This window comes from Mustela putorius, unplaced genomic scaffold (assembly GCF_011764305.1).
Source record: "Mustela putorius furo isolate JIRA1106 unplaced genomic scaffold, ASM1176430v1.1 tig00000738_pilon_pilon_pilon, whole genome shotgun sequence".
Taxonomy (NCBI): domain Eukaryota; kingdom Metazoa; phylum Chordata; class Mammalia; order Carnivora; family Mustelidae; genus Mustela; species Mustela putorius.
The window spans coordinates 8,255,380-8,377,275 of record NW_025421463.1 but is presented as its reverse complement, the minus strand read 5'-3'; the positions used below and the strand labels follow the sequence as shown (position 1 = coordinate 8,377,275).

Sequence of the window (121,896 nt, the reverse complement as noted above, 5' to 3'; positions counted from 1 at the left end):
CAAAGGGCAGAGTCGAGTCACAGAGCTGAAGGCAAAGGACGGATATTTGCAGAGTACTGCAGTGGACTGAATGGTGGTCCCTAAAAGATACACGCATGACCTCATGTCTGCAATCCAATAACTGACATCATGTAGAAAAACCTGTCTTTGCAAATTCTTTAACTTAAAGATCTTGAGATCATCACTGAATATCTGGTGGGCCCTAAATCCAATGACTAGAGTCCTTACGAGAGACACCCAGAGGAGAGACAGCAGGGAGTTGAGGGGAGAAGGCCATGTGAAGGCAGAGGCAGAGATCAGAGAGAAGCCTGGAGTCGCCACAGCTGGAGGAAAGGAGTTCTCCCCTGGATCCTCTAAGAAAGCTTGAAGGACCCAGAGTCGTCTGGTGCCTGGCACCTGGCTACCCCCAGCCATCATCTGCGGTTTCCTCCCCGGGGCCAACGAGCACACCTGCACCTGTGCAGAGGCTGAAGGAGTGGGCAAATGGAAGCCCACCACTTTCTGTAGCAGACAAGCCGGCCCCACAGTGGTCCCGGGACCCTGGTGGTGCAGAGGTAGGCTGCTTGGGTCCATGCCATAGCCCTTCTCTAAGGGATGCCTTTCCCTCTCCTCCCTCTTGCTCCTGCAGGGACCCCTTGTCTTCCTTGTCCTCGTAGGGCAGGTGCCTGCAAGAGGCCAGGTTCTCCTCTGCCTCTGCTAAAAGAACCAATGAAAGAACAAAAGTTTGGCAGCCTCCTGTTCCAATACCCACAGGCCCCACCACTGGACTCCCTTGGTCTTGCTTATGTACAACTCGAAATGAACCTCCAGAGGGCAGGCTTTGTCTAACAACTAAGGATGTTCCTAAGTCAGCACCTAGATTTGGGTCCCTAAACCCCTGTCAAACACACAGTGGGTACTCAGTAACTGAAGTAAACGGAAGTTTTAAAAGACCCTCTTAGCATCCTTGCCCCTGGTCCAGTCTCCCTTTCTAGCTTACCTTTCCTGCACGACTGCCACTCCTCACCCCAGTCTGTGCCTCGGCCATGCTGCACTATGGGAAGCTTTTGAAGATGCTCAAAGGGTCACTAGGCTCAGTCAGTGAAGCGTTTGCCTTTGCCTCGCGTCATGATCCCATCAACCTAGGATCAAGTCCTTGCATTGAGTTCCCCGGTCAGTGGCGAGCCTGCTTCTCCCTCCCCCTCCTCTTGTGCTCTTTCCCCACCTCTCAAATAAAGAAATAAAATATAAAAAGAAGAAGATGATGCACAAAGTGGATGCCGTCCCATTCAGGCAACCCGCTCCGGCAGAGAGACACCAGCAGACACACGGCTCGTAGCACGGTACTCTTTATTGTGACGCTCAGTGGAAAACATCTGTAAACCAGCTTACTGTAGTGGTGACAGCTGTAACACATGCTAAGGCACTTTTATTATATAAAAAAGGGGTGGGGCTGGGAGCTCCATTCACTCCTTTGTGACAGCAACTGGGACCTGAATTCAGAGCTTTTTAGGCATACGTAGCTTTCATATATATCTTCATGATTTGTTGAGTTTTTTTCAAAAAAGAAAAAAAAAGATGCCTTCTTTGCCATAAGTAAGTCTAAATGCAGCATATACAAAACAGTTAGGAATACAGGTAAATTCAGCAACCAGTGTAGACCAGTGTAGGACAAGCTACTCTCTTCTAAACATGGTTCCAAAGGAAAGGCAGTGATAAAGACTTGGAATTTTATCATTTATTATAAGGCGAGGGGAGAAGAAACCTTTTTTTTTTTTTTTTTTTTTGCTTTCAAACACATCCATGCAGATGGCAGATCTTTAAACCATACTGAGTCGACGGTGCAGATTATGTACCCTTGGGCCCCAGTCCTGGAGTAGATACAAGGTCGTGTGGGAGGGCCGCTGGCCCTTCGCAATGCTCTGGCTGTCAGACCTGGGACAAGTCCCTTAACCATTAAATATATTTGGTCCCCAAGAATGTTGGGAGAAGCCCCCGATGGCCTTCCCAGCGTGGCCCCGAAGCCCTGTCTGTGGGGCCCAGCAGCCCCCTGGTGGCAGGGGCCCGCTGCCCTCCACAGAGGAGGGAAGGGGGTCATCATTGCACTTGAGACACTCTGAAACAGGAAGGGGACCACTGTGGCGCTGCCCAGAGCGCGTGGGGAGGGACGGCTCCTTCCTTGCACCCCGCATTCTGTGCCCTGCACAGAGGGGGCAGCCCTGGGCCTGCCCTTACCCAATCACCCAGGGCCCTCGGGAGTGCGGGGCCAACGGGGCAGAGGTCGTGAGGTCGCCGTGTGTGATTGCCAACAGCAAAGGAGGAGGGGGAGCTGGTGGCGGAGGTGGGGGAAGGTGACAACTCTTCTGGGGTGCTGGGCTATCAAAACTTCTTAGTCTGAAGAAAAATAGATTTGTAGAAAACTCTCTTTGCCCATCCCCGGTGGCCTGCCCTCCTTGTCTTGTGCTATGTGGCAAGGGAGGGCCGAGAGCCTGCTGGTCACTCAGTTCCCAGGCCAGGGGCCCAAGACTCTGACTCTTTGGTATCGGGTGCTGGGGGTGGGAGGGTGCAGAAGCGGATGCAGTGGAGGAAGCCAAACACCCTCAGCAAGGCTGGGGGGTGGGCGGGGAGGCGCAGGCTTGAGGTCTCCTGGCCTGGTGGGACTGGGTGGGGAGGTCACGGTCACGGCAGTCCCCAGAAGGTGGAGGAGGGTGCTGCGGGGTGGGGGGTGCTGGAAAGGGGAGACGGAGTCATGTGGCGGTCTGTCCATCCGTTCCAGGCAGCAGGAGGAGAGATTACTCAGCAGCTTTGGCCTCAGCCCCATCCGCCTTGCCATCCACCTCCTCGTCCGAGCAGTCGCCAGCACCTTTCCGGGCCATCCGGCGGGGCACGACAAACGGCAAGTCCCCTCGCCTGGGGACAGAGGCACAGGGTCAGCAGGGCCGGCCAGGAGGGCAAGTACAGCTGGCACCCCTCCAAGCCATCTGTAGACGGACACCAGGCCCCAGCGCCCTGGGCAGTAGGCCAAGAACCGGGGAGCCTGGAGAAACACGGGCTCCCACTTCATTCCAAATCACCAGTGAGAAGCCGTGGGGAAGCCGGGGCTGACGGCGAGAGAGAGGCCCAGCAGCAGACGCAGTCACCCGCGCGAGACACACGCCAGGCCCGCACACCCGGGCTCCGACGACGCAGCAGCGGGGCAGACGGAGACACGGGGGACCGCACGCGGGACGGGACCCCGACGCCTACTCCGGGTCGCGCGCACAACGCTATTAGCGACGGGCTGGAAGGCGGCCTCCTGTCGCCTTCACGCCGAAGGGAGAGAAGCAGCAGCGGGAATCCCGGGAATCCCGGGAAAAAGAGCCTCTGCCTGCCCCGCCGGCTCCCCCTCCGGCAGCAACGCTCCGCGAGAGCGCACAGCCGCGCCTCCCCGCGGGCACAGGCGCCGTGAAGGCCGCGGGGCCGCCTCAGCCGGCGCCCCCAGGCCCCCAGCGCGTGCCGGGCCGGCCGGGCCCCCGCGAGCGGCCGCCAGGGCCCCACAGCCAGCCTGGAGCCCCTCCGGGCCGGCCTGGTTCCGCGGGCGGGGTTTTCCCAGAGACGGAGCGCAGGGCTCACCCGGGAGCCCCGGGAGCCGCACGGGCGGAGACGGCGCGGCCCCGGACGCAGACGCGGGCGGCTCCTGGGAGTTTCGTCTGAAACGAGCTTTCCGGCGCCCCGAGCTCAGGGAGGGGAGGCCGCGGCCACGGGGCTCACCTGAGCTTGTTCTTGAGGGTGCTGACCTCGCGGTTCATGGCGTCGGCGGTCTCCGTGGCGTCCTCCAGCTCGCGCTGCAGCTTCCGGCGGGAGGCGTTGGCCCGCTGGGCCTCCTCCTCAGCCTCCTCCAGCTGCCGCTTGAGCTGCTTCAGGCGGGCCGACGCCTTGTCAGCCTGTGGAGACCAGAGGTCGGGTCAGGCGCCACAGCCGGAGAGGCCCACCAGGCCACGCTGCCTGGTGCACGCGCTCGCGCGCACGCACACGCTCCCACGCACACGCGCGCGCACACGCATGCGCACACACCTGGTCCTTGAACTGCTCGGCGTTCCTCCGCTCATCATCAACCTGCAGCAGCACGTCCTTCAGCTTCTTCTCGGCCCGACGGACCTGTTTGCAGGCTGCCTGGCGCTCCCTGCAGGGCAGAGAGGCGGCGGCTCAGAGACCCCGGCTCAGAGGGTCCGGCCACACCACACTACACCGGCTGGACGACCTGTCCCCGCGCCTCACGGGCATGTCCCCCACGAGGAAGCCCCCAGGCGGAGGCCGGCCCATCTCCACCCAACACCCACGACGTGCTTGGTCTCCTGCGGGGGACGCACGGCGACTACCCCATTTCACAGAGGAGGAAGTAGGCTCCGGGGAGGGGGGACACAGCCCAAGGAGCAGGTACGTAGCAAGGAAAGGGGAAACTGAGATTTGCAACCCAGTGTGACCTTCCCATTACCTCCAACGACACCCCAGTCTTGCTGAGCCCATAGACTAGCTGCCCAAGCAGGCAGCAACCGCCACCTCTGCCTGATTCAGGCCCGAGAGACATTTGTCCGAAGCCCCAACTCTAGAGGTGGGCCCATGGACTCCTACGCAAACTTAGAAGCCCCAATGGAAGGGATGAGCAGCCGTCAGGAGGGGGACAACAGTCTCTGGGCCTCGGGCAGCAACAGAGGAGTCTGCAGGCTGAGTCCAGCGATGGGAAGGAACACCTACTTGGTCTCGTTGTCCAGCTGCTCCTCCAGCTGTGCGATCTTGGCCTCCAGGGCAGTGATGGAAGCCTTGTACTTGGACTTGACAGTGCCCTCCATCTCCTGAAGCTTGACCTTGAGCTCCTTGTTCTGGCGCTCCAGCTGCTGTCGCACATTCTCGTTCTTCTGGGCGTGACTGCGCTCGAGGTTCAGGTCGGTGTTGATCTGGTCGATCTACAGGAAGGAAGGCTGGTGACCCCAGGAGGGCTGGGGCGGGGGTTCCCTGGGGCAGAAGCTGGGCCACTGGTTCCTCAAGAGCCTCAGAAAACACTAGGCCCTCGGGCCCCAAGTTCATGAGCTCTGGACCCTCCTAGAAAAAGGAGTTCCCCCACAGCCAGGGTCGAGAGAACGAAACCAAGGGAGACCTTCACAGGTGCCAGGACACCCTCTCCAAAGCCCAGCAAGCCCTAGGCTCCTGCCAGCATGGTCTCAAAGGAGCAGAGCCTGGTACGGAAAAACTCCAGGCGGCCCTGGCCCCACCCACCTGCAGGTTTGCCTTCTTCAGCCGGTCGTTCACCAGCTCCGTGTTGCCCTGTTCCTCCTCCAGCTCCTCCTCCAGCTGAGCGATGCGGGCCTCCAAGCGCCGCTTCTCTTCCAGCGCCAGGGCTCTGGGTGAGAGCGGGGAGCAGTGAGACAGGGCCTGTCCCAGAGGATGGGCACACCTGCCCTTAGCTCAACATGGCATGCCACGGCTCACCCTTTGCCACTGCTGTTGGCAATCTCGTCAGCCAGCTCATCCCGCTCCTGCTGGGCCTGGCGCTTGGCACGCTCGGCGGCTGCCAGTTCCTGCCATGAGAATGTGGACTGTGACCATCTGGGACACCCCAAAGTCCCTTGGGCCCCCCCTCCCATTCCTGGAACTCGCAGCACCATGCTCCCCCAGCCCCTTGCCCTTCCTCTCAAACCCCCTCCCAGGTCTGCCTCTTCCATGAAGCCCTTCCTCATGAGCCCCTCTGGCTTACAGGGCTGATTCCTCCCTCTGAGACCATGACTTAGGCACCTCATTTGCAAAGCCCCTCTCTCTAAGTGTTACAGCCAAGTCAGAGTGGGGAGGTAGAGGTAAATAAAAAACTGTCCTGTGCTAATGGGATCTGGTCCCTCTGCATTCTGGGGAGACCGGAAGTCGGGAGGACAAGGATGGGAGTTTGGGTGAGAGCACAGAGTCTGAAAGCCAGTTGGGTAAGGTGGTCCCAATAGAGAGCCACACTTGATCTCAGAGGGAGGGCTGACCCCAGGTCCAGGCTCGAGGGCACAGCCATGAGGACAGTGTGGACAAGGACATGCCCAGACACCCAGCCCCAGTAGGAGCACCAAGTGGCCCATTAACCCCAGGCTGAAGACCGCCTAGAGCAGAGGGAAGGCTCTAGCGATACACCTCTTGTGTGACAGACAAGGCAGCAAGGGGGACACGTGGTGCCGGAGCATTTGGGAAAGCGCCCTCCCCTTGCCAGGCGTAAACACTCAGCAGGAGGTGGGGAGTACCAGGAAGCTTCATTTCATGCAAGGGAGCTGGCCCCTATTTAAATAGTGACAGTTTAACTCAAACACACAGTTTAGTCACACCAGGAAGCCCAGCTACTTTACGAAACCCTGCAGGGACTTCTTTCACGAAGCCAAACCCACCCCCAACCCACTGCTGAAGTTGGCCTGTTGGCTGCCAGCTGGGCCACTGGGCGGCCCAGCCTGGCTGGGCAGAGGCCGTAGGCTGCCCCCTGCTGGTGCTCCGAGTGCCCTCCTGGGGCCTGGCCCACCTCCTGCAGCTGGATCATCTCGGCCTCCATGCTCTTCAGCTTCTTCTCGTTCTCCTTGGCCTGAGCCAGGATCTCCTCTCGTGATGCACGTGTGTCCTCCAGTTCCCGCATGTAGTCCTTCATCTGGGCCTGGGGTGGGCAGGTGAAGCTTGGTACCCCCCACAGCCACCACCCCACCCTCAAGACCTTGGGCTGCTTTCAGCCTGCTGCCACATGTAACCAACTTAACAGTAAAGGGCATAATAATGACACGGATCTTTTTAATCCTTATCATTTTCACACGTTTTTTGACCATCGGGTTTTACAAAGCACACCTTCGGCAGTGTCAGTCACCAGCTACCCATCAGCCCGAGCTGTAATCTGGGCTACACTTTTTACAACGTCCTGTTGACCCAAATGCAGCAGCGCTCCAAGGCTGCTCCCTGGGACACCAGCTCCTCCGGGTCCACACCCACCTGCCAGGTCAGCCCCCACTATAGGGAAGAAACACATTTCCTTTGTTCTCCTGTGATTGGTTCTAACTCTAAAGATCTTAGTCAAATAGGTTTGTTTCTTTTTTTTCTTCTATAGATAAATCCTCAAGTGGGACTCCTCAGGCCAGATGGTAACAGGGACAACTGCCTTACGACCTCACCGACAGACCCTAAACTTTTTCTTTCTGTGGCTGGGTTTCGGTGTGCCACGTGGCTTCGCAGAGCTGTTTTTTAAAATTTATTATCTTTGGGGCGCCTGGGTAGCTCAGTCTAAGTTAAGCATCTGTCTTCAGTTCAGACCATGATCCCAGGGATCAAGTCCAGCAACGGGCTCCCTGCTCAGTGGGGAATCTGGTTGTCCCTCTGCCTCTGCTCCTCCTCCCACTCGAGCTCTCTAATAAATATACAAACTCTTTTAATAAATAAAGAGAATCAAATGAAATTTGTTATCTTTCATGTATCCTGATGATCACAGAGTACTGTATGGACATAGTGATGAATAACTGTGTCATACATGTGAAACTAATGAAACACTATATGCTAATAATGTTGAAGTTATTAAATTTTAATAATACTAAATTTTAATAATAAAAAACATATAAATAAACAAGACCTATGATCTTTACTTATTGGTGAAGTGAGAATTTCCCAAGTGTGCATTCTGTGCTGTGGGCTGCAGATGGGGTCTATGCTCACCTCGGAAGCTTCAATCACTGCCCACTAAGGCTGTATGGGGTCGGGACCTGGGCCATGACCCCAGGCCATGTCTGGTTTACTCTGGAATCTACCACCAAGTACTACATCCCTACATCACTGTGTTTCTAGGTTTATGTGCATTTCCTTGCTTAACACACACAAAATCAACGATCTTAGTGCAAGTTTCTTTCTGTTCCAAGACTGAGGGCATCCTAGTCGGCCATGGAGAGGAGAGGGTGGTGTTCCTCGGCACTTGTCAGCCACCGACTAGTGCCCAGTCCCTGCCTGAGCCCAGGTAGCCGCGCCCCGCATGGCCCGTGGCCTCACCTGCAGTTTGCGCAGCTGCTTGATGGCCTCATCTCGGTTCTTGTTGGCAGAGTCGATGTGGGCCTCCAGGTCTTTCAGGTCCATCTCCAGCTTCTTCCGAGCAGCCACCGCCATCGAGCGCTGCTTCTTCTCATCCTCCAGTTCTGCCTCCATCTCCCGCACCTGGGGGACAGGCTGATGGCTCAGACAGCAGCATCCACACCCAGACCCTGCCCCGCTCTGAGCCCAAGCCAGGCTGCACAGGGCCTCCAGGATCCCATGAAGACTATAGGCCATCAAAGAAAGGGTCCCTGACCCTGGAGACAGGCGACTGGAACCTGAAGGAGTGGAGGAGGAGCCCGACACAACCCAGGGGGAGAAAGGAGAAAGAAGCCTGCCAGAAACGGGGGTGAGCGTGGGGGGCCGTCCACACCTGTCTGACCAGCTGCTTCTTCTTCTCCTCACTCTGCTCATCGCGGCCCTGCAGGTCCCGCTCGAACTGGGCCTTCATGGCCTGCAGGTTGACCTCCAGCCGCAGCTTGGCGTCCTCTGTGGCCTGCAGCTCATCCTCCAGCTCCTCCAGCTGAGTCTTCATCTCCTCCACCTGCTGCTCCAGGGCCCGCTTGGACTTCTCCAGCTCGTGGACCTGACCCCGCCAAGGGAAACCGAGTCAGGAGCTGAGGAATGAGGTCCCCGACGTCCCCAGCCTTGGTGTCCGCTCAGCCCCTAGTCCATGGGGCTGTCCCCACTCAGCCCTCCCCAGAGCCAGCCGCCGACCCGGTACTCACGCTCTTGCCGACGTCATCCTTGGAGCTCATGAGGTCCTCCATCTCCGTGCGGAACTGCTTATTGAGCCGCTCCAGCTCCGCCTTCTGCTCCATGGCCTCCTCCAGAGCCCGGGCCAGGGACAGCGCCTTGGTCTCCTTCTCCCGGGCCTCTGCCTCTGCCCGGTCACGCTCCTCCGCATACTTGGCTGAGATGGTCTTTTCCTCTGCCAGTAGCTGGGGGAGAGGTGGTCATTATGAGCCTCCAGCCCTCAGGTGAGCAAAGCCTCCACACCCATACTCCTTGGGGACTAAGGGTCCTAGGTGCGGGTCTAAGGGGAGGGGACCAGGCTGTCGCCCAGGGTACTTGGCGGGCCCCAAGTGTGGCACATGCCATGTAGCATGTCCTTGTAACCAGACTAGGACAGAGATCACCTCTGCCAGCACCCTGTGAGGCCAGTTTTCATCATTTAACAATCAGCACCCCTTCCCTGAGAACGTACACGGAATGTTTCTCCCTCAGAACTAGAAAAAACCCTGTTCTCCTGAACAACCAGTTGCTGTTTTCCTTAAAAACCATGTCCATCTGGCTGTTTAGAAGCCCACCTGTGGCGCTCGTCAAGGATGCCCATTTACGTTCAAGTTCTTGGGTGTCCACTCTCCGTGCAGGCCCACCCGCGGCCAGACCTCATCACCCCATCTCCCCAAACCTTCTGCCGATACCTCTTTATTCCCCAGCCCCATTTCTTAAACAGTGAGGATCAATGTTCTAGACTTCGCCAGCACCTTGCAGGGGTGCAACTGCGGACAGCAGCGAGGAGAGGAGCGTGGCGGGATCCGGTGCACCTCCACCCCCAGCAACATGTATGGGGCTACACTTGACCAGTTTGCCTGAACTGTCCTACCCCACTGTCTGGATCTCTCCGTAAGGGGCCCCAGAGCTTTTGGAATGAGGCAGAGGTAGGATGTATCAATAAAAATCCTATATCACAGGGATGTCATTAGGACATGTGCATACTTGACGTTGGGGTTTTGAGTTCAAACCCCATGTTGAGAGTAAAGAAAAAAAAAGTCCTATGTAAGAGTCCTATGTAAAAGTCCTATGTAAGACCATCTGAAAGATGTCAGACGTGGGAAAGGGGAAGAACACCCTGCTGCAATGGGGAGCCCTGCCCTCCCCAGCGAGGTGTGAGGTGACCCCAGCCTCGACGCCCCATGGATGTGCCTGACGGGACAGGCCCGGGGGGCAGCCTGGCCGCACCCACCTGGTCGAACTTCTTCTGCTTCTTCTCCAGGTTGGAGGCCGTCTGGCGTTGGTGGTCCAGGTCCACGAGCAGGTCGTCCAGCTCCTGCTGCAGCCGTGTCTTAGTCTTCTCCAGCTTGTCATAGGCGGCCACCTTTTCCTCGTAGCGCTGGCCCAGCCCCTCCAGATCCTTCTGGAGCTTCCTCTTGGCTTCCTCCGCGGTCTCCAGGCACCCCACGCCATCCTCCATCTTTTTCTTCATGTCCGTCACCTGGGCAGGGGCACAGAGTTAGGCAGACGGCCCAGGTCCAGGGCAGGGGCAGCCAGCTCGCACGCCATGAGCAGAGGCCCAGTTACGGACATGCCCCTCTTCAGCTGAAGTGAGAGAAACGAGGTTTCTGCCGAGGGCATCTGCCTAGTGCCTGCAGCCCTGGGGCGGCCTCTCGGTCAAGATGTACACCAAGCCTCTTGCTTTCCATTGTCCTATATCATCCTCCGACATCGGTCTCTTGCCAGGGACAGAGTCTGTCTGCTGCAGGCAGGAGATCTACGGGCATCAATCCTGCAGCCCCCTTCGCACTCGGAGCCAGAGCTGCCACACCAGCCACCAGCTACTCCCACCCAGACTGGAGCACAGACTACACCCCTCTCCCGAGGAGGCAGTACAGATCTCCTGGCTGGCCGCTGAGCCCTACATGAGATGTAGAATGCGACTCTTAATCTATTTCCGGTTATAGACCCTCTGACGGTCTAGAAAAAGACTGTGACCTCCTTATAATGGTGTTTTAATGAGCGTGAGATGCTAAGATCAGCAAGTACAAAAATACAGAAAAATGCAGTTGCTGGGTACTTCTTTACACTGTGACACAGTGTCCATGTGCTCCCTTGTCAGTGTGTCCGGCACGAGCTCCCGAAGCGACGGGCCCACCGTGATGCCCCAAAGCTCGCCACGGCTCAGACACAGCGATCTGTGGTTTCCTTCACACCTCATGTAGTGCTGCTGCCTGCCTCACAGCCTACATGTGTGATCGAACACCACGCTGATGTCAGCCTGACTAGTGGAAAACACAGACAGAACGTCTCCTCCACAACATGTACAGACCCCTGAATTCCACCTGAGACCCTGGCTAGCAGCTCTGGCTGGCGAAGGCAGAGCTTCCTGAGATACAGCGCCCGGGCGGACTCTCCCCAGCCTACAGACTCCCCGCAGCAGCTCCCGAGTCTCAAGGGGGTAGCGGGGCACCCAGCAGGGGAGCGGTACCGAACCTGGGCATGGAGGGTAGCGATCTGCTTCTCCAGGTTCCGCTTGGCCTCCTCCTCCTCTTCCAGCTGCTCCCTGAAGGAGTTCTTCTCATCCTCCATCTGCTTTAGCTTGGTGCTCAGGCTCAGCTTCTGCCGGTTCTCCTCCTGGAGCAGCTCCTACACCGAGACACGCGGGACACCGGGGCTCAGGGCCAGAGCCTTGCAGGCCCCACACCCTCCACGGGAGGGAGGAGCCGGTCCCTCTGATTTGGAGGACAGCTGCTACAGACCTGGCCGGGGGGAGCAGGAGAGAGGAAGGGCAGAAGGACCCGGAGACCCTATAGATACGGGGGAGGATGGGTCATCGGAGGAGTTGGGCCCTGCTGCCGTCTTTACCTGTGTGTCCTGTAACTGGGACTCCAGGGCGGAGAAGTCCTTGGTGAGCTTGCTGGACTTGCTGTCAGACTGGGTGAGAAGCCCCGTCACGTTGTCCAGCTCAACCTGCACGGGGACGGGAGGGAGAAGGCCCATGAGTGCTTTGGCCCCACCTCAGCCGTCAGGCCAACCCAAAGGCCTCCCTGAAAGGGAGCAGGGGAGGAGCTCTGGAGATCCGGGCCAAGACCGAGTCGCGGCAGCAGGCACCCCTGCCCGGGGCCCGGGACGCAGCGGAGGCCTCACCTGCAGCTTGGTGACCTTGTCGGCCAGCTCCGTGCGCACGCGCTCGCCCTCGGTGAGCTTCACCTGCAGCTCCTGCAGCTGCGCCTCGGCCTTCTTGCGCTTGTGCTCAGAGTCCCCTTTGCCCTGCAGCAGCACCTTCACCTCGTTGGCCAGCTCCCCTCGCTCGTTCTCCAGCGTCTGCTTCGCCTTCTCCAGGTTGGCTTTCACCTGTGGGGATGCAAGCCACGAGGTGGGAAGGGGCAGTGAGGCCCTGGAAGAGCCGGGAGAGAGGAGTCTGCTCTCTCGGCAGCAACACCAGCGGGCCAGCCTGGGGGACACATGCAGCCGAGAGCCTCCGGCCGGACGCTCAGGCCTGACCGGCACTCCTCACTTGGCCGGACGGGACACACAGCCCGCGTCCTCAGCTTAGCAATGGTCCCTGCCCAGCTCAAGCATAAGGATCTTATGGAAGGAAGACTTTAGCAGTATCAGAACACCAAGAGAAATAATAGCTGCTCAGTCAGGCTTCCAGTAAAGCCTCTGTGAAATATGTGTTCTGAGTGATGACGTGATGATCTTCCAGAATATCTACGAGTGGCGTGTATAGAATCCACTCGACAGTCCCATTCTGCTCTCCACTGAGCTGGTCACAGAGTCATAGATGTGTGTCAGGGGGCTGCACACATGACGGGGTATGTTGGGAAAGGAAAAGCTGAAGGGTAAGGTAAGGCTTCCACCAGAAGGGGCCTGGATGGACAAGGCACGCCTCTGAGAATATTGTACAGGCCGTCACGTGCAAAAGCCTTTGACCTCTCGGGCTGCATGCTAGGGGCCACAGCAGGCAGAATGTGGTCTTGGAGAACTGTCTGGCCCAGCCCCTGCCTGAGACCAGCAGGATCAATATCCCAAGGCTTCCCACCAAGACTCCAGCTGAGGACGTGGGGGTGCTCCGGAGAAAACCTGGGGCCCTCTGGCACTCGGCACCAGGCCACTCCAATTCATGGGGGCTTTCTGGTCTGGCGGGTCCTGAACAAAACACTAACAGTCATTCTCAAACAACTTGCTGAGTCTTTATCGTTCACTTGTTCACGTGCTTTTACCTGTCATCAACTCCCAACAGTCAGGGATTTGCATGAGACAGACCTATCCTTCGCCTCCTCTACAGATGGGCAGACTGAGGCACAGAGGCAGCGACTGGCCTGAGTCACACAGCCGCTTAGGGCTGGAGCCTGGACTTCGACCCAGGCAGCTGGTACTGGAAGCCACTCTGCTCTGCAGGCCTGGCCCAGGCCTGGCCCACCTCCAGGAGGACTCTGCCCCGCCAGCAGCCCAGTGCCGCCTGCAGTCACGGAGCCCGTCCCAGGGAAGCCCACGCACCCGCTTCGTCTGCTCTAGCTGCTCGGCCAGCTCCTCCACGGCCTGCGAGTGCTTCTGCCTCATCTCCTGGATCTGGGCCTCATGGGTCTTGGCCTCATCCTCGAGGGTCTTCTTCAGAATGTTCACTTCCTGTTCGCGTTTGGACCTGTAAAGAAGCACCCTCAGGATGGAGGCCAGGCCTGGGCGTGCTGCCGCCCTGGGCTCTTCTCCCCAGCTGCAAAGAGCCTGGCAAGAGGCGCCGGCCGCCCCAGCCTTGCTGCCCAGCCATGCTCCCTTCCAGGCCATGAATCCTCCAGCCCAGGCTTGCAGACGCTCTCTGAATCTGGGAGGATTCAGGGCTCACCCAAACTCCACAGCAGTTTCTTCGACCCAGGGAAGAGCTGCTGAGGGGGCCTCACCCTCCCTGCCCACTCCCCACTCCCATCCTTAGCGACTTGGCCCCTCGGCTGCACAACGCACCTGAGCTCTTGCTGGGCAGCCGTGGAGTCCAGAGTGTCCTCCAACTCCGTTTTCAGAGCCTCCAGCTCCTCCCCGAGGTCCCGCTTCTGCTTCTCAGCTTTATTTCTAGAAGCTCGCTCCGATTCCAGGTCCTCCTGGAGCTCAGAAATCTGGGATTCCAGCTCACGAATCTTCTTTAGGGCCATATTCTTCTGGGTGGCTTCTTCCTCCACTCTGTCGAAGAGACCAACATCAGGAGGCTCTTTCCACCTCAGGGAGCAGAGCGTGAAGAAAAGGCCTTGGAGAGGAGCAGCCAAAGCTGCTTCTGGAAATCGTCACCATAGGCCTCAGGTGCTCCTCTCCACAGAAACATATCTGACGCTTCCAGAAGATTTAAAAGCAAAACCACTCTGAGAACTGAAAAACGTCATAGAAGAATCACTTCAGGGCGCCTGGGTGGCTCAGTGGGTTAAAGCCTCCGCCTTCCGCTCAGGTCATGATCCCAGGGTCCTGGGATCGAGCCCCGCGTCGGGCTCTCTGCTCTGCAGGGAGCCTGCTTCCTTCTCTCTCTCTGCCTGCCTCTCTGCCTACTTGTGATCTTTGTCTAATAAATAAATAAAATCTTTAAAAAAAAAAAAAAAAGAAGAAGAATCACTTCATTTTCCAAACTGAAATTCAGTGCTTGAAATGTAAAAATAAGTAAATAAGTAAATGTTAAGTGAAAATTAAAAAGGAAATGAAACGCCGCCTGCACTGCACCATTACAGCAACTAAGGAAAACTACAAAGGTGCAGTACATACCCTGGGGGTGAAAATTACACCAGTGCAGGTTCGTTAATTGCAATTAATGTGCCCCCCCCGCCCTGGGGCTGCGAAGTGACACTGGGCAGGGCCGCATGGGGGAGGTGCGGGGCTGTTGGGGAACTCTGTGCACCTTCTGCTCAGTTTTCTTGTGACACTAAAACGAAGTTTTGGGTTTTTTGTTTTTGTTTTTAAAGCAGACCTATAACCAGAAAGTTTAAAAATGCGAGAAAGGAAGGCCTAGGGCACTGGGGATGACTTCTGGGGGACTAAAAAGGGACAGTGACGAAGCAGCCACACGCATGCCCTAACGGGACACGACCTATCTTGTTGCGCAACAGCTCCAAGAGGACAGCAGCAGCACAGCTTGCATGGCAGCAGGTGCCAGCAGGGTGGACAGACCCTGCTGTGGGCTATGGCCCTCACCTGGCCAGGGCGGCCTGCAGCTCCTCCTCTTTCTTGGCCAGTTGCATCTTGAGCTCGGCGATCTGGGCCTGCAGCTCGGCGATCTGGTCACTGAGGTCAGTGGAATCCCCCTCTAGCTTCCGGCGAGTCTTCTCCAGTTCCTGACGCTGCTTCTCCTCTCTTCGGAGGCGTTCTGAGGAACAAGCCAGGGGACACCAACAGAGCCCTCAGTGCCCACAGATTTTTTTTTCCACCTTTTTCTATTTTTACAAAAAATACTGAGTTTTTGTTCTAAAACATATGTGAGCCTTAAAAGATCACAGTAAGCAGACACTTGTACCCAAGGCTTGGATGAAGGAAAGAACACCCCCCGAGTTGCCACATCCGGTGTCACCCCAAACTATGCTGACCTGCCCTGCCAGGGACCTACGTTCCCCTGCAAGTTGTGTTCACGGCTCCTTTGTTTTCCTTTAAGTTATACCAGGTCTGCCTCCCTAAAACACAGGCTTCATTCAAGAACTTAAATTGTGTAAGGGAACATCCTGTATGAATTCTATACAGTCATTATGGGCGATCAGGGTCCAATGTATGGCCTTATGATTCCCATTAGGATGTCACTCAGGTAACCCCTTAAGCTTTCTGTGCATCACCTGAACAAGGATAAGGAGACCACCTGACTCAGGAGGTTGCGAGGCTCGTGGGCATTGGTATTCACGACAGCTCCTAGCCCAGAGTCTGTGCTCAGTAAGGGTCAGCGACTTATTCCTCCACTTGCTTCTGTCACTCAACAGTAAAACCTTGAAACTGAGCAAGTTAAGGGTCAGTGCAACTGAGCTCCATGGACCAGTCTGGTGAATGGACCCCAGCGATCCCTGTGCCACTACTGATGGGCGTTCGGGTCGCGTTCACCGTGTGCCCTCAGGAGCATTGCTGCCATGCGCGCTAGCCCGGAAGCCCCAGGGTATGTGGCCAAGAGTGCTGAGTTGGTTGTAGGCACGTGAAGCTTCAAAGCCACCAGGCAGCACCAGACTGTTCAAGGCCACTACCAATTCCCACTCCCACTAGACATGTGTGTTCAGACTGTCCCACATCTCTCTTAACACTCACCGGTGTCAAACCTGAGCCCCCCTGTGTGTCTGCCCGCCCAGTGGCTCTGCCCTCCTAGACCTGGATGAGGGAGAGAGTCCCTGGGCAGCAAGGTCCCTCCAGCACCTTACTTCCCCTTTCCGGCCTGACTCGCCTCAGCCCTTACAAACGTGAAGGGGGCAGGAGGGGATAGGAAAACCCTCCTGGTGCTCAGTCTGGACAGTCTGGGCCCTACACGCCAAGTGCCCTGGGCACACAGGGCTGCCCCAAGTCTCTGCTGACGGAGCAGTGGTTTTTGGCATGAGCTCGGAGCCTCCACAGTGGTCCCCTCTCACCTGTCCCTTTGCTACCTGCACGTCCCAAAAGACACAGACCTGTGTTCTACCTTGTTGTCCTCCCACAAGACAGGGAGACGAAGGCACAACTGGTCACCTGCCCCGAATCAAGCAATGGCCTCTCGTGCCATCTGTCCAGCCCAGCCCCGCATGGTGTGGCTGTACGTGTGATTTAGTGTCGTCCCTGTGGACGCCCGTTCACTGTGCCCCCTTGAAGAGAAGAGAAACTGAAGCCCATGGAGATTACGGGAGAGCTGCGAGGTGACACAGCCGGTAAGCGGCAAAGCTGGGGTCAGACTTCGGACCTCTCAGGACGTCAATATTGTGCAACTCACGGCACACGACAAGAGAGAAATGCCGAAGTGTTCTAAGAGCCCCTCACGTGGGGGAATATCCATCCCCAGTCCAGCCAGTGCCCGGAGGCCCAGACACCCACAGGGACCAGAGCTGTCCCCAAGGTCTTCAGGGCAGTCGTTAGGGGCTGCAAATTACGAGCCTGCCTGCACGCAGTGAACACGAGACCAGCCCAGTGCTCCTGCTCCCGGCAGCAAGGTCCAGCTGGGGCCTGCAGCAGGGGCACCTCAGTCCCTGCCCGCTGCCTCTTACCCTCCAGGTCGGTGATCATCGCCTCGTGCTTGTTCTTCAGCTTGGCGAGGCTCTTCGATTTCTCCTCCTCTTCCATGAGATTGGTGGTAAACTCGGCTATTCTGTCTTCCAGAAGCTTCTTCTCCTGAGGGGTGAGGTGGGTCAAAGAGTAAAGTTAGTTGAGCACAGAACACTTTAGCACTCTTCAAAGTATAACTTGCCTGGAAATTTAGGACTGAACCAAGGGGAGGACTCAAATGCTTGATTCACTAGGATTTTCTAGATCAAAGGGTAATCCTGAAAGGTCACCAGCTGGCACCTGGGCAGCGCAGGCGGTTAAGTGATGGACTCTTGGTTTCGGCTCAGGTCATGATTTGGGGTCCTGAAATCAAGCCCCAAGTCAGGCTCTACAATCAGCAGGGAGTCTGCCTGAGATGCTCTCCCTCTGCCCCTCATGGTCTCTCTCAGATAAATAAATCTTATAAAGAAAAAAAGTCACTGGCAGCCCTGAATCAGCTGGGTGGGCTTCCTCAAGGTCTACAAATGGGGGTGCCTAAGGCCTTCCTGGACCTGCGTCACCCTTTAATTAAACTCAAGTAAGAAAGACACAAAGGTGGCAGCCAGAATTGGGAAGGGGCTTCAGACACAATGACTCTACCGGCTATGTGCCCAGCCCCCGTCCAATGCGTGGGCTGTGACCTCCGCCTTTCTCATGCGAAAGCTTCTCCAAAACACCCCAGCTGCTCCCCCCACCTTCTGCTGCGTGGCTACCACTGGAGTCCTAATATTAACAAGTCCCCAACCAGGCTGACCTCCCAGGCCCAGAACTAACCGAACACCAACCCCCAGTCCAGGTATCTGAGCTTCGTGTCACAGAGTCCACAGGCTGGCATCTTGCCACATCCGCCCGGGCCCCACACTTGGGCTTGGGGGGAGCCTTCTGACCCTTTCAACTGACTCGACTCTGAGCTTTTATCTGCTCACTGGATAAGACTCCGACGGGGACCCGACTTGGCTCTAAGAGAAACAGCCACTACACTGGGAAGGCTGTTGGAGAGCACCCGCGCCTCCACACTGAGCCACCACGGTGCCTGAAGCCCCTCGGAGACGGATGTGCAAGACCCCACAGATGGCTCAGCTGTAAGTCTTGCATCTTGAAACCTGACAGAGAGCTTTACCGAGAAGATATGCCAAACCTTGCCCTTGGGCCCCACTCAGTGGTGAGAAACACCCCATTGAGTAGGACGCTGGCATGCAGAGGCCACAGACACGCAGGAGGGCCCGTGATCGCCAGACGCTGTGGCCGCAGGAGAGGGAGGGAGGCAGGTGCACCGGGATCCCGGAGCCTAGCCTGTGCCCAGATGCAACCCCCACCTCTGCCCACCATGTGGCTGGGCCCCCTGGGCTTCACCTTGGCCAGCTTGCAGTTCTGGTCTTCCATGATGATCTGGTCTTCCTCCAGCTTCTTCAGCTTGGCCTCGGTGGTCACCTTCTCCAGCTGCAGCTTCTGGCGGGCGCTCTCCTCCTCCTCCAGCTGTTCCTCCAGTTCCTACCGCGGGGCCGGGGAGACTGTGAGCGGGGAGCAGACCACACGGACCAACCCCACCCCACTGGTGGGCTTCCATCTTCACAACTAGGGCAAGCCGAAAAGGGAACCCGGCCCAACAGTGCGCTCGCTGCTTCTGAGGTGCATCCCCGAGCCAGCTGCCCCCCAGCAGCATGAGCCAAAGGCAGAGCCGATCGCCCTGGCTCCTTGGACGGACCACAGTGAGGACTGAGGGTATGAAATCAAACTGCCTGGGATCCCCCGTGTCTGACGCCCATGAGGACTCCCTGCCTGCGGAGAGGAGCTCTCCAAAGAGCGGCCTCCCACAGCCCCGGCGACTGCAGCCTCCTCTCTGGCTCCCGGGGCACTGCACTCCATCCCCTCCACCCCATGTCCTGCAGGCAGCACTACCCCTTCTTGGGAGGAGGAAGGGGGCTGACCTGGATGTTCTGCTGCATCTTCTTCTTCTCGGCCTGCAGGTGCTGGCAGCGCTCCTCCTCCTCCTCCACCCTGGCCTCCAGGTCATGGCAGATCTCTTCGAGCTCCTGCTTCTTGGCGGTCAGGCGGGCGCGGAGCTCCTCCGCCTCGGCACACAGCTCCGTTTCCGCCTGGAGCTGCTCCTGCAACTGCAGCTTCTCTGCCATGAGCTGCAAAGAGCATGGGGACCACGTGAGCCCTGGCAGCTCGGAGGTCCTGGCGCTCAGGCTTCCCCGCCCACCAGAACAGTTCCTGTCTTGAGGCTGCTGAGGCTCCCAGGCACTCCCCAAATATCGTGTTCCGGGTCCTTCACCATTACCCTGTTAGCCGTGCACCACCATCCCCGGTAAATGGATTCGGAGAGATTTACCCAACAACCAGGAACTCTCTGTCCCACCGGGCACCTCCCTATATCACAGAATCCCAGTGGGGTCTGTTTACAGGAACAGCAAAACCTCTCCGGCAACTCCCAATACGCCCCGCCTCCTGCTGGCCAGCAGGTGGCAGCACTGGGAGCGGCCGGCCCAACAACAGGCCAGAGCCCACAGACCCCTACCTGGGACTGGAGGGTCTCCATCTCTGTGAGCCTGTTCTCAGCGGCCAGCTGCTTCTCCCGGACCTTCACCAGCTCCTCCTCCTTGGCCATCATCTCCTCCTCCTGCCGGCTCACCTGCAACAGCGGCTTGACCTGGGAGAGATAGAGGCAGAGGCGCTTGGCTAAGGATACCTATTCAAGCCCTCACCTGCAAAGGGCAGGCTCGAGGGGCAAGCTCCCTAGAGGGATGGCCAAACAGACCCACTGCGGGGGGAGAAGGAATAGGTACCAACACAGACCATCTTCCTGGAGATGGATTCGGTGCTGGGTGTCCGGGGCCTCTGACCCCGCTAAAATACAGGTCAGGGAAACCACCCGTGCGTGCACAAAGATGTGGACAGCGTGTTCACATGGATGAAAAACTAGGAAGGAGAGAAATACACACGACGGGGAGAGCGGCCAGATAAAACAGGAAGTGTCTCCAGGGGACAAGACGCTGACTTTTAAAAAATAATGCTCACGAAGGAATCCTAAATGGCAAATATACAACACAAGCCTGGTTACACAAGTCAGAGCTCAGCTAGGTAAGACTGCGTGAGTATGGTTTGTGAGCGGAGACTTAAAGAGTAAAAAAGCGGGAATAAACATGCAAACGTCGTCCTGGCACAGACACTGGCTCGGGGCTGAAGGAATCACGTGTGAACGTCTGTCTGCTTCTCTACACTCTGTGTTATTAGTTTAACTTTTCACAATGGCCACAAATTATCTATTACAATCGAAAGCAACCTGAACTACATTCCTGATGAAGGGATTTGGGGGGGGGGAGGGGTGCCTAGGGAAGGGAAGGCCTGTCCAGCTGGGAGCACCCCATGGCCCTGTGGCTGCTTGGGAGGACAGCACCCCCAGCACGCGCGGCCCCAGCGCCCAGGCCATCCATGCCAGACACATGCCAAAGTGCGCAGGGTCCAGACCCTGCAGGGCAGGCCCAGCCCAGGCTCACGTCGGCAGGCTCAGGTAAGGGGTGGGCAGGGAGGCCCAGGCTACACGCAGCTCCCTGGGCCCCAAGTCCTTCACAGAGGCCAGAAGGAGGCGACGGAGGCCAGCAGAGCGCTGGGGGGGTCAGGAGCGAGGGAAGCCCGTGGGGAACCCACCTTGGTGAAGAGCCGCCACCACTGCCAGTTCCGCAGCTTGAGGTAAGCGGCGCAGTTCCTCTGCAGGACCTTCATGGCCGTCAGCTGCTGCTGCCGCTTGGCAAAGGCCCTGGGGAGAGGGACCCCGTTAGGGCAGGAGACCACATAGCTCCAGCAGATGGGGGAGCCAACCCTTCCCCACCTGAGATGCCTCAAGGCACAAGTGCAGGGAAGGAGCCTGGCCTTGGGGGTGAGTCCTGCAGGTGAGCCCCCAGAAGGTGACAAGGACCAAGTCACCAAGTCTTTGTCCATCACCAAGGGACAAGTATGTTCACAGGGTGAAAGTCCCTTGTGGCTAACTAGCTCTGTGTCTAACAGAACTGCTCGTCACTTAGTAGACAGACTGCAGCTTTCCAGCTCCTTGCCACCCTCCAGTGGGGGCCTTTGGTGGAAAATAACAGCTCGTGTCCTGCAAAGGTGGGCTTAATGTGTCAACTTGGGGATATGTGAGGACCCCATTTGTCCAAACACCACAAAGCTATGTTCTGTCTCCCAGGACTCCCAGCTCACACTGAAACACACAGCCACAAGCACAGACACAGGGGTTTGGAAGCCCAGTGTGCAACTGCCATAGCCACTGTCCCGCAGCAGGTGAGCCCTACTCCCGAGGAGAAGCTCCAGACTGGAGGACAGTCTCCTGTACTGGGAGCACAAGGGGCTTGGGACAGGGACCACTGGGCATCATCCCTACAACAAGGGACACCGTGAGGAATACTGGGAAGCACAACTTTGCGGCAGGCAAATCAGGCCCAGAGTCACCCCTTCCCTGCCCGTCACTTTAAACCTGAGACACAAATCCAGAAAGCAGGGGGCACAGAGCTCCAGCCCTGGCTAGCATCCGTGCCTCTGTGCGGCAGGAAAGCCAGGAAGCCAGAGCACGGGCAGGCCGGGCAGAGGTGGGCCCCTCCGAGAACTCACTTCCTGGCCAGGTAGCCCCTGCAGCAGGCCTGGAAGCCGATGATGACGTCCGTGATCTTCAGGTCCCGCTCCTCCTCCAGGTGGGCCAGCACGCCGGCCCGGAAGAAGACCTTACTCTGGCCGATGCGGTACAGATTGCTGTCCAGCTCCAAGGCTTTGATCTAGAGGGGAGCAGAGCGGGCCATTCACCACGTGCCACCACAGGGCCCTGAGAACAACGCTGGAGCCAGCGGGCCATCCCAGCAGTGGCCACTTCTCCGCTGGGCAGCCTGTCCCCCAGAGCCAGAGAAAGGGGGGCTCAGAGATGCCGGAAGGAGGGGCAGGTGGCTTCCTGCACAGGGCAGGGTGACGCACCAGACAGCGGGAAAACACAGAACCTCGACATCAAAGGGACCAAAAGGTCTTCTCTCCTTCCACCTCCCACCTCCGTGCACTGCCACCACGGGCCACCCGTGCCCAGCCAGGCCACCCTCGAACCACAGGTGGCTGAGCGGCATCGTCACCGTCTCCAAGACCAGGACATGCTCCAGTTCAGGCCAAGCCCTGGACCAAACACTAATTAGGGGACCTGGGGCTTTAACCTCTAGGAGCCTGTGCTTCCTCAGCTGGAGAATGGGAACGATACTTTCTTTAATTAGGACAAGAGTGAAGAAATCAAGCAAATAATAGTGCCTCAGCCCCCGTACGGCTGTGAGATCTGAACAGGAAAGCTGAGCTCAATACAGGGCCACATGTGCTGCGGACAGAGCAGAATGAATGCCGTTACCATCACTGAGCGGTCTGGGTATAGTATAGGGCTCTCTTGTTAACCCACCGAGGCAGGGGCCCATCTGTCTGCCTGTCTGCCTAGGAGACAAGGACTGAAACACGACCTGAAAAAGGCAGAGCCTGGGATGGGATGAGTGGAATCCGAACTAGCTTCGGGGGGGTGGGGGGCGGTGGCAAATGGCCCCAACTGTCCTGGAGAGGCCCTGGGAGGAGCAGGGAAGGACACTGCGGGTGGAGTCACCACGGGCATCTGCCCTCCCTGCCCCACCCCTAGCCTGGACAGCCTGGAGAAAGGCTGGCCCACGCACCCTCCCCGTCAGGCCCCAGTCCCCCCAGCTGGTGGCACTGCACAGCAGGGAGCGTTCTCCTCCCTCCCGCCCCCCCCATCACCTAATGCAGAGCTTCGCACAGAGGTGTCTACTTCTTCCTTCCCTCTCCTCTGACAACTCCCACCCCATTCTCTCTCCGCTTTGGAAAGAACACAGAGGAAAGACAACAGGAGGCAGGGGCAGCCCACCCTGACCGCCTGAAGAACAACACAACACCAATACAGTAGGACACAGAACAGAGGGCATCCGGCCCCAGCTCCACCACTGAGTCCCCAGGGGCTGTCGTTCATCCCGACACACTGCTGCCCAGCAGGCACTGCTCGAGGGGCTGAGAGGAAATGTCCAGAAGCACACACTGTGGGGGCCTAGAGCCGTGCTCCGGGCTGGCTGCCTTGCTGGGGGGGCTTCCCTTGCCACCCACACTGGGTGTGACGATCCCAGGAGACACGAGCAAGAAAGCACCAGACTGGACCCCAAAGGAAGGGACCGGCTCCCACCAGAGCCTGCCGTGACCAGAGCATTAGTCTCCACACTGCCCAGTCCCGCACGCCATCTCTGACCAGCCCAGGGCCAACAGGGCCGCCGAGAGAGGCCCCGGCAGAATCAGGACTGCGTCAGCGCAGAACAACATAGCGCAGCTGTCATCCAGCGAGAAGGGCCGGGTCCAGGCTCGCAGGCACAGGCCATGCACATGCACACCCACCATCGGTGTCAGCGCCCCCCACCCCCTGCCCCAGCAGGAAGCAGAGACAGCAGCTCTACTCACCATGAGCACGCAGGCCTGCTTCCCGTCCATGAAGCCCTTCGGAATGGAATTCGGTGTGAGGATCTCGTATCTGAGGAAGAACGAGAAGCCTGGTCAGTCCACTCCTCACTTGGATTCCACGGGGCCTGGGATGCACGGGAGAGAGGAGGACCATCCCTACAGGACAGCACACACGGGGATTCCCTTCACGAGTCTCCCAGGGGAGGAAGACATTCGGCAAATGCTACCCTGCTCTCTCCTTAGGCTGAGTGACACAGACAGCCTTCAGGCGTTCCAGAAAGTGAACAGAAATTCACACTGAGCTGTTTCGGTCACACAAGGGCAAGCTTTAGGTTCGGCTCACCAACTGCCAATGGCCCAGTGTCCACATCTGTCCCCTTTCCCCCAAGGCGCTGCAGGGGCCTCTAACAAGTGGGACAGTCCCAGAAACAGAGCCGCATCGGGCCAGCAACTGGCACTGAACATAGTTATGACACACACAGGACCGTGTCATTGATGTCCTGCTCTGCGCACACGGCAGGAAGCCACAGTGCTCTGAAACCTCCACTTCCACAAAGTCCCCTGAACACCCCCGTCTTTGGCTCATTCCTCTTTAATTTCTCCTCCAAGATGCCTGGGCAGAAGCAAGCAGTACCAGGGTCCCCAGTCAAGAGCAGTGACAGCCAGCAAGGTAACAAGACAGAGAAACCCCTTGTCATACAGAGGGAGGCACAGAGAAGGAACGGGAGGAGCCAGCCAGACCCCTGCTCCACGGGGATGAGGCAACCGCTCCCTCGCCCACGCAGCCCGCCATGGGAAGGGCAGGCCCCCAACCCCGGCTCACCGCTGCCGGAACTCCTGGAAGACCACCCTGTTGGGGAAGCCCTGGCGGCAGATCCGGATGCCCTCCAGGACCCCGTTGCAGCGCAGCTGGTCCAGCACCAGGTGGGGATCCAGCTTGCCAGCCTGGAGAGGGAGACAGACAGGGTGGTCTCACGTCAGCGCCTGGTGTGGACGGAAGGAGGCAGGGCAGGCCCCTCGGGACTCCGCGGGGTAAACGCCCCGGGGGGTGGGAGTCCCGGCAGCCTGCAGGCACCCCAGCAGAAGGCAGACCACAACTATAGCCCGTGTGCTCAGGGAGCCTTGTGCCGAGCCGCACGGGGTCTTTGCCGGGGCTCTCAGTGTGTGGTGGGAGGCAGGGGGAGCACGTCTGCTCAGGGAGACAGACGGGGCCAGGCACCCGCACCTTCTTCTCGTGGTTGGGGATGATGCAGCGGACGAAATTGGGGTTGGTGTTCCTCAGTGTGGCCATCAGCTTGGCCAGCTGCTCCTTGTAGAGCTGACCCACGGTCCGGAACATGCCCTTCCGTGTCTTGAAGGCCCCGGGCAGCGCTGTCTCTGACATGCCGGCCACCTGGTCCAGACCAATGATGCGGTCCACTGCAGAGACCACCCAAAAAAGCCCATGAGTGCCCAGTGGTCCTAGTGCGGGGGTGGAGGGACAGGAAAGAGACAGACACCTGGACAGAAGGAGAAGAAGCTACAGAACAACAAGACCGTGTCTACTTAGAATCTACAGAGGGCAAAGGTCAACTCCAAACATTCAGCAAACTTGACTTTACACAAGAGGCGGGAAAGGGCAAAGGGTTTGGAGAGCCTGCAAAGCCACGGCAGGGGGTCCACAGGCTAACCCCACAACCCCCCCTTCTCATCACCCTTCTTCAGCCCACCGTGCAAGCTAAGCTCCTCTTCCCAGAGAGATGTAACAGAGCCGCAACAGGATTTCAGGGCAGCGAGCCTGGCCACTACACTAGGCTGGCTCTAGGGAGGTGTTAAAACTTGACCTGTAGGACCCTGCAGTTCCACGTCCCACTAAGAACAACGTAACAAAAGAACAGTACCCTGAAATCACACTGACCTTTCCTAAGGGCAGAGGCTGGGAGTTAGAAAGTGGGAGCTGTTAAGTTACCTGCCATGGTTCTTAGGACTCTGGGAGATCCCTTCACTGTCTGGGGGCCTCCCGTGCATAGCCCCCTAAACTGGGGACCTAGGGCGCCTGGGTGGCTCAGCCAGTTAAGCGTCTGCCTTCAGCTCAGGTCATGATCCCAGGGCTCCCCTCTGCCTGCCACTACTCCTGCTTGCGCACTCTCTCTCGCTCTGATGAATAAATAAAATTTTTAACAATAACTATAAATAAATAGGTAGGTAGGTTGGGGGCCCAGAGCAGCACACGGTGTCAGGAGCGAAGAGGTCCCAAGGAGTCTGCAGACCCCTGCCCACTCTTGTGTCTTGCAAGGTCTCCGAGCTCATAGTTTTTATCATCTCACACGCCCTCCTGGGACACTGCCCTTGGTTGGCACTGTGGCGCAGGCCCAGAGCAATGAAGGAACCACGTCCTCCGCAGTGAAAGGAAACGAACAAGCAAATCCAACCAATGCGGCTGGTGACCGGAGGTCCATTTTAAGCAAGAGTCAACTTCAAGTTTGAAGCCTTCTGCGCTTGGATATAAAAGCTAAGGACTCTTGGGGCACCTGGGTGGCTCAGTCGGTTAAGCCTCTGCCTTTGGATCAGGTCATGATCTCAGCGTCCTGGGATTGAGCCCCGCATCTGGCTCTCTCCTCAGCTGGTAGCCTGCTTCCCCCTCTCTCTCTGCCTGCCTCTCTGCCTACTTGTGATCTCTCTCTGTCAAATAAATAAATTTTTTAAAAATATTCAAAAAAAAAAAGGCTGAGGACTCTGAGACAAAGTCTGTTTCCTACTCCTCTGTGGCCAGAGCTCAGAATTTCTCTGAAGACAGCAGCAGGAGCAAGGACAGACCCGCAAACTGGTCCATCAAAGTGGGAGGCATTCTGGACCTTGTGTACCCAGGGCCCACCCCACTAGCTAGCAAAGGCTTCCTGGGAGTGGGAGGCTTGTAAAGGCCGCTCAGGGTGCTCAGAGGAAGGGTGAATGTGCCCCCACAGAAACTGGCCGTTTCAGGGGAGCATGTCCTGCCCCCTGGAGGCTGGGCCCAGAAGGAGCAGAGCCTCACCAAGAGCGCTGAACTAAAGCACAGAGGCTCTTTGCGCACGCGCATGCGCACGCGCGCGCGCACACACACACACACACACACACACACAGTAGGACACACAACCCCTGAACCTCATGCTGAGATGCCCACAGCCATCCAAGCAGCAAGACAGCACCCCCTTTGGAGAGGGGGCAGCTCTTAAGAAGAATATGAATTTTTATGCTGGATATTCCCCCCTTTCCAAGATCGAGGTGGAGAGCCTGCCCGCAAGTGGGGGACAGAGAGGGGACAGGGGCAGTCAGGCAGGGAGAGCCAAAGGGCAAGAACACTCAGCAGAAGCGCGTCGCACCGCACACGAGGGTCAGCCCCCCAGGGGGCAGTCACCTGGTTCTAGGTGGAGAAAGGGAAAGCGCTGATAGAAATAGGCCCTCTGAGTGCTCTGTAGTTCTGCAACAGAGAGGTTAAAGCAAAACCAGGCAGAGGGAGAGGAGGAGCCGACAGAAGCAAGGAAGAAGAATTCCAGAGCCACCGGCCTGCCCCGGAGAGGTGGAACCGCAGAAGGGTGTGTGATGGGGGACCAGTGTGCAGGGGATCTGGGCCACGGTGGCAGGCCGGGCCCTCGTCCCAGGACTGGTGAAGGCAGGCAGCCGAGGCCAGCCGAGGCCACGGGGAGGCAGGGGGCGGGGGGCAAAGGGCGTACCATCCTTCCACAGCTCCGAGACGAATTTGTCAGAGGACTGGTGCAGGAGCGTGGCGATGTTGTCGTTCAGCGGGTCCATGTTCTTCATCAGCCACTCATCGGCCTTGTAGTCCACCTGCGAGAGTTGGGGGCCCGGGTCACAGGCTGCTCTGGGGAGACAGGCGCTCCGGAAGCCAGCCAGCCCCATGGGTGAGGAAGTTTAAGAACGCGAACACCCCTCGACCTGGTATTTCCTTCTCCAAGAAAGGAGGGAGTGAAGAGTGTGGCAAGGCCGCAGCAGGACGTGCCCGTCAGCAGTGGGACGGGCGACAGAGAGAAAACTACCCACAACATGAATATCCAGCAACGGGGGACTGGCTGAGAAATTTAGGCTGTGGCAATATAATGGAATCCTATTTTATTTTATTTTATTTATTTATTTAATCGTAACATAAGTATAAAGAAAAAAATTTTGGCAGGACATAACCCAAATGTTACAATATTTCTTTTAATTAATAAAGCAAGGATTTTTGCTTTATCTTTTTAGGATGCCTGAGTTTTCCCTGAGCTTGTATTATTCTTATTTTCTGAAATACATTCTTAAATCCACTGTACTTTCACAGCAAAGACCCCAGAACAAAACCCAGTGCAGGCCGCCTCAGGCCGCTTCAGCCTCCCTCTTCCGAACCCACAGCATGGCGCAGAGGTGACCACTGTCCTGGGGCCAGCACTCCTCTACCACCCCGTCTGGAGGTTCCCCCACAGGCGCCCATCGACGGTGCGGTGTGTGATGCTGGCTTCATGCTACCTCTGGGGAAGTGTCAACGCCCCCGACACTGAGTCCTGGTCGCCTGGCGCAGCCATTACGCCTGCAGCCCAGGCCACGTGGCCAGGTTCACCGTTTAGGCACACGGGCGGGCTTTCCATTGTGACTGGTTTTTGGCATGATAAATAACACTGCAATAAAAGCCCTGTGTGTGCCTCTACACGGGCATTTCTGACAAAGACAGAAGTGGGAATGCAGGCTCAGGGATGTTACCTGTAGGTAACTACAGAAACAGCACTGGTAGTTCGGGGTGTTTTGGTTTTTTTAATGGGTGTTTTTAAAGTCTCGAGCTGTGTGCCTCAGCAACCACAGGAAGCAGACAAGCTGAAGGCCGGGCCACAGGCTGCCCCTCCACACCGTACCCCGAGCAGTGGGCGGGGACCAAGTGTGGGGACCAGGTGTCCCTGGGGAGCAGAGCCATGAGAGCGTCAAGGCTGGCCTGGCCCAACTCATCCCATGTTCTGGCTGCACCTGGTAGAGCTTCCAGCAAGAACACAGAACTTGCTGAAACCAGCTTTATTCGAAGTCCAGAGCTCTGTGCACTTAGGACACCCCTCCTCAGGTCGGGACAAGAGCAATTTTGCCATTTTGTGGCTGGGCAGCCTTGGCCATTAACAGAGCTGTCACCCACAGTGGTGGCTCTCCACCAGAGCCACCATGCCCACCCCACATGTGGCAATCTCTAGAGACCTTCTGGTCACACCAAGGGAGAGTGCTAGTGACCTCTGGTGGGTAAAAGCCAGGAGTGCTGCTGAACATTCCCCAACACACATGACAGGCACAGACGCCACGACAGCGCAGCCCGAGAGCAGGCATGCGAAGGCCGAGCGGCTCTCAGCACAGGCTGTGCCAGCAGCCAAAGTTACATGAACTCAATAACTTTGTACAGCGGGGCTTACTGATTTTCCAGATGAGACGACCATGGCTCAGAGAGGTTCACTGACCCAAAGTGCCACCACTGACGAGTGGCAGGCTCTCATTCAAACTCTAGCATCTGCCTGTAGCACGGATCTCCCTTCCATGTCTAGAAAATGCACCTAACGACCAGACCACTGAGTACCAGTCTGAACGCCGTCCAAGCAGGCTGCGAGCTCCCCGTGCAACAGCGCACAGCACGGGGCTCTGCCAGCTGGGAGAGCCATGTGGATGCCAATCACTGCCACGACGGACCCGCTGGCCAGTCCCTACCCCCCACTAGCCCCCAGGGCTGCCCCGCCCCTTGGCGGGGACAGAATCATCTCCCTCCCTGCCCCCCACGCACGTGCAGCTGCGCGAGCTCGCCTCACCTTGCCTGCATAGTGCATGATGCAGAAGTCAGCTCTGTCCTTCAGTTGCTTGGGCTTCTGGAGCTTCGGGTGGCCACCCTGTTCCTGCACCACCTTCTCCACAAAGCTCTTGTCGGTGGCTTTGGGGAACCAACACTCCTCGTCCAGCAGGGCCAGGATGCCAGGGGGCCCTGCCTGGGAAAAACGCAGCACCCCACAGGTGAGTACAACCTGGGGACCCACCCCACCCATTCCCTTCATGAGAAGCCAGAGGTTCGGGTTCAGAAGCCCCAGAGTGTCAGCAGAAGGTGGTGACACCTGCCCCCACAGAGGGGGTGAAAGGAAGCATCAGCAAAACTCAACTCGGGAACTCCAGTCTGAGGCACCCATTTGGCTCAGGGGATATGGCACATGACTCTTGACCTCAGGGTTATGAGTTCGGGCCCCACACTGGGTACCAAGCCCACTTAAAAATTCTAATTTAAAAAGAAACTTCTGAGGTCTAGGCTGCGGCTGACACACTTTAACCAGATGGTTCATCAGAGTCCGTGCCCTGGAAATCACATGGTGGGTTTGACAGGTGTGTGCCATGGCCCGCACGCCCGGGGCACTTGGAGACACTGCCCCCCATAATGCGTATGCACCCCATGTGGCGAGAGCCCCAGCAACACGCTGGATTGACAAGGAAAACTGAAACGCTATGGAGCTTGGCTAAGCGGACTCCAAGGCAGATGAGGTCCTGCTCACTGAAAACCTCAACTGATTCAAGAAAAACTCATCACAGAAGTAAAATGCTTGACATTAGGCTCAGGAATCGTTTCAACCCCTGTCCCTGCCTTATCACTTCCAAATGCACAAGGTCCCTCCCAAGTCCTCCAGCAACTGGCATGTCAGGGTGTCTCCAGCTGTACCCATTTCCAGCAGCTCAGGACTCTGGGAACGAGAGAGAACCCAGACCAAGAAACGGCTCCAGCTCCATGAAGGAGCACATCCTGCCCAACCTAAAACACAAGCAGGCGACCCCAGCTGCTCTCCAGATACTGCTGCCCACCCACAGCCAATGCCAGGGGCCGGCAGCTCTGGTGCAGAGTTAGTCCTAAGGGGAAAGAGCAGATTCAGCACCTGCAACGGAAGCAGCATTCAACACCCTGGCTCTGCCCATGGCCACGGGGCAGAAGCACCTGGGGACAGGATGCTACGGCATAAAAGCACACCTGTTTCTCTAAGACAAAGACAGGTTTGTTGAGCCCACCCCTCAGGTAAACACTGGGTGGTCTCCCAGGACAGAAGACAGAATACTTTGGCACCAGCCACAGCCCCCCACTGGCCGGCAGCCGGGTGAGGCCCCTAGGCACCAGATTCAAGCCCGAGGGCTTATTCCTGCAGGTGGCACCAACACGGAGCGGAACCAGACACAACACCTCTACCCCATGTCAACGAGCAGCGGGAGGCGGGGCATGGGCCCCCCCTCCCTGGAGGGGAGGAGTGACAAGCTGAGGTCAGAGCAGGTCTGGCTCTTACTGGCTTCTCGATGAGGTCGATGCAGGGCTGCAGGTCGAGACCAAAGTCGATGAAGTTCCACTCGATGCCCTCGCGCTGGTACTCCTCCTGCTCCAGGATGAACATGGTGTGGTTGAAGAGCTGCTGCAGCTTCTCGTTGGTGTAGTTGATGCACAGCTGCTCGAACGAGTTCAGCTGCAGGGAGAGAGTGCGACGTCAGCCCAAGCTGCGGCCCCTTGGCGAGGCGTGGGGTGGGAGTTCAGGATGGACCTCCTCTGGCAGCTTGGTGCGGGCCCCCGGGGAGCCCAGACCCGCAGGCGGCCTTCCGTTACCAAACCCAGAGCAGGGGTTCCTCACTACCTGGGGTCCATGGACCTTTCTAGAAGTTTGGTAAAGCCTTTCTCAGAACAGAGTTTGAAAATGAATAAAATAGATAAACTAATGAAAAAGGAAAACAGTTAGGCTGAAATGTAATTATGAAAACTCTGTGCCACACGAACACGTGGTATTTCCTTATTAACAAGCACAAGCTGCGGGCTCCCTGACTTCCAGGAGGCTGAGGAAGACGAGCGGGAAGGACAGCACGTCATCTCCACAAACTGCCGTGGTGTGAAAGCGTCTGCTTCCCCCCGGAGACAGACCCTGAGCCCTGCTAGGACAACTGCGCTTTGTCAATTCTGCTCAATTCCCAATTAAAAGGAATGGCGTCACATCAACGAGATGTTAGTGACAAACAGAGGTAAGTCCCCTGCCCACCGCCTCCCTCAGAGTTCACAGTCTCTCTCTGAAACCTGCCCGAGGCTAAGAACCTCTGATCTACCCCAAGTGTCACTTTTCCAGCCAGACCTCAGTCTCCAGGGCCAGACACAAGGTCTCCTCCAACACTCAATTAACAGTTGCTAGAAGAGTCCATCTGAGAAAGCACCTGCCTGTGCAGACTCCCAGTGCACCCGCCAGAAGGTTTCGTTCTCGCCAGCACTGCCCGGGTGGGGGGTGGGGGGACGGGTGCTTGCTGGAGCTTAAAATACACCCAGCTGATGTCCTGTCTCCACGAGAGGGAGGAGCTGGCCCACTCAGACAGCCGTGGGACCGGAGGAGAGAAGACTCCTTGCCAGGGAGCGGGTGGCCCGGAGAGCACGGGAGGGGAGCTCACTTCAAAGATCTCGAAGCCAGCGATGTCCAGGATGCCGATGAAAGAGGCGCCCTGCCTCTTGGTCTTGTCCAGAGCCTTGTTGATGCGCAGCACCAGCCAGCGGAACATTCGCTCGTAGGTGGCCTTGGCCAAGGCCTCGATGGCAAAGTCCGCCTGGGAGGGGACACGCCCAGGGGGACAGAATGTCAGATGCAAGGAGCCTCTAAACCTTGTAACCCTTTGCTCCAGTCAATCCACCTGCACGGCTGTCCCCCAGAGAGACAGCCCTAAGGATAGGAAGAAAAGCTTCGCGCACAAGTAGGGTCATTGCAGCGTTATTTACAATGACCCGAAACTGAAACAATTTAGGTGCCAGACCATGCACGCACAGCATGAAGTACTCAGACATTCGCAAAAAGATAAAGAGGGACATATGGAGGCATCTACAGAAGAAACGGTAAGACGTAGGAGGTCTCCTTCAATGTGAGAGGTGGGGGAATAAGATTGATGGTGAGCCAAGACAGGCCAGGAGTCGGGAACTCTTGAAGCTGTCTGTGCAACGGGCTCATGGGCTCATTACACTCTCTTATTCTGCAAATGCTGGAACAGTCCCACGGTAAAAAAGCCATGGTGACAACTAAGTTTTAGAAAGAAAAAGCCTTGGGACGCCTGAGTGGCTCAGTTGGTTAAGCATCCAACTCTTGATCTCGGCTCAGGTCTCAATCTCAGTGTCTTGAGTTCAAGTCCTGCGTTGGGCTCCACACTGGGCATGGAGCCTACTTAAAATAAATAAAATAAAAATAAAAATTAAAAAAAAGAAAGAAAAGAAAAAACCTTGCAGGAAATAAAAAGCTGCCCAATACTTGTCACTGACTAGGACTGTGACAATTTTTTTTCTTTATCTAGATTTTCCTGTATTTTCTGAATCTTCTTTTTTTTTTTTTTAATTTTATTTATTTATTTGACAGAGATCACAAATAGGCAGAGAGGCAGGCAGAGAGAGGAAGGGAAGCAGGCTCCCTGCTGAGCAGAGAGCCCGACGCGGGGCTCCATCCCAGGACGCTGGGTTCATGACCTGAGCCGAAGGAAGAAGCTTTAACCCACTGAGCCACCCAGGCACCCCTGTATTTTCAGAATCTTAAGCATTCATACAATAGTTTCATAACAGAAAAAAATAAAGGTTCTTTAGTTATTAGGGAAATGCAGTTGGTACTAATTGTGCAAGTTATCTTTTGAAATCAACGTTCCTTGCTATGGTAGGACGGCTGAAAAAGGACTCACAAATGTGAACTTTGAAGTATTTTTGAAAGGTAGGGTACAGCACCTTAGAGCCCCCCCATCGCCAGTGGCAACAGAGGGGCCTGGCTGGGGAGGGATCCCAGCTCCTGGGGGAGGCAGGCCCGCCCATGTGGCACAGCCAAGGGAAGACGCTGCTGTCTCTCACCATGAGACAGCAGGCTGTGGGGAGAGAGCTGCTTGGCACGGGCTTCGAGGGCGGTGGGTGCTGCCGTCCCGGCACCAGAATGAGTTATGCTAGGAAACAGCGAGTTTCCCCTTCACTCTACACCAGAACAGGACGAGCCTCCACACTCACCAATCAGTCCCCATGTCGACTCCATGCAAAGGAGCACAACATACCCATGGCCGTTCCTAAGCCAGGGGCCTAGGGCAGCATCTTGACTCCCTGGACCAGTTTTCTCATGTTCTCGCTGGGGGTCAACACCACTCTATTCCCTGAACTGCTGGGAGGACTGAATGAGGGACCCAGGCAAGGTGCCCATCACAGCAGTGGCCCAGACCGGGCCCCAAACCAGCCACCACAGCAACCCTGCCAGGAAAACAGCCCGCACCCCCGGCCCGAGGGCCTACCTGCTCCTTCGTCTGTGCCTTCTGGACGTAGTCCCGGCCCACCTTGATGCGTGGGGTGAGGATTCCTCTGGTGAAATCCGTCACGTTGATACCCAAGAGGTGGGACACTTTCTGGGCAGCTGCGATTTTTCAAAGAGTAAGGAAGGGAGGGGTGAGAAGTTTTAATTAAACCCAAGAGAATGAGTCCCTGTGCTCAACCGAGAGGCGGTAACTGAGCGATCATTACCAGGACAACTGGCTCTGGGCCCTTCTTCAGCCCCGCGCATGACGCCTAGGTCTCCCCTCAGACCCCGTGGTCACGGCCCCTCCTCACAGGGGGCCTGGGGCCGGTTCCTCTGCACAATCCTGGCCACACAATGAGTGTGGAAGTGGGTCCTACCCGCAAATAGGACTTGGAGGAGCAGCCCCCCACCCCAGCCCTGGTGCTAGGGGGTGCAACAGCATACATTCCCTGGGAACATCTCTTACAATCCAAACACACATGTGTTACGTTTTCTCAGAAGCCCCAAGAAGGGCACCTGAGGGCTGACAGCTTAAATGGGGTCATTTGCAGTGACTCAGGGGATGGCAGTGGCGGAGGAACAGATGTGAGGACGGCAGCGGTCGGTTGTCCTGACGTGTTCAGGGGAAAGGCAGCAGGAGACGGAGCGAGAGCAGAAATCATGGTTTTACTGACTGGGACAACCGGTTTGGCCTCCAGAACGACGGAGGGAAACCCTGGTCCACATGACCAAGGGCTTTTCCAGCTCCTTCTGAGGCTTACTCCCTGAGGATATGCCAGGGTGACATTTGTATTTTCTTAAAAGAAAGAAAGACAGATAGATAGATAGATAGATAGATACAGAGCATGGGGCGCCTGGGTGGCTCAGTCAGTTAAGCGCCTGCCTTTGGCTCAGGTCATGATCCCGGGGCCCGGGGATGGAGGGCTCCCTGCTCAGGAGGGAGGACTCTGCCTCTCCCTCTGCCTCAGCCCTCCCCCTACTTCATGCTCTGTCAAATAAAAAGTTAAAATCTTAAAAAAAAAAAAAAAAAAAAAAAAAAAAAGCGACAGCCAGCCATAAATATACATGTAATGTGTATTTAGTTTGGCTGGAATTCCTAAGGCTTCTTTCAAGCAAATCCAAACCCAGATCGCGGGCCCTGTGTTCGGCCCTGTGTCGGAACCATGGGCATTACCTGTGTTGTCGGGCATGGACGCCTGGTCCGTGTTGCGTTCCTTCTTGAAGACGATGTTGCCGAGCTGAAGGACGCCCGAGATGACTCGCAGCAAGCCTTTAGGGGACAATCAAAGCAGCTCAGAACCGGGAACGGAGTGGCTAGAATAAGCCCCTGGGTGGGGCCAGTCCCTCCCCTAGGAGCCCCTGAAGAGGACAAGCCACGAGGTGGGCCCCACCACACTGGAGAGACAGACCTTGGCTTTGGCAGCCCTAATGCTTAGACCCAAGCTCTGTTAAAATTCCCAAAACTGGGGTGCCTGGGTGGCTCAGTTGGTTAGGTGGCTGCCTTCAGCTCAGGTCATGATCCCAGGGTCCTAGAGTCGAGCCCCACATTGGGCTCCCTGCTCAGCGGGGAGCCTGCTTCTCCCTCTCCCTCCGCCTGCTGGTCTCCCTACTTGTGCTCTCTCTGTGTCAAATAAACAAAAACTCTTAAAAACAAAACAAAACAAAACCTCCCCAAACTTCTAAATCTGGACCAAGAACATGCCTCTGGCCTCAGGGCCCACTGCCTAGTTTTATAAATGAAGTTCTATCAGACAAGACCATGCCCACCATTTACATACTGTCTGTGGCTGAGCCAAGGTGGCTCCAACCCTCATGCCAGAGAACAGGGTGTACTCTCCCTCTCCCCCAATCTTTCGAAAATAAAGCCACAGGCCTCTTTATCCTCCTCCTGAGGAAACAGGAAGGCACAAGCATGTCCCACCCCTCGCCAATGCAAAGATCCCAGCCCTGGCCCCTTCCCATACCCCACAACACAAAGCAAGAATGGAGACAACCCCAGCCCTGAGCAGCTGAGCGCCTGGCCCTATTCCCCTGGGCACAAATGCCTGTGGGGCTGCTGGGAGCAAACAACCCTAATACTCAAGCCTGAGGTACCATTTTCCCACAATCTCAAGACCTTCCTCCCGGCCTCTACAGGACTTCCTCAGACTCCGAGCCAATGGGAAGCTCTCCCCAGGCCTCCCAACGCCTCCAAGGGTGTGTGATGAGCAGCCCCCCGCCTCCCCTCCTTCAGCCACAGGAGGCCCAGTTCTGTACCCATTTGTTCCTCTTCGGGGATGCCCATAATCCTCATGGCCTCCATGGTCTCCTGGAACATGTCCTTGTCCTGCTGCCCGGGGATGGTGACGTGCCCATTGGACAGGAAGCGGTATTTGTTGTACGGCTCCAACAGGAGGTCGGCTGAGAGGGATGGAGGGCAAATGCAGGTCGGGGAGGTGCCGTATCCAGTGCTCTAGGCTGCACTGTGACTGCCAAAGTGTGGGACAATGGGAAGCAGCCCTCAAGGCCTGAGACGGCCCAGAACTGCAGAGTAGCCAGGAATGTTCTCCCCTTAGCATGTGAGACTGCCCTCCACAGAGCCTCGGAAAGCGCCGGGGCCCGGTGACTCACAGAGCCAGACTCAACTGCCCTGGCGTTTCTCTGGCATGGTCAGAACAGAAGGCCAAGGCCTTGCGAGGTGATGTTTCCATTCCCCACCTGGAAGGTGCAGCCTGACAGGGGCCGGCAGCCCACAGGCCAGGCCGCTGGGCCCACTACTCACTCTTGAGATGCTCTCCAGCCCCGGACAGGAGGTAGTAGAAGATGTGGAAGGTCCGCTCCTCCTTGGCTTGGCGGATGGCACGCGACTTCTCCAAGAGATCTTTGCAAACATTAAGGAACTGTGCATGCAGCAGAGAAGGCACTTTCCCTATCCTGGCCAAAAGCAACTGAACCTGAGCAGGTGGCAAATGGCAAAATAAAACCAACTACCTGGCTCTCTCCTTTGAGGGGTACGGCCTGTTGAGCAGCAGATCTCACACTCACAGCCCTGTCTTTGAGGAGCCCCCTCTCACACAGGGATGGAGAACAGGACACTGTCGCCAGCAAGGCTGGAATGCCCATGCCAGGGAGAAATCGAGTACCACCTGCTCAGACTCCACCCCTCCAGGAACCACACTGGACGGTCTTTGTCATCCCATTCTTTTCAAGACTCAACTTTGTCTGGCTACTAAAGAACCACCCAAGTTCAGGGTCCGGGGTTCAATGAGCTGCTCACAGCACTCCTCCCAACACTATAGGTGAGGCGCCCCAAAAGGCCCATAATAAGGGGGAGCTGCCGAAGCAGCTGCTGTCCACCAGCGACTCGTCTCCTCCCGCCCGGACCCCGGCTGCAATTAACCAAGGATACAAGTCTCAATGTTGGCTCCAACGATATAGCCATTGACATCAAAGTTGATGCGAATGAATTTGCCCTAAGGAAGGCAGAGGAAGTGATCAGAGGCCCCCCACCTACAGCCTAAGGGACAAAAGCAAGAGACTGCCCACTTGGGAGGCCAGGGGCCCTGTGCCCACACTGCCTGAGTACTCCGGACTCAGAGGGCCAGGACTCCGTCGAGAGGCGCCCACGCCCCTTCACTGAGGCAGACGAGTGTCCCCCACTCCTTGAGCCGGCCCCAGCTTCTAACGGGCTGTGGGCTACAGGGACAACTGGTGGGACCAGCAGGTAATCCCCTACTCTCCCCCACTGGCCTTCTGCCACCGGGCTGAAGAAGCCACGTATGCAGAGCTACACCAACTGGAGGGCAACAGGCCACAAGGTGACATGCACCGAGCTCTGGATGGGAGCCCAGGCCCCGCAAGCTGGACACCACTACTCACAAATCGTGAGGAGTTGTCATTCTTCACCGTCTTGGCATTCCCGAAGGCCTCCAGGATGGGGTTGGCTTGCAGCAGCTGCCGCTCCAACTCGCCCTAGAAGGGAACCCGGAGGGGCAGTGAAGGTCGCGCAGCAGCTTGGGCTGCCAAACCTGCTCCGCCAGGCAGCGGAGGACAGCGGCAGAGCCATGTCGACACGCCCATGGTGCCAGGAACGGAAGCTTCCAGACGGGCTCTGGCCACGCCAGCCTTGGCCTGGCCCGTGTCACTCGGGAGCAACCTTCCCACCAGGCCTTTGGAAACCTTCAATGGTTCGGACTTACTTCCCAGGACCGCCCAACCTATGTCCCTAGAAAGGGAAGGTGGGTGGCTCTCCCCGCTGTCAAGAGCCTGGGACAACAGCCCAGACCAACTGTGGAGGACACCTTGGGAAGCAGCACTGAGAACCAAGGAGAGGCGCCATTTCTCAGGGACAGAGTCCCCACCCTCTAGGTACAAGGGCTTCTCTCTGCCCTCCGTGTCTCTAAGCCCCACCTGAGACCCAACAACATTTTTTTTCCTTTTCACAGGACAAGGAGATACGAACTCATTTCATCTGTGTCCTAACACACACTGCATTTTCCTCGCTGGACCCTGTCCCGCCAACCCCAAGCCAGCAGCCGGCATGTCAGGTGTCTGAGCTGGGGGTCAACAAGGCCCACGCTGGGTCCCAAACTGCTTATCAAGAACACTGATGAACTCTACCTGTGGTCTCATGGGACGCAGCGGATGACAAAACATCCCCTTAGGCCTTCTTAACCTTGGGTCCTCCTGAGTCTCAGGTTAGGCAAAACCGGGTGGCCCCATTTCACAAAAGAGAAAACGCAGGTCAAGGGAGCAGACATGATTTACCCGAGGTCACCCAGCACTCAATCCGCAAAGCAGGTACTGACTCGCACCTATCCGTCACCGCCACATCTCCCGCCCCGCCGCAGCCCTGCATGGAACCCTGTTGGGTTCCATCAATTCTGGAAGCGGCCATCACCTTCTGAGCAGACCAGGTAATAACTGACACTGGCCGAGAAGAATTCGGCTCTCATTCACCTTACTACCTGGGCTCTCTCTAGGGGGAAAGAACATCACACGGGGCCAGGCCGGCTTTTGTATCTATTAGCGAGGCTGGACTCAAGCCAGGATTTTCCGGGAACGGCTGCCTGTGAGTGATGAAAGGGAAAACTGGTAGTAGCAGGAGCTCCCAGGAGAGTCGTGAGGTTCGGGCACACCTGCTGCAGAGAAGGCGCGTCTGCAGAACCCGGAGCCAGCGCTGGAAGCCCACCAGAGGCGGGAAGGGGCCCGAGGAGGCCCTCTTCCTCCAACAGCCATCCTTGGCTGGGGCTCCCCCCAAGGGCTCGGGAGCCTTCTGTTTTCACGCCACAGAGATGAGTAAAGGAAGGTCAGCAGAGCCACATAGAGGGGCAGGGGTCGAAGCCACTGGACACACCATTCGTGTGTGCTTGGCACCAGCAATCCCAGGACGTGCCCCCAACCCCAACGCCCCAAATGGGCTGGGAGGGGCCTGCGAAGCCAGGTTTGGATGAGCACTGCTCCCCCACCCACTAGAACGTTCCTCTCAAAGCACAGGCTAGGCTGCCAAGCTGGCTGAGCCACTCCCATTCCTGTTTCCGTGGATGGATGGGAGCGTGGTCCCCACCAGAGCTCGCCGCCGCCAGCCCCGACTTGGAAGCAAAGCTGAGGTCTCTGTTTTGGGACCGCACGCTGTTGCTGTGGAACATGGGCCGCCGGGCCAAGTAGGGAACAGCCGCTCTGGAGGCCAGAGCCAGGCTCCATGCACACAACGGGGAGGGCTAACGTCTGGGCTCTTCTTTACTGACCCACACCTGGGCACAGAAAAGACCTCTATTTTTCAGCAGTATTTGCATACAATGACAGGAGGAGGTCCTGCTGGTAGTCTATACTGCTCTAAGATTTGGAATCACCCATATGGATTCTGAAGGGCTTCACTGGGTGGTGTTTCTGCCAGGGCTTCCAACTAGTGTATAAAAAACAGAGGGAGAAAGAGGAGGAGGGGCCAAAGGTCACTGCTCAGGCTATGGAGGTCTAACTGGAAAGTCCCTTCCCCAAGCTGCACCTTACCAGCCTGGGTGAAGTCTGGGACATTCCAGGGGGCAGTCCTGGGACAAGTGACCGAGTCACTGCAAGGGACAGCTCTGGCCCACTGTATGCTGTGACAGGCTCCAGAACACAAGAGCCATAAACCAAGTTCAAGCATCTCATGCCCCAGCTGCGTATGGAAAATCACTGTACGGCTTTGAGCAAGGCAATCAACCCAACTGTCTGTGGCTTTTACAACGGAGGGCCTGAGCAATAATCGGAAGCCAGAGGCAACCCATTCAGTCTCTCCAGCCAGGGACAGAGTGCCCGTCACGCACTACGACCTGAGACATAGGATGTGACAAGCTATCACTTATCACCCCACCCCCAGCACGTGTCGTCTCTGAGCAGAGTGCCCCGGCCCTGCAGCTTAGGCACATGGGTCTCTGTTCTTGCTCTGTCTCCCATCCTCCAGGGTAGGGACTCCAAGGTCACCCTCCAGAGACCCAGGCTCATACTACGCATTCAACAAATAGCTGGAAGCTGGATTTTACTGTAAATTCAGAGACGGGAAACCACAGCTAGAGGACTCCCAACCTCACAGTTCTGTGTTTAAGAATGGAAAATGGGGGTTGGAGAGAAGGAGCGAGAAAAACTTTATTAGTTTCTAAATATAACTCCTGAGGCCCCACAGAAAAAGATTCAGAATGTCTTGAGAAGTCTGGCACATGAAAAGTTACTTTTGGTGCGATTCCAGAAGACTGTACTCATTAGGACATTTCTGCAGGACACACCCCAGGTCTGCATGCAAAGGGACACACACCACTACTTACTGACACACGCTGCACACAACTCCCCAGTAATGGGGAGCCACGGACACGGCGCAGGTCCCCCCGATGGCTTGAGGGGACACCTTGGGCACTTAGATTGCACAAGGAAGCTTAAGAGTGTGTGCTTGAGAGAGAGAGAGAGAGAGAGCACCACACGGGCATGCTGAAGACGGGATCACCCCCAACCCGGGGAAGCTCCAATGTGGGGGGCCTTCCAGGCGTGGCTCCTGACCGGCACAGGGGCGGCAGTGGGGGGCCAGCCATCCCCATCTGGTCCGGACGCCAAAGGCGCGGGGCTCTGGGGGAGCGGATGCCCATTCCACTGCGCCTCAGTCAGGGCTCGGCACGGAGCCTCACGGCTGCCGTGCTCACGGGAGAGCTCGGGGCCCAGCCACCGTTTGTGAGAAGAGCTTCGGAGACGCAGCCCCGTACCCCCGCTCTGCAGGAGCAGACATTTGAGAGTGCACAAGAGGTCACCGTGTGTCACACCCCGCCCCTTCTCCCGAGACAGTCAGTGAGCCGAGCCTAAGAGAACAGGTCTAGCTGCAGAAAGTGACAATGGTGTGGAGTGAAAAGCTGCTCAGAAAAAAAAAAAAAATACATAATCCAAGGGCACACGATGGGCAGAACACGCATTCCCGGTGCAGAACGTGCAGTAAACGTGCAAGGCTCACCTAGCGAGGACACTGCTGAGTTCGACCAAAATCCATCAAGAGGAAGGGGGAAAAAAAGGGAAGTGAGATGACTTGCCGGTTGCCCTTCCTCTCTTCCCTGGGGGACTGTCCACCCAGAGGCATCTCAACAGCGGGGAAAAGCGGCGGGGACTCAAAAGCAGGCCTGCCCGAGAGGCTGCAGGTCTCCATCAACTTGAGAACCAAATTTTGGCATCTCTCTTCCGACCTCAGGGGCGGAGGCCCAACAGCCATTAGCTGCCGACACGAGGAGCATTGGCTTTGCAAAACCCTGTGGTCTCCCGTTTCCACAGCAACTCGGAAAGTTAGGAGGCTGGGGGAGAAGCGGACTGGCTACCACCGGGCCCACTCCTGGGATGGCCAAGCTGCAGCCGCCACGAGAGTGGGTCCGGCCTCTGCTCCGATCCCCGAAATGCTCCAAACCACGGATCACTAAAGGCTCTTCCTTGGGAAGATCAGGTGCTTCCGTGGGAGGAGACGGCCCGCACTCACCTGGTCCTTCTTGCTCTTGTGTGAGGAGGCCACGTGAGCCAGATACTGAATGACCTTCTTGGTGTTCTCTGTCTTGCCGGCTCCAGACTCACCCCTGCCAAGAGAAGCAAGAAAGTTCTCAGGGGAGAAATGGCCAAATCCCTGAAGTCCATCCCATTCCCAACGCACCCTCCACCGCCCCCAACTCAGTTGGGTGTCAATGAGGGACCCAACCCTAGTGGCAGAAAACGGGAAGATGCAGGTAAGTGCTAAGCTCCAGAATCCTCACTCTGGCTGCTTCCCATGGCTCTCTGGAGGCCGGAGAGCAAGCAGGACATTCGTACACACTGCCTGCCCTGGTCACTTGGCAGCCTTTGTGTCCAAAAGTCTCCAGCATCAGTTTTAGGCAGCTGTTGACTCAGAGGTCAAAGGCACTTATGCATGTCCCTTCGAAACCACTTGGAGGAATGTTCTGTACCATCAAGTCCCCCAGCAGGCAACGGGGTTTATTTATCTCCTTGTTAAGTTCAGAGGACCCAGGCGAGCAGTCCCGGTGCCTACAGCAGAGCAGGTTGAGAAAGCCACCCTTCCAAGCCAAAAGGAACGAGCTCTGGAGGGGCCAATCCGTTCCCAACCCTGCTTTGTTGAGGACTCGTGTCCCTCTCTGTTACGAACCTCCCCACACTCTACACAGGCTTCTCTGAAGAGGGCGAGTCAGTCTTTGGCCTAAAATAAAGCTTCCCCGGGCCATGGGGTTGCCAGCAGCTAACCTACTCCCTTAGGGCCCATCCCTTGGGGAAGGGTGGGGCTGGACTAGGAATATTCTCTGCCAGCCCGGGTTTCGGGAGGAGACCTCCGAGCCAGAAGACACTGGGGTGACACGAGCCCCACTCCCCAGACAGAAACACTTACGTGCACAGAATGGACTGGTCCTCTCGGTCTGAAACAAAGGAAACATCCAGGTTAACTTCTGCTCGAGGCAGAAGCCTCCCCATCGGGCTTCTGAAAAGCTGCCCGTTTCACAGGAGCAGAAACCCCGGCCTGCTGCCCTCGCGGGGGCCCCGCACACACCAGCCGCCCACACCGACCCAGGGCCTTGCTGGACAAGGGACAGGCACAGGTGCCCGGAGCTCAGACTGCCCACCCTGGTGGCCTGCCCCGCCCCTGGGAGACCACCTTGGGGAAAGCTCCCCAAGAGTCTGCAGGGGCTGAGGGGAACCTGCCCTGATGCTCGGAACACGGGGTGCGGGCTGACAGAGAGAAGGCCCGTGCGGGTGCGGGAAACACCGTCCGTCCCTGTGTAAACAAGGGACGCTGGCTCAGTGGCTGGTGAGGGCTGAGCAGACAGGGCTGGCCTTGCCGCAGGACAGCCCCGGGGTCCCGCACTGCCGCCGCCACCACCGCGACGTGTGTAGGCCCGGGTTCCTGGAGCCCCAGGACCCCTGTGGCGGGGAGAGGCCCCGTGTGGCATCTGGTAGGTGGGGGGTGCTCCATGCCGCCCGTCTGGGGAGGAACAGAAGCCTGTCAGCGCCACAGCCTCTGACCAGTCTCCGTGACAACTTGGGTCTCGAGGCCTGGCTGTCAGGAACCTTCGGCAACAGTCTCCAGCTGTGACCCTGTCGGCAAGGACCGACACAAACAACGCAGTCCCCTCGCGCTGGAAGAATGGCAGCATCCACGCTTCGGAAAGCTAAGGCTGACGGAGATGCCCGCGGATGTGTGAGCGGACCTGGGTGAACGCGGGAGGCCCGCTTTCAAGCAGTAACTGCGAAGACAAACTCACTTTCACCCTCTTCACCCTGCCCCGTGTAATACCCACAACTCCCTGAGGTCAAACCAGCCAAACCCAGGACCAGGCTACTTACTAACATCTGAGCTGCAGGGAGGCGCTTCCTCCCCGCCACCCCAAAGACTTTATTTGTCAGAGAGGGAGAGAGAGAGAGAGAGAGAGAACGCGAGCAAGAACAAGCACGGTAAACGGCAGGCCGAGATGGAGAAGCAGGCTCCCCGCTGAGCAAGGACCTGCATGCAGGACTCGATCCCAGGACCCAAGCCGAAGGCAGACGCCCACCTGACCGAGCCACCCAGGAGTCCCATGGTGAGGTTATTTCAATCCCAACTCTGGGTATCCTTATCCATAAAATAAATATGCTACTGGTTCCCTGGCAGGATTAGCTCAGAAACCAGAAATAACAGATGAAGTGGGCCTGGCAAGTCAAGAGAATGAATTCCACAAATGGCTGCTATTTAGTTGTCTATTGTAAAGTCACCATGCTGGGTGGTGGTGGGACTGCCAGGGCAGTGGGATACTAGTCAAGGACTAACAGAGGAGTACTAGCTGAGGACTACCAGTCGAGCATTAATATGGGACTACCAATAATGGAGCAGCACTAGGCAAAGAGTAATAGAGAACTACTAGTCGAGCAGTAATAGAGTACTAGTCAATCAGCAGTAGAGGACTACTAGCTAATGGAGTTCTAGCTGAGGAGTAACAGAGGAGTACTAAGCAAGGAATAATAAAAGACTACTAGTCAAGCAGTAACAGGAGTACTAGTCGAGCAGTAATAGAGGAGTACTAGGCAAGGAGTAGAGGACTACCAGTGGGAGAGTAACAGAGGACTACTAGCTGAGGAGTAACAGAAGAGTACTAGCTGAGGAATAATGGAGGAGTACTAGCTGAGGAGTAATAGAAGACTACTAGTCAAGCAGTAACAGAGGACTACTAGAATAGGAGTAACAGAGCCCTACTAGTCGAGCGGTAACAGAAGAGTACTAGCGGAGGAGTAGCGGAGGAGGATCAGCCCGTTTTCCGCGGCGGCACCGCACAGAACGCTGGTGATCTGAAGGACATGCTCACTGGCTGCCGCCGGCCGGCCAGGGCCCCGCAGCATGGGGCAACGGGGAGGGACTCATGGCTTCCTGTGCGCAGGGCCTCGAGAGAGGATTTACTGTTCAACACCGACAGACACCCCTCATCTAGGTCATCTGCCCCTTCACCGGGAGGGCCTCCAACGTGCCCCTCTCTGCGAGCTCGCAGGGCAGGGCATTTGCCACCATCTCTCTTCCCCTGACTCCGGGTCACTCTGGAGGGAAAGAGGACATCCGGACAAAAAGAGGCAAAAGCAAGCCTCACACTCCGCATGAGCGTAGCTGCCCCCGCCCTCCTCAGCAGCCCTCCCTCTAGCCCCCAAAGAACTCAACTGGGGGCGGGGGGACAGCTGTGCAAGGGAACTCAGCCAGGCACCTCCGTGCACACACCCCACACCCGGGGCACCACCGCGGACCTGCTCAGAGCAGGCCCCGGTCAGCAACCCCGCTGCCCACTGGCCTCTCAACCTTCCCACAAAGCAATATCCTTCAAGACCCTGCGCGGGGGCGGGAGGAACCCCCACTGACTCTCCTCAGACAGATGGCACCGGGAGGCGCTGGGGGTACAGGGCTGGGGAAGACAGGGCCGTTTCCATCGCTTGCCCCCCACAGTCAGTGTGGCGACCAGCAAGGTCTGAAGCGAGCAGGGCTGTGATCCCCGGCCCCCCCCCCCCCCCCCGCCCCTCCTCCTGGGCCGGCCCCAGCTGCGGGCACGTTTAGTCACCGCTCCACAAGCGGGCAAGAATGTACCTGCGCGTGCTGGCAAGCCTAAGGCAGCAGCAGCCGACGCTACCATAAAAGGAAACATTCCCATCCCTTCCAGAAGGAACCGTTTTCCCAGGGCTGTCCAGGCCCCGTCCCTGGGATGGCTGGAATTCCTCTAATTGTGTGAGGAGGAGTCAGATGCTGGATTGCTGAACAACAGGAAGCAGCAGAGCCCACAAACACACACACACACACACACAGGGGGGCACGCGTGCACAGGCGCACGTGTGCAGACACATGCACACAGACGGACAAGCTGCGTGGGACACACGTGGCCATGCAGAGATACACGTACATGCATGGACACAGATGCACACAAGTACATGTACACAGATGTGAGCATGCACACGCATGCACAGACACACGTCTCTGGGCACGCACACAGTCGCACATACAGCTGTGTGCGTGAGTACACACACAGAGGCCTGCACACACTTCCATTTCCAATCCTAGCCCCAAACTCTATGCAACCTCCATCCGCTCCATCCAGTCCTTCCTCTCCTGACCTTTCACCTCCAATCCCTGAAGCACCAGGGTCAGCACAGACTCCAAGGGAACACGCCCATACTTGCATTTTACACCAGAATACTCTTCTGGGCAAATATTTCTGCAGAGGAAAACCGATGGAGGCCCCTCTCATTTCCTCAGCTCTTGACCACCTGGTACCCCAATTCTACCTGCCTGCAGTGAAGAACACCGTGACCCCGTAAGTCTGGAAAGGTCTTCCCAATTCTTACAGTGGGTCTGGGCCTGTTACCCTGTGGCTCACAGTAACCCAAGGCAGCAGACAAGGCAGGCACTGTCCCTGGTTCGCGTGTGTGTCTTCTCCCAGCACTTCTGGATTTGTCCCTGAGCTCAGAAGCATCTGTTCTAGGTACTGGGATGGTTAAAATTCTCAGCAACCAGTAAGGTTTCTGCCTGACTCAGTTTACTCTGCCACACCCCCACTGCATTCCAGCAGGGACCCTCCCTCAGCCTTCCTCACACAGTCACCTTGCTGCACACACAGACACGCCAGAGTTCAGCCCGCTCTGTTCTGACTGAAGTCCTTATTTGGGCCTATAAGGACTGAAAGCTTATTTGAAAAGCCCCTTCCTTCCAGCACACCAGGAGAGAGCCAGCTAAACAGGAACCCCATGGTCCAGAACCATGGGAGTGCACCCAGCAGAGACAATCCAGTTCTGGGAAACAGGCTCCTTGCAGGGATGAAGGCATCAGCCTGACTGCAGTCCCTGAGTCCCCGCCTTCCCCGTCCCTAACTTGGTGGGAGTTGGGTAGAGAGAGGCCTATGAATCTCTTTATCATGGTTTTTCACTGGAAGCAGCAGCCTTCCCTCAGATAACAGAAGACAAATACCAGAGCTGCCTGGGTGGTGGAGACAGGGCTCGTCAGAGCACACTTCAGATGACCACTGTCCAGGGGTTTGGAGCGGTGACAGAAGGAAGGGGCCAGGGTTCTGATTTCCGCTCTGTACTCCCCTTGGAGATGACTGGCCCCATGACCTCTCAGAATCAGAGGCCAGGGCCTCACCAGCAGAGCTGCTCCAAGGACTGAAAGACATCAGGGCCTGAAGCACATGGTACAGCACAGGCCCCTGAAAACACTGTCCTTAACAACCCCAGGCCCTTTGCACCTCCAGAGTTCTCCACTGTGCACCCTTCACAGAACAACAAAAAGGTTTTAAGTTACATCTTCAGTGATGAGGCCATCCCCTCTTCTGTTTTTATTTTAAACCCCAAATGCCCCAAGACTTTCAGAACTGATACACACATCCAATGCAGACACGTGACTCCAGCCAGCTCCGGAAGGCCAGCTCAGGTATGAGGAGGGGAAACCCGACCCCAGGTATCTCACCCCAGGTAGAGACTTACGCTAAGGGCTTTATTTATCGCTCACTTCCTCAGCAAGAGGAGCTGCCAATTCTTGTCCATAAAAGGCCACAAGGCTTGCAGGGTGGTGACATCAGCCCCGACAGGAAGTACAGAAGGAAGAGACTGGGCCTGGTCCACCACCAGCCGCTGCTAGGACTGACTCATCAAATGCTCACTGAGATAAGGCCTCCTGGGGTTCCTGAGAGGCTGCTCTTGGGGTCACACCTGGAATAGCACCCTGCCCCCAGGACCCCTCTCTTCAGGTCAACCATGCCTTTTGAGCAATGGACATGGGCCAAGAAAAAAGCAAAGCCAATGGCAGGTTCAGGTTGGATGACTCACCCATGTGGGGTGACCCATGACACACAGGCCTCAACCTTCCACCACCCTGGGGTCACTCACTGTGTGAACCCTGCTCCCCGTCGCCTCGCACAGGAAGCATCGGGCTGCCCAGGGCCCATTCCTAGACTCCGGGGGTTAGTTCTCTTCAGACCCCCACAAGTGTCAGGGTCTTGTGGGCCAAAATGCAAAAGCCTTTCACCAAGTTTGAAATGTGGAGAGACCTGTGAGTTCAAGCTCAGAATCTGGAGCTGGGAAGGCCCCGGGCCACCAGCAGGCCTGCTCTGGTGCTGTGGAGAAGGAGCCGGCCACTCTCTCAGGAAGTGTTCTGGGGGCCCTGCAAACTCATGCAGGGCTTTCCCCAAGGCCAGCCCCCTTCACGAGCGTGGGTTACAGGTGCTTGGGAGGCAAGTCGAGGGGTGAGAAAGCAGGTGGACTGAAGCCCCGTGTCAGCACAGGCTCAGGGCCCCCAGTGTCCCGGGGCCTCAGGCAGCCCGCCCGCCGGGCCACCCAACCCGCCAGTGGCTCCCAAGCACACTGTGTGGTTGCTGGCTCTGTTCTTTCTGTGGCACAAAGCTAGCCCCAGACCAGGGAGGTGCCAGATCAGCAGCCTCCCCAACCAGCAAGCAGCCAGCCTTGACCCTGTGTCTCCTCCCACAACCCCCCCAACAGGTGAGGCCGTGTCTGAACCCCGCTGAGGAGGCCCACGGCTCTCACTGCAGGAGGCCGAGAACGGGCGCCTCCCCCATCAGGCACCCTCGATAATTAGAAGCCCCAGGGATGGCACTTAACTCTCATTATGGCAAAGGGCAGGCGAGGCCCCAAACCGGCCCTCTCTAGGCTAAAATGCATGCCGCCGCTCACACAGGTGAGCTCCCAGGGCACAGGCAGACCCTCCAGAAACCACTGCGGGCTACTCAGACACCTCGTCCTTGGGCGGGGCTGGTCCTTGGGTGGGGCTGCTGCAGACAGCTCTGACAGGCTGGTCAGGGTGGAGGGAAATTCAAAAGTCACGAGTGAGTGCTGACAGCCCACAGTAAATGCCGCCAGGACACTGGGAGGTCAGCCTGCCTTGCTCTTAAACAGGAATGCAGGAAAATCCCTGCCAGGAGATGAACAGCAATGGCACCAGGAGATGCTTCCTCAAGAAGCCACTGGCTCCAGTCGCCTGGAGAAGGGGCCACCCAACACAGCAAAAAGCATGTTGGTAACTGTTAGGCCAGGCTTTGCTCCTGGGACACGATCTCTGCCCTTGGCTTTCAGCTTAGACCTTGGCCCTACTGTATTTGCCCACCAGCTCAGGGCAGAGAACAGATCTTCATCAAGTCACAAAGCCTGGCTGGAAAGACACCTTGGACCCTGGTCAGCACGGGCTGTCAGCCAACAGAACACCAAGGATCCTCTGAGTTTACTGCAAAGGTGGACTCTGGGCCAACAAGCCTTGGTCAAGACCGAAGGAATTTTACAGAAGCCACTTAGAGAATCCTGCCTTTCACACCTGCAGACTTCAGCTCTCTTCTCTTTAGTTTTAGAACATCAGTCTTGTTCTCATCTGACAGCTTAATTCCAGCAATCAGCCGGGAGAAGGAAAGCAACCCTTTTCTCTTGAGTACACCAACGTTCAGTCCTGACCTCCTGGCACAAGGCTCTGTTGGGAGTCTCGGAGCCAGAACGCAAGAGAACAGGAAAAACGGCTGGTGAGCGGCGTCCACAGGCAGCGGGGAACACGCCCAGGGAGGGTACACGCCCAGGGAGGGTACATGCCCAGGGAGGGTACACGCACAGCTCGTTGCTGCCGTTACAGACTCTGCAGGTGACTTTTGGTTGGTTGGGGTTGGGGGGGCCTCAGAGGGGAGGCGCACAGAGACACAGAGCCATGTTTTCAACCACCCTCAAAATTTCAGGGCTCCAGGAGGGCACTTTATTCTTGTCCGCCACTTTAGGTGGCTCGGAGCAGAGCACAGCAGGCCTACTGGGTTGAATTAAACACCGAACAGAAAAGTAAGCCTAAATAAAGCTGAATCCTTGAAAAGGATCCATGAGCCACTGATTCTTCTTCTAGAAAGATTTTACCGACATGAGACCAACAGACGGGAATACGTTATAATTAAGCAGCCTCATTCTGAGGACAGGGCTTTCCTTGGGGGGCCCCCAAGCAAGCAGCTTCCCGGGATTGGCTCCACTGGGCCCGGGGCTGTGGGTCATAGTGCAACCCCCATCCCAGGTCCCGACCACATGGACAGAGGACCCCTTCAGTGGCGCCAGAAGGCCACCTCCCGAGGGCACGACGTTTTCCTGAAGCCCCACCAAAGCCAGGTCAGCCCCTGGATTCCTGCGGCCCATGGGCCATGGACGAGATGGGACAAGTTGGAGACCGCATCTGCCCACACACGCCCCAGTGCTATGCGGCTGCTGCAGGGAGGCAGATGACAAGCCATTTCCTGTGCGTGCTGCCACCGGGAGCCCCAAGTGTCCCAGGCTACTCCAGGAGGAGAGGAAGGAGCCGCCTGCAGGAAGCACTGGTTATCACCTGCATCCAGCAGACTGGAGCGCGCCGGGAAGAAGGCTGACCTGGGAGGGCAGGGCAGGGTTTGGTCAGGAAGCTGCATTTCCAGACTCGTAGGGCACCTTCCAGACCGCCCTTATTCACTACAGGCCAGCACCGTGCACGAGCCTCGCTCCACCCCTGCAATGACCCTCTGAGTAGGATTCACTATGCCAGGAGGCCAGCAAGGAAAGGAAGGCTCGGGGACAGTGGCCCCAGTCAGGGGGGACGCGACAGAGCCAGGCACCCACCCAAATCCAGGGCGAACCCAGCACACTCTTCTCCGCACAGCTCTGGCTCACAAGACCAGTCATTCCTAAGACCAAGGCTCACAGAGGCCCAGCAAACTGGCGCCAGTGACCTACCGTCGAGGCGCCGCATCACCGTGTCACCAGTCAAAGCCCTGCATGCTCACCCCACAGCCCCCAACCCAGCTCTCCCCCCCAACCCTTGAGCTCCCTTCCCTGCCCCTCAGGAGCTCTCCAGGGGGCACGATCTTGCCGGATGGGCCTTGGGGCCCAGCTAAGGACCTCCCTGCCAGCGGTAGGGCCTCTGCAGCCTGAGCCTCCAGGCCACGCGTTCCTGCTCCGGGGAGTTACCCTGTCTGCGGCTTCCTCGGCCGCCTGGCCCGTGAGTATGTTCACAGTCATGCTTCACTGCACCCTCGAAGCCCTTCCCCGGGGCCTCACCCATACGGCGCTTTTTAACTCAGAAAGGCCTTGGAAAGCAGCTCCACAGGAGCAAGGGGCAGGGAGAACGCGAAGAGGGAATGAGAGCTGCCAGCCAGCCATCCTCCAAATAGCAGCCCAAGAGCGAGGAGCAACAGTGCCCCTGGGGGACTGGCAGGGCCACCAGGAGACCCTGGCTTCTGGGTCCGACTCTGCAGTCACTAGACAAGTCAGGGACATTTATTTCTGGGCCTATCCCTCCGCCCATGAATAAGAAGGATCACATTCAGATGCAAAGGCAGCATTAGAATTCTACTCCTTGTCGGCCCACGATGGTCAGTCCATCACCAACAGACCTCAGAGGCGTACCAGACCCAAGCAACTGCCTGGTGACCAGCCGCTGCCTGTGCAGCCTCCCCTGAGAGTCAGGGCCTGCACAGAGCAAAGGGTTAAATGGTTCTCAGATTAGCAGAGGCCTGGAAGGAAGGCAGACCCTGCCACTACTCCCCCCAGAAGTCCTGGGAGCTCATTAAAATACCATGAAGTCACCCCAAGTGACCCAAACCTGTCATTCTACCTCATCAACAGAGGGGAGGTTTTCTGCTTTCGCTGGAGAGAGGACTGTGCTCAAGCCGGGTCCTTTAATGGGTTGGTTCTCCTCTAAGAACACGCATACACCCTTACCCCTAGAGGGAGACCCCGGAAAGCCAGGCCCCAGAAGAAGCCAGGAATGCCATTCCCAACCTGGTCACCCCTTCTATAGCCCACGCGGGGCTCCTGCTCGGGGACATGCCCCACTTGTCCTCTGCCTGGCGGGCAACAGCCAGTTCCCACTTCTTCACACTGCGGCCAGCTTGACATGCATTTACTGAATCCCTGAGGCAGGAAGACGCATTAATGGCCGGGACAACAGATTAACCAAACAGAAAGGCCTGGGTTGGAGGGTGAACCAACCAAGTCACGACAACTCTAATTAAACCCAAGATCGAGACTAAGGACAAACAGAACTGCCGGGCACGTCTAGGCTGCCCAGAACCACCCACTGATACATACCTGCCGGCCCTTCCACAGGATCCAACCTCAGCAGGACCTTCCCGGCCACGCCAGGCCTCAGCGGCCACGCCTTCCCCCCAAACTCCCGAGACACCGGACACCTGCTGCGGCCGAGCGGGCACCAGGTGTGGGTAGCAGCTGGTCTCGTTACGTAGCTGCAGTCCCAGGTATCTGGGTACAAACACATCTCATCCCTCCACCCGGTCTGCCAGAGCCTCCGGTGCCAGAATCATGTACTAGACCTCTTGGTGTTCTGGCACCTTCTACCTCCTAGTTCCACAGAATAATCCAGGGCACCAAACGCTGCCATGCCCCATCCCGTGCCCATGGCAGACAGCACTCGTCTCTCCCAACATTCCTTGGCATCATGAGTCTCGGATCCTCGGCCACCCAGGCCAGAGGCACTACTGATCCAGGGAGTCGACACGCCATGAAACTAATCTGCGGGGCTCAGTCCAGTGGGTCTCAAGTAGGGGCAGTCCCCACCTCTGGGGGAACATCTGGTAGTAACGTCTGGGGACATTTCCGGTTGTCACCACGGAAATGGAGGGAGCAGCTGGCAACTGGAGGCTGGAGGCCAGGTTGCTGCTGAGCATCCTATGAGGACTAGGACAAGCCCCCTCCCCCGAGAGGATTCTCTGGCCTCAAAGTCAATCGCTGCCAAGTGTGAGAAACCCTGGTGTGGTCTGACAATCAGGTAGCGTGACCATATAATCTATCATCCAAACTGGCTGCTTCTGAAAGTGGAAACGAACACTAGTAATGCTAACTGACAACGGGCACGCATCAGGACTCACAGACAAACCAAATGAAAATCTCCTAAATCCTTCATTTAGGAGATGAAAGAAGGGGAGGTCCCAGCAACAGGCCAAGAGCTCATTTCATAAAAGTCCCCAAAGACACCAACTACCCTATTTGGCTAGTATGTCATAAGCCACAGGCGGTGCAGGGAGGAAACTTTTTCCTAGTTCCTGTTGAGTTTAAAAAGCAGAAAAGGACCAGGCTGGTCAGAAAGTGGCAGAGAGCAACCCCATTTTCCCGCAGAGTCAGTGCTAAGGAGCTCATCCCTACTCCCCACAGACACCAAGGCACCACAGCACCATCCACACCTGACATAGGGCGAGAACCACAGCTCCTCTCTGGAACTTTCTTTACTGGTGAACCTTCTTACCGTGACTAGCAACTTCTGTTAATTAACTTCCTCTCTGCTCCAAGAACAAAAAACCTGTTGTTAAATGCTGCGCAGGTCAGCTGCGTATGAGAAGGGACTGGGAAATGTTCTCAGTCGGTCCCCGTGGGGCTCAGGCTGCAGCAATCCAGCATTATGTGGAGGGCAGGGAAAGCCTCGTGGACTGAGAGCTAGAAATTACAGGGACCCCGCATTTGCACAGAACATTCCAAGGTAGCAGCAACACCTCTGGCTTCCTGGGCCCACAACAGATTTCCATCCCAATCTCCAAAAGATGGAAAAATCTGCCTACTTGCTCTCATAATTTGGGGAGATCCCTACTTCCTGTCAAGGCCATTTGGTTCCAGCTGAGACTTCCTGGTCAACACAAAGGAAAGCTCCAGCCCTCTGCTGACCCCTCTCTTTTTTTCCAACGACTTCCCCAACCTACTGCTCTGGCTTTTGCCTCTCAAAGTTTTCTGTTGTTGGATAAAAATGGGACAAATCTCTTTAGGAAGGAGACGTGCAGGCTGTCGGAAGACTGGAAGTCCAGTTCCAAGGGCTCCAACTGCTGGTGCCGCGCTCTATGTCATGAGGTTGTTCTCACCCCAGAGAACTTGTGGCTTACTGAAAGTGAAAGAAGCCCGCGTGCTAAAAAACAGTTCAAATCCAGGATCCAAGGGTGGAACTGCCCTAATTCAGCAGCACAGAGCTCAGGAAGACTCCGGGGTGAACTTGCACCAGGCCAATTAAGACAGCTAGGAGAAAACTGACTCATAGCCTCTAGAGACACAGACTCAGGCTCTTCTGGAATCTCACAGAAGTTCTCCCACCAGACTGCTTTAGTTAGCACTCTGAAACAGACATCCTACTTTAAAACTAAAGGGCTGGCTTCCTCCAGAAATTTTCATAGACATAAACAGAAGCCAAAGGCTAGGCCAAAATTGTACGTCCTGAATAACTCATCAAGTCTGGCAACGAAATGCCTTCCCGCCAACGCTGTGGGCACGATATGGGACAGCCGCGCTCATCGCCCCTTCAAACCACTACACGGGGGATAAAGTTTGCTAATGCAGCAAGGTTCTTGACCACCACTGCCCAGGTTCGCTGCAAAGTTTAAAGAAAGAAGCCACACATGAGTATGAAGATTCAAGAAACCACTATCTATATGTGGTTGTGAGCATACAGCCCTGCCTGGGAGTTGGACCTGACTGGGAATTACATGAAATGCTACCACATGCCAAGCACCTGGCGGAGCTTGAGAATCTAAAGGCAACATGGGCCCCGTCCATGTCTAGGAGAGAAAAACAAATTTGTGAACACCTAAGCCAAATAAAGTGTCACCAAATCTAGCCCAGACATCTTCCCTGGAGGGCAGGCATGCTTCAGCTTTGTCTTTAACAGAGATTAGGGACCTGCCAGGCATCACAAGCAGCTGGCACGGGCAAGGCAGCTGGACACAGAAAGGCCAGGGACAGAAATGTAAGCAGGTCTGTGTGGCGGCCAAGTCAGGGGTAGGCGGGAAGCCAATTACAAGGGGGACCTGTGTGCTGCTGGTGGGTTCAGGGGTTATCTCTGGGGTCATGAGGAGACTTTTCGAGATGTTTTTAAGATTTCAAAATTGGAGCGGGGGGGGGGGGGCTGGTGATCAGCTTTACATTCTAGGAAGATGACCCTCTGCTCAAAGTAGAGAGAGGGCTCTACTGAGAGTGAAGGTTAGGAGATCACAGAGACAGTGCAGGCGACAAGCTGTGGAGGCCCTAACTGAGGACAGGGCCACCGGCTAAGAGAGGAGCAAGGAGATCAGAAATATGAAAAGAGATAAAATCTACAGACGGTGCTGATGGACTTGTAAAAAGGAGGGAGAATGAGAACGGACAGTGGAGGGCGAGCCAGGCTCTGAGCTCCAGTGGCTGGGTGGCTGGAGAAATGGCAGCCAGGGCCAAAGGGCTGTCAATCTGGCGACAGGCCCAGTTCTCAGCCGGAATGTGCCGGTCAAACCACTCCAGTGGATGGGTCTGTCATCCAGAGGAACACTGGAGCCAGCAGAGAGACCTTGAGAGGCACCGATGAGCGGGGGCAGGGGAGAGGCAGGAGAGAACCAGGCAGAGGGGTAGGCAGAGATCTAGAGAACCAGAGAGAGGGTCACACAGGAAGGAAGGGCTTTCAAAAGGAGTGGTCAAGATTGTCCAACGCTGGGGATAGGTTAGGCAAGATAAGAACACGTGAGTACCACGGATTTAGCAACACAGAAGGGAGGGTAACCTCTGTCAGACAGTCTGGAGAAGGGCAGGGAGGCCTGTGGAGCAGACACTTCCTCTACAAACCTCCACTGTGATGAGGGCGCAAAGACAAACCACAGGGGGTACAGAATCCGGGAGAGACTTAGTGTCTGTTTCTTTCTCTCTCTTTTTTTTTTTAAAGATTTTATTTATTTATTTGACAGACAGAGATCACAAGTAGGTGGAGAGGCAGAGAGAGAGAGAGGAGGAAGCAGGCTCCCTGCTGAGCAGACAGCCCGATGCGGGGCTCGATCCCAGGATCCAGGATCATGACCTGAGCTAAGGCAGAGACTTTAATCCACGGAGCCACCCAGGCATCCCTAGTGTCTGTTTCTTAAAGATGGGAAAAACCCAAGTACGTTTCCAGACTATGAGGGAGGAGCAAGAAAAGAGATGTGAGAAGCGAGGAATAGGAGTATGTGGCATAAGAAGGGGCCTGAAGTAAGAGGACTAGCACAGACAGTCTACAAGAATGAGAAATTGTGATAATTAGGAAGTGGGTTGTTGTTGTTGTTGTTTTTAAACCTTCTAGAACATTCTCTCAACATTTAAACATGTCCTTTGATAGCCATTTGCCTTGGCTCTCTCACAGTGACTCAGAGACTGCCAAGATGCACTGTGCCACCAAAGGGCCATCAATGCTGATCAAGTCCCTAGATCACCGTGCACTGAATGTGACTGAGGCCCTGCAAAGGTGTCCGCAAGGCCAGGGAAGGCAGGGGAAGGCCGAGGCACTCACCTTGCATCATACTCCTATAGGCGGTGTCTGTGATGGCATAGATGTGGGGGGGCATTTCATGCCTCTTCTTGCCCTTATACATTTCCACGATCTCTTCAGAGTAGATGGGCAGGTTCTTATAAGGATTGATGACCACACAGAACAGGCCTGAATAAGTCTAAAGAAAAGAGCAGCGGACAGAAATGGGTTAGGAAGTCTGGACTCTCGGCAGTATGCAAACTTCATGGCAAAGAGTCTGCCACCAAGGACCTAGAGTTGGGCTGACGCAAAACACCCCCCGCCCCCGACTCCCCTGCAGGTGGAGGGCCGCCAGCCCCGACTCTGCTCCTTCAGCGAGGGTCCTCCCTCGACTGTATGACCAGCTTTGCATGCCAACAAGCAGGTGCCTCGGGCAAGATCCACGGCAGGACACAGATGACAGAAGTCCAGTTACAAAACTCAGACCCAAGGACAGTAAGAGATGTGACTATCATCGTGAGAGGCACGGAGAGAAAAGGATTTGGTTGCAGCATGCAAACTGTGCAGAACCACAAAGTAGTCTACCTTGAAAGACTCTTGCAGAGATATTCAAGCCTCAATAGAGATCTAGACAGATCTGTCTTCAGTGTCTTAAAGTAAATTCATATTAATTTGTGACTACTCTTTTTTTCTAATAACCTTTCCCTTCCCAGATCTTTCTCCTCAGCTCCCCCCCCCCAAAAAGAGAGAGAGAGAGACTCCTAACAAGCTGGGCAGGACTCCGGAGACCACCCAGGTGACAGGTGTTCAGGTGGGAGGTACAGCTGTGTTTAAAGTCTCGAGAGCAACCCAAGCACCCTCTTCTGAGGACAACGTGCCGCAAGCCCAGAAGCAGCCGTGCAGGGCCGTGATTCACACACACCTGCAGCCCGGACTGTTTAATGACAGCTGAAGGTCCTAAGGCAGCTAAAGGTAGGGTTGGGAGAGGCCCTAGGTCTCCCGCCACCCCTAATCCAGAGCATCCCGGTCAGGGGCCAGTCCTCTGAACTCTTGTCTTTTTGTTTTCATCATCACATTACCTCACTGCCCATGGTGGCACCCCTCAATCCAACAGCAGCCAGCACCCTAAGGGGAGTTGCGCTCTGTGCTGGCCCCACCCCCAGCCCTGCCACAGCAGAAGACGGAGCTAGTGGCTGAACCTAAAGGTGGGCTCCACTAGAACCCGGGGACCAATCGGGAGCACAAAGCCCCTTCCCAGCCGTGGCCAAGGGCTACAGCACTTGGACTTCCCAAGCAGAAGTTAAGAGATTAAAAGCAGAACTCAGAGGGACCCAGTAACCTCCAGCGGACTGCCTGCGGAAGAGCAGCCAAGTTTGGAAATGACCAAGTGTGTCTGGCTGCCTCTTTTGTAGGGAGGCGGGGACTCAGGGCCCTCGATTTTCTTTCTTCCTGGGATAATCAGTCAGTCATTTGTTTTCCCTCCAACTCCTCTTTCACAAGGGACCAGAAAGCTCCAAGCAAAGAGGTCTGCACATGGTGTTGGCCACCTGCGGCGCGGGTATCACAGGGACATGAGAGAAAGGCGGGAGACTTCTGGTTTTCCCTCCGTGGGACTGTCGGGCGGGGATGAAGTGGAAGGCCAGGGAGCAGTGAGGTCATCCCAGGAGCTCAGAAACAATTGAGCTCTGTTCCTGGGGTTTGAGAAAACCCACACTCTAGGAAATCAGCCTGATGAAAGCCAGGGACACACTGCCACACTTTTAGGGCGTGCCCCAGAGCCAGATGTGTGCCAACAGCTAGCCGTGACAACAGAAGGGGACTGGGGGCTCCTGGGACAAGGCTTTTGGACAGCTGGGTGGGCAGATGGTCCTGTGGATGCCTCTCTCGGCAGAGCTTCAGAGTTCTCTGGACTAATCCCATCAAACCAGCAGGGTGTGAGCCCCGCAGCTCAGGTGGGAGGAAGCAGCCTGCTGGCAGAGGGAGGCTCAGGGACCAGCGGACACAGAGTGAGTGGCTCTGCCCCTCCATGGCCACGCCAGGGAGCCGCTCCATTCACGGGCCACAGAGGCTCTTTGTGCCCAGCCGCCCCCTAACCCAGGGCCTCACCCCCCGGGAAACAGACAGAGCAGCTGTGGCTCAAGATTAGCCACGCCGCCCACACCACCAGGCAAACACACTGCACAAAGGCTCCCGGGTCGCAATTTGGAACGTCGTGCGCAGAGAGGTGGACTGTGAATGAGGCGGCAGCCCTTGCCCAGCGGCTTTGATCCCCCTGCCGCTCTGCACCTGCTGGGGTCCCCAGTAGGGCAACTGCAGAGACCATCGACTTCCCTTCTGGGAAAGATGTTTAGGAAGGAGGCTGGGCTGAGGCAGGAGGAACTGCACATGGGAGGTGACAGAAACAGGAATGAACGTTTCCAAAGAGTTCTGCCTGCCTCCACAGTGAAACCCACGCTTTCAGAGCAAAGATGAAGCCACTAACACTGAACGCATTTCAGTAACGTTTCCCTTTGTGGGACAGGAGACGGTCTGCAGCCAGTTGACATAGGCCAGCATAGGACGCCCAGTGGGTGCCACACTCAGAAAATCCCTAGTAACTACACGAGCTGAACAGGAACACCAGGGAACGCCAGGCAGAGGACCAGCTACCTTCACTGAGAAAAGCATGGCCGTGGAGCCCTGCCCTGCCATGAAGCAGGTGTGGGCTGGCACATACAACAGGCTTCTCACCAGGGAGGAAGAGAGGCTCCTTGTGGCCAGGCCGCGTGGCCGGGGAAAGATCTGAACCAGGTCCTGGAGGCTCCGCCTCCCATGCCCTATACCAGAGCCCATGCCAGCCCCGGGGCACAGCAGAGTGGGTACAATAAGCTATGGAGCCTCCTCAGGGGGCGTCCCACTCCCAGGCAATCAGCCTTGGCTCCCAGCTGCCCCAACAGACAAGTAATGCTTCCTTCCAGGCTCCTTGTTTTTCTGCATGTCACCAAATGCTGAATTTCAGTGATCAAGATCCCTAGAAACAGAGGCTTTTAATTTTGTCCATACAGTGCTCTCACCAAGAAAGAGAGACCTGGGCTGAGAGTCCAGAAACCCAAGTCCCAGTCGAAGGCTGTATGACCCTGCGCTGGGCTCTGCCCCTCTCTGGGCCTCAGCTCTCCTCACCTGCCGTATCAGCAAGCCGGACTAGGCTGGTCCACAAGGAGGACTCTTGCAGGAAGCCCTCTCTGTGTACGGCCTCACTGTGTACGGTCCGGACTGATCAGGCTCATCCCCAAAGGGAGGTCACCGATGGCAGAAAACAAGAACCTCGTGATCCTGCGCCAATTTAGCAACCAGCAAGGGAACGCAGTGCTGGCACGCAGTCTGGCCCGGTGAACAGCTCTGGGCAATCCAGGATGGCCCGCGGCCCCACAGAGGACTCTGGCACATCGCAGGGGACTCAGGGATACCGGTCCAGTATGGTGGAGAAGGGCCCAATGGACATGTGTGCTGACGTCAGCCTGAGGTTGTATAGAAAATAAAATGGCTGACTCTTTGGGGGCCCCTCAGCGTCCCTGGGCCAGGATGAGCCCAGCCCGTCCTTTTATTACATGTGTGATCATGGGCCAGCCCCAGGGTCCAAGGCTTGGCCCTCCCACTGAGAGGGCTGTAAGGCTCTCAAGATGTTTTCTTCCTCCCATTCAAACAAATCTTGAGAACCATTGTATTCAGACCAAGAAGGCCAAGGTGAATATATAACAGCATCTTTAAACAAAGAGCTATTTTAGGAATAACAAGAGCCAGATATTTCTTTCCTACCTGAGACCGAAACTAGACTAAATACCCTGGAGCTGAAGAGAAGAAATAAGAAATCAGAAAGAACTCTGTGACCCTAGGACCCTAAGACTGTGGAGCCTGTTACACAGGAGATGGAAAAACGTCCCTCTCCGGACATTTCCTAAAACAGGGATGAGCAGTCTTTCTGCGCAGGTGGCCCCAATGCCCAGGGGACAGAGAAAGGGCTGCTCCCTCTCCTTGGCACGCTCTGGGCCCTTCTGGGCCACTAAGCCTGGCACAGCACCAGAATGGATGGTTCAAGCCTCGCTCTCCACGTTCATCTCTGCTCAAAGCATCCTGCCCGGGGAAGCAAGGCATACCAACAGGCCTCTAACAAGAACAAGAGGACAGAGTCTAAAAAAGAGATGGGGCCATGGGGAGGAGGAAGGGGACCAGGTGGTACAGGACGAACGAGGTGGGAAACCAGGACGTGGCATTCCCTTGCTTTAGAAAGAACCAGCCTTCCAATCTCCACCAAGACTAGGACCCAGGCCCGTGGGAGGGCGCACACCGTGATATTCACCCTCCGTGCAGATCTGAAACAGGCTTCCTGGTGTGTTTTGGCTATGCAGAGAAAAACCAGAACATTCCGTGAGGACACTCCCATGCCTAGTTTGAGGATGTTACCCCTGCTTTCTTCGAGCCCCTCCTCTCCCGAAGCAAGAGCACCCAAGCAGGTGAGGGGGATGGGACAGAGCCAGGCCCCCCACCTCCGGCCCCGGACCCCACTTACATAGATGAGCCCCGAGTAGTAGCGCTCCTTGAGGTTGTGCAACACAGAGGCTTCGTTGAGGCACGTGAGCTCTGCCATGTCCTCCACCTTGGAGAACTTGGGCGGGTTCATCTTCTGGATGTCATCCTTGTTCACCTTGACCTTTTTCCCATTCTCCACCAGCTCCACGATGGCCTCCTCCCCCACCTCCTCCTTGAGGCTGGCGGGCTCGAAGCCGCTCTTGTCGGAAGGCACCCATACCAGCTTCTTGGCAGCCCAGTCAGCCTGGGCCAGCGGGTTATTAATGAAGTTTTTGTCCACGTAGAGATACTTATCAGCGGCTTGCTGCGCCATGGCGACTCACAGCCAGGACCTGCGGGAGAATCAAAGGGGAGAAGTTAGATACCACGACCTCAGCCACACAAGGCCTGCTGACCCCGTCTGATCTCTGCAAACAGGGCAACGCTGGAGTAGACAGAGCAAAACTTCTAAAACCCGGTGGCAGGGCTGCCAGTGTCTTCCCGCTCTTCATTTTTGGGAAGAAGATGTACACGACTGATACAAAAGACAACAAGTTGTCATCACATATTTTGTTAAGAAGTTCACAGGAAGGTAGATTCTAAGACCCATCCACAATCAAACTGATCTACAAAACTACCGTGACACCGAATGATGAGTCAGACGTAACCACAGTCACTCTGCTACATGAGCTGAGACAGTTAAGACACTACACAATTTAAGAGGACTTCCAACAAAAGCTAGTTTCTAATTACCTACCCGCCCCCCCCACCGCCCCAAAAGGCAAAGAAAAACAACCATGCACAGCGGAAGTTGCCAGTTTAAAAAACTTTTTATTTCACGGAGTCAACCAAGAGGGGAAAAAGAAATAAAACACCAACACACTAGTATGTTGCCAAGAGATGCTAATTCCATCTCGGTTAACACAGGCCAAAGAAATAAGGCAAGAAGAAAAGAAGTCAGGCTCCAGGAAATGTCAGAACAGTTAGGAGCGCTTCCCTTCTGGACCACTAATGTGAAAGGCAGCCTGCAAACCCATGTCCAGAACGGAAGCACCATGCGTCTCCTTTTTTCAAAACTCATTTGCAAAATAAAGAGGATTAAATAATCCCTTAAACCTGTGTGGTTCAATGGTTTATGAAATGGTTGCACACGCACTTCGTTATCTCAAAAGATTCTCATGGGGTGCCCGGGTGGCTCGGTAAGTTAAGCAGCTGCCTTTGGCTCAGGCCACAATCCCAGGGTCCTAGTATGAAGCCGCGGGTGGTGCTCCCTGCCTTCTTCCCCTCCTCCCTTCTCCTCCTCCCTCTCCTCCCTGCTCACGCCCTCTCTTGCTACCTCTCTCTCTCTCAAATATAGAAATGGAATCTTAAAAAAGACCCTCATCATAACTCTGTGTGGTCAGTAAGAACTATGCTACACATCCCATGTTACTGACAAGGAAACAGGAACTCCCTGGAGGTTCAAGGGCTTGTGCAGAGTCACCCAGGGGGTACTCGGGACTCCTAGTCCCATGGCCTTCACACAGGATAGCCACAGTGCTTATTCCTGCACAAAGGCAGAGGCTGGGACCCACCGGGAGGACAGCTGGTTTAGGTAAACAGATCACAGGACTTCGAAACCATGGTCTGAGACAAAGCCAGCCCACAGCCCCCTGAGAAGCAGCCCAGAAGCAACACAGGAAGGCCTCTCTTTTCTGAGGTCAAGGCCTCCATCTCCAGGCCTGGGAGGCCAGGAGGACCCCAGATCCAAATCCAGAGTCACACGGGCTTTCACACATCTAGACTCCAACAGGGACTTGGATGCTAAGGAGGCTGAAGGTTTGGGAGGGACAGAACAAAAGAAGCCTGGGCTGCCCAGGCCTATCTTATCTGGGCTCATTAAATGCTTTCCAGATCAAGACTAAGGGGCTCCCCTGGACACGTTCCAGGAAAGGGGTTGTTTTCCAGGAAATCTGCTCACTCGCCTCCCCACCCCCCACAGGAGGGAAGGCAAGTCCATGGAACAGAGCCTGGCAGCCTCCCCAGCAACCTCAGCTGGTGGCTTTGTTTATAGTCCCAGCCAAGCAAACCCTAGCAGCCCCTCTTGGGGGACCAGGGGCATTTATCCACCTGCAAAGACTACCCCCCGCCCCCGGCCCTGAGAGAAAACAGCAGTCCGAACACAGCAGTCCGAGAGGCAGGAAGGGACGGCCTGGCCTCACCTTCTGTTTGTAGGGACTGGGATCTCCGAATGCCCACCAGGCATTCAAGCAAATGGAAGGCTTCTCTCTGCCAGAGGACACCCCAGCCACCCTCTCCCTCTCTGCCATCCAACTGACCACTATCTAGCCAGGCAGCCTCCTCAGTCCTAGGACCCAGGCTCCCGAAACCAGTCGCCCCATCCCCATGCCACTGCTCTGCTTGAGGACTTGGAAGGATCACAAGAGCAGACGGCTTCACAGGCTACTGTTCTAAACCTTTCTGCAAACTTCAAACCCAAAACGGATAAGACAATCTCCCATCAACATGCCGCAAGGGATTCACTCGAACCCCGTCCCCCCAAATCTTGAGTCCACTGCTGGTTATGAATTCTACTACTCCAGGGGCGCCTGGGTGGCTCAGTCAGTTAGCCGTCTGCCTTGGGCTCAGGTCATGATTCCAGGATCCTGGGATCCAGCCCCTGCTCAGCCAGGAGTCTGCTTCTCTCTTTCCCTCTCCCCCACCTGACGTGTGCTCTCTCTCTCTCAAATAAATAAAAATCTTAAAAAAAAAAAAAAAGTTCCACTATTCCAGCCCAATGAATAACACCCAAAGATATTCCATGCCCTTTATGAGATCCCTCCAAGCAGAAAAAAAGGGAACAGTCATTAGGTAGCCTAACATTAACCTCACTGAAACATCAATCACCCTACAAAAGATCATTTATTATCCCCAATTTATAAATGAGGAAGTAGGCTCAGAGAAGGCAAGTTACTTGCCCAGAGCCGCCCAGTCCAGTCAGGGTGCAGGGCTCTAACCTAGATCGCCGCCGCCGCCGCCCTCCCCCCCACCCAGTCAGGGCTCTCCCTGGCAAACTTGGGCTGGGGACCCACAGAACAAGTCAGGCTGGCCTCAGAGCCAGGTCAGACTGCCCATACGTTGAGTGGGACACAGGGAGTGTGGGGGAACACATTCCACAGCATCCAACACACTGGGTGCTATCAGAGCGCAGTCAAAATTTTAACATTCTCACTCCCTGGCCTGCTGCCGTCCACGCAAGGACTTCTGGCCTCATCAGACTCACTTCATCCCAGCAACACCAGCCCTGGCGGGACCCACACAAAGCAGCCGTCTGGCGGCCTGGCAGCTTGGCAGCACATGAGCTCCCTCTGGGCTGCAAGTCCTGGGCCATCGGTCGCCCCTGGAATGCCATCAGCAGGTATGCACTGGAAGGCCATGCACACAGCGGCTGCTTGCTGCCAGGGGCCAACGTCCCCAGCCCCTCGCCCTGCCCTCCTTTCAGGCCGGTCTACCCCTCATGAGACCTGGAGTCTACACTTCCTGTAAGACAGGGGAGTCTTACTATGTCCCCCCAAAGCTGGGCCAACACTGAGGGCTGCACCCCTCTGTCTCGAGGGGTGCCAAGGCTCCCATGCAGGGTTGGCCCAAGGCCTCCATGCCCCTCTCTGAGCAGAACTTTTCATTACGCCCGGCTGAGCCCCGTTCGGCCAGGCCAAGGACAGAGATATCTGGTGTCAGCAGCTCACAGGAATGACGTGGGTTAGCAGCAGCGCCAAGATCAATATACATGGGCTGGACACGGGGGTGGGGTTTATGGGGTCACCATAAACAAGGGCGTGTATTAAAGCCCTCCCGCCAGCACAGATGGGTACATTCACATGCAGTGACTGTGGCTGAGCTCCGGTGTCCACCTGAGTTGGGGGGCAGGCCCCGGGCCCCAGCGGCTATGGATGCATGTGTGCCTAGTACAGCTTCCAGTGATGCAGACGTGAGCAGTGACCTCGATGGGTGCAGACAGAGAAAGCTATCACCAGCCTGAGGTGTCAGAAATGAAAGGGGGCATCAGAGAAGGGACGCTAGGGAGGCAGCAGCTCCTTCTCCCCTCCCTGTCCTAGGACCATACTTAATGGCCTCTCTGACACTTTGTACAAAAATAAGATGAAATCAGAGAGGGAGGCAAACCATAAAAGACTCTTCACCCTAGAGAACAAACTGAGGGTTGCTGGAGCAGAAGGTGGTGGGGGAATGGGGTAGCTGGGGGGGATGGGCATTTAGGAGGTCATATGATGTGATGGGGGTGGGGGGTTTCATGTAACTGATGAATCTCTACCTCTGAAACTAATCACACACTGTATATTAATTCATTGAATTTAAATAAAATAAATTTCTTTTAAATCACACATAATATAAAAGTTTTCAAAATGAGAGGCACCTAGGTGGCTCAGTCAGTTCAGCATCTGCCTTCAGTTCAGATCATGATCCCAGGGGTCCTGGGATAGAGCCCTGCACTGGGGAGCCTGCTTCTTCCTCTGTCTCTCCCCCTGCTTATATGTGCTCTCTCTCTCTCTCTCAAATAAATAAAGTTTTCAAAAGGAAAGAAAAATATCCCCATAAATTCCTAAGACCCTCCCCCTAAAGTCAGTTTTCTCTTTTCCTCCGGTCCTCCTAATCCTTATTCACAGAAACACTGGAGAGATTTCATGATCATAGGCAGAGCATGGGGTTTCACATTGTGGATTTTTCCTATTCATTGTGACTAAAAACCCCCACAGGGCCACAGTTTGCCTGACCATTTTTATCCAAAACTTCACTTTCCAGCCCAAGTTGCAGAGGCTCTAAGAGGAGAGGGAGTGATCCCACTCGGTTACACACCTAGAGAAGCAAGGACTCAAATTCAGGACTCCTGACTTCAAGGTTTTCTTGGGAAACACTTTTAATGGCTGTATAATATTCCAAAGTGATGGGGCGGGGGAGGGGCTTAAAAAAAAAAAAACACTCATTAGGTTTTTTCCTTATATGGTGGGCCACCTTGAGATAAATTCCCAGAAGTTTAATTACTGAAACAAAGGAACATTTTTATAGCCTTGAGAAGTATTACCAAAATGCTTTCCAAAAGGGTTGACTGGTATGCACAGCCACGGGAATAGCACACCCATGCGGGGGCAGCAGCCACACTAGCACTAGGAAAACTGTGGGAAAAAGCTCGGGGGTCTGGATTAGGGGACCTCAGAAAATTGTGGCACTCTGCAGGGTTCACAGGCCAGCAAGGAGTTAAGGAAAAAGAAGGCAGCTTTCCCCACTGGAGAGCAGATCCGGTGGAGGCCGGCCCTTTCCACACCAGCTTCCTGCGGGTGCCAGCCCAACTCCAAGAAACCCAAGTAGTTGCCTTTTTAGGCCATAATCGAGAGGACACGACCAGAGGCTAAATTAGGACTCTCAGGAAATGATGAAACTGAAAGAAAATAGGTTGACCAAAAACCTCTGCTTTCTACCCAAAATGTAATTCCTTGATTGCCTGCCTTCTCCCTTTCCCTCTCTCCCCAAACATCCATCTGGACCTTTTACTCCTTCCTGTTTTCCCAAAGACCCCCCCCCAACCCCGCTCCCTCCCAGCTTCTCACCCTTCACTTGGTTCTCTTTTTACTGACTTGTGTGCTTGTTTGGAAAAGAAACAGCTAGCCCCTTAAAGACAGAATTTATTCGACTGGGACAAATCATTGGTCCAAACACTGTGAGCCTGTCCATTCCTAGACAACAAGGGTCTACGTAAAGGCTTCCATGGCCAAGTTCTGGGCCTGGAGCTGCAGTTCCTCCCATCTCATCTCAAAGCTATCCAGTCTGAGGGCCTTTCTCCATCCCCAAAGGTGAGGGCAAGGAGGCCCACACAGGTCACAAAGCCCAGGTTCAAACTCACACCGGCCGGGGTTCTGCCTCAGCTGCCTCCCCCCAACAACCCCGGGAGCTCTCTGGGGAGAAAACAAACCCAGACGCCCTGGTTCATTCAGCAAACCAGGGACACAGACACTACTCATGCTAACAGGAAGCTGCAAATACCCGCCCCCTCCTGGTGCTGCTTTGTACCAGGGCCCTCAAACTCCCACCTTAGACTGCTGGCACTGAGAGAAGGGCCAGGGGTCTGTCTGACCTTGGGTGAGCCACCTCTGTTCTCCGAGCCAAGGATCCAGTTCAGAGACCCCGTGACCTCAGCTCAGAGACCCCGTGACCTCAGCGCAGACACTGGCAGCCCCATTCCAGCTTCACCACCCCTGTCTGCCAGCAGGCTCCTTGCTTGGTTTTTTTATCCCCACCCCCACCCGGAGAGCACAAGGGAACACGTCCCTTCTCCTTTCTTCCTGCAGCCATTGCTTCTGAGTTAGCAAAACTAGCAAGGCGCCTGAGTTCCATCGTTAAGGAAGGGCCTATGAAGGCGGCTGCTGAAGTTACCCAGAAATTGTCGAATGCCTGAAATTTACTTATTCAATGAACTACTACATACTGAAGGTCCACGTGCAAAAATATGGTGACAAAGGTACAAAGGACCTAAGGAGTTTATACTAGTGGAACCTTCACTGTAGAGGGGAAGGCCACATAAACAGTCAGCGCCAACACAAGACTCAATGAAGAAAGACGAATGAGTCAGGCACTCATCGCAGGAACAGAGAGGAAGGCGTAAGGTGAGGGAAAACTCAAAGCAGCAGGGGGTTCACGGAAGGGACGGGATGTCAACGGAGTCCTAGAAGATGGGACCAGGACTGGTGGGGGAGGGGAAGAGGTGGCACCAGGCCAAGGGAGAAGGGGGGGTGGTTCTTCAGAACTACACAGTGACGTGATGGGTTAAAGCAGGGCTCCCCCGCCTCAGCACTGCAAACACCTGGGGCTGGAATTCTTTGGGGGAGGGGGTGCTGTCCTGTGTACTGCAGGATCTAGCAGCATCTCTGACCTCCACCCACTAGACGAGAGTGCACTTTGTCCCCAGGAGAGACAATGAAAATGTCTTCAGACACTGCCCAAGATGGGGACTGGGGGAGCAAAATGACCCCCAGTTTGAGGAGCACAGACTGGAGGGGTGAGCTGCAGGAGTAAACCTTGCAAAGAAGCCAGACTTCAGCTCAGTAAACGCTCTCCCGAGTCCGAAGTACACACTTCTAGAAACAGAAGTGGCCCAGTGAAAAGTGATTCCCAGAACCCACCCACTATGGATGGCTCCAAGGAGTGCTTGTCCCTATAATGCACTGTTCTTTTAAGGGACCTGACCTGAACCCACTACTGGAATGGACTGTAGAGATTCCCAAATATCTGGCAAAGGAGACTCCTGTGCTTCCCCAGGCAGGGCATGAATCTCCAGGACCCCTGACGCAGCTCCTCAGCTGCTGAGTCACAACCTAGTTCGCCTGCTGGAAGAGGTCCAAGTCCTTCATGGAAGGCAGGCAGCAGTCATGCTGGGGGGCAGGGGGGCAGGGGGGCCCGGGGGGGGTGCTCCTCTGGCTGTGCTGGCTTACCCCATATCCTGGGAATTCCAAATGCCATTCACTGAAAGGTTCTGATACATCAAGACTGGTCCCCAGGAGGACACCCAGATAAATGTATTCGACCCAGAAATCTCTTGCAAACCCCCTCTAATATATCTGAGTGCCTAACACTCAGTCCATGTCTCCACCCAGAGAGTCCACAAGCACCATCTCACCTGAACTCCCCCAAACCCGGACTCTCTTCCGCCTCTCCACCAAGACCCCATCCATCTGGTCACCTGAGACCATAAACTCCTTCTAGTGGATCAGCAGAGCCCTCTGTCAAGCCCTCAGGCCAGCGCCCTGCTGCAGGACTGCGGCCCTCCTCTCTACCTGCACAGCCGCCCCTTCCTGGCCTTCCCCCGAGTCATCCACCTCCTTCCAATCCGTACCCCCCGCTGCCTTCAGGATGGCTCAGCAGCTCTGTTTCTGTACGTCCTACACCCTACCGTACTGACAATTACTCACCAGTTCCAAACAGTTCGATGGCTCCACATCTTCTCCAGTAAAACTAACCATATTTTCATGGTGAGTGGGCCCTTCTGAGCCCACCCCTCAATCTCCGTGCTCCGGCCCCTCCTCATAACCAAGCCCAGCTCACAACTGCCTCTGCTGAGGCCTCATCCTCAACACCAGGAGCCCTCTCTCAAATTTCAACCCCAACGTCCTCCTCCATAGCTACAAAGGGACTTCCCGTGAGTAATCCAACAGCTGAACTGTCGTTATCTGCAGTTTCATCTGAGCATGGGAGACAGGTCTCATTCATGTCCTTGATTTTGAAAGTCCAGCACAATGCCTGACCCCAACAGGTGCTCAGTTAAACTTACCTGAATGAATGTATGAGGAACACCGCAAAGAGAAGAAAGGAGTAATGGGGAAGCTTTCGAAGAAGCTGGAAAATCTCCCTGAGACCCAAGCTGGCAGCAAGCGCAAGACTCCCAGCCTGCCATCTCCCAGCCACTCACAGCCACTCGACTGTGACAAAGCCCAAGTCGTTTATGGGCTAGTTCTTATAGCCCCAAAACAAGGGTGGAAAGAAAGTACTGGTGGGGGGTGGGGGTGACTTTCAATTCACAGAGAGAAACAGGAGTGAAGATAATTTATTGGTTCCCAAGAAGCTTTCCGTAAGGTTAAATAAAACCATTTCTGTTTTCTGGAACCTTCTAACCCCTCCTGACTAATCACAGGGAGGCACCCACCATCTACCACCAGACACACCAGAGAGGCCCTTGGCTGGTGTGGTGTGGCCTCTGCCCTGGTCGGGAGCCGTGCGAAGACTTCAGGGGCAGCCTTCCCTGCCTCTCCCGGAGCCCTCGGGCCACATCTAGCAAGCACAGCAGACATCCATCTTTGGACCAACTCCGAACAGACAGAAGGAACTTGAGAAAAACCACTGCAATGCAGCGCACCAATTCTGCAAATCCCAAGGGAAGTCTGTAATGCACTGTACTCGAATGGAATGGGTGTAAACTTGGAGTCCCACAGACTCCCCCACTCAATTCCGGTAACCTTGAAGCTGTTCACACCGCACCTTCCCAGCTTCACTGTGAGGGGAAAATCTGTGTCAGAGGAGCTGTAACTCAAACAGCCAGGGAAGACTTGGATACCGAGTAAGAACTTCTAGGTCTCATCCTCCTAATTAACCCTAATCCTTCTCTAGAAGGACACCGAAGGCCCATGGAAAGTTTCCAGGAGTTTGGTGACTCTTTCTCCAGGATACACGGGTCCCCAGCTAACACCACGGCACAGTACGCCAGTAATTCACCACGAAGGAAGAGGGTTTCACAGCCACAGGAGGTTGGACACCTGCCTCCCTGTGGCCCTCCCGCACAGGAAATGCTCCAAGGAGCCTGCAGACAAGGAAGCCTGCTCAAGTCTGTCTAATCAGGCAAAGCACTCCAGGCCAGCCTGCAGGAAAACGCTTCCTCAGTGCTGGCCTGGCGGGGTGTGCACGAGGCCTTAGGCAGAAGAGCCCGATTTGAGTCAGGCTCTCAGGCTCCAACAAGATAATGGGCCACAGAACCTAGTAGAACAAGCATCTTTGGGGGGGGGGGGGGGCCGGTACTCTGTCCCTCCACCCAGGGCCAAACTTACAGAAGCAGCTCACCCTAAGGCACTCATTCTCATAGGATGCAGAGGTGGGGCGGGGTTGGGGGGGAGGGTCCTCCCAGGTCCAGAGCCCAGGAGGCAGAAGCCGCTGAGGACTGGAGGATGGGCCCCCTTCCCTCCCACCTCAGGAATGCTGTTTGCTTACAGAAGAAGCTAGGACTTGTGGCCGTTAGCAGTATTCCAACCCAAGCCGGTGTTGATGTTCAGCAGATAAGAACAGCAGACCAGAGACAGCCCAGAGAGGAATTTAGCACCAGAGCCCCAGAACCCACACTCTCTGCCCTTCCTTCCACAGAGGCCACATGGAGAGGCTGCCGAGGACTCCTCCCGGCCTGGGGAACACTGAGAAGGGCTCACGTGTGCCTGACTACAGAAGGCAGGGCCTGGGGTCACTCTGCCTTTGCTCTACACCCATGAAAACCAGACCATCAAAGAGGACACCAGAGGGGCGCCTGGTGGCTCGGTCAGTTGAGCAGCTGACTCTTGGTTTCGGCTCAGGTCATGACAGCAGGGTCCTGGGATGGAGCCCCGTGTCCCGCTCAGGAGTCTCTCTCCCTCTGCCCCTCCCCGTCCCCATACGCACATGCACTCACTCTTTCTCTCCCTAAGATAAATTAATTAAAAACAATAAGACACCAGAACCTTGTGCACAGATTCCCTCCTCCTCCGTGGGTAAGAACGGAAGGTGGGCGAGGCAGGGAGGGGGGAGTAGCCCTAGCAGAGGAGAGGCTGGAGGCTGGAGGCTGGAGACTGGAGGGGACGAGCGCAGCGATTCCCCCAGGATCTTATCAACCATGCTGAAGAATGTGGATTTTAGTGGAGGGAGAAGGGGAAGCCACCTGGGGGTGGGGGTGGGTGACATCATCGGATCTGAATTTTAAAGAGATCACCCTCTCTGACCTCTGCCTCGGAGTGGATAGGAGAAGTGAGCAGCTGCAAAGCAGCCCAGAGGAGCCAGGAACCAGCTTGCAATCTAAGAGAGGGCAGAGTCCCAGGACAGGACCAGGGAGAAAGTGGTTGAACAGAAAGGGACAAGGGAAGGCACCTGGCGGCAGCCCTGGATCTACCAGCGCACACAGCCCAGCTCAGAGAGAAGCAGGAGTCAATGCACACTGCAGCCATTTCCTCCCAAGTAAGAAGTGACCCGGCATTTCCAGAGTAGGGCTCAGGCACCATACGTCACCCAGACTGAATGCCTGAATGGGTCTCCTCCTCGAAGATACCATCCCTGTCTGCTGGGCCACAAGATCCATTCTTAACCAATGACTCAGTCAACCAATCAGGGCAGAAAGCAGAGCTTGAAGCCAGCCCCTCGTTCCATTCAAGTTCTGCCACGGAGCGTGTCCATCCTGCCTGGAGAGAAAGACTCTCATGGCCTTTTTTTTTTTTAAGAGTTTATTTATTTATTTATTTGACAGAGAGATCACAAGCAAGCAGAGAAGCAGGCAGAGAGAGAGAGGAGGAAGCAGGATCCGTGCTGAGCAGAGAGCCCAATGCTGAGCCCAGGGCAGAGGCCTTAACCCACTGAGCACCCAGGCGCCCCCATCATGGCCTTTAAAACCCAGCAACTCCTGCACCCAACGCGTCCCAACTGTGCTTCCAGCCCCACCTCTCCTGCCTCCCGCCACTCTCCATTCTAGACCCAGCTCCGCAGGAAAGAGCCTCTGCTCCTCAGCCAACTCTCCCCATCATCTGGGCAGCCCGTCCTAATATCCCAGTAGATCTTCATCTAGCTTCCTCCCCTCCCCAGACCGATTCCAGCATAATCTGCCTTGTACCAGAACCACTGCTTCCTCTCCCTGTCTTCCCATCAGCCATCAGACTCCCTGAAGGCAGGGACTGTCCCCTCCACCCCCCAAGACCCTGTAGGCAGGAGCTGACTGAGCCCAGGGTCCACAGAGAGGGTCCCCCATCAGTGTCTCTCATTGTGTCTTCTGGAGCTGTGCTGTCCAAGAGAACAACCAATTCTAAAGGTAAGTCTCCCAAAACCTCCTGTCCAGTGCTGGGGGGCGGGGAGCACAGTTTTCACTCGGGGGTTAGAGGCGGGGGGCGAGGCCCCCAGCTGGATCTGCAGTAAGTCATCCAACACCGGAGCCCTGACTCTGCATATAACTGGTTCAGCATCTACGTAGTGAGATCACACATGGGCTCACCTTCTCAGTGATGAGCACTCAGCCACCACACTGAGGGAACTGCAAAGAGAAGCCCAAGGCTCCAGATAGGAGGCGGTGTGCCCCCCCACACAGCCAGGACTCTGAGCCCCAGACCCGCCCCCAGGTGTAACAAGGTTGACACAGCCGCTTGGCCGCCTCCCCGTTAGGAAATGCGTGTGCACTGGACCTGCAGACCCTGCCCTCCCACTGAAGGCATCATCACTAGGACTTATCAGAGACGGGGCATGCGTACATGAGGGGCAACTTGAACCCTTCAGTCGCCTGCAGCAGAATTACTCCTTCCCTCTGGTTCTGCTGATAGGACGGTTTTTCTCTCCTCAAGCATGTGAGCATAGTTTGCTGAAACCCAACGCAGAAAAATAACCATACTGAGAAGATCTAATTATACGGCCGCCGTCTCAGTGGGAAAGTGCAGGGCACTGGGTTTTCTGAGTCCACATTGGGATGGCAGGGAAATGCAACCCCACATGAGAAACTAGGGGCAATTTCTGAAGACCCCTGCGCCCAGATCCGGGCCAACACCAGCTGGTTACTCCGAGTGATGTTTAAATAATACAACACACACACACACACACACACACACACCCCTATAACAAGCTCTGAGGAGTATAGCCACTACCACCAACAGCCATCCCAACCCTATCCCTGCGGGGCTGAAAACTCTAAGGCCTGGATGGGTCCCAGGCACTGAATAACCCGGGGAAGGTTCCAGCCTCCCTAAAGGTCGGAAGTCCAGAGGTCAAACACCAGACTCTCTGCCAGCCATTCGCAGAGTGCCTGGCTCGAAGACCAATAATCCTGCACCTGATCGCCCGAACAGAAGTGATTCTGCTGTGATCTGTCGTCCTCCACCCTCGCCCCACTCCGAGCAGGCAAAGGAAGGAGAGGCTCAGAAGAGGTGGCCGCCAGGACCATGTCAGTGTCCTCTTCCTTGTCACCAGTGCCCCTTCCAGCTATACCTGATGTTCATTTGTTTCTAAGAGACACACAACTGGACTGGCCGGGGGTCAATCTTCCTGAATCGATCAGGCAGTCATTTAAGTCAACTCCGATAATGAGCTTCATCACTGAAAGGAGACAGCCCTTCCAAAACAGTGATAACTTATTCATGACCTTCCCAGAAGGCGTCTTAGAAGGAATCCGATTCAGGAGGCAGCCAGACAGGCCCTAGAACACCCCAGACCTATCAGTTAACAGAACAAATTCAACCTGGCTGCCTGGGCCCCCTGGGCCTTAATTTCTCGCTTTATAAAAGGGAGGTGCTACCAGCTCCCCCCCAGGACAGCTGTGAGTACTGGAGAGCCTGTGGGGGTGCAGCCCTCCCCGCCCCCCCAGGTCTAGCTGACAGTTCCAGCTCTGCAATGTGGTCAGAGCACTGCTCCTCTCACAGAACTATTGTGAGGATCACAATAGGCGAGCGGAGGAGCGGTGCTTGGTGGCGCCCCGGGCCTACAGGCCCAGCCCCCGTCCCCCCAACAATCTTTGCCTCTTCTCTCAAGAAGTCTGTGTCGTGGCTGAGCTCATAATGAGTCAGTCAGTCACTCGCACTGCCCTCACACAGCCCACTTCGGGGGGGTTTGAAGTCACATCCTGCCTAGCCTAACTCGACATGATTTATTCCACCCCAGGAATGCAGCTCATTTCCCAGAATTTTGTAAAGAAGTTTAAAGAGTTTGATCTTGCAAAGGACTCCATTTACAGGCTCAGCTGGAGTGGAGGAGGAGACTGGGTTCGGCTCAGACCTGTAGGCGGGAACCACACAAAGTTGGGGTTGAAAGAGGCCCCCTGAGCATCTCATTCTGGAGCGCCAACAGTTTTTTTGTTTGTTTGTTTGTTGTTTTTTAATTTCAACCCACAGCAAAAAAAAAGAAATTTTTTTTAAATTTAAGGGCTTTTAATCCCCCATACACCCACAAACAGGTCAAACGAAAGCTCCACAAAATGATATATACTGGCCACTCACCTTGGTATTTTCCACTGGAATCTACTTTGTTCGGTGCCTAAAAACACTGGCTGCCACCTGTGAAAGTAACTTCATGACCCACCAATGAGGTTTCAGCTGATGGTCTGAAAAAATACCAATCTGACTCGGCTGTCACCGGGCACATGAGGCTCGGAATGGTCCAGTGAGTCACCCAAGACCACAAGTCAGGTCAAGAAGCAGCTCGAGGGGCGCCTGGGTGGCTCAGTGGGTTAAGCTTCTGCCTTCCGCTCGGGTCATGATCTCGGGGTCCTGGGATGGAGCCCCGCCATCAGGCTCCCTGCTCAGCGGGGAGCTTGCTTCCCTTCCTCTCTCTGCCTGTCTCTCTGCCTACTTGTGATCTCTGTCAAATAAATTTAAAAAGAAGTAGCTCTATCCCAAAGCCAAAGCAAGGCTCTTGGGGGGTCAAACCTCCAGCAGGTAGGACAGCAGTCACCTGCCATGCACTGGCTGTATTCAAGGACCCCTGCTCCATCACCAGATCCCAACAACCTCAGCAAAGCCCAGTGTGCTGCCTGTGGTCCTGCCCTATTCCTCTTCCCCACCAGCCCCTTCAAATACATACTCAGAGGCTCGGAGAGGTGGAGCAAACGGCATGGATATGGGCATTTAGGAAATGTCCTTTGAGGACCCGGAGCCAAGGACAGCGCTCTGTCGGTATGCAGAATCCCAGCAGATCTGATCTGCTACAATCAGAACATCACCCCTCCAAGCCCCAGCCCTAAACTCAAGAGACGCCCAGAAATGACATGATATTAACAGCTTAATGCAAGGAAGATCACTATCCTACAGGGATAAGCTCAGAGAGGCTGCTCTCCAAGTACTTATATCCCTGGGGAGGGATAACCTAACCCTGTAATGAACAGACCTTCATGCCTGCTAACAGCCTGCTGATGCCATCTGTTAACACACACACGTGTACACACACACGCTCTAGAAGCAGGAAACCCAAAGTTCTCTCTGGAACAGTGGTGGTGAACACTTTCATCCAATAGGGACCCCTTTGAGAATCGATGGGAGGCAATGAACCCTCCGCACACCACCTCACGGAACTCATCGAGATGCTTCCGTGCACTCCGTGGCCTTCCAGAAGCCCCCCAGTTACAATTTCAAAGACAAAAGGACACCAGAGTGGCCTCCTTCTCCAGCAAGGCAACATGAACAAAGACTTGAGAGGAATTTCTTTCTTCATTACCCTTCAGAGGGGTAATCAGAATTTCACAAAAGGGGTCGGAGTGGGCAAAAGGCAAACTCTGCAGTCAGACAAGCCAACAGTGAGAGTTGCTGTGGCAAGTGTGGGACTTGGGATGAAGGGGGCAGGCGGCCATTTCCCCTGAGCTGCTTGGGATCATCCTGGACTGCACAACCAAGACCTCCTAAATGATCAGCAAACAGCCTCTCCTCCCTACATCTTCATTGCTCAAGACGATTCTCAAGCGGGCTAGCAGGTACCACCCCCGGGCACACAGGCTGCCTGGAGGACGGAGCCAAGCTCTCCAGAGAAACCAGGGGCGACAAGCAGCACCCCAGGGCCTTTGGCCTCCCTGGGGAAAATCACCCAAATACTAGTTACAGATTTAAGATAAAAACACACCTATCTCCCACGTGACAGAAAGTCAATTCCTGGAGAAGACTAATGAATTCCTAGAGAAGGCTGTGGTAGCCCCCCGTGTCTGCAAGGCGGGCCCACCCAGCTGTCCTTGAGCAGGAAGCCTGGCTGTAGGGATGACCTCACCACGTCCTTCACCAAGAACCTGGCGGCTGCTTATTTTACCACCCACCAAGAACTGCTCCTTTGCCCCAGCCACGGCCGTGGGTTGGCTTCCAAAGGGGTCAAGGCTGAGCTGCGCTCAAGAAGGGAAGAGCGGGGTGCCTGGGTGGTTCAGCGGGTTGAGCCTCTGCCTTCAGCTCGGGTCATGATTCCAGGATCCTAGGATCGAGCCCCACATCGGGCTCTCTTTCTCCCTCTGTCTGCCTCTCTGCCTATTTGTCATCTCTGTCAAATAAATAAATAAAATCTTTAAAAAAAAAAAAAAAGAAGAAGAAGAAGGGAAGAGCAGCAGCCCCTGCCCCGACTGGGACGGGGACTGTGGGACTGGGAACGAACCCACACCACAGGCACGTGGCACACACACAAACCTGGACACACGCAGACATGGGCATGCACACAGACCTGTGAGTGTGTAGCCCAGGGATGTGGGATCGGGGCAGAAGGTGACACTCATGGAGTCTGGCCACCTGAGGCTGATCACCGCAGTCTCTACTCACAGGCTGAAGGAATGTCTGGGGACGTCATTTGAACACCGCGAACCTCCCTTCCTTCATCTGTAAAATGGGCATCACTGACAAGTAACTGCCAGCACTTGCTTCTTCTGACCAGATAGCGACCATGGGCAGTAGTTCCCGCCGAAGAGGAAACTGAAGCCCAGAGCATCTAAAGGACTGGCTCCAGGGCACACACTAGTGCAGCACACACTAGTGCGGTTGGTGTGTGTGTGCCCTGGAGCTCCGCCTCCCAGCCGGCTCAGCAGGTGCTGAGGAAGCGAGCCCCAGAGGTTTGCCCTGAGAGAAATCATCAGGAAGGGGAAGGAGTCTGAGGTGACCCACAGCCACCTGCCCAGTCACCCACGGTAGCAGCAGTCCTCCTGGCTGGTACCCAGCCCCTGGGGCGGCCGCTGTTTCCCTAGCAAACACCTTTTTAACCTGACTCCCCCACCTCCACCAACCCCTCCCAGCTGTCCCCTTCAGTACCCACTGAAGAGCCTGGAATTTAAAGCGCCTGTCAGAGACTTCCAACCACAGCCAATTCGGAATGTCCCAGGTCCAGGAGCACAAAGGCTGCCTGGTAAAGCCCCCGGAAGAGCTCAGAATCCTGCCCCTGATCTTTGCTCAGGTCCACACTCAGTATCACATTCTTCAGATTCTTGTCTGAAAGCCAGAAAGGGGGGAGGGAGAGTGGCCTCCACTATTTCAACCTAAGGATAATTAGAGCCTGTGGTTTTAAAGGGGTAGAGGGCCAACCTTTCCCAGCCTCTCGAGTACACCGGTGTGATACTGCAACCGTCTGCACATAAGGGGCTTTGCAGCCTGGAAGTGGTCTCACTTTGAAGAACCGGGGCTCCAGTGCCCATGGCTATTAGGTGGCGGGGAGGGTCGCTGCCAGATCCTCGGTCTCACCCTCAGAGGCCCCCTGTCCATTCCTTCTCCAACACGAGGCTCGAAGGGCTAGCCAAAAAGTCAGCAGAACTAACTCCAGCTGGTTTGGAGGAAGGAGTCTGGTTGGAGGTGAGAAGTCCCAACACTTACAGGGTCCTGTAAATGCCACAGAGCCCAGCGGCCAGTAATTAATCCCATAATGAGGCATTTTTCACGAGCACTTGGCGCGACACAGCCAGCCACCTCCTCCTCAGCCTGCCAAAGGCAGGAAACAGAGGGCGGCAGGCTGGGCTCCAGCAGAAGGCAGGCCGAGCGCAGGGCGCTGTCGGGGGGCAGGAGGCTCAGAGGAGATGGCACTGGGAAGCAGAGGGAGAAAAGCTAGTTTCCCGCAGGAACCAGACTGACCATACCTCACACACCTGGCCACAAAAACCCATCTGCCGCCCACTGACATGCCTCAGAGGCTGCACTTTACACCTGGCCCCATAAGCCAGCGAGGAAACACCAGGCCTCACTGCTTTAAGGCTGTATACAAAAGCCAGACCTACAAACCCCCAACTTCACAAACATCACCCCCCCCCCAGCCCACACTGAATGCATTCATTGGGTGAGAGGGCAGGGGAGGCAATGAAAGCAAATACGGACATCCAGGAGCAGGAGAGGATGTGAGCTCTCCCTCACTATCCGGGGAGGTACTCAGGTTCTTTGAGTCTCAGTTTTCCCAACTACAAAGTGGGAACATTAATACCCCCCCCTTCATGGGATTGGGAGACTTTCATTGCAATAACCTGAGCCTGACTTTAAACTATAGTGACAGAAAAATTTGATAGGAATAGGCTTCTTAAAATGGATAAAAATAGATATATTTATAACAAACTGGCACCGTGCTGGACAAACAGTGTTAAGAACAGGGGCGCCCGGCTGGCTCCATAGGTGGAGCATGTGACTCTTGATCTCAGGGCTGTGAGTTCAAGCCCCACATCCGGCGTGGAGCTTGCTTAAATTTTTTTTTTTTTTAATTTGTGTATGAAATCAAGCACATAAACAATAGAGCCAAACTTTAATGAACATCAAAATCCTCTATGGGGACTCTCATTTTGTCATCCCACACACAAGGAAAACAAGTGCAAAAAGTGTGTACGGCTTACCAAGGTCAAAGAGCTGGCAGGTGAGAGAATCAGGATCAGGACTAAGGGTCCGGGTTCCAGAGCCTGCTGCCTATTACGTAAGTACGAGACATATACACATCCCAGTGGTTGAGACTCAGAACCAAAGCAATAAAGCTTTCTCCCCAAGGTCACATGCAGCCAAGTGCTGGCGCAGACGCTAAGCCAGCACACTCGGGAAAATATATTCACCTGTTTCTCAAGCACACATTAAGTGCTGCCCACAGGCGAGGGTCCCAAGAACAACAGGGGAAGCAAGACCCAAAAGCAGGCCAGAAGGACAAGTGCCAACAAGCCCCCGGTCCAGGACAGTGTTGACACCGCGAGGAAAGCATTGTCTGGCTGCAAACAGGAATTTATGTTTCAATTCCTACACCAGCATTCTATAAAATGTTACTCATCATCCCTCGTGCAAGAACAGTGTCTGCGGCTCATCAGAGGGAAGCCACCTCTGGGAACAATGGCTGGTCAACAAGGCCTGGGTAAGGCAGGAGATCACCGTGGGGGATTATCAGGAAGAACAACTCCGTCCCCTCCACAAGCCCCACAAGCCCCGTTACCCCGCACCTGGATCAAAGCGCACTGGACAGCTGAGAGGAGGAAGCAAGATGGAGGAAAAGATGCTCTGGTGAATGAGGGGCAGGTGAGGGGACAGGAGAGGGCATGGGACAGACACGTACTGGGACCCACCATGAGTGGAGTTCGTGGAAGGCTGTGAGCCTTCCCACCTTAGCGACTCAGGATACTGACATGGGTTTTATTAGCCACTTTACAGAGGAGGAAACTGCAGCTCGAAGCAATGAAATAAAAACCTGGGGAAATCACAGAAAGTCCCTCGCACCTGGAAGAATGGAACGAGTGGCCCTGGATTGTGGGAGAAAGCGCAGCGGATACACACGCCCACTCCCTTCTCCCAGTCTGGACTGAACTGCGCCCCACACCTCTCCAGATTCACCTGTGGAGGCTTTAACACCCCAGCACCTCAAATGGGACTGTTTGGGCCATGGGCCTTTAAAGAGCTGATGAAGGTAAAACGAGGGCATTCGGGTGGGCTCCCCAATCTGCCCGGCGTCCCCGGAAGCGGGGGAGGACAGGAGCCACGGGGGCTGTGCACACGCAGAAGGCAGCCGGCTGTAAACAGAGAGAGGCCTCGCTCGTGGACTCTCAGCCCCACCAGCCTCCGGGGCTGGGAGACGGAGATGCCTCTTGTCCAAGCCAGCCTCGGGGACTCTGAGCACGCCCTTGCCTGACTGTGACTTGCCTGCCTGGCTGCTGTCTGGTTCGCCCCCCCGCCCCTCCCCGAATACAAACCACAGACTCTGGCTTCATGCAGACACGCGCCCCGCACCAAAGCAGTCTCCAACACACCCCCAGCATTTAGACATATTTAATGAACAAATAAACTGAGTGAAAAATAACCCAGCTGCTGCTTGGAGAGTCACCCACTCCCTTGCCCACAGCCCGCTGACTCCCTCTGCTATCTCTAACTCCCTAGTCCATATAGTCACCACCCCACAAACACAGGAGCTAGCATCTCACTGCAGACAGTAGAAATTCCAAAATAATCTCTAGCTCACAACAAGCACCAAACAGTAGTGCAAACTACGTGGATAGGCAGGAATCTACTAAGTGCTGAAATCCAGTGTGTGTGAAATTCTTAGTACCGATTTTCAGTCAGTCTGTAAAACGAGTGTACGGTTAGGGTAAGGTGCTGGTTTGGGTTGGGTTTGGTTTTGGGTTTTCTGAGTGTGTGTTCAACTGGTGGCACTGAGGACGGGGACAGAAACTCTCCTCACGCAACGTCAGGCCCAAGCAGCCCAGTACTGACCCAGATCGCTCGGCAGGCTGCAGAGGGGACTCAGGGCGATGGACTGAGCCATACTAGCAGGGCCAGAAGTATCCACTCATTCCTTGGGGGCAGGGGCAGGGGCGGGGGTACAAGCCTGTGGCTCCTTTCTGAACCAATAAGGGCTGCTCTCCAGCTCTCTAGGAAAAGGGTGTCATCCAGGGAAGGCTCCCTTGAGCCAGAAGCTGAAAGAAGGGGACAGCACAGGGCTCAACAGGCAAGGAACACCTGCAAGCTAGCCACTAATCTGGAGCGAAAGAAAATACCAGAGCAAAGACAGTCTCTAGACCTGTTTCCAGTCCAGCCTCTAGACCCCCTGACCACCCATCTTCTCCCCTCATGCCCCAAAGAACTCCCTTACCATTATAAACATCTATCTGCTCCAAAGCAGCCACTAGGATTCTGAAACTTTCTCTTCACAACAAAACTAAACTGTTGCAACTTGTTGCTACAATCCAGTGACTTCCCTGGTCTGAAGGAGCCACAGCAGAGCCCGAGTGGCCTGCCTGTGGCTTCTGGACATTTCTGAGACCACCTCTGCCCATCATCCCCCTGCTGCCTCCTACCCAGTCAGAGAGAGGTCTCTCTTTAGGGCCAGGGAGCTATTTCCCCCGCCTCCCGGTGGACAAGACTCCTTGGCCCCTCTGGCCCTCAATTCCTCTCCAGTGAAGACCACCCACGGCCCAGCTACGAGCAGGCAGGCACAGTGGCCAGGATGGTCTGTCACCTGCCCTCCCTCAGGACCAACCACAGGCATCTGAAGAATGGCCGGATGAGGTTAAAGGTGATGTCAGCAGCCAATGCAATGTTAGGGTAGCCATCCGCACAACAGGATGGAGGCCCCACTCTGCAGCAGCTAGAAGCTCTGCTCCTTTCATTAATTCTTGGCCAATAGTGCAAGAGGAGGCCTTGGGGACCAGACCAACACTTATCACCACCAAGTGAGGAAACACAAGTTCAGGAGTGAAGGGCAGTCACATGGGGGCATCTGGAATCAGAGCGTTGGGTTGTGAACACCTGCTCAGTCTTCTCATCTGTAAAATGGGGGTAATTTCCTACCTCATGAGGAGGTAAGACTTAACATGAGATAATTCACGTAAAAGCACCAGCAGTGCGCCTAGAATGCACCACGTGCTCAACCACATCTAACTACTGGTACTCTTACTCTCATTAGCACAGTTGGGACTTCAACCCAGACCTCCTGATTCCTAGGCCAACGCCCTCCCAACAGAGCCTCTTCCTTCCTTCCTTGCCCCCCACCTTCTCCATCTTTCCACCTCCCCACCCAGGTAATTCTAGCCTCTGGGAGGCTGGCTCAAGAGGCTGAGAAATCCCCAGGCACGGAGGGTTGCAGGGGCCTGCCTCCTGGGATGAGTGGTCTGTCCCTCCCTCCTCCCCTCCAACTTCCTGTCACAGGGGAAGATTCCTGAGGCCGGGGATGGGCTCTCTGCCCTCCGCCCTACCAAAGCCCCACCAAGCCCAGCATGGTGAAGGCCACACAGCAGCAGCCCAAGGAGTCTTTTGATGACTGAGATTCACCAAAGAAATTTGGGGTCAATACCCTTATCCCATTAGCTGGTCTTAAATAAAAGTAGATGAAAACTGGGGGCCCCTGAATGGCTCAGTCAGTTAAACGTCTGACTCTTGATCTCAGCTCAGATCTGGATCTCAGGGTGGTGAGTTCAAGGTCCCATGTTGGGCTCCATGCTGGGTGTGGAGCCTACTTTAAAAAAAAAAAAAAAAAAAAAAAAGACAAAATTTTTAAAATGACTCCCTGCCACCACTTTTCTTCCCCAAGATTTCCAGACAAGTGCCTGGCATGTGCGCTTTGTCAAGTGAAAAGATGAGCAAATGGCATTCGAAAGCTCTGGCTGCCCGGGCCCCCTCGTCCCCAGGCTCACAGAAGAGCAGCGAGTCCCAGCACTCCTGACGAGGAGCCACCTCTGCACCAGGCCCCAGGGGCAGAACCTAGGGATCTAGACTTGAGGATGGACCCCACCTCTGACCCCCCAGGACCTCTGACCTCCACGTCCTCAGACCAGCAGGTTCTAGCATCTATCCCCATCCCAGACCAGTTGGACCGAGTCCCCCAAACCAGTTCCACTGCGTGTCTTTATGTTTATCAGACAGGAAGCTCCCTCTCCAGCCCAGTGACTTCATGCAAAACACAGGAAATGCAGCGGCTTTTGAACACAGGCAGCTCCAAATAAAGGAGCCTCCACGGCTGTGTAACAGCCTTTTTTTAAAAAAATGCTTCACTAACACGGCTCAGATCAGAGCGACAAGGTAAGCTGTACTGTGTGCTAAGAAGGAAGCGAGGGCTGAGACAGTGACAACTCAGCCTCGGACCCAGGAGATGGACCTTCTGGCAGGTTCCTCAGCCATCCTCAAACCCACACTCTTGTTATCAGGAACAGACTTGCTGGACGCATTTAAAATCTTTAAAACCGGGACGCCTGGGTGGCTCAGTTGGTTAAGCAGCTGCCTTTGGCTCAGGTCATGATCCCAGCGTCCTGGGATCGAGTCCCACATCGGGCTCCTTGCCCCACAGGGAGCCTGCCTCTCCCTCTGACTCTGCCTGCCACTCTGCCTGTGCTCTCTCTCTCTCTCTGACAAATAAATAAATAAAATCTTTAAAAAAAAAAAATAAAATAAAAAAAAAATAAATAAAATAAAATCTTTAAAACCTGACCACATATTTCCTCCTGCCACCACCCGAGGACAGATGATATTGATGAGAACATGAAAAAGAGGTGAGAGGAAAGAACCAGACCGCTTTCGGTATCTTTACATGTCAACTGTAAGCCCCGGAAAAACCAGACAACCTCCCTGTCGCTGGCGGGTAAACTGAGGCAGAGGTTGAGCAGCTGGAGAAAAGGCGAAGAGCTGGTCGCAGCTCTGCCCCCCAAAGCCCTTGTTTTGCTCCCTCCACTGGGGTTTCGTATGGAAAATACAAGAAATCGATCCCTTCAGTCCTTACATGACTTAAAATTGCTAGAAATGAGCACCAGCTGACGGACACTGGAAAGCCAGTGTGGCCCTCTGAGCGGCCCACCCGGCTGCCTGGCGCTACCCCATGTGAAATATTGATTTTTGAGCTGTGGGAACTTTCAGCTGAAGGGGCCCTGTCCAACTGGAAGAAGTTCAGAGAAACCGAGAACACTTCCCACCCAATTTCTTAACCGGAGCGCCTCTCCCCCCAAAAAGAAAAAGACGAAGGGTGTGGAGAGTAGACTCTTGAGGAAAGATTAAAGGAGCTAAGTATGTGTTGCTCAGCTAAACAGTGCATAAAGGCCAAGAAAGGGAAGATAACACTTTAAAAACACTTTTTAAAGGAGGCCACGTGATTCTGAGAGGCAAGCCTCTGGCGCTGAGTGAAACCAGGAGCCCAAGCTTTCTACCAACTCACAGGCTGAGCTTTGGGCAAATAGCTCCTTCTCGAATGGGGGCAGGGGGGGGGGGGAGTGAAATTATCCCTAAGAGCCTCTCCAGCTCACGTGTTCTAAAATTCTAAATAAATTTGGCAGTGAGGGTTTTTTTTTTTTTTTCTGTTGTTCATTCTTCTTTTAAGCAGGCCATGCTTTAGAGTTACGGGCCACATGAAAGGGAAATCTCGAAGATGCAAAGGTCCCAGAAAGGGAATGTCTGTGGGGAGGTGGAGGTGAAGGAAACGCCCTCCAAGAGGCCCCCTTTCTCCTCTGCGTGGGACAGACTGTAAGGACCAAAAGGACCTAGAACCTCTGAGAGGCCTGGAGGAAGCGACGCAAGGGCGGGGAAGATAGGCTGCACCTTCCACTTCCCCTGTAGGCCTGGGCCCAACCTGCCCTAGCAGGAAGCCACACCCTTCGGTGGCTACTTTCTGGAAGGCCCGGCAAGGCTCCCTCCAGCCACAGTGGGAGGGAGCCCCGTGGAGAAGCTGGAGATGAAGGCCACACCGCCAAAGAGCGGCAGTCAGGCCCAGAGACACTCCCAGGAAGGCCTCGCCCTCAGCCAAAGGTGATCCAAGAGCCTCTTTTTGGTCCACCTGCAGGGGGCCAGAGCTGTGTCCCCTTGTGGGAGCTGAATCACCTCAGGCTTGAGAAACTAGAGGGCAGAGTGGGGCCCCAGAGAGTGGCCAACGGAAGCCCGTCTCAGTTACTTTTTAGAGAGGCACACATCAGGAGCAGGAGGGCAGCTCCCCACCCCCTGCTTCCCAAATATTTGGAGTGTTCACAGCATGAGGTGGGGAGGTGGGGACAGGGGAGAGGACACCATCCAGCATCCAGCCTTCAAGCCATCTGCCCATGTGGTGGCAGGCCCATTTTAGCCCCAGGCTCATTTGTGTACTCCTGTGTGACTCATGCCATATCTCCAGGAGGCCCAGAGGCTGCCAGGCAGGGACACAGACCTGTCCAAGACCCTGATGGGGTCTTCTGCTGGCTTTGTCACAGGAAAAAAAATCCAACTCTGGTAGTGAGCAGAGGGGGCAGCTTCTCCAGTCCTCACAGCATCCAAGGCGAAGACGGTCTTTCTTGAGAAGGCAACTGGGGCCCTCCAATGCAAAACACCCTTTTGATCACATTTTCTCAAGAATTTGGGCTTTTCCACTGTTATTAATACACATTAAAAACCACAGGCCAAAAGCCTGAGGGACAACTGAGGACAGAGGGAGAAGGGGCACGCTAGTGGTTTCAGGGACCCCGAGTTTCAATAAGAGAATCTAAGTAAATGAAGGTCTGGTTTAGCCCTAGGGTCGGAGCGGGCTCCCCAGGAAAGACCAGAGGATGATCTGGAGCCAGGGGAATTGTGGGAAGCCTGGCAAAAGGGCATCCCAAAATACTTTCCAGACACACACTGCGGGCTTCCTTTTCTCATACAGCAAAGAAAAAGCAATCATCTATCATTTCCCAGAATACAAGGGAGTGGATCAGAACAGGCGTTTGTTTAAAGGGTTACTCTGGAAATATGATGTCACGGGGAAGAAAACAAGACCCAAAATGTTCTAGCCGTGAGAGCAAGTCAGTCCGTTTTTAAGACCCTTCCTTCTTCCATGCACACGACAGACAATACGAAACTGGGAAATCGAAAGCAATGCATCGGTGATGCTGAAACCTACAAGACTGGCCAGAAGACCCCCTGATCCTGACAGATAATAAAACTAAAAAGGCCAGGTAGTGAAAAGCAATGCTCACCCCACTCCTGCTTCCGGGGCCCTCCTCCCTTTCCGGAGGCAGCCACAATTACCAGCATCTTGGTCTCTTTCCATGCAGAGCCCCAGCGACACACTATGCCTGACCAAAAGGGGAGCACTGGACATACTACTTTGCACCTAGTTTTTTTCTTTCCACTGGCAACCTATCTTGCAGATCACACCCTATGAGCACTTACAGCTCAGCCTCATTTTTCTAAGGGCTACACTGCAGGATCCCCACTGGAGAGCTGTGCCATGATTTATCGGACCCTTCTGATGGGCAGTTTGCTTCTTTCCTGTCTTTTTTTTTATAACAATGCCGTAAAGAACATCCTAGGACACTTCCTCTTGCATTATTTGAGTTTATCTGTGGGTTGAATTCCTAGAAATTAGTCAGAGGGACTATGCTCTGGCAGACACTACCAAACTACCTTTAAAACAGTTTCAGGGGCGCCTGGGTGGCTCAGTGGGTTAAAGCCTCTGCCTTCGGCTCAGGTCATGATCTCAGGGTCCTGGGTTCGAGCCCGGCTTTGGGCTCTCTGCTCAGCAGGGAGCCTGCTTCCCTTCCCCTCTCTCTGCCTGCCTCTCTGCCTACTTGTGATCTCTATCAAATAAATAAATAAAATCTTTAAAAAAGACAGTTTCATCACTTCTCGGCCTTTTGGTTAAGATCAAGTGTAAAAAGACAGTTTCTTACAACATATACTCCCATCTGTGTAGGGCATGAGCACGTGCCTTCACCACAGGGGCATCTCAGAGAAATTAAAATTACTGAATTTTCCAGTTTCCCAGGCACTCACTCTTGTGTTTAACAGGCGGGCACATACACTAGAGTCATGTCTTTGTAAGATGACAGGGACCTTTTTATCAAAATCAGATTTTCCCCCAACCAGAGCCAGAAGCCAGGTCTCCAGACCCTCAAGAGCTGTGCTCTTTCCATGTCACCCCTCTGGCTCTACCCTAGACCTCCTGGATCACAGGAAACCAGGTTTTAGAACAAAAACCGCAGACAGTTTGCACACCTTCTGCCTGGGCCAGAGCCCTGAAAGGAGGCTATTCGGCACAAGCTCATCGTTGAGGGCATCTAAAAGCATCAGCAGATGCCGCCCTGCCCCACCCACCTCTGCTTCACAGTCCACAAGCACTGTACACACTCACGAGCGAGCGCGCGCGCGCACACACACACACCCCTTTTGAGAAAGCAGAAAGAGCACCAAGCAGGAGCTAGGAACACCCACCCCACCTACCCTTCCCTTCTCTGCTTCCTGACCTGAGGACCCAGAGAGTTGAGACCTGTCATTTACATATTTTCTTAGAAACTGACACAGCCATTGTATATCGGCCCTACGCACACCTTACTTCTTTCAGTTCTCACACCTAACCCTTCAGGGTACGTACCCATTCCCATTGACAGAGAAGGGCCCAGTGGCTCCAGGAGGTGACATGACTTGCCTAAGGTCCTAAAGCTAATTAAGTGGCAGGGTCAGGATTTGAGCTCTAGCTCTCAGGCTCACCACCCCCCACTTCCCATCTCTAAGACTGGCATTCTAGAAGTCACGGGAGCACCCCCCCCCCCCACTTCCCAGGGGGTGACCAGGGCTCCATTCTGTCCTCACCAGAGGACTTGAGCCCAGTCTGTCCTCACCAGGGGACTTGAGCCCAGGAGTTCAGTGCACCAAGGGTTAAGGCCGAGAGGCAGTGACTCTCTGGGGCTGCACAAAGGGAAAATGCACTTCCTGCCCCTGCGGGCAGAGATGCTGTTTTATGCTCAGCAAATTAGGACGTTTGTTTAATTAAGACGACACACAGATTTTGTTATTCTAAATATTTTTGGAACATGATGCTTGGGAGGAAGCTGTCAAGGCATGGATTTTTTTTTTTTTCCTTTCTTTCCCTGGCTTTAGGTTTCTTTCTCCCCCTTCAAAGGAAGGGTAAGGCCAGGCTCAGAGGAAAACAACAGCCAACCCCTCCCCTCCTTTTGAAATAAAGATGTCAAGCTGGTAAAGGCTGTCTTCAGTACTTGATTGAAGGATTAGCTAGAAGAGGAAGTGAAGAAAGCACAGAGAGCCAGGTTTCCAGCAATACCCTAGCAGGCGACACAACAATGCCGCATTTTCTGAGTGTGCTTTTCTCTCTCCCCAAAGCTAACAGATCCTCGTTTTGTTTTTTCTGGAGCAAGAACAGGCAAAAGGCAGCCTGTGATTAACACGCTTCCTTCATTCTGCAAGAGGAAAGTTGTCCCATCTCCCACCCCTTTGGTTAAAAAGTTTAAAAATCTTTATAAAAGTAAAAACTCAGAGAGCCGGGACCCTGATCCTCTCTTTCCTCTACCCTCCTGTGCTCTTCAGGCAAGCAGCCCCACAGACCACCTCTGGAGTGGAGCTGCCCTTCCCGCACAGAGCCTGCCAATCCAGGCACCTGGATCTGCCCACAGGCACTGGCGGGGCTCAGGGGCTGAGTGTGAAAAGCAGAGCTCTTCGGGGTCACCGGCAGCCAAGAGGGGGGCACGGTGACTCTCAAGTTACACAAAGCAATCTCTTGCTTGCTCAGTTATGCAAGTGGGGGTGAGGCTGGGGGTGGGGGGACGACTGGGAACTCCTGGAGGGCCGAGGCCTCTGGGACCTGGGCAGAGTGGGCTGGCTCCTTGCTCTCACAGTCCCCATGACTCACCGTACCTTTCTGAGGACCATGTCATCTTCGTCTCATATTAGAGTCATCTGCAGATTTGTCTCAGCATTCCCTAAGTGCCGGAGGGCAGGGGCCAGGTCTTACTCAATCTCCCACCCCCCCCCCACCACCTGCCAGAGTCCCTGGCACAGAGCAGTCAGTTAAATATTTGTTCAATTACACATCTATGTACCCTCCCTCTGCACCTCGCAGCCTTGTATATAAATTGACTAATATTAATCGAGTGATTGTCTAAACAGGCCTTAAAGCAGCCTCTCTCCTCACCAAAAGGGGAATAAACCACCAGGTGAGGTTATCAAGCAGGTCTCCGCGGTGTCAGAAATGGCCACAGTGTTGCAGGAAGGAGCAAAGGCTCGCTTCCCCTTCAACAGTTACTCAACAGTTACTTTGAAATCCTCTTAAACCTAGAAAAGGATGCACTGAACCGAGGAGTTGTTGGGCCTCTGACCGCCTAGCGCAGAAGGCCGCTGGTCTCCGGGACCTGCCAGGACCTGGGACTTCCCAGGAACCTTTCTCCCCACACCAGCTGGGTGGGGCCACAGACCGCAGCCGGGCCCTCGCCCCGCCCCCACCTCAAGGCAGCCGGCAACCCAGTCCCGGTGTGTTCAGCGTTGTTATAAACGCCTGGGTTCCCTGCAGGGATAAGGGGGTGCAGTCCTGCCCCGGGCGTGGCCCCAGGACAGAATGGCATGAGGATACCCCCCCTCCTCCTCCGACGGAGAAAAGCGGAGAAGGCAGGGTAACAACCCCGATGTGGCCCAAACAGGGACGATGCAATAGCGCAGGTCTGGTCCTAAAGGAGAAGGGCCCAGCTCCCCGCCCCCGCCCGCGTGGGGCGGCCTCCAGGTGCGGTGGAATCAGGTGCGCTCCGGACCGCTCAGATGGCTGCGGGCATTCCTGGGCCCTCCTCCGCCGGGTAGCGGAAGTCAAAAGTCAACGGCTGAGGGGCTGGGGGCGGGGGGAGTTTGGGGGGGTCCTTCCTGTCTCGCCTGGCACCCGCCGGGTCCCGGTCCCCCACGCACCTACCGCACCTCCCCGTTCCCCTCCTCCGCCCAGCCGATCGCAACCGGGCGAATGAGGAAGTCGGGAGCGGAGGGCGGAAACTGAGCCGAGTGCAATGTCTGCAGCAGGACAGTCCGATTCTGACTCAGGCGGACGCCCTGACAGCTGCCAAACGGTCCCTGCCTGCCCGTTACCTCCGTTTCGAAAACGCCTGGAAACTTCCAAAGCAGCCGCTGCCCCCTTGTCCCCCATCTCACGCTCGCTCGGTCCGGTCCTAGGGACAGCGGCTCCCCGGAAGGGGTTAAAAAGTTTGCCCAACTTGGGCTCTCCGCGAGGCGAGGGCGGGGCGCGTGCCCCGGCCGCAAGGGGAGGTCGAGGCTCCCGGTGCCTCGCCGGGGGAGTACGCCGGGCAGGCAGGGGGAGGGGCGGAGGGTTTCCGGGGAGCGCCGGCCCCAAAGCCTTGGCCTGCTCCCGAGGCCCTGCCTCCAGCGGCGCCCTCTCCGAGAGTCGCGCAGGGGGTCCTCCGGCCGCTCCCGGAAGGATGCTGTGCCCGGGCCCGGGCCCGCGGCGTTCGCACCCCCCCCCTTGCCCCGCGCGCCGGTCGCCGGCCGCGCAGAGGCCGAAAACCACACGTCCGGCCGCTCGCCCCAGACGCCGCGCGTCCCGTCGCCACCGCCCCCGCCCGGGGCGGGACCGGCCGGTGCGGCTAGCTCACCTGAACCTGGATCTGCGCCGGGGAACGGGCGCTGCTTCTCCCGAGAAGGCTTTCTCGAGCGCTCGGGCGACGGCGGGGTGGGGCGAGCACGCGAGGCGGGTGCTGCAGCAGGTCAGTCTCGCTCAGCCTTCCGTGCCCTGCCCGGGAGCCGCGGTGATCTGCGCGCCTCACCGCACCCAGCTCAGCTCCTCGCCGCCTTCCCGCCCCGCCCTTGCGGCCGCCCGCCTATTCCATCCCGGCGCCGGCTCGAGGGCGGAGCCTGGAGGGACGACACCGCCCCCTCGAACCGCCTCGCCCACTCCAGCCCGTCCCCGGTCTTGATGGACAGACATCTGGGGCCTGTGGGAAGGGGGTGGGCGGAGCCTCTGGGTCCAGCGGGGTGGGTATTCATCCTCGCCAACCGCCCCCACCTCCACCCGCCCCACCTTCCTCCGCGCTTCCTAGGCGGGAGCCCCGCCTCATAGGGCGGGCCCGACGAACAGCCATGTTCCAGGGAGAGGATTGACACAGAGAAAGTCCAATCAGAAGGAGGAGGCTCGCAGAAGGCTCAGGCCGGGATTTTGGTGCATTGCCGAGGCGGGGCGAGGCGGGGCGAGGCAGGGCGGGAGCCGGCTGGGAAGGTCTGGGGTTCTGACACCCCGCCCCTCGAGCTGTTTTCCCGGTCCCATGTCATCCTACCAGAAGAACAGATATTAAGTACCATATATGGAAAAAGTGCTATTTTACATAATTATGATGGCCTGTGGGGGCGGGCATGGACTCAGCCCCGGATCCGGTGAGGGCGCCCTGAGTTCGATTCCTGACCCTCTCTTTAGAGTGGGCACGGCGCGGTCTTCCAGCCTTCAGAGCTGTCCTCACAGGGATTCCTGGGGTGGGGTGCACTTCCAAGCATTCTCACCTGCACCTGATTAATTCGCACACTTCTCTTTAGATATGTGTTACCAGTGTTTTCTTGGATGTTCTTTTTGGGTAGGCAAAGAGCCACTCTTTTTGGTTACTGCCTACTACACGAGGATAAAAACCTTTTTTATTAAAAAATTTTTTTTAGGGGGCGCCTGGGTGGCTCAGTGGGTTAAGCCGCTGCCTTCGGCTCAGGTCATGATCTCAGGGTCCTGGGATCGAGGCCCGCATCGGGCTCTCTGCTCAGCAGGGAGCCTGCTTCCCTCTCTCTCTCTCTGCCTGCCTCTCCATCTACTTGTGATTTCTCTCTGTCAAATAAATAAATAAAATCTTTAAAAAAAAAAAAAAAAAAATTTTTTTTAGGGACTGGCTCAGTGGATAGAGCATGAGACTCTTGATCTAGGAGTTGTGAGTTCAAGCCGCAGTTTGGACGTAGAGCAAATAATTTTTTTCCTAAATAATTTTTTTTAATTAAAAAAATTGTTTCGCAATACAAAAATTAAAAATTTTTTTAAAATTTTTTTGCTCTTTTAATCCATCTGGAATCTGGTTGTTGAGAGAGGGAGAAATCTAATATAATTTTCGCAACAGCCAGTTATCTATTCTTTATTCATCACCTTTCCAACTTGTGTGTGCTTGAACCTGCTTCTGTGTTTGTATCCATTGACCTTTCTGTGTGTTCCTGTGCTATTTCCAAAATACTTTAATGATGGTAGCTTTATAATACATTTTCTATCTACGAGGGCAAATTTCTCATGACACTTTCCTTTTGGAATGTTCATACTATTATGACTAAACTATAACTTGAGGGAAAAAATGCATGATGTAAAAGCAAAAGAGCACTGGAAAAAAGAATTTTGCAACCCTAATATACAATATACAAAGCGTTCTTCTCAGTGATTAAGAAAAACCCTGAGTACTCCAAAACAAAAATGGCCCTAAAAAAGGAACAGAAGTAAGAAAGAAGAAACATAAATGGCCAATAATTATGAAAAAAAATAATTATGAAAAAAAGTTATTAGAGGGGCGCCTGGGTGGCTCAGTGGGTTAAACCCTCTGCCTTTGACTCAGGTTGTGATCCCTGGAGCCCTGCATCCCCTGCATCTGCTTCCTCCTTTCTCTCTGCCTGCCTCTCTGCCTACTTCTGATCTCTGTCTGTCAAATAAATAAACAAAATCTTTTAAAAAAATAAAAATAAAAAATTTAAAAATTTTAAAAAGTTATTGGAAATGCAAAGAAATGCAAACACAATATCACAAGATACCATTTTTCACCTAACAAATTTTTAAAAATTAATGAAACTATAAAAATGTCCCGTGTTGGCCCCGTTTAGAGATACAGGTAGGAAAATAAATTGATCAATTCTTTCTGAGAATTCACCATAAAAAAATAATTGGGAAAGTGCAAAGATAGTGGTTTAAAAGGTACTCTTTTCAGGGCACCTGGGTGGCTCCGTGGGTTACGCCTGTGCCTTTGGCTCGGGTCATGATCTCAGGGTCCTGGGACCCAGGAATCCTGGAATCGGGCCCACAACAGGGCTATCTGCTCAGCGGGGAGCCTGCTTTCTCCTCTCTCACTCTGCCTGCCCCTGCCTACGTGTGATCTCTGTTTGTCAAATAAATAAATAAATAATCTTTTTTTTTTAAAAGGTACTCTTTTCAACATTGTTTAGAGTCACTAAGTATTAGAAATAATTGTATAAGACATTGATTGCGTAAATGTTGACACATCTGTATGTTTCAGAATTAAATACCAAAAAAGTCACTAAAATTTTGTTTAGATTTGTATTTATGATTTCAAATATACTAAGTAAAGAAAAGCAAATTATATTTGTTTTATATTATAACAAGATTTCATTTATTTTTGTGCAGTGTTTGTGTGTTTATCTGGGGTGTGTGTGTGCGCACATGTGTGTGTGTCTCAGAGAAACAGAAAATGAACTTTCAAAAGGATTATATTAAAGTGTAAATAAGGTTAATGTCTTGGTAGAAGGATTGTGATTATTTTTTTCTTTTTGCTTATCTGTGTTTCTAACACAAATATCACTTGCATAATTTTATCAAAGGTAGAAGAAAATTACTCACTCCGATGTCACCTCTTCAAAAATGTCCTCCATGACCCTGCAGGCCAGTTAGGTGCCTGTCCTTTGTACAATCACATACCTTTCCCTTATCTCTCTCACTGCACATTAGATTTTAATCCTCCATCTCCTAGCTGTTTCCTCTGCCCAGGTTGGGAGCTGTGTGAGGACACAGAGGGACTGTGCCTTATTTGTCTCTGTGGACCTGGAACCAACACAAGGCGTGGCATAAAATAGTCCTTAGTGAATACTTGGGCAAGACTCAGTATCTATTTCCTTATCTGTAAAATGGGTATAATCACACCCTTATACCATTTATGGAAATAGTTCAGGATGGATCAGAGTCCTAAATATAAAAAGCAAACAACAAAACTTCTAGAAGAAAGCATAGGAGAATTTTTCCATGACCTTGAAATAGGCAAAAATTTCATAAGACACAAAAAGTATAAACTATAAGAAAAAAGACTGTTAAATTGAACTTAATTAAGATTAAGAACTTCTGGGGGCGCCTGGGTGGCTCAGTGGGTTAGGCTGCTGCCTTCGGCTCAGGTCATGATCTCAGGGTCCTGGGATCGAGTCCCACATCGGGCTCTGTGCTCGGCGGGGAGCCTGCTTCCTCCTCTCTCTGCCTGCTTCTCTGACTACTTGTGATCTCTCTCTGTCAAATAAATAAATAATCTTTAAAAAAAAAAAAATTTAAGAACTTCTGGGGCACCTGGGTGGCTCAGTCGTTAAGTGTCTGCCTTCAGCTCAGGTCATGATCTCAGGGTCCTGGGATCAAGGCCCACATCGGGCACCCTGCTCAGAGGAAAGCCTGCTTCTCCCTCTCCCATTCCCCCTGCTTGGATTCCCTCTGTCGCTGTTTCTTTCTGTGTGTCAAATAAAGAAATAAAATCTTAAAAAAAAAAAAAAAAAAAGATTAAGAACTTCTGTTCAACTTCTGTTCATCAAAAGACACATTTAAAAGAGGGAAAAATCAGGGCACCTGGGTGTCTCAGTTGGTTAAGTGACTGCCTTTGGTTTGGGTCATTATCCCAGGGTCCTGGGATAGAGCCCCACATCAGGCTTCCTGCTCTGTGGGGGAGCCTGCTTCTCCCTCTGCCTCTGCCTGCTGCTCTCCCTACTTGTGCTCTCTCTTTCTCTGTTGTAAAAATACATTAAAAAAAAAAAAAAAAAGACTGACAAGGTGCCTGGTGGGTTCAGTTGGTAGAGCAGGTGACTCTTGATCTTGGGGTTTTAAGTTCAGACCCCAAGCTGGGGGTAGAGTTTACTTTAAAAAAAAAAAAAAAGAGGGTACCTGGGAGGCTTAGTGGGTTAAAGCCTTTGCCTTCAGCTCAGCTCATGATCTCAGAGTCCTGGGATCGAGCCCCACATCAGGCTCTCTGCTCCGTGGGGAGCCTGTTTCCTCCTCTCTCTCCCTGCCTGCCTCTCTGCTTACTTGTGATCTCTGTCAAATAAATAAATAAAAATCTTAAAAAAAAAAAAAAAAAAGAAAGAAAGAAAAGAAGAAAAAAAGGTAGAAAGGAAGAGAAGACAGACAACCCAACTTTTTTTAAGTGGGCAAAGAGTTATATGGGCACTTATAAAAGATGATACCTAATTACCCAGGAAGCAACAAAAAGGTGCTAACCATCATGAGTTATCACGGAATGCCAATTAAAACCATAAAAAGATAGCACTATCCCCAACCAGCAGGATTAAAATTAAGATACAAAATGTTGGCAAGAATGGGAGTTACTGGAACTCTCATAAATGGCTTGTGGGAGTGAGTGTAAGTTTCTACAACCACTCTGCGAAAGTGTTAGTTGAATATACGTGTATACGTGTATATCCAATGATCCAGCAAGCCACCCTTAAGCATATACCTAAAAAAAATGAGTACAAAACAAAAGTAGGTACAAAAATGTTCATAGCAGCTTAAAATAGCCAAAAACCAGGAGGAGAGAAGAATACCAACGGTGAAAAAAATATATGGAGTATGTTCATGCAATGGACTAACACAGAGAAGGGGGAAAAAATAGTTAACATGTAAAGAAATATGAAAATGTGGGGCTCCTGGGTGGTTCCGTCGGGTTAAGTGCCTGACTTCAGCTCAGGTCATGATCCCGGGACTCCAGGATCAAGTCCCTCATCGGGATGCCTGCTCAGCAGGGAGCCTGCTTGTGCTCTCTCTCTCTCTCTGACAAAGAGATACATAAAATCCTTAAAAAAAAAAAATACAAAGATGTCAATGTCCGTGAACTGACAAATGAATGAACAAAACGTAGCATCTTTGTACAATGGAATATTAGCTAGAAAAAGGAAGGAAGCCCTGACGCTTGCTACAACAAGGTTGAGCCTTAAAGACAGAATGATGAGTGAAAGCAGCCAATCACAAAAGAACACATTGTTTAATTTCATGTATATGAAATGTCCCGAATAGGCAAATCTATAGAGACAGAAAACAGGTTAGTGGTTGCCAGAGGCTGGGGAGAGGAAGAAATGAGAAGTCACTGCTAATGGCTAGGAGGGTTGGGTTTCTTTGGGTATTTGTTTTGTTTTGTTTCTTTGGTTTTTTTTTGAGGCAATGAAAATGTTCTGAAATCAGATTGTGGTGGCAGTGGCATACTCCACGACTATGCTAAAAGCCTACTGAATTGTATACTTTAAGGAGTTGGGTTTTTTTTCTTTTTCTCTCTCTCTCTTTTTTTTTTTTTTAGATACAGACAAAGAGAGAGTGCAAGCGAGCAGAGGAGAGGGAGATCATCTCCAGCAGACTCCACACTGAGCACAGAGCCCAACACAGGGCTCGATCCAAGGACCCTGAGATCAGGACCAGAGCAAAAACCAGGAGTCGAATGCTTAACTGACTGAGCCACCCAGGTGCCCCTGAATTGTATATTTGATTTACTTATGTATTTATTTATTTTTAAATAGGCTCCACTCCCAATTAGAAGTTTGGACTCACAACCCTGAGACCAGGAGTCACAGGCTCTGCTTGGTTCCCTCCCCTCCTGTCATTTTTTAAATTTTATACTTTAAGAGGATAAACTTTATGGTACATGACATATCTCTATTACGCAGTTGTTTTGTTGTTGTTGTTGTTGTTGTTGTTTTAAAGATTTTATTTATTTATTTGACAGACAGAGATCACAAGTAGGCAGAGAGGCAGGCAGAGAGAGAGAGAGATGAGGAAGCAGGCTCCCTGCTGAGCAGAGAGCCTGATGTGGGGCTCAATCCCAGGACGCTGGGATTGTGACCTGAGCCCAAGGCAGAGGCTTTAACCCACTGAGCCACCCAGGCGCCCCTGTTTTGTTGTTTTTAATGATGGAATCTCAGAGACACACTGTTGAGTAAGAGTTTAGATTAAAAAAAAAAAAAAGTAGCTACTGTATGAGTCTGTTTATGTGAAGTTCTAAGACAGGCAAAATCAGGGTTCCTGGGTGCCTTAGTCCTTAAGCTCTTCGTTTGGCTCAGGTCATGATCCCAGGGTCCTTGGAAAGAGCCCCACAGCCAGCTCCCTGCTCGATGGGAAGCCTGCTTCTCCCTCTCCTACTCCCCCTGTTCGTGTCCCTCTCCTGCTGTCTCTGTCAAATAAATAAATAAAATCTTTAAAAAGAATGTACTGTCAATAAAGGAATAAATGTACAACAGGAAAATAGGTGACATTTTTCCGGGTTTTGGACAGCAGCCATCCTAACTGATGTGAGGAGGTATCTCATTGTAGTTTGGATTGGCATCTTGGCCATTTGTAGGTCTTCTCTGGAGAAACGTCTACTCATGTCCTCAGCCTATTTTTGAATTGGGTGGTTTGTTTCTTGGTGTTGAGTTTTTGTGTTTTTTTTTTTATATTTATTTATTTGACAGACGGAGATCGCAAGGAGGCAAAGAGGCAGGCAGAGAGAGAGGGGGAAGCAGGCTCCCTGCTGAGCAGAGAGACTGATCGCACCAAGCCTGATGTGGGGCTCGATCCCAGGACCCTGAGATCATGACCTGAGCCGAAGGCAGCGGCTTAACGCACTGAGCCACCCAGGCGCCCCCTTGGTGTTGAGTTTTAAGAGTTGTCTATATGGGGGTGCCTGGGTGGCTCAGTGGGTTAAAGCCTCTGCCTTCGGCTCAGGTCATGATTCCAGGGTCCTGGGATCGAGCCCCGCATCGGGCTCTCTGCTCAGCGGGGAGCCTGCTTCCTCCTCTCTCTCTGCCTATTTGTGATCTCTGTCTGTCAAATGAATAAATAAAATCTTTTTTAAAAAAATAAATAATTAATTAAAAAAAATTTAAAAAAAAGAGTTGTCTATATGTTCTAGACATTAATCCCGTATCAGATATACGATTTCTAAGTATTTTCTCTCAGTCTGTGGGTTGCCTTTTTACTCTATTGATAGTAGATAATGAGGCACAAAGGTTTTTGATTTTCCTAAGTTTTAATTTGCCTATGTTTTTGTTGCATGTGTTTTTCGGTCTTTTTATCTTAATCGACATTATTTTTTAATGCTAGAACAACACATCCTAGACTAGACAGAATACCTTGGGGAGGATATATAAGAAGTGAGGGACATGGAGGTTTTTTCCTTAGAACTGGGGGGCTAGGAAATTGGGGTGGGAGAATTTTCACTGAAAAACCCTTTTAAATCTCTTACATTTAGACTCATCGGAATGTATTATCTATTTATAAATCAAACCTAAATATGAAAACATATGCTACATATCAAAATAGACATATAGGGGTGCCTGGGTGCCTCAGTTAGTTAGGTATCCTGGAATGGAGCCGGACACCAGGCTCCCTGCCCAGTGGAGAGTCTGCTTCTCCCTCCCCCTGCTCTTGTGCTCTGGCTCACTGTGCCTCTCTCTCTCTCCCCTTCTCAAATAAATAAATAAAAACCTTAAAAAATATATATATACATATAAAATAAAACAAATTCATTTTTAAAGTTACAAAATATTTTTTTAAACACAGAAAAATATCTAAATTACCTATAGTTCTCTTACCCAAGACTCTCTATGTGTTTCCCTATTGTTCGGTGTCTAAACGATGAACTCCCACCATCCTGGTTCCTGCCAAACCTGTCTGTGCGCCTGACTTCAGCTCTACTCACATTTCCAGCCTCTCCATGCCAATCAGACTCAGACCCAGAGGCCTCCCTCGGCCTCCTTCGTCCCTAGGAGCCTTCAGTCCTCCGGAGACCATCTCACCCAGGCTTTCTTCCTTCTTGCTAGACTCTCACTGCCTTCTGTCGCTTGCGCTTCCCTCCTCGCCTCCAGACAATGACCTCAGCGTCAGAGGTCTCCTCCCACTTCCCCTCTCCCCTGGATTTTCACATCCTGAGTTGATTGCGCTGAAGTTTAGCTAAAAGCATCAGCCCAGCCCAGATTTACTGAGCCTTTCTGGGCAGGCATGATTACCTTATTACATCCTCATCTCAACCTTTTGATGTGGGTACTATTACTCTCCCCCATTTCCCAGATGTGTAAACTGAGGCACAGAGGCGTCAAATAATGTGCCTAAAACCACAGCGGATCTCTCAGATTCTAATAACGTTCTAATTGCGATTTGTTTATTACTCTCAACAGCCCAATTGTTATTCTGACTTTTTTTCTCCTCCTTTTGCAGAGGGGAACACTGGAGCCCAGAAGTGACTTGATCAGAGTCTTTGGGCTTATAGGTGGCTGTGCTGGGATTTGAATCCAGATACTCTGGTGGCACAATATCCAAAAGCTCTCTCTTGGTAGCCTGCCCTGGCCCTCCGTGACCCTAGAGCACCTTCCACTTTTATCCAGTCCAAGAATCTTTCTAGAAGCTTTCTGGACAACTCCTACACTGAGAGCCTGGCTGGGCCCGGTTGGGGGGGGGTAGGGGAGGGGGGAGGGAGAGGGTGATAGAAGAGGGGGCATCCAATAGTTTCCAACCTTCTGGTAAGCCCTGATGGGTGTCCAGCCATCAGACACGAGAATCCCCGGCAAGAATTTATTTATTTATTTTTTAAAGATTATATTTCTTTATTTGACAGAGAGAGACACAGCGAGAGACAGAGAGAGAACACAAGCAGGGGGAGTGGGAGAGGGAGAAGCAGGCCTCCCACTGAGGGAGCCCAATGGGGGGCTCAATCCCAGGACCCCAGGATCAGGATCTGAGCCAAAGGCAGACGCTTAATAACTGAGCCACCCAGGTGCCCCCTCACCACTCCCCCGGCAAGATTTTAATGAAGGCAGTCTCAGGAGGTGTATCCTGAGCACCTGTATTTTATAAATCTGATATTCATGCAGCAAATGATTACTCAGCACCCGTCACGTGTACTCCCTCACTGGGCCCAAGCCTTCTCCTTCCCTGGAATGGCACTCAGGCCTCTCCAGCATGTGCCCCGTGAACCTAGTGCAATGTCTCTCATGCCCAGCAGACATCTTCTGTCTCCAGGGTTTCCAGACTCCACTCAAGATCTCCATGTCCCCCTTTCTCTTACGTCTTCAAGGGTGATGAGTCCCTCAGGAGGCCTCTCAGACCCTCCCCGGGGTGAGCAGAAGTCCTCCCCTGTGCTCCCACTGCACCCTGGGCTTGCTTCCATCATGGATGGGACTCTCAAGCCAGGGCTTTGTTGCTGCTGAAATCCCCAGGACCTGGTGTGGTCAAACGTTTGAGGAGCAAATGAACAAATCAATAAGCTAATAAAATAAGAACAGGGGCGCCTGGGTGGCTCACTCAGTTAAGCATCTGCCTTAGGCTCAGGTCATGATCTCAGGGTCCTGGGATCGAGTCCTCCCTGCTCAGCAGGGAGTCTGCTTCTCCTTCTCCCTCCGCCCCCTTCCTCCTCCCCACCTCCAATTCATGCTCTGTCTCCAACTCTCTCTCTCTCTCAAATAAACAAATAAAATCCTTAAAAAAAAAAAAAAAAACAACCTAAGAATAGAGGTGAAAACAGTACACGAAGACTAAGAAATACAATTATCCATTCATGGGTGCCCCATGGTATCTTACCACAGATGGGTGCTGAAGAATAAATAACCATTCTTTTGGGGGTTTGGAGGGGGTTTTTTTTGGACAGTTTTATAGAGATATAATTCACATACCATGCATTTTACTCATTTCAAGTGTACAGCTAGTTTAGTGGTTTTTAGTATGTTCACAGGGTTGTGCAACCACCACCACTCTTTAATTCCAGAACATTTTCATCACTCCAAAGAAACCCCATATCCATTAGTAGTTGGTCCCCGTTAACCCCCTACCTTCTCCCCCACTCCTAGGCAGCCACTCCTCTACCGTCTGTCTGTCTGCCTTTGCCTATTCTGCACATTTCATGTAAATGGAGTCATGCAGTCTGTGGTCTTTTGTGTCTGGCATGAGTCTTCAAGGGTTGTGTCTGTTGTAGGACGCATCCGGACTGCCTTCCTTCCTATTGGTGAGTGACACCCCACGCTATGTTTCCCCGACTCGGCCGATGACAGTCCCCGACCTTCACGCGTGAACGTAGCTTTTAGCTTCTGCAGCAACATTTTCATCCTATCTCACTGCGTCTGGACGGTTCCTGTTGGAGGAGGACGGTGTTTATCCCCATTGTGCTGATGAGTCAAGTGAGGCTAGACAGAGCAATGGTGTCTCTGCCAGAGACCACGGGCCGTTCAGTGGCAGTTGTAACTCAAAACCCTTTTTCTCTGGGCCCATTCTGTCTCCCTCCACCATCCAGTTGATATCACATGTCTCTTTTTCCCTCATAGGCCCGCTGTTCAGGGCGTCCACAGTGCCCTATGGCCACCAGGCCTTGGGCACACAGACGTTTGGGTGTGTGCTCGAGGTTTTTAAGTCTTTATCTTTCTTGTCTGGGTTTATAAGCCAAAGGTCTGCCCTCGCCCCAGTCTCAGAGCAGACAGGCCATTTCTACATCCTGGGTGTGGGTGGTGAGGACATGGCCAGAGGAGACCATGCCCCGGGAGTCCTGGGTGCCTCGCTGTCCACGCTGCATGAGAGGGGCCTCTCACAGACCTTCCGACAGCCACTTCCTTCTCCTGGCCATGCCCCTTCCTCCCCGACCACGGAGCACCTTCACAGCACTTATAAGCACATCGGGGTTCAATGTGTTTTGCATCTACTCCCCCAAACCTGGGAGCTCCGGATGGCAAGGGTCCTAATCATCTCTGTATCACAGAAAGTGATGCTTCCTAGAATTCAGCCAGTGTCGGTGGCATGGATGGATCGCCCCATGCTTTAATAATAGTGCCTACAAGGGGTACCTGGTGGGCTCAGTCAGTAGAGCATGAGACTCTCTTGATCTTGATCTGATGAGTTTGGGCCCCATGTGGGGTGTAGAGATTACTTAAAAAAAAAAAACCCAAAAACTAATAATAATAGTGCCTACGATCTATTGCGTGCTTACCACAAGACATTTTATCCTGACAGCAACGCTCTGATGTGGTATCCAATCTCCTTTTCGCAGAAAAGGTAAAGTTGACAGGCTCAAGGTCATAGACAGTGAAACAGACCTGGAATTTAACTCTAGACTGATTTAGGGAGCCTGGGTGGTTCAGTTGGTTAAGCAGGTGACTTTTTTTCTTTTTTAAGATTTTATTTATTTATTTGACAGAGAGACATCACAAGTAGGCAGAGAGGCAGGCAGTGGGGGCGGGGGCAGGGGGGAGCATCCCAGGACCCTGAGATCATGACCTGAAGTGAAGGCAGAGGCTTAACCCACTGAGCCACCCAGACGCCCCATGACCTTTTTTATTTTTTTTTTTTTAGATTTTATTTATTTATTTGTCAGATAGAGAGGGTAACTGACCGAGCCACACAGGCATCCAGAATGTGACTCTCAATTTCAGCCCAGGTCATGTTCTCAGGGTCCCCAAGCTGGACTCAAATCCACACTCAGCAGGGAGTCTGCTTAAGATTCTCTCTCTCCCTCTCCCTCTGCTCCTCTCCCAACCCTGTGCTTTCTCTCTCTCTCAAATAAATAAGTAAATCTTTAAAAAAAAAAAGAAATCTAGGCGCGCCTGGTTGGCTCAGTGGGGTAAGCCTCTGCCTTCGGCTCGGGTCATGATCCCAGGTTCCTGGGATCAAGCCCCGAATCGGGCTCTCTGCTCAGAAGTGAGCCTGCTTCCTCCTCTCTCTGCCTGCCTCTCTGCCTACTTGTGATCTCTCTCTCTCTGTCAAATAAATAAATAAAATATTAAAAAAAAAGAAAGAAAGAAAGAAAGAAAGAAATCTAGACCTATTTGTCTCCTACTGTGCTTCTCTTTACCACCAGCGGGACCCCTCAAAGGGCAAGTGGGAATTGAGAATCAGACCTTTGGGAGTGCATGAGTTATTTTATTTAGAAAGCATCCTAGAGCATGGGGGAGGAGGAAGGAGCCGAGGGAGAGGGAGGAGAGAAGCAGACTCCCAGCTGAGCTTGGACCCTGAGGCAGGGGCTGGGTCCCAGGACCCTGAGATCTTGACCCAAGTCAAAATTAAGAGTGGGATGCCCAACTGATCGAGCCACCCAGGAACCTCCCAGAATGGATGATTTTGGCAAGGAGGGGGGCGAGATTACCCAAAGCTTCTCAAATTCTACTCACCTGTGATCTCTACCAGGAGATCCTACGTCAGGTCTCAAGAAAGAAACCAGCTCAGAGAGGTAAAGTGTCTACCCAAAACACACAGCTCAGTGGAAGGACCCGCCCTCAAGGCCAGACCTGCCTGTTTGCAAGGGCAAGCTGGCTTCCACCTCACCGTCACTGAATAGCTATTCTCCATGGCATTGCTCAGACGGAGGGCTCGGTTATGGTTATGGAGCAGCTTTAGAAGTAAATTAATAAATTCAAATCGTGGAGAAACACAGCCCCTTGTCCCTTGCACGTGGGTGCAGCCACTTTGGAAACAGCATGGCGGTTCCTCATTCTACTAAACAGTTACCGTGCCTAGAAATTCCATGCCTAGGTACTGACCCGGGAGAAATGGAGATGTTTGTCCACACCATCCCGTGTCACAGCAGCATTATTCGAAGGAAAGAACTCAATGTCCACGAACTGATGAATGGGTAAGCAAAACGTAGCCTCTCCATACAACGGGATGTTATTTGACAATAAAAAGGAGTGAAATTCTGCCGTGTGTTACAACACGGACGAACCCCTCCCTCTTTGAGGAAGTGAAGGACGCCAGTCACGAAAGACTGCATAGGGTGTGATCCCATATATAGGAAATGTCCAGAATAGGCAAATCTATAGAGTCACAAAGTAGAGGAGTGGTTGCCAGGGGCTGAGGGGAGGACAGAACGGGGAGTGATGGGTGTGGGGTTTTTTTGGGGGGTTGACAAAAATGTTTTGGAATTTGGTAGTGGTGACAGGTGCACAGCTCTGTGACTGTATTATTGAAAACCATTGAATTGTACACTTTAAAAGGGTGAATTTTATGGTATGTGAATTATATATCAATAAAGCTGTTATAAAAAGAATAAAACTAAATAAAAATGAAGTGACCTTTGTCATCCATGGACACAGGAGCTTGAAGGTCAGAACCACCAGCCGCTGGACCCCTCCCACGCCCATGCTTTGACAGATCGTGGCCTCTTTTGAGCCCCACTCATGGCCCCTGCAGGCACCCTTGGCCTGTTTGACTAGTGGGAGTGTCCCTCCCCCACTCCTCCCTTCGAGTCACATTTGGTCCTAGTTTACTTCTGTGTGGCAAAGAACTTCATGGTCCTAGTGCATCCCTTGCTGGGAGGTCAGGCCACATGGTGTGACGTTGGTCCCAAGATGGGCGAGCCACCTTAGCAGCCCAGCCCAGCTGGGTGGGCAGAGAATCAGGATGACATCACAGGATTTCAGCCATTCCAAGCAAATGCAGCTGGGACACACCCCCCGGCCCCCCTCCCCATTCCCCCACGAGGAGGGATCCGACTGACAGCCAGATATCTGAGTTTGAATCTCTGCTCTACCATCACCTACAAGCTGGGTGGTCCCAAGCATTCTCTTAACAGCCTGGAGGCTCCAGTTGCTCACCTGAAAAAACAAGAGTGATGATCTCAATCTCACAGGACACTGAGAAGTTCCTGGTTATCCACACTGGATGGTCCATGGAGCCCAGTGGCCTCAGCATCCCTGGGAGCTTGCTAGAAATGCAGACTCTTCAGGTGCCTGGGTGGCTCCCTCGCTAAGCATCAGCCTTAAGCTCAGGTCATGATCTCAAGGTCTTGGGATGAGTCCTGTATTAGGCTTCCTGCTCAGCAGGGAGTCTGCTTCTCCCTCTACCCCTCCCCCAGCTTGTGTGCGTGAGCACACGGGCTCGCTTGCTCGCTCTCTCTCATTCTCAAATAAATAATTTGCTCTCTCTCTCTCTCTCTCTCATTCTCAAATAAAGAAATAAAATCTTTAAGAAAAAAAAAAAAAGAAATGCAGGCTCTCGGGCCCCAGCCTTGACCCCCGAAATCAGAACCTACATTTTAACATCAGGCCCAGGGGATTCATATGAAGGCAAAATTTGAGAAGCGCTGGTGAGAATCAAGCAAGACTAGGCAGGTGAACACCTGGTCCACACTAGGTGCCACCCGCATGGAAGTTACGGTGTTTTATTGTTATTTAGAAAGAGGATTTTCCTGGGACGCCTGGGTGGCTCAGTTGGTTAAGCAGCTGCCTTCAGCTCAGGTCATGATCCCAGCATCCTGGGATCGAGTCCCACATCGGGCTCCTTGCTCAGCGGGGAGCCTGCTTCTCCCTCTGCCTCTGCCTGTCATTCTGTCTGCCTGTGCTCGCTCTCTCCCCCTCTCTCTCTCTGATAAATAAATAAAATCTTAAAAAAAAAAAGAAAGAAAGAAAGAGGATTGTCCTTGCTGTGTGATCCTAGGCTAGTCACTTGACCACTCTGGGCCTTGGTGTTTCCATGCCCCTTCTCACAAGATAGATTTCATGAAGTTCATCTGATAAAAAACGTGTGGGAAGTTGCTTTAAACATTTGAGGGCTGTATGCATGCGCGGTTATCTTAGCCAGTGTGGAGAGAGGGTGACTTGCAAGATTGTGGAGATAAGAATAGGTTTGAAACAATGCCCAAACACCAGGCAGAGCGGCAGAGGCCCTGGCAAACAGCCAGGAGTGGCTGGGGGAAGTGCCCTACGGACCACCAGAGCCCTGTTCACCTTGACGTCCTTGAACCCAAGGGAATGGGGGCAAAAGCACAAAGTGCTGTCCGGCAGGGCAGGGCGGGGAGGCAGCGGCCAAGGCGAGGTGCGGGCTCACAGCTGGGCCCTCCTTGTAAGCAGGGTAAAGGGCTCCCGCGGCAGACGCTTCCGGTAAATGCCCAGGTCCCGTTTAGCAGGTCTGCAGGGGCCTGGGTTCCTCCTCTGCTTACCTGCGGCCACTCTCTCCAGGGCTGGTGCCTGGGGTGGGCCGGAATGTGTTTGCTGAGAACACTCCCACGTATTCATTCCCAAAACGCTCACAGCAGCCCTACGAGGTAGGTCTCTTTCGATTACAAATGGTACAAATGAGGCCTCGGAAGCAAAGAGACTGAGTGATTTGCTCGACACCACAGAATTAATAAGGGTTGGAGCCAGGAGCTGGGGCCCCTTTCCGAGCAGCATTTCAACTGCATCGAATAATCAATGTAAATAAATAAATAAAATAAAATACTCTATTTTTGTTTTTTAATTTAATCTATTTTTTAAGATTTTATATATTTATTTGACAGACAGAGATCACAAGTAGGCAGAGACACAGGCAGAGAGAGAGGAGGAAGCAGGCTCCCCTCAGAGCAGAGAGCCCCATGTGGGGCTCCATCCCAGGACCCTGGGATCATGACCTGAGCCGAAGGCAGAGGCTTTAACCCACTGAGCCACACCAGGTGTCCCTAATTTAATCTATTTTTTTAAAAAGATTTTACTGAGATAGCTTGAGAGTGAGGGGGAGGGGCAGAGGGAGAGGAAGAAGCAGACTCCCGGTGTGGGGCTCAATCCCAGGACCCCGGGATCATGACCTGAGCTGAAGGCAGATGCTTAACAACTGAGCCACCCAGGCGCCCCAAAAGACTTTATGTTTTTACAGCAACTTTAGGTTCACAGAAAAATTGGAGATGTCCCATATACCCCCCAGTAGCCTCCCCATCGTTAACATCTCTCACCCAGAGTGGTTGTGATTTTGTTATTTGTAAAAATACATATAGTTGGGGACGCCTGGGTGGCTCAGTTGGTTAAGCAGCTGCCTTCGGCTCAGGTCATGATCCCAGCGTCCTGGGATCGAGTCCCACATCGGGCTTCTTGCTCGGCAGGGAGCCTGCTTCTCCCTCTGCCTCTGCCTGCCATTCTGTCTGCCTGTGCTCGCTCTCTCTCCCCTCTCTCTCTCTCTGATGAATAAATAAAGTCTTTTTAAAAAAAAAAATACATATAGTTGGTCATTCAGAGAACAAAATATTTTTCTCATAATTGCTCTCGGTCAAGGTTCCAGGCTCACAGCTCCCAAACCCTTTGGAATTTCCTAAGTGTTGACAGCCACAGAAGTGTCTTTTGTTACGTTAATGAGGTGACTTTCTCGGAAAGCCCCGGTGGGGGCTGGTGGCCGGTGGAGCCAACCCAGAGCAGAGAGGGTTGGAATTTTCATTCCTACCCCCGTGACCTGCCTGGAGGAGAGTGGCGCTGGAGGTTGAATCAGGGGTTACTGGCTAATGATTTAATCGGTTGTGCCTCGGTAATGAAGCCTCCGTAAAAACCCAAGAAGATGAGGTTCAAAGAACTTCCAGTCGGTGAACACAGAAAAGATTCCAAGACTGATCCAGAAGGTCTGTATCCTGTCCCCACACCTTACCCTAAACCTCCCTTCCCTCTGGTTGTCCTTGAGTTACAGGGCCTTTTATAAAAAAAATTAGTGGTCTAGTGAATAAACAGGTTTCCTGAGTTCTATGAGCTTTGGCAAATTAATGGGACCCAAGATGGCGGAGGGGGAGGTCTTTGGAACCTCGGATCTATATCTTGTGGGTCAGAGGCACAGGTGACAACCTGGACCTGTGACTGGCATCTGAAGGGGGGTGGGTGTCTTGTAGGACCGAGCCCTTCACCCATGGGATCTGGCCCTGTCTTCGGGTAGAAGTGGCAGAATTGAGTTGACTTTCAGGGCCCTGGTGTCTGGAGCAATTGCTTGTTGGTGTGGGGGAACACCCCCCCCTGCAAACACACACACATACTGGAACTGGTGACCAGAACCCTAATTAGTGGGACATTTGTTCCAAGTGATGAACCTACACTGACACATCGTCACCCAAATCCATGTTTACATTAGGGTTCATTCTTGGGGTTGTACACTCTGTGTGGGTTTGGACAAATGTGTGATCACACGAATCCCTCATTACAGTATCATACAGAGTCTTTCATTGCCTTAAAAATCCTGTGTGCTCTGCCTGTTCCACCCCTACCCCTGCAACCACTGATTTTTTTTTTTTAAACTGTATCCATAGTTTTACCTTTTCTGGTTGTTATATGGTTGGAATCATACAGTCTGTATGTGGCCTCTTTGGACTGGCTTCTTTCACTTGGCAGTATGCACTTAAAGTGCCCCCATGTCTTTTCATGGCTTGATAGCACATTTCTTTTTAGTGCTCAATAATAGACCATTATCTGGATATACCATGTATATCTATTCACACGTATCTATTCACCTACCAAAGGACATCTTGGTTGGCTTCCAAGTTTTGGCAATGATGAATAAAGCTGCTGTGAACATCTGTGTGCAGAATTTTCTTTGGACCGAAGTTTTCACTTTTATTGTCTTTTAGCCTAGAGATGGAGATGGTTGGTTGGAGGCTGGCCTGAGAACCATGAAGCAGAGAGATCAGGGGCTAGATGTGGTCTTCTAGGACCAGAGAAGGGAGGAGGAGGAGGAGAAGAAAGAGGAAGTGGAGGAGGAGGAAAAGTACTAATCCAGTAGTCCTATTCATAGCATCAGTCCAGCAGAGAGGTCTGATGAATGAGGGTCTCTGAGCAATTCAATTTCAGGTTTGCTGCCTGGTTAATTACATTCCAATAACAGCCCCAGTTGCAAAGCAGTACATGCAGGTGCTTTACTCATGACAGTGTCCAAAACAGCGTACTTAAGATTTTTTGTTTCTTTACCTTCAAACATCCATATATTTGAGGATATATCTTATAATACAAATACACTCACATAGATGAAACAGATTTCCCCCAAATACTCTGAGATCTTCTAATCTACTTCATTGTTTAAAATGCTGGTCACAACATTGACTTCATAGCACATCAATGGAATTTTTTATTGACAGTGTAGCCTTTGGTAAGTTACTGAACCTTGGTCAGCCACCAGGCATCCCTCAAAATGTTGTTTGAGTAGTAAGAGAGATAAGGTATATGAAAAATTTAACACAGAATCTTTCACACACAAACCAGGGTTGAACCCTGAGCTAGGTTCTCCTTCCCACAATTCCATACTGCCTCTCTGGAGAAGCCCAACTTGCTGGGTGTGGCTTCCAATGGTTGTGCTACTGGTTACAGCTGGCCTTCAGGTAGAGGCCAGGGTAACCACTCCTGGAGAATATAAGCTGTCCTCATGCCCTCCTGGCCCTCACCCTCTTGTTCGATTTACTTTATTCATTTTTTATTATTTTTAAGTAATCTCTATACCCCACACAGGACTCAAACCTACAACCCCAATACCGAGTCACATGCTCTTCCAACTGAGCCAGCCAGGCGCTCCTCCGTTGTCCAATTTAATTCACCATCCATTTGCTGGACACTGACTAGACACATGACTATTTCGCTTTTCCCTTCCTCAGCCTGGAACTCTCCAGATACTGCATGGTGTCCTCCTCTTGTCATTCAGATTGTTCCTAAAATGTCACCTCCACACAACCACCCCTAAAACCCCTAAACCAAACAAGAATCAATATCCCTGTCTAGGGTAGTCCCTTTCCCCTGCTCTGTTTCTGAGCACTTGTCACCACCTAACAAACTGTGCACTGCGTTGGTTTATCCATTAACTCTTTGCCTTCACTGAAACATGAAGTCCGGGAGAGCAGGAACTTACAGAGTTGGTTCCCTAGTCTATCCCCAATTCCTGTGATAGCAGCTGGCACAGAGCAGGAGCTCAGTGTTTGTGGAATCAGTAAATGACACCAGGCCAACGCTGGGGAGGTGAGCTGATGAAACAAGGAGGGCCGTGGGGACCGTGTGGGGACCGTGTGGGTAGACATATGGACGAGTGCTCTCAGACAAGTACAAACCAAGTGCCTGGAACACAGAGGAGGCAGGGACCAACTCCTAACTGTGGATCAGGGAGCAGGCTGAGTGATCCCAGAGGCTGGGCAGAACTTCAAAGACGGAGTTTTAAGGAGAGAGAGTGGTGTGGAGGCAAAGGCAAGGACAAGGCTGGGGCAAAGTCGGGATAGAGAGGTGGTTGGGCACAGAGATCACTCTGTCAGATGGTAGCTTCGGGGTCAGGGTTGATGGGCAGCTGGGAAGAGGCCAGGGCAGTTTGTAGAGGGCTTTGAATGCCAGGCTAAAAAGTTCTCTGACAGTGTCCTAAGAAGATCCCTCCAGGGGCTCCTGGCTGTCTCAGTCCGTTGAGCATGTGACTCCTGATCTCAGTTCAGGTCTCCATCTCAGGGTCCTGAGGTCAAGCCCCATGTTGTGCTCCAGGCTGCGCGAAGAGCCTACTTTAAAAAGGAGAAGGAAGGGGCACCTGGGTGGCTCAGTGGGTTAAAGCCTCTGCCTTCGGCTCAGGTCATGATCCCAGGGTCCTGGGATTGAGCCCCACATCGGGCTCTCTGCAGGAAGCCTGCTTCCTCCTCTCTCTGACTGCCTCTCTGCCTACTTGTAATCTCTGTCAAATAAATAAATAAATCTTTAAAAAAAAAAAAAGGGAGAAGGAGGGGGAGGGGTGGGGGAGGGGAAGAAGATTATCCATCTGTATTTTATATCTAACAGATCTATGTCAGTACACACATAGGTAGAACACACATATATATACACAACACGAGAACCTACTAAAACATAATATTTAAATATATATGCAATTTTTAAAGTTATATATAAAATTTAAAATATACATATTCATGGGGCGCCTGGGTGGCTCGGTGGGTTAGGCCTCTGCCTTCTGCTCAGGTCATGGTCTAGGGGTCCTGGGATGGAGGCCTGCTGCAGGCTCTCTGCTTGGTGGGGAGCCTGCTTCCCCCTCTCTGCCTGCTGCTATGCCTACTTGTGATCTCTCTCTCTTTCTGTCGAATAAATAATAATAATAATTTTTTAATCTTTAAAATAATACATATTCTTAATTTTATTTTTAAATTAATTTTTTAAAATTATTTTTTAATGTAATCTCTACCCCCAATGTGGGTCTCTCAACGACAACCGGAGATCAAGAGTCACACGTTCTACTTACTGAGCCTGCCAAGCGCCCCCCCAAAATAATGTACATATTTTTATTTTAAAAAGATTTGTTATTTATTTATTTGACAGACAGAGATCACAAGTAGGCAGAGAGGCAGGGGGAGGCAGGCTTCCTACTGAGCAGAGAGACTGATGTGGGGCTCGATCCCAGGATCCTGGGACCACGACCCGAGCTGAAGGCAGAGGCTTAACCCACTGAGCCACCTAGGCGCCCCTAATGTACATAGTTTTAAAGTTATGTTTTAATAAACTCCCACGGATCACAGTTTGGGCATAAAAAGCTTTAGGTTGAAAATCTCCCTCCCACTCCTGCCCTCCCCTGCCTCATCTTCTCCCCAAAGAAGTCCCGCAGAAGTAACCAATGTTACTGTGTTTGGCTACCCTACAGCCGTTTCGCGGTTACCACCGCCGCTTTCCACGGCCGCACGTGCCGAAGCGGTGTAGTGTAGGCGGTTCATGGCTCTGACCATCAACCAGCCGCCCGGCCTCCTTCACCGCGGCCCGGTGGCCCTTCCACTTCCGCCCAGAAACACAGCGCGCGCCACCCTCTGACAGGTAGATTTAGTTGAGCCCGCCCACTCTGGTCGCAGGAGCCAATCCAGCACGTTATGCAAATTTGAATCTAATTCTGCTCCCCAATGGTAGCAAGGTGCAGGGACAGGTCAGCCGGGTTCCCCTTTACTGCTCGTGCCCTGAGAAAGTCTGGAAGATTTGTGCCAGCGGCAAGAAGAACTTGGAAACCGGGGAAGCGGGAGAATTAGGGGCAGGGACTTAAAGGGGACTGACAATTGAGGCTTGAAGAACAGCTAGAGGTCATTTCACCTGGACTCCGGTTTGACCATCTCTCTCCCTCCACGTCCTTCCGGCCAGGTGCTCGCATAATCTTTGCTGAAATCACTACGTGCAGACTTGGCCCAGCTGATGTGAAAGCGGGACGTGACTTCCTGGGAAGCAGGTCCAAGGTCTGGCTGCTGGGTGTGGGGGAACAGCCCCAGAGAGAAGCAGAACAGGCTCAGATCCCGCCTCTGCCACTGGTTAGCTGTGTGTGCCTTGGGGCAACCCTGCCATCTTGCTAAGTAAGGCCTCAGCTTCCTCACCTGGAAAATGGGAGCAATAACACTACTCTCCTAGCTCCAGTGTTAGGATAGATGGGCTAGCCGAATGAAAACGCAGATTTTGATCTCTGCAAGCCATAGTGCTTGACAATTAGAAGAGTATCTCAGGATCCTGGGATCAAGCCCTACATGGGGCTCTGCTCAGCAGGGAGCCTGCTTCCCCCCAACCTGCCTCTCTGCCTGTTTGTGATCTCTGTTAAATAAATAAATAAAATAAAATAAAATAAAAAGAAGAATATCACTTTGAGGTTAGACCAGGTGATCCATTCTTGGTTTTCCCGTTTATTTGCCATGTGATGTCAGGCAGGTCACTTTGCCTCTCTGACTCTCGCTTTCTTAAATTCTAAAGTAAAAAATTCTGAGGGCTGTCATTAGGATTAAATGAATTCAGGTTTATATGGCACTTGGCACACGGCCAAGTCACGTGTTTCTAGAACCATAGGTCCTCCTGGAACCTCAGTTTCATTATCTATATTCTGGATACAACAATACAGTCATTCCCTACCTGCCCCAAATGATAGTCATGAGCCTTAAATGTCTTAGGACACAATTTATAAATAGGAAAACATTATACCAATGTTAATTAGTGATATTGCAAGGCAGTCAGCACACTGGAAAAAAGTGTGATGTTGGCCCTGGCTCTGCCTTTTATTCTGGGTGACCTTGGACATGTTATTTTATCTGTCCAAGGGTCAGTTTCCTTTCCTGTAATATACCAAGTTTATAGGGTCATTGTAGACATTGGGAAAATGGTGTGTGGAGAGTGCCTGCTGTATGCCCAACACACAATAAATTTTAATAAACCGTACCTATTATTACCAGCAAGCTTTCCTTTCTTTCTTTCTTTCTTTCTTTCTTTTTTTTAGATGTAGGGAGGGGGAGAGGGAGAGAGAGAATCATTAAGCAGGCTCTACACCCAGCACAGAGCCGGACAGGGGCTTCAATCTCACAGTCCTGAGATCTTGACCAGAGCCGACATCAAGAGTCAGATGTTTCACCAGCTGAACCACCCAGGTGCCCCACTAGCAAGTTTTTCTTTAAATGTCCCTGGATTCTATTTCCAGAACTGAGGTACTGGGAGATAAGGGTGAGTGACAAGACTGGCTTTTCCCTGTACATCTTCCTAGGCTTCTTCCTGTATATCGTTTGACTTGTATTATGGGAATGTATTAACATTTTTATTTTATTTTTTTATTTATTTATTTTTTTCATCTTTTTTTTTTTTTTTTCAGGGGAAAGCGCGAACGCAGTCCCCCACTACCACAAATTATGCAGTCGAGTTTCCCACATTTGGGGAAATCGCAGGGGTCAGCACATCCGGAGTGCAATGGATAAGCCTCGCCCTGGGAAAACCACCTTCGTGATCATGGTATCTCCCCTGCCAGGTAAGTATTGTATTAACATTTTTAATGATTTTGTCGGTTTATTTTTGCAAGGTGGGGAGGGGCAGAGGAGAAGCTGAGCAGGGACCTCCGCCCAAAGCAGAACTGGATCCCAGGACTCTGGGATGATGACTTGAGATGAAGGCAGACACCTAACCAACTGAGCCACTCAGATATCTGGCATGTATTATTTTAAAAAAATAAAATAAAATAAAATTTGGGGCACCTGTTAAGTGTCTGCCTTTGGCTCAGGTCATGATCCCAGGGTCCTGGGATGGAGTCCCACATGGGGCTCCTTGCTCAGCAGGAAGCCTGCTTCTCCCTCTCCCACTTTTCCCTGCTTGTGTTCCCTCTCTCACTGTGTCTCTCTGTCAAATAAACAAAATATTTTAAAAAAATACATAAATTTTAAGGGACTCCTGGGTGGCTCAGTGGGTTAAAGCCTCTGCCTTCGGCTCAGGTCATGATCCCAGGGTCCCCACATCAGGCTCTCTGCTCAGCAGGGAGCCTGCTTCCCCCCACCCCCCACCTGCCTCTCTGCCTACTTGTGATTCTGTCAAATAAATCAATAAAATATTTTTTAAAAATACATAAATTTTAAATAAAAAATGGAAATACAATTAATTATGTAAATATGATAAATGATAAAAATCAAGACATAATGAATTAAAATTTAAAACTGATTTTTAATCTCATGGGTAGAGGTCTTGTCTGGGGTAAGGGAAGCCCAAAGGCAAAGAGTGAGCTTGTGTCCACAAATACTAGAGTTTACCATGCAAAGGCAGAATCCTGATTTGTTTTCCATGACCCATGGGAAAATGTCCAAACCCTAACAAGGGGTCACCTCTGAAAGCAGTGACCATCCATTGGTGTCAACATTCTCAAAGCCACTCTGAAGTCATGTTCTATGGAAGGAAATGATCTGGACAGGGCAGCCTTTGGACTGAATTTCCCTGAGCATCAGAGGTATTCAGGACTCAGGGTGAGTCACTCCTCCCCGCTGGGTTTGCCCTCCATCCCCGATAAGGATAAATACCTCATTATGGAGTATTAGCGTTCCCCCAACCCTAGTGCCTTACATGGGTATTGACAAGCCATGGGGTGTCCAGCCAATCCACGCCCACACTTCTCCAGCTGTCCTGGGATGCCTCTGGCCTTTGGACGGCCTCCCTGTTCCTCGTTCTCTGGAGGCCACAGTGTGAACTGACCACCACCGCTGGGCCCTGGAGGTTCCCATTCAGCCGGAAAAAGGCAGGAAGGAAGAATATCAAGGCCCCAGCCCACTTTCCCTCCTGTGCCCACTGTCACCTCTTTACTATATGTGGCAGTGACCCCGAAGTTCAGGTTCTGTTCACGAATTATTCATCAAGGTGACAGAGAGGACATGAACTTTCAACCACCTCCTCCTGGACGGAACATGTGTCCTTTTCACTCACATCTCATTGGCCAGAGCCATATGGGGCCCCGCCCATGTGGAAAGGTGCAGGCCAGGGCTGGGGAGGGACGGGAGTATTTGGTGAGCACTGCTAGGTCTGCAACCATCTTTCTGCTCAGCCTTTGACCCATATTGATTCACTTTAGAACCAGAGGACATTAGAGTGGGAGGGACCTTGGGCGTCATCTCATCCCATGACTTCTGAAAGTCAAAACACATCAGAATCTTTGGGTCGTTGTCAAAAATGCAGAGTCCTTGGTCCTTCCCCAGAACTCCTGAGTCAGAACAGTCTGAAATGGTCCCAGGGAGGGCGCCTGGGTGGCTCAGTGGGTTAAGCCTCTGCCTTCCGCTCAGGTCATGATCTCAGGGTCCTGGGATTGAGTCCCTCATCAGTCTCTCTGCTCAGCAGGGCACTGGCTTCCCTCTCTCTGTCTCTGCCTATTTGTGATCTCTCTCTGTCAAACAAATAAAATCTTTAAAATAAAAAATAAATAAAATGGTCCCAGGGAATCTACATTTTTTTTTTTAAAGATTTTATTTATTTATTTGACAGAGAGAAATCACAAGTAGATGGAGAGGCAGGCAGAGAGAGAGAGAGGGAAGTAGGCCCCTGCTGAGCAGAGAGCCCGATGTGGGACTCGATCCCAGGACCCTGAGATCATGACCTGAGCCGAAGGCAGCAGCTTAACCCACTGAGCCACCCAGGCGCCTGGGAATCTACATTTTTAAAAGCTTACCAGTTAGTTCTAGCAGCAGCCCAGTTTGTGACCCACTGATGGAATCTGACCCTCTTTTACAGATGAGGGAACAAGCTCAGAAAGGGACAGTGACTTTTAGGGCCACTCAGGGAGTGAGTGATAGAGCTTGGACCAGAGTCTGGGCCTCTTCATACCTGTCTCTTTGTGCCCCGGCTTCTGATAACAGCACCTCAGTTCTTTGGGGAGCCACCGATCACCCTCTCTCAGTCCCCATGGCAGAAACGGGGCTGACCCACTTCCCAGACTGGAATGGACCCGTGACTCAGACCTGACCCGTCAGAAGCCCAGGATATGTTGTGAGGCGGTTTTGAGATCAAGTCTGGGAGGAAGGAGGCAGCCCCAGGATGTTTGCTGTGACTGCTTAGAGAAAGCGGCTCTCTTTCCACGGAGGTTGCTAACTGGTTTGATCTGAGACTGGAGAGCTGCGGGCTGTCTGCTGTCATGTAGGGAGAGCCCACCAGAAAATAAGCCCTAAATGCAGGGAAGCAGGGTTAAGCGACGGAGGGAGGGATCCAACCACAGCATCCCAGACCTGTGTGCAGCTCTACCCAGGCTTTTCCCTGGTGTGAGCAATTTCCTCTCGGTTTCCTGAGGTTGGCAGCTTCCCTGCAAACTGGGAGACTGAGCCCTGGGGTCCAGTAGCACCACTGGTCAGATGATGCGTGTCTACTGAGGGGCATCTATTGAGGGTCAAGTGTGAGATGCTGATCCTGCCCAGGGACACAGGACCCACACAGAAGCAGAGCAAGTGAGGCCCAAGACAGGTTCTAGATGGGCTTCGCAGACATTCGGGTCTCACCTGATCTCCTCCCTGGGAATTAAGCAGGGGAGGCCTATCTCTGAATGATGAAAAAAGCTAAACTCGGAGAGAGACGGTCACTTGCCCAAGGTCACACTCGAAATGTGGGTTCTGCCCTGCCTAGGTGTAAGGCGGATGTGCGCTGAGTGCCTATCCCCGGCCTGGCACCGTTCTGGGCCCTTCTGTGGTTTGCTCCCACGTTCCATACACAAGGTCCTGAGAGGGGATGGTGGGGATGACCAACCCATGTTACAGTTCAACAAATAAGGCCCAGGGTGGCTCAGGAGCTTCACCGAGGCCATAAGGCCAGACAACGTCAAGGTCAGAGTGGGCCCCGGAGAGCCTGGGTCTTGGCAGGTTGTGGCTGGAAGGTCCCTTTGGGGCATGTTACCTTATCAGAGCAGACAGGAGCATCTCAGGCTGAGGAGAGTGGCTCAAAAGAAGCCAGTGTCCATGGGGGCAGGCAGGAAGGACCGGAGCCCCTTCTTGGATCGCACAGACTTCCCCCGGAACGGCTCTGGGCCGAGTACCCCTGTGAGGAGGCCTCGCAGAACAGCCTGAGAAGCCGGGGGGTGGGGGTGGGGGGTTCTGCTAAGAGGCAGGTCATGGGGTGAAGCACGGTGCGCCCCTCGGAACTGAAAGCAGGGTCTGCAAGGGATAGGTGCCCATCCCTGTTTATAGCGGCCTTGTTCCCATATGCCAAAAGGCGGAAGGACCCTGGTGCTGGTCAGCAGCGAGCGGATAACCAAAGGTGTGGTCCACACACACAGTGGACTCTCACTCAGCCTTAGAGACGAGGACACTTCGGACCCAGGCTGCGGCGTGGATGAACCCGGAAGACATTCCTCTTCATGAAATAAGCCAGTCACCGAAGGACAAATATCTTATGATTCCAGTGGGGTACCTAGAGGAGTCAGCTTCGCAGAGACAGGGAATAAAAAGCCGCACGGGGTGCCTGGGTGGCTCCGTCGGGGAGGCATGATCTCAGCTCAGGTCTGGATCTCAGGGTCCTGGGTTCAAGCTCCGCACTGGGCTCCATGCAGGGGGTGGCGCCTGCTTGAAATGCCCCTTGCGAGGGGCTGCAGGGAATGGCAGATAGCAGCGGTGGCGGGGGTGGGGGTGGGGGTGGCCTCTGTTCAATGGGGACAGAGCTTGTTTGGCAAGTGGAAAAAAGTTCTGGCGGTGGAAGGCGGGGATGTGTGTTTCACCACAATTAAAAATTAATTAATAAATTAAAAAGCACTTTAGGGGTCCCTGGGTGACTCAGTAGTCGGTTGAGCGTCTGACTCCTGGTTTCGGCTCAGGTCATGATCTCAGGATGGAGCCCTGATGCCAGCTTCGAGTCCTCTTCTCTCCTCCTCCCTCTCCCTCTGTCCCTCCCCCAGTTCGCTAGCTCTTGCTCTCTTTCTCCCAATCGCAAATAAATAAATGAAATCTTTAAAAAAAAAAAAAGCGTGATCTTTTTTTAAGGGACAGCTTCATTTCCAATCCTAGCTCTGCCACTCATGCGCTGTGTGACCATGGGCAGGTTTCTTTCCCTTTCTGTTCCTCAGTTTCCTTACTTGTGAAAGGAGACTAGTGCGAGCACCGAGGTTGGAAGGAAGAAGTGTGGTGAGGTTTCGATGTCTCCATACCAGCAAAATGCTCCAAAGCCCTCCTCAGGGGTGTTGGCTGGAATTATTTTCATGCCAGTCCCTGGAGCCCGAAAAGGAGAATACTGAGTCTGTCTTCTCTAGGCTCTCAGTTACTTCCCCTAAGTTCCACCAACCTAAAGACACCAAACTGTCCACGCTTCAGGCCACAGGGTGGGCTTGTGGGAAAGGTGGTTGTCACAGCCCCCCAGTGCGAGGCTTCCACTCCACCCCTCCTCGTGCTGCTGTGCAACTTTGGGCCAGCTCACTTACCTCTCTGTGCCAGATTTTCCTCACCCGAGAAACAGGTGATCTACTTCCTATCTCACTGGTGGAAGTGACGAGTATGAGAAGGAAAAGGAGTGCACGGGGCTGGCCCCCAGGAGGCACCCCACACATCTCCCTCCTTTCTCCCCCTAAACCACTGCCAAGGCCTGGGGCAATGCGTTCCTTCACTTCCCAGGCCCTTGGACTTCAGTCCAGGTGACCAGGATGAGAGTCTTTCACACAGGGCCACTAGCCCTCCAAGGCTTTCCAAAGAGCTTTTGTCTTCCTTTTAGGGCCTAGGTGGGGATCTAGAAGCTGCCCAGGGCGATAAATAAAGAGGAAGAAAAAACAAAAGGAAAGAAGTGTTTACTCTGAGATGAAAGTACATTGCTAAACACTAACCACAAGGACTTCTGTACGGAAACCACACGTTGGGGGATGCCCCGGAATGTCACAAGCTAGGGTGGCCAGGAAGGCAGGCTGGGCGGGGCCCCAAGAGGCAGGCACAGGACCCCACCCACAGTAGCCCTCTTGGGGACCCTGGCACCCTCCCGTTCCAGGTACCATAGCTCTCACCCCCGAGCTCCCACAACCTGAGCCATCCCCACCACCTCCCTGAAGGACAGCCCCTCCTCTGTAGGGCCCCTCTGCCCATCTAGGGCGCTTTTGCACCCCCCCCAACTCATCCTTCAAAACTGTGTTTAGACACTACCGCTGCTGGGAGCCCTTGGCTGACCCCCACCGCACCCCCAGATCCTCATAACTTCTATGCTCATCTCTGCGGCTACAATTCTCCAAGGCACCTCGGTCATCCGTGCACTTGCGTCTCTTTCCCACAAAGCTGCAAGCACTTGAGGACATGGATTTGGAGCCAGACTGCCACGGTTGGAGTCCCAGTCTCCAGCTGTGTGCCCATGGGTGAAGGACAGAATGTCCTATGCTTCCGCATTCCCCTCTGTAAGATGGGGACGGTAGCGGCGCCTGCATTACGGGGACTCTGCCAGTTGCCGAGGATGTCTATTCCAATTGGACGTTCTAGAACTGGGGAAATACCACGGTGTGGGTTTGGGGACCCATCTGGCCAAGTATGAGACAGACCTAAGCCGACACCCCATGGATCTCCTGATCTCTCCCAAAGTCCTGGCTCTGACGGGTGGACCATAGTGATGTTCTGGGTCTCCTGGAGTTCATGTCAGGTTAGAGCCAGGAAAGTCTGATTATCTCCTTTCCTGAATGCGCAGTCACCCTGGTAAAGGGCTGGAAGTGCCCTTGGGGGAGGCTGGGAGAAAGCTGTAGAGTGTAACTTCTCCCTCTTCCTTTTTTTTTAATCTGTCGCTCTTTTCTCACTGAGCTCCATTCGAAATTCTCAGTTACTTTATTTCTTTTTTACTTTCCATTTGATATATGTGTGCAGCGCCCATTTTTCTTTTCAGTCCTAAGTTGGCTAAATTTCTTTTCCTGCCAGAGAACTGGCAAGTTGTTTTAAATGGCTCACACTGCTTTTATTTTTTTTAATATTATTCCTTTCTGTTAGTTTTATTATTATTATTTTAATTCCAGTAGAGTGAACATACAGTGTTATATTAGTTTCAGTGATTCAGTACCTCCATACATCACCCCGTGCTCATCGAGATGAGTGTGCTCTTAACCCCTTCACCTAGTTCCCCCACCCCCCACCCATCTTCCTTCTGGTGACCCACAGTTTGTTGTTTTTTGTTTTGTTTTGTTTTGTTTTTTAAAGATTTTATTTATTTATTTGACAGAGAGAAATCACAAGTAGATGGAGAGGCAGGCAGAGAGAGAGAGGGAAGCAGGCTCCCTGACGAGCAGAGAGCCTGATGCGGGACTCGATCCCAGGACCCTGAGATCATGACCTGAGCCGAAGGCAGCGGCCCAACCCACTGAGCCACCCAGGCGCCCCCCACAGTTTGTTCTTTATAGTTAAGAGTCTGTTTTCCAGTTTGTCTCTTTTTTTCTTTCTTCGTCCGCTCTGTTTCTTAAATTCTACATACGAGTGAAATCATATGCTATCTTTCTCTGACCGTTTCACTAGCATGATACCCTCTAGCTCTGTCCACATCATTGCAAATGGCAAGATTTCATTCTTTTGATGGCTCAGTAATATTCCACTGTATTCATATACCACATCTTCTTTATCCATTCATCAGTTGGTGGCTTCTGTGTTTGGCTATTGTAGATAATGCTGCTATAAACACAGGGGTGAAGAGGGTAACTGTGGGGTCCCTCCTCAAGGGGAACCAGCTCCCCTTTACTCAAGGTGTCTGGGTGCATAAATTTGTTCAAGTCCAAGAACTGGTTGCGGGCATTGACTTTGTTTTGGTTACTCAAGTTAGTCCCTGTTCACTTGATGGAGATTTCTACTTCCATAGACTAGCTCACAATTCAGTAGACCCTCCATCCATTTTTTCCCTAGGAACTCCAGGATCCACTAGATAATGTCATCAATTTCTGTGTGTTTAGATGGATTTTAGTGGGTTGATGTATGCAAAGTGCTAGAGCAAAGAACAAAGGGGCTTTTTTAAAAGACTGATTTATTTATTTCAGAGACAGACAGACAGACAGACAGAGATCAGGGGGAAGGGCAGAAGGAGAGGAAGCGAGAATTCACGCAGACCACGCTGAGCCCAGAGCCTGATGTGGGGCTCGATCCCACAACCCCAAGATCACGACCCGAGCCAAAACCAAGAGTCAGACGCTTGACCCACTGCACCACCCAGGTGCCCCAAAAGAGGGACTTTCATCACTGTCCTTCCTCTTTGTGCTCCTGTGCCCTACAGCAAGCAGGCACTTGATAAATGATTATAAAATGGGCTCCATGATCTTGGTCTCCTCTTGAGACATAAGCAGTGTTGACCTGTGATTCGAGTGACACTGGAAGTCCCGAGGCATCCAACACACGCCTCTGCATGGGGCCGAGGAGACTTCTGGGAAAGAACTCCCTGGAAGGTAAAGATTGTCCAGCATGGAGGGTTGCTCTGAGGGTTGGCCAACACCAGAGGGGAGTGTTTTGAACACAGAGCAGAGCAGCCTGAGATGTGACCCTCAGATTATCTCCCCGAGACTTGGTTGTTTACGAGTGTAGTTATCTGTTTTTATTCTGCCTCTAAGAAACTCTCGCTCCACAGAGTTGAGTAGACATACTTTCGGGGGATAGCAACGATCTTGGGTAGTTTATGCAAGATCCTTTTCCTATATATGTTATGCCTTCCTTCTTCCTCGGTTCCCACTCATCTTCCCTACACATGCCTGAGTCTTGTGAATTTTCATTTAAGGATTTCTTGCTTTTTTTTTTTCTTTTCTTTTTTTTTTTTTTTTAAAGATTTTATTTATTTATTTGACAGAGAGAAATTACAAGTACACTGAGAGGCAGGCAGAGAGAGAGAGAGAGAGGAGGAAGCAGGCTCCCTGCTGAGCAGAGAGCCCGATGTGGGGCTTGATCCCAGGACTCTGAGATCATGACCTGAGCCAAAGGCATAGGCTTTAACCCACTGAGCCACCCAGGCGCCCCCCCAAGATTCAACTTTTTAAAAAAGATTTATTTAATTGTTTGAGAGAGAGAGAGATTACGTACAAGCAGCGGAGAGAGGCGGAAAAAGCAGACAGCACTCAGAGCAGAAACTGATGCCGGGCTCAATCCCAGGACCCTGAGATCAGGGCCTGAGCCGAAACCAAGGGTTGGATGCTTAGCTGACTGCACCGTTTGGGTTCCCCAGAGTGAGATGTAATTTTTGAAAATGAAAACATATGCAAAGAAAAAAAAAGAACCACACACATGCAAGAAATCCTTGGGCGCCTGGGTGGCTCAGTGGGTTAAGCCACTGCCTTCGGCTCGGGTCGTGATCTCGGGGTCCTGGGATCGAGTCCCGCATCGGGCTCTCTGCTCAGCAGGGAGCCTGCTTCCTCCTCTCTCTCTGCCTGCCTCTCTGCCTACTTGTAATCTCTGTCTGTCGGGTAAATACATAAAATCTTAAAAAAAAAATTTTTTTTAAAAAAAGTTGAATCTTGGGACCCCTGGGTGGCTCAGTTGGTTAAGCGTCTGCATTCGGCTGAGATAATGATCCCAGGGTCCTGGGATCGAGTCCCACGTCAGGCTCTTTGCTCAATGGGGAGCCTGCTTCTCCTTCTGCCCACTGTTCTCTCTGCTTACTGCTCCCCCTGCTTGTGCTCTCTCCTCTCTGACAAGTAAATAAATAAAATAATTTTTAAAATTTTTTAAAAAGTTAAATTTTGCTCCATTTACTGCTTTGAGATCCT

General features: G+C 53.5%; 1 protein-coding gene and 1 non-coding gene across 2 annotated transcripts; both read right to left on the bottom strand.

The window, feature by feature from the left end:
* Nucleotides 1–1,312: 1,312 nt before the first annotated feature.
* Nucleotides 1,313–90,151, bottom strand: MYH9 (myosin heavy chain 9). Its single transcript, XM_045083927.1, has 41 exons — nt 89,933–90,151; nt 60,440–60,791; nt 55,936–56,092; nt 42,550–42,577; nt 41,659–41,752; nt 37,557–37,649; nt 37,087–37,150; nt 36,460–36,558; nt 35,955–36,098; nt 34,873–34,968; nt 33,697–33,815; nt 31,849–32,001; nt 30,717–30,890; nt 29,217–29,390; nt 27,126–27,240; nt 24,662–24,855; nt 24,260–24,381; nt 23,437–23,506; nt 21,574–21,734; nt 20,617–20,725; nt 19,487–19,618; nt 18,894–19,100; nt 18,319–18,456; nt 16,929–17,052; nt 14,923–15,094; nt 13,717–13,929; nt 13,258–13,402; nt 11,902–12,108; nt 11,620–11,724; nt 11,248–11,400; nt 10,004–10,252; nt 8,763–8,975; nt 8,408–8,620; nt 7,996–8,157; nt 6,500–6,628; nt 5,446–5,534; nt 5,233–5,356; nt 4,714–4,922; nt 4,033–4,141; nt 3,730–3,902; nt 1,313–2,889 (listed from the first exon to the last, which is right to left on the bottom strand). Exons 2-41 carry the CDS (start codon nt 60,770–60,772, stop codon nt 2,772–2,774), a joined length of 5,883 nt encoding a protein of 1,960 aa, XP_044939862.1. The 5' UTR covers nt 60,773–60,791; nt 89,933–90,151; the 3' UTR covers nt 1,313–2,771.
* Nucleotides 90,152–112,578: 22,427 nt separating this feature from the next.
* Nucleotides 112,579–112,742, bottom strand: LOC123393120. Its single transcript, XR_006607850.1, has one exon. It is a non-coding gene; the product is annotated as a U1 spliceosomal RNA (small nuclear RNA).
* Between the last annotated feature and the right edge of the window lie 9,154 nt (nt 112,743–121,896).

Excerpts from the sequence above, each read along its gene's own strand:
- MYH9 (XM_045083927.1), bottom strand. The coding sequence starts at position 60,772 with ATGGCGCAGCAAGCCGCTGATAAGTATCTCTACGTGGACAAAAACTTC. Across the intron at positions 13,403-13,716 it reads GCTGCCCAGCAAGAGCTCAG|GTCCAAACGCGAACAGGAAG; the intron begins GTGCGTTGTGCA and ends GCTTCTTTACAG. Across the intron at positions 4,923-5,232 it reads TGAAGAAGGCAAACCTGCAG|ATCGACCAGATCAACACCGA; the intron begins GTGGGTGGGGCC and ends TCCTTCCTGTAG.